Source organism: Oncorhynchus nerka, linkage group LG26 (genome assembly GCF_034236695.1).
Source record: "Oncorhynchus nerka isolate Pitt River linkage group LG26, Oner_Uvic_2.0, whole genome shotgun sequence".
In the NCBI taxonomy this organism is placed as follows: domain Eukaryota; kingdom Metazoa; phylum Chordata; class Actinopteri; order Salmoniformes; family Salmonidae; genus Oncorhynchus; species Oncorhynchus nerka.
In genome coordinates, this window is record NC_088421.1 from 33,701,612 (window position 1) to 33,825,104 (window position 123,493).

General features: G+C 44.7%; 4 protein-coding genes across 8 annotated transcripts; 2 read left to right on the forward strand and 2 right to left on the reverse strand.

Annotated features, from left to right (window-relative positions):
• Positions 1-4,101: 4,101 nt before the first annotated feature.
• On the reverse strand, positions 4,102-36,879 carry srebf1 (sterol regulatory element binding transcription factor 1). Its single transcript, XM_065010468.1, is given in 22 exon segments — positions 4,102-6,389; positions 6,581-6,692; positions 6,820-7,002; positions 7,639-7,804; positions 7,964-8,096; positions 11,591-11,700; positions 14,428-14,536; positions 14,863-15,031; positions 15,195-15,361; positions 18,382-18,640; positions 23,065-23,249; positions 23,461-23,677; positions 26,960-27,120; positions 27,598-27,712; positions 28,469-28,687; positions 30,454-30,597; positions 30,868-31,028; positions 32,394-32,489; positions 32,492-32,530; positions 32,533-32,576; positions 32,578-32,974; positions 36,539-36,879. Coding segments are annotated over 22 exon segments (3,510 nt in total). The 5' UTR covers positions 36,642-36,879; the 3' UTR covers positions 4,102-6,168.
• A 5,580-nt stretch (positions 36,880-42,459) lies between these two features.
• On the reverse strand, positions 42,460-85,896 carry LOC115114995 (TOM1-like protein 2). 5 transcript variants are annotated; one of them, XM_065010471.1, is made up of 16 exons: positions 85,798-85,896; positions 73,426-73,510; positions 67,608-67,686; positions 66,505-66,654; positions 65,926-66,060; positions 64,275-64,460; positions 63,777-63,893; positions 57,143-57,276; positions 56,785-56,827; positions 54,217-54,424; positions 53,080-53,197; positions 52,630-52,708; positions 51,451-51,522; positions 46,900-46,959; positions 45,933-45,975; positions 42,460-45,437 (listed from the first exon to the last, which is right to left on the reverse strand). In XM_065010471.1, the coding sequence occupies exons 2-16, from the start codon at positions 73,461-73,463 to the stop codon at positions 45,268-45,270; spliced, it is 1,632 nt and encodes a 543-aa protein (XP_064866543.1). In that variant the 5' UTR covers positions 73,464-73,510; positions 85,798-85,896; the 3' UTR covers positions 42,460-45,267. The 5 variants fall into 5 exon arrangements, with proteins under 5 accessions (XP_064866543.1, XP_064866542.1, XP_064866541.1 ...); XM_065010470.1 differs by lacking the exon at positions 85,798-85,896 and adding an exon at positions 85,036-85,141 and having other exon boundaries at positions 42,460-45,413; XM_065010469.1 differs by lacking the exon at positions 85,798-85,896 and adding an exon at positions 85,036-85,141.
• Positions 85,897-85,911: 15 nt separating this feature from the next.
• drc3 (dynein regulatory complex subunit 3) lies at positions 85,912-101,607 on the forward strand. Its single transcript, XM_065010475.1, has 13 exons — positions 85,912-85,959; positions 86,451-86,656; positions 86,814-86,930; positions 87,133-87,299; positions 87,482-87,628; positions 88,248-88,367; positions 88,538-88,650; positions 88,887-89,061; positions 90,275-90,406; positions 97,978-98,048; positions 98,318-98,441; positions 100,988-101,119; positions 101,324-101,607. The coding sequence occupies exons 2-13, from the start codon at positions 86,497-86,499 to the stop codon at positions 101,429-101,431; spliced, it is 1,566 nt and encodes a 521-aa protein (XP_064866547.1). The 5' UTR covers positions 85,912-85,959; positions 86,451-86,496; the 3' UTR covers positions 101,432-101,607.
• A 444-nt stretch (positions 101,608-102,051) lies between these two features.
• On the forward strand, positions 102,052-107,788 carry gid4 (GID complex subunit 4 homolog). The gene is made up of 6 exons (XM_065010474.1): positions 102,052-102,428; positions 103,058-103,117; positions 105,679-105,786; positions 105,956-106,057; positions 106,197-106,327; positions 106,656-107,788. Exons 1-6 carry the CDS (start codon positions 102,246-102,248, stop codon positions 106,717-106,719), a joined length of 648 nt encoding a protein of 215 aa, XP_064866546.1. The 5' UTR covers positions 102,052-102,245; the 3' UTR covers positions 106,720-107,788.
• Positions 107,789-123,493: the final 15,705 nt, after the last annotated feature.

Sequence of the window (123,493 nt, forward strand, 5' to 3'; positions counted from 1 at the left end):
CACACACACAGTACACACACACACACACACACACACACACACACACACACACACACACACACACACACACACACACACACACACACACACACACACAGTACACACACCAAGGTTATCATAGTTTAGTTGTTTTATATTCCTGTGTATTTCTAGAATGTAGCTTTTTATTTTAAATTCAGTTTAGTTTCAGTTCATTTTCAGACCTGCTAGTTTTGATTTACTTTTAGTTGTATGGACATATTTCTATGCATTGTTATATTATTCCGTTTCAGTTTCAGTGTTATTAAGGACAGAAAGCATGCGTTGGAGCAGCAGCAATACATAAGGTCATGGGTCAGGTCATAAATTAGGTTCGGTTTCTAAAATAAAGTCAATCTCAATGTGACTTGGATTGAAAAAGAAAGAGCGCTGAGACTGGTGCAAAACGTATGTTGTAAACACTCTAAACCATGTTTACACCAATCCAATGCTTTTTAACTTTAGTAGCACATGTAAGAAGAATGCCTATGTTTCCCTGTTAGCTAGCTATGTTTCCCTGTTAGCTAGCTATGTTTCCCTGTCAGCTAGCTATGTTCCCATGTTAGCTAGCTATGTTTCCCTGTCAGCTAGCTATGTTTCCCTGTTAGGTAGCTATGTTTCCCTGTCAGCTAGCTATGTTTCCATGTTAGCTAGCTATGTTTCCCTGTCAGCTAGCTATGTTTCCCTGTTAGCTAGCTATGTTCACTGTTAGCTAGCTATGTTCACTGTTAGCTAGCTATGTTTCATATTGTAGTACACCTACTGTAATCAGTATAAACCTGTCAGCTAGCTATGTTTCATTAATAATTGACTGGATGAATGAATGAAGTTCCTGTCAGCTAGCTATGTTTCCCTGTTAGCTAGCTATGTTTCCCTGTTAGCTAGCTATGTTTCGTAATAATTGTAATTGTGAAAGATGCATTCACAAGACGAAAGTGGTCCCCGAATATTGCGTACTACCTCACATACAGTATGGGCAGATATGTGCACCACGTCATTGCTCTTTCTCTCTCCCTCTCGCTGTGCTGTGTGTGCGCATCTTGCTAGCTGTCACTCAAATGGCAAAGGGCTGAAGCTCATTGGCTAGGACCAGTGCTTGACATGGTCAGGAGTACCGGCATCTCAAATGTTCTACTTCTTGAATTCTTACACCTCTTATTAGCTCAACAGTATTGTGGAGCTCCTGCACCTCTTATTAGCTCAACAGTATTGTGGAGTTCCTGCACCTCTTATTAGCTCAACAGTATTGTGGAGCTCCTGCACCTCTTATTAGCTCAACAGTATTGTGGAGCTCCTGCACCTCTTATTAGCTCAACAGTATTGTGGAGTTCCTGCACCTCTTATTAGCTCAACAGTATTGTGGAGTTCCTGCACCTCTTATTAGCTCAACAGTATTGTGGAGCTCCTGCACCTCTTATTAGCTCAACAGTATTGTGGAGTTCCTGCACCTCTTATTAGCTCAACAGTATTGTGGAGTTCCTGCACCTCTTATTAGCTCAACAGTATTGTGGAGCTCCTGCACATAAATGTAAACAAAACCGGCACCAGAAATGAGTACTGACACCTATTTCAGTCCAAGTCAAGCACAGGCTATAACTGTAATTGCTAGGGGGCTGGCCCTCACGGGGGAAACATTTTGGGAAATGGTGGAGCACAGTTCTAGGAAAAACAGTTGCTTTCAAACTCGGGATTTGGTGGCTAATTGAGGTAAGACTAATTCTGCATGTATGAACTACACATTGACACATCCAGCCCAAAGCGGGAGATTTTAAAAATACTTAGTAATCGCCAAAGTTCAGGAGCATGTCTTTCCAAACTGACAGCCACTACAGGGCAAAACAGGTTCAAAAAAGACATGGGAAAATGCTCAAGCATTAAAGGTTTAAGACTTGCTGCCACTCTAATCTGTCCTCATCTTAAATTGATGGTGCATTACTATCACATACCAGTTAAATTGGTACAGCACTCTTAATATAGTCTCCTAAAATATGTTAATAAGACAGAAACAACAATACCACTCGTGGTCAAAATGTTTTCAACCCAACAAAAATGCAATATACAGCAATTACCCCCCCCACACACACACAAAATGTTCCCACAATGCACCATAATTGACAGCATGTTGCAGTAAAACTTTCACAGTAGTTTACTGATGATAATAGCCCAAATGACTGTATGAATGCTAGTTTTATGTTAGTGTGGTGCAGAGCCTGTGAGCAGGGTTGTGGGTGGAAATCCTGTTCATCGCTCTCTTATGGAGTGGTGCTTGTCCACAGCTCTGTGCTCCATGTCCTTTCCCACCCTCTGCTAAAAACTGCTCTGTGCCCCCGAGAGTGAAAAACACAGTGTAACGGCTGTTGGTGGAAGGTGAGGACCAAAGTGCAGCGTGGTACGTGTTCATCATTTATCAAATAGAACTGAACACTAAATACAAAAGAACAACCGAAACAGCTCCGTCAGGTGCAAAACACACTAAACAGAAAATAACTACCCACAACTCATAGTGGGAAAACAGGCTGCCTAAGTATGGTTCTCAATCAGAGACAACGATTGCCAGCTGCCTCTGATTGGGAACCATACCAGGCCAAACACATAGAAATACAAAACCTAGACTACAAAACATAGAATGCCCACCCCAACTCACACCCTGACCAAACTAAAATAGAGACATAAAAAAGGAACTAAGGTCAGGACGTGACAGTACCCCCCCCCCCCCCCCTAAGGTGCGGACTCCGGCCGCAAAACCGAAACCCATAGGGGAGGGTCTGGGGTGGCATCTGTCCGCGGTGGCGGCTCTGTCGCGGGACATGGACCCCACTCCACCTTAGTCTGGGCCCACTTCGGTGGCACCTTTGGATCGCCGACCCTCGCCGCCGACCCCGGACTGGGGACCCTTTCAGCGGGCCCCGAATAGACGGGAGACTCTGGCAGCGCCCGGAGTGAAGGGAGGCTCTGTAGCCCCAGCCTTTGGGAATCTCGAGCCACACTCCAGTCAAATTGGGCGAGCTCCGCTCCAGCTCCGGTCACGACCTGTATGTAGTGACAGCAATGCCCAACATCTCCATCTCCTGGATGAATTTACCCGCCAGATTCAGCAGCGTGACAAACAACAAAAGGCATGGATTTTTGCCCTAATTTGTTTTTTTTTCAATTTCATGATGGTTTTTATTTTATTTAGTTCGTTTTGGAGCCAAATATAGAACTATACTGATTTCAAACTGGTTTGTTAATTATTTTATTTCAGTTTACTAATTGTTTTTCATGATTAGTTTTCATTTTGACACTTTTACAACAATAACATTTATTTGGTGGGTGCTTATATTTGTCCTATTTCACACATATACACGTGTGTAATAATACACATGTGTAAATTAACCCACACATATACACGTGTAATAATACACATGTGTAAATTAACCCACACATATACACGTGTGTAATAATACCCGTGTAAATTAACCCACACATATACACGTGTGTAATAATACACATGTGTAAATTAACCCACACATATACACGTGTAATAATACACATGTGTAAATTAACCCACACATATACACGTGTGTAATAATACCCGTGTAAATTAACCCACACATATACACGTGTGTAATAATACCCGTGTAAATTAACCCACACATATACACGTGTAATAATACACATGTGTAAATTAACCCACACATATACACGTGTGTAATAATACGCATGTGTAAATGAACCCACACATATACACGTGTGTAATAATACCCGTGTAAATTAACCCAGGCAGTTAACCCACTGTTCCTAGGCCGTCATTGGAATTTGTTCTTAATTAACTGACTTGCCTAGTTAAATAAAGGTTAAATAAAATGTTTTTTTGCCTATCCCACTCTCCCTGAGACACCCTCTGAGAGTGGGGTCACAGCCAGGGTCAGCCATTATCAACAGTGACCCTGGAGCAATTAGGGTTAAGTGCCTTTCTCAAGGGAACATCAGATTTTCTTGTAGAATCAGGGATTAGGACTAGCAACAATTGGGTAGTTTCAGTTTCTCTCAAACCCCCGCCCCCACACCCCCCATCAATGCACCACAAGAGGCCCTGAGGCATTTCGTTACAAAATTGTATTTTTATTTACATATCCAGGAATAAACCAATGAGCAAAGAAGGAGAAAGACAGGAAAGGAAAGAATATGTTGACTAAGAAACTAAATAATAATAATACTACATGTTCAGATGTGGTTGTGATGATTTAACACAGTCACACCACAGACTGACCCAACACACTAGGAAGGAATCATCAGTCCAGTGTCCCTCAGTCAGTCATTTACAATGATACACTATTACAAACTAGCATGTCCTGGGATAAACACAACAAAAGCATGCTAAAGAACCAAATGGGGTTTTACAGTCTTCTGAAAACAAAAACTGGTTCTGGAACTGGGTTGTACACACACAACTCTGTCATTTTAACATATGGGTCCTGTTCAAAAGGAGCACACGTTTTAAAAACGTTTTTCAACGGAAAACAAAAATGAGTTTTTTATTGGACAAGAACAACCCATTTTCTTCTATTTGGGGCCTAGTGAACAGGACCCAGGGGCCTGACTACAGGAGGGTGTGGCAGCCTCCCTACAGGCCTTCTTTTGAAGAAGATGATAATAACAAGAGTCAATTAAATCATGAGATCTAGAAATACTAGATGAGACTCGGGCTCTTATGTAAGCTATTGGTCTTGAACGGAGTGACTTGGGGAGGGGGTCACCACCATAGAAATAGAATTACTAGAATGGACATTCCCATTAAAGTCAATGTTCTGTTATGGGTGGCCCAGCGGCTCAACCCTAGACTGGAGCCTATCGCTCGAGGACTCAACACCTCCAACTCTTTCTGATATCATCATAATGGCAGCACATACCTTGCGCAATAGTGCAAACGCTCACATGAGTCTGATGACAATATTGAATGGTCTTTGACGCTTCTTGGCCCCAAAAGCACATGGACACTGTCCCCTTTTTTGATACACTTACCAACTATGGCAACAAACATAGGTTAAGTAACACATACCAAATTGCACCCTATTCCCTTTTGGGGTGCACTACTTTTGACTAGGGTCTATAGGAAGTAGTGCACTATATAGAGAATAGGGTGCCATTTGGAACTCACTCATACTCCCCATTGGACCCCAAGCCTCTGCCTATGCTACATAATGAGGGTGGAAAGTAATAATGATCACCCGGCCAATGGAAAATACTGATCAGCAGAACAAATCTCAGACAGATTATAAATACATTGTAAAATATATACACAGCAACAACAATAAAGAAAATAATATGAAAAGGAAAAGCTACAATATTACACAACTCCTCAAATACAGCCCCTCTGGGCCAGTGCAGATTAAACAACATGACAGAGATGCAACATTTCAGACCATCGCAGATAGAAACACAATGTATAGAACTGTCATGGTCCTCTTTTCAACATGATAGAGAAACCCGTCTGCTCTATACGATATATTTCTATTTTTTTCTGAAATGTTGTGCTCCTCAAAAAGACCAGTCTGTCCCAACGCAGTTTGCTCCTCCCACCGCAGCCAATCAGACAGACAGCCACTCTCTAAACACACCAATCACAACAGAGTGCTTCGCTGTGTAAGGTGCATCGTCCAATCAAAACATGGGGCTAGTAGTGTACAACTGCAGGTAAAAACCTTTCCCCTTCTCTCTCACACACACACTCCCAGCCATCACACCTTCACAGTCCTGCAGAGGGCGCCAGAACCCCACCCAGTGGACACACTCCGCCACTACAGTGCATTTCACGCAGGGGAATAGAAAAGAACCAGAAACGTGAACCTATATATCCTGGTGGATGATGACTAGCTTACACGACAGATCATGTCAACAATGTCAACAGCAACACTTTACTGGGGTGAAGTCCTCCCCTGCTAAACTGTCACTCTGAGAGCTGTCTACTGACAGGTGATATGAAACTAATGGCAGGTAACTGTCAGGTATATTTATTCGTCTGTCTGTATGCCTGATATGATTCTCAATGTCTAGTTAGACTGTCTGTATGTCTGTTCGTCAGCTGCAGGCCAAATGCCAAAAACCTCCTTCATCCATTTTGTGTGTGTGTGTGTGTGGGGCTGGTCTCTCTGCCTCGCTCTGTATCGTCTAGGCAGAGGTGACAGTGGTGCCGCTGCCCAGCTTAATAATCATCTGCTGGCAGTCGTGGAGGGTGCGCTTGTCCCCCAGCTTCTCCAGTGTCCGGGCTGCGTCCGCCAGCATGCCCACCCGCTGGCCCGGTGCCGACAGGAAGGAGGGGGGCAGGTAGCGACACGCCAACATCACCGCCTCAGCCTGCTCCCTCTGGCCAGGACGCATCTCACACTCCTCTGTAGAATCACACACAACACACACAGGTGAGTTGTGGGGATACAGAGAGGGATACTACACAGATAACACTCATATCGCGCCGTGTCTCTTTCGACCTCATTATGAAAGGCTTAAAAAAGGAACACAAAACCCACAGAACTTCCAACCTTTCTCACACACGCAAACTACAAAAACCCCTCCCTGCAGTTACCCGTCTTGGCTCCGGGGGTGGCTCTGCGTCTGAGCGAGCGGTCCAGGAGCTGATGTGTTCGCGTGGGACTGGCCCCAGCCATCAGCCTGGCGGTTGCCTCATGAAGAAACAACTGAGAGGGAGAGAGAGAACAGTGTTTGATGAGTGAGAAGTCAGAAATCTACCTAGATCAACCTGTGTCCATATACATGCATGTGCCCGTGTCTACATGTGTATGTATGTCCTCCTCCACGTCCTACCCTGCGCATGGCGGGCCTGAAGCTCTGGGCCAGCTTCCTGAGGGAGGAGAGGTCCTGCTGGAAGCCGTGCAGCTCGGCCGGGGAGGCCTGCAAGGAGAGACCCCCGGGACTGGAGCTCTGCTGCAGACGCCACACGTTAGTCCGCATCACCAGCAGCAGGTCACACAGCAGCAACTGGACCACCTGGGGAAAGAGAGAGAGACAGAGAGATAGACAGGGAGAGAGACAGAAAGACAGAGAGAGATCAAGAGAGAGAGATCAAGACAGAAAGACAGAGAGAGACCGAGAGAGAGACCGAGAGAGAGACAGAGAGAGAGACAGAGAGAGAGACAGAGAGAGAGAGAGACAGAGAGAGACAGACAGAGAGAGACAGACAGAGACAGAGAGACAGACAGACAGAGACAGAGACAGAGAGACAGAGAGACAGAGAGATACAGAGACAGAGAGATACAGAGACAGAGAGAGAGAGAGATACAGAGACAGAGAGATACAGAGAGAGAGAGATACAGAGAGAGAGAGATACAGAGACAGAGAGAGAGAGAGAAGCAAACCTTATGGTGTGCGTATTGAAAATGACATTAGTTTGAAAGGCAGTAACAGTGTGTATTGATGTCTCCTGCCCATTGTGCTGTATGGGGCCCAGCTCTGTCTTGCACTGCAGGAACATTGCACCCAGCTGAGAGACACATGCAATGCAACTACAATGCACCACAGCTCTGGCCATAGCCGCTGTGTGTGTGTGTGTGTGTGTGTGTGTGTGTGTATATGTATATATATATATATGTGTGTATGTGTGGGTATATATACGTGTGTGTGTACCTTGTCTAGGCTGCTGCTGTGACAGTGTGGTCCCAGGTTGAGGCTGTCTCTCAGCAGGCCGCTGGCCCTCTCACTGTGGCTCAGACTCAGCTGACAGTTCTCTGGTTTGGTCAGCATGGCGCGCACCGCTCGGAACGTGTTCAAAGACGCCTTGGGCAACGGACTCCTGAGGACACATGAACAACTCTTTTCAGAAAGGTGGTGGAGAAGAACTGGGGTAATCTGTATGTCACTCCGGAATGTTCTACTACAGCTTGGTACAGTCCCTCGGCTGTGTGTGTGTGTGTGTGCGCGCGCTTGCGTGCGTGCGTGCGTGTACACTCACTCTGCAGTCTGTAGACTACGGGGCAGGTGCTCGGCGGCGGGGTACAGTCTCTCAGCCGCTGCGTCGTCTCCTTGAAGCCAGTTAATGATCACCACGGCAACCGACGACCACCATTTGGAATGAAGGTCACAGCCTGGAGGTCCCAGACAAGGTTTACACACAGTCAATAAAGAAAATACACACAGAGACAGGTTATTATTGGGATAGTTCCTGTAGCTGATCTAGAGATATCAACTGTAACTCTGTTGATACACAACAGCTTGCTGGGGTTAAGTTCAGGGTTATGTTTAGGGTTAAGTTTGGGGTTAGGTTTAGGATAAGGGCAAGGGTTATGTTTTGGGTGAGGCCTGGGGTTAAGTTTAGGGAAGAGTTTAGGTTTAGGGCTAGGTTTAAATGTATGTTGAAGGTTAGAGGATAGTTAGTTGACATGATGTTGACAGGTTTAGAACATCTATGTGGGACTATCCAGACATGCTGAAACACAGACACCATCCCTTCCTTTATCTCTCTCCCTTTCACACATGATCAAATCCAGCTGTTCTCTGGCATGTTCCCCCTCTGGCATGGTCACACCCTGCTAATACTGCAGCTATACTGATAGCCACATCTCTCCAAGGGAGAAGACCTCCTTTGCTTAACATTGGGCCAACACAGCTTTCATCAAATCAGATGGCTGATTCATCACAAAACCATTTGATGTTGACAATTATTTCAATGATTACTTCATTGGCAAAGTGGGCAAACTTAGGCAGGAAATGCCAACAACGAACAGTGAGCCATCGTACACATGCATAACAAAAACAATACTGAAAGAAAAGCATTGTAAGTTTGAATTTTGTAAAGTTAGTGTGGGAGAGGTGGAAAAATTATTGTCATCGATCAATAATGTCAAACCTCTTGGCATTGACAACTTAGATGGTAGGCTGTCATTGTAAATGAGAATTTGTTCTTAACTGACTTGCCTAGGGGTTAAGGGTTAAATAAAAAATACAAATGGAAAGCTACTGAGGATGGTAGCTGACTCTATAGCCACTCCTATCTGTCATATCTTTAATCTGAGCCCAGAGGAAAGTCTTTGTCCTCAGGCCTGTAGGGAAGACAAAGTCATTCTGCTACCCAAGAGTGGTAAAGCGGCCTTTAGCAAACTGTTGAAAAAAATAGTGTTTGACCAAATAAACAAATTAACAACAGACTTTCAGCATGCTTATAGAGAATGGCACTCAACATGTACTCCACTGGCACAAATGACTGGCACAAAATAAATATATAAGAAGAAGATTGTGGGAGCTTTACTGTTAGATTTCAGTGCAGCCTTTGATATTATTAACCATAACCTGTTGAGAAAATGTATGCATTATGGCTTTTCACCCTCTGCCATATCATGAATTCAAAGCTATATCTCTAATAGGTTTCTTTAATGGAAGCTTCTCTAATGTCAAACATGTAACATGTGGTGTACCGCAGGGCAGCTCTCTAGGCCCTCTACTCTTTTCTATTTTTCCAATGACCTGCCACTGGCATTAAACAAAGCATGTGTGTCCATGTATGCTGATGATTCAACCATATAGGCATCAGCAACCACAGCTAATGAAGTCACTGAAACCCTTAACAGAGTAGCAGTACATTTTGGAATGGGTTGCCAATAATAAAGTGGTTTCTTAAACTAAGAGCATTGTATTTGGTACAAATCATTACCGAAGTTCTAGACCTCAGCTGAATCTGGTAATGAACGTTGTGGCTGTTGAACAAGTTGAGGAGACTAAATTACTTGGTGTTACCTTAGATTGTAAACTATCAGGTTCAAAACATATAGATTCAATGGTTGTAAAGCTGGGGAGAGGTCTGTCTGTAATAAAGAGATGCTCTGCTTTTTTGACACCACACTCCACAAAGCAAGTCTTTCAGGCTCTAGTTAGATCTTATCTTGATTATTGTCCAGTCATATGGTCAAGTGCTGCAAAGAAGGACCTAGTTAAGCTGCAGCTGGACCAGAACAGCACGGCACGTCTGGCTCTTCCTTGTAATCAGAGGGCTGATATAAATACTATGCATGCAAGTGTCTCTTGGCTAAGAGTTGTTATAATAAATATTAATGTGTTGGAAATTCCAAATCGTTTGCATAGTCAACTTAGACACAGCACTGACAGACACACACACTTACCCCACCAGACATGACACCAGGGGTATTTTAACAGTCCCCAGGTCCAGAACAAATTCTAGGAAACGTACAGTATTATACAGAGCCATGAGTGCATGGAACTCCCTTCCATCTCATATAGCACAACAGCAAACCTCGTTTCAAAAAACAAATAAAGCAACACCTCACGGCACAACAAATAGCTTACAATACTCTACTCAGCAAACTGGATGCAGTCTATTATAATCCCCTTATACCACCCACCACTGCGACCTGTATGCTCTAGTCGGCTGGCCCTCGCTACATATTCATCGCCAGACCTACTGGCTCCAGGTCATCTATAAAAGCCTATGCTAGGTAAAGCTCCGCCTTATCTCAGCTCACTGGTCACGATAACAGCACCCACCCGTAGCACGCGCTCCAGCAGGTACCTCTCACTGGTCACGATAACAACACCCACCCGTAGCACGCGCTCCAGCAGGTATATCTCACTGGTCACGATAACAACACCCACCCGTAGCACGCGCTCCAGCAGGTATATCTCACTGGTCATCCCCAAAGCCAACATCTCCTACCTCCCCACGCCATTTGCACACACTGTATATAGACTCTTTTTTCCCCTTTTTTTTCTTCTACTGTATTATTGACTGTATGCTTGTTTATTCCATGTGTAACTCTGTGTTGTCGTTTGTGTCGCACTGCTTTGCTTTATCTTGGCCAGGTCACAGTTGTAAATGAGAACTTGTTCACAACTGGCCTACCTGGTTAAATAAAGGTGAAATACATTTTTACAAATAATAATAAAAAACGCCTCTCCCCCATGTGACCTACTTGTTGTGTGTATGTACTGACGTATGTGTAACTGATAGATGTAAAGTATTTTGTCTGTAATGTATTTTTGGTTGTGTCGTACCCCAGTAAGAATAGCTCCCATTGGCGTCGGCTAATGGAGATCCTAATAAATCACATCCAATCAAACGCACTCACACACAAAGAGACAGCTATGCTGACTGGGCAATCTAACACCATGCCAAGAAAAGTCTCCTTTCAAACGCTCTTCCTTCTCTAGCTACTTCTTCAAGATGATTAGATGCTTGACAGGACTGGTAGATGGAGCGATGCAGAGGACCATGCCTTTTAACCTCCCATCTCCTCTCAGAGAAAATGAGAGAGAGAGAGAGAGAGAGGTGCTGAAAGGAGCGAGGCTATCTGAGGGGGCATCTCAACAGTCTAGAGTGGCTTCCTCTCCTTGTCTTTGATTGCACTGATCTGACAACACAGGGATCAGTGGAAGCAATGTCAGAAGATAGAGACATGTTACTGAAGATCAGTGTGACTGAAGGAAAGGAGATAAGAGGAAGCCACTTTAGACTACAGATACACTGTCAAATACACCCTAAATGAGAGACACCCAGTATTGTGCCTGAACTGCAGAGGTGAAACTCAGACCACAGCATATAGACACACAAATATAAGGCCAGGAGTCATACCAGTGACGGTGGCCATGTTGGATCCGATGGCGAAGGACTGGGTGTTGGCTCCGGCGGCGTCTGATGCACTAGTCAACAGCTGAAGGTACTCCAGAGCATCCGCATACTCCCTGGGGAATACACACACAGCTTAGTTAGTTAAAAGACTATTAGTTCTCCCTGGGGAACACACACACACAGCTTAGTTAGTTAAAAGACTATTAGTTCTCCCTGGGGAACACACACACAGCTTAGTTAGTTAAAAGACTATTAGTTCTCCCTGGGGAACACACACACACAGCTTAGTTAGTTAAAAGACTATTAGTTCTCCCTGGGGAACACACACACAGCTTAGTTAGTTAAAAGACTATTAGTTCTCCCTGGGGAACACACACACAGCTTAGTTAGTTAAAAGACTATTAGTTCTCCCTGGGGAACACACACACAGCTTAGTTAGTTAAAAGACTATTAGTTCTCCCTGGGGAATACACACACAGCTTAGTTAGTTAAACGACTATTAGTTCTCCCTGGGGAACACACACACAGCTTAGTTAGTTAAAAGACTATTAGTTCTCCCTGGGGAACACACACACAGCTTAGTTAGTTAAAAGTATTTAAAATACTATTAGTTCTCCCTGAGGAATGCACACACAGCTGAGTTACAAGTATTTAAAATACTATTAGTTGTCCTTGAGAGAACACACACAGCTTACAGTTGAAGTCGGAAGTTTACATACACTTAGATTGGAGTCATTAAAACTTGTTTTTCAACCACTCCACAAATTTCTTGTTAACAAACTATAGTTTTGGCAAGTCGGTTAGGACATCTACTTTATGCATGACACAAGTAAGTTTTCCAACAATTGTTTACAGACAGATTATTTCACTTAAAATTCACTGTATCACAATTCCAGTGGGTCAGAAGTTTACATACACTAAGTTCACCGTGCCTTTAAACAGCTTGGAAAATTGTCATGGCTTTAGAAGCTTCGGATAGGCTAATTGACATCATTTGAGTCAATTGGAGGTGTACCTGTGGATGTATTTCAAGGCCTACCTTCAAACTCAGTGCCACTGCTTGATATCATGGGAAAATCAAAAGAAATCAGCCTCAGAAAAGAATTGTAGACCTCCACAAGTCTGGTTCATCCTTGGGAGCAATTTCCAAACACCTGAAGGTACCACGTTCATCTGTACAAACAATAGTATGCAAGTATAAACACCATGGGACCACGCAGCCGTCATACCACTCAGGAAGGAGACGCGTTCTGTCTCCTAGAGATGGATGTACTTTGGTGTGAAAAGTGCAAATCAATCCCAGAACAACAGCAAAGGACCTTGTGAAGATGCTGGAGGAAACCGGTACAAAAGTATCTATATCCACAGAAAAACGAGTCCTATATCGACATAACCTGAAAGGCCACTCAGCAAGGAAGAAGCCACTGCTCTAAAACCGCCATAAAAAAATCCAGACTATGGTTTGCAAATGAGCATGGGAACAAAGATGGTACTTTTTGGAGAAATGTCCTCTGGTCTGATGAAACAAAAATAGAACTGTTTGGCCATAATGACCATCGTTATGCTTGGAGGAAAAAGGGGGAGGCTTGCAAGCCGAAGAACGCCATCCCAACCGTGAAGCACGGGGGTGGCAGCATCATGTTGTGGGGGTGCTTTGCTGCAGGAGGGACTGGTGTACTTCATAAAATAGATGGCATCATGAGGAGGACAATTATGTTGATATATTGAAGCAACAACTCAAGACATCAGTCAGGAAGTTAAAGCGTGATTGCAAATGGGTCTTCCAAATGGACAATGACCCCAAGCATACTTCCAAAGTTGTGGCAAAATGGCCTTAGGACAACAAAGTCAAGGTATTGGAGTGGCCATCACAAAGCCCTGACCCCATCCTATAGAAAATTTGAGGACAGAACTGAAAAAGCGTGTGCGAGCAAGGAGGCCTACAAACCGCGGCAGGTAGGCTAGTGGTTAGAGCGTTCGTCTATTAACCGAAAGGTTGCACTATTGAATCCCTGAGCTGACAAGGTCAAAAAATCTGTCTTTCTGCCCCTGAACAAGGCAGTTTACCCACTGTTCCTAGGCAGAATTTGTTCTTAACTGACTTGCCTAATTAAATAAAGGTAAAAAATAAATAAATACATAAATAAATGACTCAGTTACACCAGCTCTGTCAGGAGGAATGGGCCAAAATTCACCCAAGTTATTGTGGGAAGTTTGTGAAAGGCTACCCGAAACGTTTGACCCAAGTTAAACCATTTAAATGCAATTCTACCAAATACTATTTGAGTGTATGTGAACTTCTGACCCACTGGGAATGTGATGAAAGAAATAAAAGCTGAAATAAATCACTCTCTCTACTATTATTCTGACATTTCACATTCTTAAAATAAAGTGGTGATACTAACTGACCTAAGGCAGGGAATTTTTACTAGGATTAAATGTCAGGAATTGTGAAAAACTGAGTTTAAATGTATTTGGCTAAGGTGAATGTAAACTTGACTTCAACTGTAGTTAGTTAAAAGTATTTAAAATACTTAGTTCTCCTTGAGAACACACACGTAAAAGGCTTGTTCAAAAAGGGATTGTAGACAATTTAAGACAAAATAAGGCCTAAAATATTAATAAGTCAACATTCTGTATTTTACAACTCAATGTTAGATGGTTCTCCACGCCCTGAAAGTAGACTATGGACATTTTTTAAATGTTTTTTTTTTACAGCCACTAGAAACATCAGCTAACTTTAGCCACCACTGGCTAAAATTCTGTGGGATTGATAAAGGCAACTTTTAAGACTTCTGCACATAACCTGAGAACACTATTTGGCTGTGTGTTGCACCTACCCCTCTCCATCACTGGGGGTCTTCTCCCCCCGGGGCTGGGCCACACAGTATAGAGCCTTCTCCAAAAGGTGTTCCCTAAAGGCCTGGGTCACCTGGGCCAGAGGGTCCACTACGGAGACAGAGAGAGAGAGAATAATTAGGGTTAGCATAGTCATGGCAACCGATTTACACAATGAAAACTGGTTGCCCATATTGCTTTCATCATAACCAGTTTCCATGACAGGTGTTTCCTTTCATAAAGACACAAGCTGTCCACCTGTAGAGCCTCTCAACGCTCATTCTTCTGAGGGGCTCTTGTCAATAGTTGTACACTATATACCAGGGAATAAGGTGCTATTGGTCACATACACGTGCTTAGCAGATGTTGTTGCGGGTGTAGTGAAATGCTTGTGCTTCTAGTTCCGACAGTGCAGCAGGTGTGTCTACAGTACTGACCTGTGTTCCCTGCCTGGCTGTAGATGCTATCTTTGGGGGTGCTGCGGACGGCCCAGTCCCCGTCCACAAAGAAGCGGTGGCCCAGAGGGTGACAGAGCCACTGCATGGCCGGGGGGACACTGCCACTGGAGGAGAGACACGCCTGGCGGGCACTGCTCAGGAACACACGCTGGGGATGGAGAGAGACATGGAGATACAGGAGTGAGTAACGAGGTAGAGACACAGAGACAGACACACACGATACACTGAGCAACAAACCACACATTATAGCCAACGCCTCCCCCTCTCTCACAAACACCCACACCTCTTGGTAACCTAACTCTGTTACTCACGGAGGAGAAGTGAAGGAGTCTGGGTAGGCTGGCTTTGACTCGTAGGGCTGCAGAGACGTAGATCTCTCCTAGCGTGGCCACGGGGAGACAGGAGCCTGAACACTCGGCCAGGTTTACAGCACTCAGAGCCATGTGAACCGCAGACAGGTGGCTACCGCCCAGCTTACCTGCACACACACCCGTTGATTATAGACAGCTTGGCTGAACAAACACAGAAAACACACAGGATGAAAACACGCATCCATTCCTCTCAGGTCTACATAAAGTGTGTAGGAGTAGGGAGCTAGTGGATAACTCTGTATTGGACAGTAGTACTGCAGAGGAGAGAATGTACCTACTGTGTGATCTTGGGGAAATCTGAATCCATTTAGTGTTTGTTTTATTTCCCACTGATTGAGGATCTGAGACACGTTGGTGACAACCCTGAGGTATTCTGGTTACGGGACGAGCAGGGACACGTTGGTGACAACCCTGAGGTATTCAGGGGCGGCAGGGTAGCCTAGTGGTTAGAGCGTTGGACTAGTAACCGGAAGGTTGCAAGTTCAAACCCCTGAGCTGACAAGGTACAAATCTGTCGTTCTGCCCCTGAACAGGCAGTTAACCCACTGTTCCTAGGCCGTCATTGAAAATAAGAATTTGTTCTTAACTGACTTGCCTGGTTAAACGAGCATGAACATGTTGGTGACAACCCTGAGTTATTCTGGTTACGGGACGAGCAGAGACACGTCGGTGATAACGGGACGAGCAGGGACACGTCGGTGACAACGGGACGAGCAGGGACACGTCGGTGACAACTGGACGAGCAGGGACACGTCGGTGACAACCCTGAGGTATTCTGGTTACGGGACGAGCAGGGACACGTCGGTGACAACGGGACGAGCAGGGACACGTCGGTGACAACGGGACGAGCAGGGACACGTCGGTGACAACGGGACGAGCAGGGACACGTCGGTGACAACGGGACGAGCAGGGACACGTCGGTGATAACGGGACGAGCAGGGACACGTCGGTGACAACGGGACGAGCAGGGACACGTCGGTGACAACGGGACGAGCAGGGACACGTCGGTGACAACGGGACGAGCGGAGGCTTGTTTGAGATTGCTCAGTTTGTTCATAATGCCTGGAGGAGAAGGAGAAATGTATTGTTGGTGTAGTGCTGCTAGATGGTAGCCGGTTGTGTAGTGCTGCTAGATGGTAGCCGGTTGTGTAGTGCTGCTAGATGGTAGCCGGTTGTGTAGTGCTGCTAGATGGTAGCCGGTTGTGTAGTGCTGCTAGATGGTAGCCGGTTGTGTAGGGCGGCTAGATGCTAGCCGGTTGTGTAGCGCTGCTAGATGCTAGCCGGTTGTGTAGGGCGGCTAGATGGTAGCCGGTTGTGTAGTGCTGCTAGATGCTAGCCGGTTGTGTAGGGTGGCTAAATGGTAGCCGGTTGTGTAATGCTGCTAGATGGTAGCCGGTTGTGTAATGCTGCTAGATGGTAGCCGGTTGTGTGGCGCTGCTAGATGCTAGCCGGTTGTGTGGCGCTGCTAGATGCTAGCCGGTTGTGTGGCGCTGCTAGATGCTAGCCGGTTGTGTGGCGCTGCTAGATGGTAGCCGGTTGTGTGGCGCTGCTAGATGGTAGCCGGTTGTGTAACGCTGCTAGATGGTAGCCGGTTGTGTAGCGCGGCTAGATGGTAGCCGGTTGTGTAGGGCGGCTAGATGGCGGCTAGATGGCTAGCCGGTTTAGATGTAGCCGGTTGTGTAGGGCGGCTAGATGGTAGCCGGTTGTGTAGGATGCTGCGGCTAGATGCTAGCCGGTTGTGCTAGATGGTAGCCGGTTGTGTAGTGCTGCTAGATGCTAGCCGGTTGTGTAGGGTGGCTAGATGGTAGCCGGTTGTGTAATGCTGCTAGATGGTAGCCGGTTGTGTAATGCTGCTAGATGGTAGCCGGTTGTGTAGGGCTGCTAGATGCTAGATGGTAGCTAGATGGTTGTGTAGATGCTAGGTTGTGCTAGATGGTAGCCGGTTGTGTAGATGGTAGCCGGTTGTGCGCTGCTAGATGGTAGCCGGTTAGCCGGTGTGTAGGGCGGCTAGATGGTAGCCGGTTGTGTTGTGTAGGATGCTAGATGGTTAGCCGGTTGTGTTGTGTAGGGCGGCTAGATGGTAGCCGGTTGTGTAGCTAGATGGTAGCGGCTAGATGGTAGCCGGTTAGTAGGGCGGCTAGATGGTAGCCGGTTGTGTAGGGCGGCTAGATGCTAGATGGTAGCCGGTAGATGTAGCCGGGCGGCTAGATGGTAGCCGGTTTGTGGCGGCTAGATGGTAGCCGGTTGTGTAGCGCGGCTAGATGGTAGCCGGTTGTGTAGGGCGGCTAGATGGTAGCCGGTTGTGTAGGGCGGCTAGATGCTAGCCGGTTGTGTAGGGCGGCTAGATGGTAGCCGGTTGTGTAGGGCGGCTAGATGGTAGCCGGTTGTAGGGCGGCTAGATGGTAGCGGTTGTGGGGTAGATGGTAGCCGGTTGTGTAGGGCTAGATGGTAGCCTAGATGGTGCTAGATGGTAGCCGTAGTAGGGCGGCTAGATGGTAGCCGGTTGTGTAGGGCGGCTAGATGCTAGCCGGTTGTGTAGGGCGGCTAGATGGTAGCCGGTTGTGTAGGGCGGCTAGATGGTAGCCGGTTGTGTAGGGCGGCTAGATGGTAGCCGGTTGTGTAGGGCGGCTAGATGGTAGCCGGTTGTGTAGGGCGGCTAGATGGTAGCCGGTTGTGTAGGGCGGCTAGATGGTAGCTAGATGGTAGCCGGTTGTGTAGGGGATTGTGTAGGGCGGCTAGATGGTAGCCGGTTGTGTAGGGCGGCTAGATGGTAGCCGGTTGTGTAGGGCGGCTAGATGGTAGCCGGTTGTGTAGGGCGGCTAGATGGTAGCCGGTTGTGTAGCGCGGCTAGATGGTAGCCGGTTGTGTAGCGCGGCTAGATGGTAGCCGGTTGTGTAGCGCGGCTAGATGGTAGCTGTACCGGCAATGATCACTGTATGCATATAATTTGTCAAATGTTATTTTGTTCTGTAGTGTCTTGTAAGCCCATGTGGGCTGGGTACCGGTAGGTGTATGACACTTAAATCATATCAATCAACTAGCTGGTAACATTGACAAGGTAGACAAGGTTAGCCTTACCCTTAGCATTTGAGCCACAGGTCAAGTCCCGTTTCCAATTTCCACCTACCGGTCATGTGCAGCTGGTGCAGGCGGTGGTAGACCAGGGCAGCGTCGCGGCTGCTCATGCGAGCATCCTCCCGGAGCCCCCTGGCGCGGAGCCCCCCAGCCCTGGCAGCCAACCAGCGACCCACCCCTAGTCGCTGGAGGCAGAGGCGGAGCAGGGCCCACAGGGCGGCACAGGCCAGGTCCAACTGAGAGGTGGGTAAGGGGCGACCCAGGGCCTTGAGGCAGGTCCATAGGTTCTGACTGGCCTGGGCAAAGTCTCCCTATTGGGGAGGGAGAGAGGTGGGTAAGTATGGATGGTGGGGGGGGGGTGTTTGTTGACCTCATGAGCTTCCGACTGTTCACCCATACAATTCTTAATTCATTCACGGTTTATAGAAATATGTCCATCCAATAGAAAATTCTGTCAGAAAAACAATAGTTCCAACCCCATGCCTCTACCATATATGGTTCAAAGGTTACTCTGAGAATTTAGCATGTTTAGAGTGAATGGAATGTCATCACAGGCATAATCAAAAAGTGGTCACTGCTCAATAGAACTCTGTGGCACTGCTCTGCGGCAGGGCGGAGCTAACTTCGGATGTCAACTGACAACAGCGTTTTCTAAATGAAATCCACTGAAGACAAAACTAAAAAAAATGGGGCCTAAATATACATTTATTTACAAAGCTAAAAGACTGAATTTCAATATCCACCCTCCACGAAGACAATCTGTTCCTGTTTTCATTGTGCATTTCTGAGTCTTCTCCCTTTAAATCGTCATGGAAACAGCCCCTCTCAATGTAGATTGATCACAGTTATAGGCAATGAAAGACAAGGATCTGCAGGTGAAAATGACAAAGGTATCCAATTGACTTTTGAGTGGTCCAACCAGTTGAAACACCTCCAAATGATTCCACCTCACAACACCAAATTTGAAAGAGATACAACCTACCGCAGTGTAGTCTAAATGCTCACAGCAAATGAACGTTACATTTGACAACCGTGTAAAGTACAAGTTTATTAAGGTTATAATATTGTAGAGAACAATCTAATGATTCATTCTGTGTAATTTAGAATGACATAGGGCAAAGAAAACTGTTTTGACATTCATTTTATAGCAACCTCTTGGATTGTCCCGTTTCTATCTACATTATAGAGTGGTTCTTCCTAAAAGTTGCGTTGCACTGCAGCACAGCTTGCGGGCTGCCGCAGAATTCTATGGCACGCTATTTAAGTGTCAGCCATTGTTGCCATTAATGCTAGTTACTGCTAGTTTGACCACCAGAGGGAATCTTTGAGAAGCATTTGACTGTTTTTAATATTGGCTGTACTACCGAATTTAAAACCGTTTTGTAAGAACATAGTACACGGGGATTGAATAAGAAATTTAGCTTAATTAATTTGATTAATATTATGGTGTGTCTATTCCAAGAAAAATGAAAGCCTCTGCGTTTCCATTAGGAAAATATGGCACTGTACAACGTGACCGGTCGGGAGTAGGCTACTAAGTGACTGCGAGTGAAGAGCAAAGTAATCCGAACATTTCCACACCCTAATTGCAGGCTAACCAATACCCAAATAGATTCAGTGAAAATGAAAATCTCATTGATTTATCAAGTCTAGTCCCCATGCTTGTCTTAGAGGAGTGCAAAACGGTGCTGAAAAACCTCATAACAATTGGATGACTTTGGGTGTTCCAGTAAGCAACAATTTGTTGCCTTCATTAGCCTACTTTATTCCAATATTTCTGTCATTCAGTGATATTTATTCACATAGTAATTAGTTATGGAACCATCCAGATGAGGTTAGAAAACAACGCAGCCTGTTGTCCTGCTGATAGCCCATCTGGGGTGGACGACTTAAAAGAACTCCAGCACAGAGAAGAGAAAGGAGTCTTGAATAATTAAACATGTGGGTAAAATACTGTTTGACTTGGGGATCATGGTCACGGACAGTGGTATTTGCCGGTGTTATGCCGAACACGAAAGCCCAGGAAAATGAACAGGTACAGTAGGCTACAATACTGTAAATAGGCCTAATAATGCTCAAAATAATGCCTAAATAAATGGACTGTTGGTCTTTACTGTACGCTGCACATTTTGACATTGTATTCCATTTCCAGGGAGATTCAAGCCATCGACTCACTGATGGTTGAAGAATGTGCTGGCATCATGGCACAACATCAACATCGCTCTAATCACAGTCAGAAGACAGTTGAAGGACTGGAGTGAACTTACGGAAAGGCTCTGTAAGACACTATCTAATGATTATTTATTTTATTTTATTTTTTCTTCCTCAGAACATTAACCATCTCTTGTTTTGACCCAATGATTCGTCTGACAAACAAAGAACTTTGCGTGCTGCAGGCCAGGCATGGATCAAAGCTGGCGAGACATTCAATGACATCAAGAGATATGTTGGACCCTATGTCAGAGAGGTGTTTTTGGGACCACATCATGTCTATTGTCCTGCTAATAGCCCTTGTGAAAAACAAGTGTTGGAAAACATGTTATCTACTATCTAAGGGGATTTTATAGAACTATAATGCAGGGTTAATATTAACAATAATAATCGTTGGATAACAGATGGGCTCTCGGGACTCATTAAAAGGCGGCTTCCTTAGGTTTCAGGCCTTCAGTAGGTTATGGAAACATTGTTTTCAAGTCCTCTGGTGGTTACAGTCCTAACCCTGGAACGTGTGGCACCATTGAAAGAAGCTGGTTTGATGAAAACTGTCAATTTCGTCTGTTCTCTTTGGTCACAATGTCATAGTTTTTTTATGAACACAGTTACCATTAAAAAAACAATATGTTGATCTCTTCCCAACTATTTTACAATCTATATGGCAGAGCTGGCATTTTGTTGGTCCTTAAATGAAACCGGTATATATTTTTATTTATCACAATTTTCTTTTACCAATTTTGGTCTTTAAATTGTGACTAGGGGGCAGTATTTTCATTTTTGGAAAAATAATGTTCCCGTAGTAAACAGGATATTTTATCAGGACAAGATGCTAGAATATGCATATAATTGACAGCATAGGATAGAAAACACTCTAAAGTTTCCAAAACTGTAAAAATATTGTCTGTGAGTATAACAGAACTGATATTGCAGGCGAAAGCCAGAGAAAAATCCAAACAGGAAGGGACTCTTATTTAGAAGGCTCTGCGTTCCTATTCCTATTGAGCAGTGAATGGGCTATAAACCAGATTACTTTTTCTATGGCTTCCCTAATGTGTCTAGTGTCACAATACATAGTTTCAGGCTTTTATTTTGAAAAATGAGCCTGAACGTCAACATTGCGTCAGTGGTCAGCTGAAGTCTCTCAGAGTGTTTGGTGCGTAAAGGACAAATGCGGCCATTGTTTCTCTCTCTCCTACTAAGAAGCCACCAGTCCCAGTTGATATATTATCGAATAGATATTTGAAAAACACCTTTAGGATTGATTATAAACAACGTTTGCCATGTTTCTGTCGATATTATGGAGCTAATTTGGAATATTTTTTGCCGTTTTCCTGACTGCAATTTCCGGGCGATTTCTCAGCCAAACGTGAAGAAAAAAACGGAGCTATTTCGCCTACAAAAATAATATAAAGTATAAAAAATATTTAAAAAATATATAATATAAAGAACATTGGCTATCTAACTGGGAGTCTCGTGAGTGAAAACATCCGAAGCTCATCAAAGGTAAACGATTTAATTTGATTGCTTTTCTGATTTCCGTGACCAAGTTACCTGCTGCTAGCTGGACAAAATGCTATGCTATCGATAAACTTACACAAATGCTTGTCTTGCTTTGGCTGTAAAGCATATTTTGAAAATCTGAGATGACAGGGTGATTAACAAAGGGCTAACCTGTGTCTCAATATATTTCATTTGTGATTTTCATGAATAGGAATATTTTCTAGGAATATTGATGTCCGTTGCGTTATGCTAATTAGTGTCAGATGATGACAACGGTCCCGTTCACGGGATGGGGTGTCACTAGAGGTTAATGCAGGGCCGACAGACAAGTTCCTTACTTTTCCCCACTTCCACTTGATAAAGGTTCCAATTAATAACGTTTTTTTTATTTTATATTAGAATATTTGAGTTTAACCACAATATGATATTTTAGAGATGATTTTGTTTTCAAATAATTGAAAGTGAGAGATTATAATCTGAATAAAGGGGAAAAGGCCATTCTTGAACACGGGGTGAGACATTCTTAATAATTTGTAAATAAAGCCAGTTTTGATATTTAGAATGATTTATTTCTGTTATTAGAGTGAGAGAAACCAAAAGCCCAGCGTGCCTATTTTTGTGAAAATCGTCAGTCCACATGTCAAGTGTAATTCCCTCATTTACCCAAGTTCTCACTTAACTCCAGGCACACAGCCACAGTTTGTTGTTGTTGCCTGATGCAGGACTCTAGTGCCAGAGGAGACTCTCAGACTGAAAACACTTCCATTCATTTAAGAAAAGACCATTTGTGCCACAGTTTAGACTATCGATAGATCAGCGTTCTAACTCCGCCTTGTGATAGTGTGGCGCAATGACAGAATGCCACCATCTAGCACTAATGGTCGCAGCATAAGCTTGTAACTTTTAAAGGAAGAACCACTGTACAGCAGTGAGTGAACACCATACACCCTATTCCCTACATAGTGCACTATATAGGGAATAGGATGCCATTTTGACGAAATCCCATTCTCCATATTCTCACCCGTGCCAGGTCGAGGTCTGCCTGCTTGCGGTGCCTCCAGAACAGCACGGAGGATCCAGAGTGGGGCCTGGTGACTGGCTCTCCATAGACCAACACTCGGACCAGAACCCCAGCCACCAGCACACCATTCAGCAGCCACACCAACAGAGTGGGTAGCACCCAGTCCATCCAGCCCCACGAGTCAGCTAGGAGGAGAACACAGAGAGAGGATGACTTTTGGAGACACCCATACAGAATGACTTTTGGAGATACAACAACACATAACGAGTTTGAGACGCGCACGCAAACACACACAGACAAAGAAGAGATGGACTTACAAGAAAATACTCATGGGAGTATTAGATGAACTCACTAGGAGTAAGATACACACCTCCGCCACCCTCCCTCCCTCCATACCTGCGTTGTCTAGGCCCAGCATGATCCTGCCTGTCCCAGGATGCACTGCTTGGTTGTTAGCGGTGGTGCTGGAGCCCATCCCTCCACACAGCATGGCAGCCAGGGGATTGAGGGAGAGGAAGAGGAAGGTGAATGTGCACAGCGCCATGCGGGAGCGGTCCAGCATGCCAGCACTGCCCGGAGTGGACGAGGACGTGTCCATCAGATTGACCGCCGGCTGGACGGGAGAGGACAGAACACAAGGAGTCAGGGTTAGAAATAGAACTAAAGCAAGAGGCAGAGATGGAACTGGAACTAGAATTGTAATCAGGGAGTTAGAACTAAGAACTATAACTTAATATCATAAGTTTACCTTACATGATAATTGGAGACACCAATGGTTAGCCATTGAACAAAACAACGGTTTAGCTTCTCTGTTTAAGTTTGTCTCCAGCCTTGTTGCTACAGGATGTATGTTGCTAGAGAATTTCCTTTCATAGCGTTCTATTCTAGGTAACTATAGCTGAGAAGTCCAACATCTTTTAAGCACCTTTCTAAAAGTCACGAGAAGCATTAGTTATGGGTTGGGTTGCAATGGGTCTGAAACTTTCCGGGAAATTTCCGGAAATTTTCCATGGGAAGTTAAGCCCTGGAATTTAGGGAATTTTGCTTAAATTCATCAAAAATGTTATCTTATAACAGTGAACCTTTTTGTGGTACAGACAAGGCAATTCTAGGTCTGTGGCATATTTTGGTTAAACTATCCCCAATTCAATGGAATTCCAACCCTCTGCATGGACAGTGCATTCATCCATCACATGTGCAGTGCACTCTTCCATCAGATGTACAGCTAATTCTCAAGATCTTGCACACTAATGAGATGCTATTGAGCCCACACTAATACACTGTCTGAGCCAAGGACTACATGCTTTCTGGTAAGTTTTGATTACAATACTGGGTGGGGTGAATATATTTTATATGACAAACATGATTAAATTTTAACTTGTAAATAGTAGCCTACAGCAAAGTGTGTTTAAATCATTTATAACTTGTTAACAATTTATGCTAGTTAGTTTCTGCTACCATGTTGGTTTTAATTGCTTGAGCATGCTAACTGAGGAGTGTTAATTCACCTGTTTCCATACATATTTCATTTTAAAACATTTATCTTACAAAGGAGTTGTATAATCTAACTGCTTAACCATTGATCTTTAAATGGAATTGTATTTTTTCTCATCTTTACAGGAAAATGCCACGGGCACTATCTGATGTGTGGAGACATTTCCCTGCAGCTAATGTAGAAGGAAAAGCTGTGTACATTTGCAAATACTGTGTCAAATCATACATGCAGAATGCAACAACGATGCAGAATCATCTGGCCAAGTGCATAAAGTTCCCTCAGCGCTCACAACAAGCAACCTCTGACAAAAGTCCCTCTACTTCTATTCGAGGTGAAAATGATGAATCAGACATCTTATCAATAGCAATAGCTCATGGTCCTCCTGGAATCAGAAGTTTTTTTAACTCAATGGAGGAACATAGTCAAAGAAATGCTGATGAATGTCTTGCTCGAGCTGTGTATGCAACTGGTTCACATATGATGCTCACAGGCAATGTGTATTGGAAGAGATTTCGCCCAGTATACACCCCATCCAACCAGACATGCTTTAACTACTCATTTGCTGGATGCAGAGTTCACCAGAGTTCAAGTGAAGGTCAAGCAAATCATAGAGAAAGCAGACTGTATTGCAATCAACTCTGATGGGTTGTCAAATGTTCGTGGGCAAGGAATAATTAACTACATCATCTCCACCCCTCAACCAGTATTCTACAAGAGCACAGACACACCGGTCTCTTCATTGCAGATAAACTGAAGACAGTCAATGACCTTGGACCACAGAAGGTATTTGTACTGGTAACAGACAATGCTGCGAACATGAAGGTTGCTTGGTCTAAAGTGGAGGAGTCCTACCCTCACATCACACCCATTGGCTGTGCTGCTCATGCATTGAATCTGCTCCTCAAGGACATCATGGAACTGAAAACAATGGATACACTCTACAAGAGAGCCAAGGAAATGATTAGGTATGTGAAGGGTCATCAAGTTATAGCAGCAATCTACCTCACCAAGCAAAGTGAGAAGAATAAGAGCACCACATTGAAGCTGCCCAGCAACACCTGTTGGGATGGTGTTGCCATCATGTTTGACAGTGTCCTGGAGGGGAAGGAGTCTCTCCAAGAAACAGTCTGCCGATACGGACAGCCCCATCATCCTCCTGGATGATGTATTTTGGGAGAGTGGTAAGCAGCCTGAAACCTATAGCAGTAGCCATTGCACTGATTGAGGGAGACAATGCCATCCTGTTTGATGTTCAGACTCGCAGATGCAGATGTAAGAGAAGAAATCCATACTGGCCTGCCCACTTCACTGTTGCTCCAAGCAGAGGAAACTGCAGTTTTGAAATACATAAAAAAACATTAAGACTTCTTCCTGAAGCCCATACACGCTGCAGTGTACATGTTGGACCCCAAGTATGCTGGCAAGAGCATCCTGTCTGGGGCAGAGATCAACAAGGCCCATGGTGTCATCACTACCGTGTCTCGCCACCTTGGCCTGGATGTGGGCAAGGTTCTTGGCAGTCTGTCGAAGTACACTTCCAAGCAAGGGCTTTGGGATGGAGATGCAATATGGCAGTCGTACCAACATATCTCATCAGCCACCTGGTGGAAGGGACTTTGTGGATCTGAGGTTGTTTCTCCTGTTGCCTCCATCATCCTCCAAATCATACCAACATCAGCCGCATCAGAGCGCAACTGTTCCTTGTTTGGGAACACACAAACCAAAGCCCGCAACAGGCTGACCAACACAAGGGTTGAACATTTGGTGGCCATCCAGGCAAATTTGAGGCTTTTTGAGTCTGACAACGAGCCATCCTCAACAAGGTTAGAAAGTGATAGTGAAGATGAGGCCTCAGAGTCTGATGTTCAAGAGGTGGACATTGAGGAGGTCCAGGGAGAAGACATGAAAGCTTGAGAGGAAGACAACCAAGGCTTAAGTTTCTAGACTGATCTAGACTCATTTTACAGATGTATGTTGAAAACATTTTTGGGAGATGCCATGGATCATTGGGAATCATTCAATATTCCCTTTTTGTTGTTCAGTGAAATCATCCCATGTGAAGAGTCAACTAATTTAATTAAAGTTAAATTAGTAACTAAATCGTTTTTTTTTCTCTTGGAAGGATTTAATCATTTGCAATTGTGTCTACTTATGATAAAGGTAAAAGGTTTCTGTTTCTGTCTCCATATGATATGGTAAATATATCCAATGCAAAAAACATCTACATTTAAATGGTATTAATATTCATTCCCATATATTCCCGTTAACTCCCACGGAAAGTTCCCACCTCTGAATATTCCCCAAAAAGTTCAACCCTAGTTACGGGTAACATCCAGTATCCTGACTGGCTCCACTCAATGCTTTTCAGTGAGGTTTCACGTCTCAGGTTGTGAAACCCACCTTGCTGTCCTCCCCCATGGGGCTGTCGGGTTCTGAGTCGCTGCCACAGTGGGAGTAGGAGGTGGGAGAGCCCACGTCGGATGGGGGCGGGGTGGGTAGCTCGCTCTTTACGTCCGTCTGTGGGCCATCCAACTCCATGGCAACCAGGTCCTTCAGAGACTCTGGAGAGGAGGGAGAGAGAGGAAGGAGGAGAGAGGAGGAGAAAAGAGAGGAGGGAGGTAGAGAAAGAAAGGATCAACCTCACAATAGTTCAGGCCAACGTCATCACTGTTATGACAACTATATCTGTATCCATAAAGTGTCTCAGAGTGCTGATCTAGAATCAGTTTAGCCTTTAATTCATAATGAATACAATTATATGGACAGGGGGAACCTGTTCCTAGATCAGCCATCCTACTCTGAGAAGCTTTATGAATACGGGCCCAGCTCTTGATCCGAGCACATCCAGCACTAGCTATCAGACAATGACTGCATTTCACAAAGCACTTCTTTAAGCAATTAAAAGCTTTAGCCATGAAGAATCCTTCTTCTTCATAAAGAATAACAATAGGATCATGATAAAGGGAGGATGGAAGAGAGGAAAGGGCAGGCATAGAAGGAGAAGAAGAGCCAGGGCAGGGAGGAGAAGAACCACTCACTGTTCTTCTGGGCAGACATCTTCAGGGCCATGTTCTCTTTTTTCAGTTTCTGGTTGGACTGCTGCAGGTAGCGGATGTAGTCTATTGCCTTCTTCAGAATTGCCGACTTGTTGAGCTGCTTAGCAGATGAAAAAGGTAAATACAACAACTTGTTGAGATGCTTAGCAGATGAAAAAGGTAAATACAACAACTTGTTGAGATGCTTAGCAGATGAAAAAGGTAAATACAACAACTTGAGCTGCTTAGCAGAAGAAAAAGGTGAATAAATCTTGTTGAGCAGCTTAGCAGATGGAAAAAGGTGAATACAAATTGAATGCAAGATTTTAAGAGCCTCTGATAAACAGTATGCATTTGAATGCAACCAATGAGCTTTTCTTCGATATAATACGAACACAGCATTAACGTCTTGACATTGGTATCCACAAACAAAACAGTGGCCGTGTCCCAATACCCATACTAGCGTACTAAACAGTATGCAAAAAAATATATAATGTATAGTATTTTGAAAGAAATGTAATAGTACTCTAAATGAGTCATCTAATATGCGATTGCGTTGACTCCTGCTATTCGTTCGTTTTGGTACAGCGTGTCAATTTATCTAATTATCAGCTGTTGTCAAACACTCGAGTCGGAAAAGACGAGTGACTTAAACTAGATCAGTCTAAATGAGTATGCAGAATGTAGTACGCTAGTATGGGTATTTGGACACAGCCAGTTACTTTTCTCTGTCAGATGATTCAGTTTTTGAAAGCTCTACTGTATCTCAATGGGAATCTCCTTCTTAAAATGTATGTTGCAAATAATATTTTGCAAAATATATATATATATATTTTTTTTTTTAAATATACGTATATATTTCCAATATTAATACCTTGGCCTCAGTCCCGGCCACCAGGTCTTTAAGCTCAAGGATCTTGTCGTTGATGGATGAGCGGTAGCGCTTCTCGATGGCGTTGTGGGCGGTGCGCTTCTCGCCCTTGGGGGGCAGGCCCATAGGTTTACTGCTGATTGTGATACGGTTGATGGGCAGCTTGTCAGAGTCCATCATCACTGGCACTGTGGTCAGGAAGGTGCCACCACTCATCAGAGCCTAGAGGGAGAGAGAGATCGAGGGAGAGAGGGATTGAGAAAGAAAGAGGAGGGAGAGAGGGATTGAGAAAGAAAGAGGAGGGAGAGAAAGAGAGGGAGGGAGGGATTGAGAAAGAAAGAGGAGGGAGAGAAAGAGAGGGAGGGAGGGATTGAGAAAGAAAGAGGGAGAGAAAGAGAGGGAGGGAGGGATTGAGAAAGAAAGAGGGAGAGAAAGAGAGGGAGGGAGGGATTGAGAAAGAAAGAGGAGGGAGAGAAAGAGAGGGAGGGAGGGATTGAGAAAGAAAGAGGAGGGAGGGAGAAAGAGGAGGGAGAAAGAAAAGAGGGAGGGAGAAAGAGGGGAGGGAGAGAAAGAGAGGGAGGGAGAAAGAAAGAGGAGGGAGAGAAAGAGAGGGAGGGAGAAAGAAAGAGGAGGGAGAGAAAGAGAGGGAGGGAGAAAGAAAGAGGAGGGAGAGAAAGAGAGGGAGGGAGAAAGAAAAGAGGGAGGGAGAAAGAAAGAGAGGGAGGGAGAAAGAAAAGGAGAGGAGAGAGAAAGAGAGGGAGGGAGAAAGAAAGGAGGGAGAGAAAGAGAGGGAGGGAGAAAGGAGGGAGAGAAAGAGAGGGAGAGAAAGAGAGGGAGGGAGAAAGAAAGGGAGAAAGAAAGAGGAGGGAGAGAAAGAGAGGGAGGGAGAAAGAAAGAGGGAGGAGAGACATTGTTTCTAAGAAGACAATCACTAAAGTAGCATCTAGATCAGGGGTGTCAAACTCATTCAGGCTTCAACGACGTCCAGAGGGCCGCAATGAAAATGTGGTAGATACCGTCATTGCCGTCACAATTTGCAAGAAATTGTTCTCTATCCATCGTTTTTGGAATTTTGCATTAGTGAGCTGGACAGAGGAAACTGTATGAATGTAGGTCCAAGACCATTTCTACACAGTTTCCATTCAGTTTTAGTCATCATCAAGTATATTAAGTTTGTTTCCCCCTCAAACAGGCAGTATGTTTGACACGATGTCCTATACACCACAATACTTTCTATTCTTCCACTACCATAAAAATACTTTTAGACTATTTTTCTTCAGGAAAATGACCATTTCTAAATGCTGTTAATACTTTATGACATTACTATTCCTACCATCTCGTTCCTACCTGGAGTGAGTGGGTGGTCTGGGCTGTGGTGGTGGTTCCTACCTGGAGTGAGTGGGTGGTCTGGGCTGTGGTGGTGGTTCCTACCTGGAGTGAGTGGGTGGTCTGGGCTGTGGTGGTGGTTCCAACCTGGAGTGAGTGGGTGGTCTGGGTTGTGGTGGTGGTTCCTACCTGGAGTGAGTGGGTGGTCTGGGCTGTGGTGGTGGTTCCTACCTACAGTGAGTGGGTGCTCTGAGCTGTGGTTCCTACCTGCAGTGAGTAGTGCTCTGGGCTGTGGTTCCTACCTGCAGTGAGTGGGTGCTCTAGGATGTGGTTCCTACCTGCAGTGAGTGGGTGCTCTATGATGTGGTTCCTACCTGCAGTGAGTGGGTGCTCTATGATGTGGTTCCTACCTGCAGTGAGTGGGTCCTCTGGGCTGTGGTTCCTACCTGCAGTGAGTGGGTGCTCTAGGATGTGGTTCCTACCTGCAGTGAGTGGGTGCTCTGGGATGTGGTTCCTACCTGCAGTGAGTGGGTGCTCTAGGATGTGGTTCCTACCTGCAGTGAGTGGGTGCTCTAGGATGTGGTTCCTACCTGCAGTGAGTGGGTTCTCTAGGATGTGGTTCCTACCTGCAGTGAGTGGGTTCTCTAGGATGTGGTTCCTACCTGCAGTGAGTGGGTGCTCTGGGATGTGGTGGTGGCCAGGGAGGTGATGCATGGAGAGGCCACAGTAGTGACCATACAGGGGTCACGGTTCAGGGTGGTCAGCAGCAGAGACTCAGCCTTGATAAACTGGGGCTGGAGCAATACCTGAGAGGAGGAGGAGCGAGAGAGAGCAAGGGAGAGGTAGAGAGAGCGAGCGAGGGAGAGGGAGAGAGAGAGATGGAGGGTTAGACTATAAGCCTGAGGGAGCAGTTCTGTTCCATTGAAATAACTTAGAAATGAAACAAATACTAGGACAATAATAGGTTTGAATGCAAAGAAAAACTTTTTTTTTTCTGGTGTGTTGATATTCTTAGGGTTAATGAGTCTCATCAAACATAACACACACGCGCACTCACTCCAGGTGAACAAACTAACTTGTTGAATGTGATGTGATGCGATGGTCTGAGCTGGGGGGCTTGCTGAGGTGGTCAGGAGGGGGGCCGTGGTGGTCAGAGCCTGGATGGTCATTGGAACACCGGAAGGGGACGACGACAGGCTGACCATGGGCTGGACGGGGCCTCCTTGATGATTGACAGCTAGAAAAATAATCAGGGTCATGTTCATTAGGCACCAAACGGAAGAAAACTGCCTGAAACAAGGAGGGAGTACTTAAATATTTGTTTCTGGGTTCAAAACGTCCTGCTAGTATGGACTCAATTGTGTTTGAAATAGTTCAAGCTGTAAAACCAGCTGTAAAACTAAAACACCATATAAACTGTCGTCACCATAAGTCTTTGGCGAGGCCAAAGTTCACATACATTTTTTGCGTGGCTTAGTAGTGTATGACCTTTCCCCCTGGTGAGCGATATCATTATGGGATACTGGCTGAAGCGGGGAATGTACACTACGGTACGTTTGGTAGCTATAAAGACACTTGAGTCACTGACCGATAACAGTATGGATTATCATTGTAGGAATGACCTTTGACCTCTAGAAAACATACGATATGATGACTGTAGCAGGCAGTGTGTAACATAACAGTGCAGGTGGCTGTAAAGACATTGGTCTACACAGAGTCAGTAGGTTTGTAATGCTGGGGCATGGCTGCATGGGGCAGATATCTTACTGTAGTTTCAAATCTCATTTTATTTGTCACATACACATGGTTAGCAGATGTTAATGCGAGTGTAGCGAGACACTTAAAGGGACAGTGTTGCACAGGTATGCAAGGTGTGTATATCTGAATATGGCTCATAGAGAGTGTAGACAAAAAACCCTCTCTCAGCCTCAGGGACGATCCTTCACTCTGACCAACGGGTATTAGATTGGGATTTTGACTGACAGTCAGCGGAGGTTGTTGAGTAACCCACTGACTCTCCTTTGGAAACATGCTGAACTACTACTGTTACTGCACCATAGAACACCACTCTACCTCCTCATAACATAACACCAAGTGGGCTTTCTTCAGGGAGTGAGTGTTTGTGCTTTGTATACCAGTTTCCATTGCCAGTCCCTACCTTTCGCCTTGAGAGAGAGACAGAGAGAGAGTGTGTGTGTGTGAGAGTGGGTGAGACAGTAGGAGTGCGAGCATGTGTAAACTGTTCCTCCAGTCATGCTCTGCTCTCATCCAGACACAACAGCATGGCCCTGCTCTGCATCATAAATAAGACGTCTTAACGACCATGTGGCTCTACTACTAGCAACACATGGTGGGGTCCCTCCTTCCCTCCCATTACCTGGCAGGACGGGGCTGAGCAGGGAGGGCCATGGGGAAACCCCTACAACCATTAAAATAGCTATGTTTCATCTCCACGTGGAAGGGGTTAGGATTAGGGGGAGTGACTCAGTTTTACGTTTCCTTGCATTCGTTTGCTCCCTTGGCCTTATTTTCTGACTCTCATCCATCTACTACCAGCATTTCAACTATTAATACAGAGGAATGGAGATAATCTGTTCCTCACCTTTGTAGCCATTTTGGGTGCTGTAGTTAATCCGTATCTGCTGGGTGTGGGCCTGAGACTGCTGGGGGGCAGGAGAGGTGAACAGGGCTTGGGGGCGGCGCTGAACACGGGGCTCTGGCCGGGTACAGTATGGGGGAGGAGGCTGGGGGAGGAAGCTGGACTGGAACAGGGGCTGGGGGAGAGGACCGGCAGGGGCAGGTCCACCTTGGGCTGCCTGAGACCCTGAGCAGCCTGGGCTGATGGAGAGCCCTGCTGGGGAGCTGGCTGCGGCCTAGGTAGTGGTACAGGGGTGGAGGTGGTGACTTGGGCCAGGGGTGACTGCTGGAAGGTGGGGGGGTGGAAGGCCTTGTCTGGGGGGGAGGAACTGCGGATGATGGGGGGCCCCAGGAGAGCATCAAGGTGGGGGCTGCTGCTCAGGATTGAGGAGGTGGTGGATGGAGGGGAGGTGGTGGAGTGGGGCAGGCTGAGGGCAGGGAGGTCCTGGGTAGGGGTGACCCCTGTGAACTGAGGGGGGTCAAAGAGACCCGCCATGTCCTGGTTGAACTCCACCATGTCCTGGTTGTTGATGAGCTGCAGCATGTCTGAGGAGAGATGGGGATATAGTCAGAGTACTCCATAGATTGAGAGAAGCAGAGACAGAGAGAGACAGGGGATGCCTTGTTAACCATGACATTGCCACAGAAATCAGGAGAAGAGGGTCAAATAAGGCAAAACTAAAACAAAGTAATCTAAGTTGAAGACTGTGATTAGTTGAATCATGTGTTAAAGCTAGACTGGAACAAACAGCTGTACACACACACACACCAGAGCCTTTTGTTCACTCCATACTGCACTCATTTTGAACATCTTAAAAACCTCTTGAGTGTAGGGGGCAGTATTTTGATTTTGGATGAAAAACATACCCAAATTTAACTGCCTATTTCTCAGGCCCAGATTCTAGAATATGCATATAATTGTAAGATTAAGATAGAAAACACTCTAAAAAGTTTCCAAAAGTGTCAAAATATTGTCTGTGAGTATAACAGAACTGATATAACAGGCGAAAACCTGGGGAAAATCAAACCAGGAAGTGGCTTCTATTATGAAAGCTCCATGTTCCATAGCCTGCCTTCGCTCCATTTAAAGGGATATCAAGCTGATTCCTTTTCCTACGGCTTCCCCATGGTGTGAACAGTCTTTAGACATAGTTTCAGGCTTTTATTTTGAAAAATGAGCGAGAAAGATCACATCGCATCAGCTGGGTGTCCCCAGAATTTTGCTTGCGCAAAAGTTTGGAGCAGCCATTGTGTCTCTCTCTCCTATTGATGAAGCTAAAGTACCGGTTGATATATTATTGATTATATATTGAAAAAACAACCTGAGGATTGATTATAAAAAATACGTTTGACGTGTTTCTGTGGACATTACAGATACTATTTGGAATTTGTCTGCGATGTCGTGACCGCTCGCGCCTGTGGATTTCTGAACATAACACGCCAAACAAATGGAGGTATTTTGAATATAAAAATAATCTTTATGGAAGAAAAGGTACATTTATTGTGTAACTGCGAGTCTTGTGAGTGCAAACATCCGAAGATCAAAGGTAAGCGATTTAATTTATTGCTTTTCTGACTTTCGTGACCAATCTACTTGGCGGCTAGCTGTTTGTAACATTTTGCCGACTGAGAGAGATGTTCTTACATAAACGCTTGGATAGCTTTCGCCGAAAAGCTTTATTGAAATCTGACACGCCAGGTGGATTAACAACAAGCTACGCTGTGTTTTGCTATATTGCACTTATGATTTCATGAAAATGTAATATTTTTAGTAATTTAATTTGAATTTGGCGCACTGCAATCCAGCTGATGTTGGCGTAAATGATCTCGCTAACGGGATGGGTGCATCAGCGTGCCTCCCAATGACCAAACCACGTTTCTGAGCCTCTGAATGGAGCAGAAATAAAACCCTGTAACCCAATCGGAGCGTTTCATGATTGTCAACTAAAGGCTTAAATTAAGACTTGAACCACTGGGTGACTGACTGACAGAGCATTTCTCCCATCTCTCTCGCCACACCACATGGTAATGTGTCACTTAATCTCTGCCCTAACTCCACTAGAAAAACCAAGAACTGGGCTCAAAGTGTCCCAGAGTAGGTGCTGATCTAAGATCAGTTTTGATCATAATGAATCAGATTATCATGAACACAAAAGATCTGATCCTAGAACAGCACTCATACTCAGATACTTTGTGGATATGGGCCCTGATCTGAGAAGTAGAGCAGGACAGTAAATGGGGCCAGCTCAGTTTAGTCCTGGTCAGTAATGCAGTTATTATGGGGCCACTGCAGCAGAGCAGACTGGCTCTATGCCACTCTAATGGGCTCCAAAAGGGCCACAGCGAGACGGGCAACACAATAGACACTATGATCACAGTCACACCATCCCAGACCTGCAGCTACTTCACTACTATTCACAGCATTATGATGCACACGGTCTGTCAAAAGGACAACAACCCTGAGTAGGTGAGGATGGGGACGCAAGAAGAATTGAGTGTTGATGAAAAGGGTGATGTTTACTATGCTATGATGCACCCTCCAGGTAAACATGGCATGGTAGCACTTTACATTAGAACATGGAACTGAGTAATAGTAGCAAGTTAATTACTCAAACTGAAAACGTTATTCTCTAATAATACAACAGGCCTTGTTTTAGGGTAATACACTGTATAGCATACTTGTTTTATCAGCTAGAGATGCTCACAAATATTGTCTATAGCTTCTGGATTTCCAACAGAAATAGGCTGTAGGTTAGGCTATCCCAAATGAGTTTCAGGCAGCACAGTGAGGAGGCTGTTCCCTGGCAAGGAGAAATACCATTTTGTTTAATCTTAGACCAAATCATCAAGCTAATAGTCATATGTTATAAGGACTAGGTCCAGTAATAACGGAACACACTTCATGCTTCTGCCTTTGCTCTCTGTCTGCACTGGCACACCAGTCTGACTAGCCTGGATTTGTAAACCAATGTTTTGTATGAGGTGATCGCTGCCGACCAATCAGAAAGTGCCTCAGACACTTGCAATGCAGACCAGCCCCCAAGATAGAAAGAGAGGAAGCACTTGTGGTTTCAATGAGAAGGGGTTACTATGGGACAATTTAGTGCTGGGTTACTCTCGGTCAATTTTTAGGGTAGTGCGTGGAATCAATGAAGGGTGAGATGCTGCAGCAGAGCAGTTGTTGGCAAACAACCAACCATTGATTATACTGACAAATAACATTAGTTAATATCACCAACGAATCGAATAGCCACCATTCAATTGAATGCACTGATGCATTAACCTAACTAGGTTCGATATAACTTAACTAATTTAAATATAAACGATTAACATTTTATTAATAAGACTGCAACATATGATTCATTCATACATAAATATGAATTATATATGGATGGGGAAAAAAAGCAACCATCAGATCATGATTCATGTTATAGACTTATTTCACGCCTCTTGAAATGAACCCGACTGGGAACGCTCGACATTAACCTCGTCGTGATGTCAGTAGGACAAGTTGGAGGGGGCGGGGCACATTAACTAGCGTCTGTTCCGTTCATCACACACAAGCTAACAGTGAACTATCAGCTCGTGTAGTATGCACATTGTTTTAACTTATCAATAACATGCAAAATAGCAGATAGAAATGTGTCTAGAGTTAGATCAGAACCAAAACGCAAAAACGAGAGCAGCAACAACAGAAAAACAAGCACCGAACTCAGACAGTAGCTAGCTAGCTAGTTCCATAAGGTTAGCTAGGATTCTCCTCGAACCCTGAGAGAATGAAGCCTTCTCCTACTACCACATAACGTTACTGTTTGAGTCTATTATAAAGCTCGTTAATTTGATTTAAGGTCATAACTAATGTAAGTTAGCAAACTTGCTAACTAAGCTGTACATCATTCTAAATTACTCACTGGGTGCCTATACGTAGTTAATGATACCTCACTCAGTAACGCTATGTGTACAAGCTGTTTCATGTATGTGTTGCTGCTATTGCTGTCACTTGTTTGGCTAGCTAACATTCGCAACAACAATAGCTAACTAGCTAACGCGTTACCAAGTTCAAGTTGTCCATTTTGCTAGCTAGTTTACTAGTAATCTTAACGTTCTTACCATCAATGTCATTGAGCAGAGCCGTGTCAATATCGCTGGGGTCATTTAGGGATATGGTTGGATCCAGATTATCCAGTGACTGATCGTCAAAAGACAAGTTCATTTTTGCTGTCTCGTTATGGTTAGCTAACTCACTGTGGCTAAAAACTTACGATTTCCACTTAAATCGATGTTTGTGTATCTAGCTACATTTGCAATTATTCCAGTGAGATAAACTCTGTTATTGATCTGTCAAATAGTGCCTTCTTCTGTCTTCATATTGAGGCACACTTCTCACGCTAAACAGTGCTCATTGAGGATCCACATGCTTAGCCAGCTAGTTACAGAGCGCTTAATGAGTGACACTTGTTCTAGCCAACCCCCGACCACTTGTGAATTCTGACTCCCCCTTCATGGTCTCGTACCTTTTTTTTGACTGGCAACTCCAGGACGATATACAGTGTCCATGGTATTTACATTTGTGCATGGCTATTGCAAAGAATACAAAGCAGTGTTTCTTGAAAACTACTATAATGTAGGATGAACATTGTGGGGAAATACATATCCAAAGTTAATAAGCTTCTTCAAGTGCCAAATACATCAATTGAACGTGGAATTGTCATGTTTTTAATATTTGTTTTGTTTTGTGGTCTGTACTTATATAATGCATTAATGACGTTTTATAATCGAGAAAACGGCATTGTCCTCTGGAAAACAACAGCATGGGTGTTTATTATGGGCTTGTCCTTAACAGCCAAGCAGGGGTGGGCTAACAACTGTTCAAGCTTGTGTGGCCCGTAGTGATGACTCTGTCTGTAGAACCAGAGAATTCGACCAATGGGGAACTCGGAAACCGAGTGGGGTGATCTGACATCACGACTTTGGCTCCTGTGGTTACATCATGTATTTCTCCTGGAGTCGTGGAGGGGAAGGGGGAGCAGGCTAAATATATGGAGGGACATAGTACAGTGCCCAGTGCGGCTTCAAAACTTTTAGGGGAAGACGAGATTAACAGGGTTGATTTAACAAAACTCATGGAAGTCCCCTTTGGTTGGACAATGACATGTAGCATAAAGTCAACGCAACTATTTTCTTCAAAGAATAAATAACAAAAACACATTATTCAAACCATGGTAATTAAGCAATTAACACAAAGTAATGGCTCTCTAAAAATACCATTCAATAATCAACAATAATAACCTTGATCAAATTATCCGATATGTGGATTGTAGTAGGACATGTGAGCCCGTGTGTGAGCTCACCAAAACACAGGCACACACAAAGGGGGCACAACAAAGGTGTGGTGCTGGAAAGAAATGGGTCAACGACCGACAGTAGCACAGCTGCAAACTAGTTGTTGAATAGCAAGCAGTGGAGCAGGAGAGATATAGTATATAGGGGCCCGGCCTGCTGTCAGCAGGACTGTCTTTGTTGCCTGGGGCGATTGTTGTCCTGACTGACCTGATGCTCTTTTGAATCTGGTAACACCAGGAGATCAGTGTGCTGCTCAACAGTCAGCCAAAGGAGCAGTCAGTTATCAGCATAGATCCAAGAGAGGTCTATGGGTGTGCACTGTATTCAGTCAGGGAGATCCAGGCAGATCTAAACTGAACAAAAATCTAAAATGTTGGTCCCATGTTTCATGAGCTGAAAAAAAAAAAAAATGTACATACACACAAAAAGCTTATTTCTCTCAAATTGTGCACACATTTGTTTACGTCCCTGTTAGTGAGCATTTCTCATTTGCCAAGATAATCCATCTACCTGACAGGTGTGGCATATCAAGATTAAACAGCATGATCATTACACAGGTGCAATTTATGCTGGGGACAATAAATGGCCAGTCTAAAATGTGCAGTTTTATCACACAACACAATGCCACAGATATCTCAAGTTTTGAGGGAGCGTGCAATTGGCATGCTGACTGCAGGAATGTCCACCAGAACTGTTGCCAGAGAATTTAATGTTAATTTCTCTACCATAAACCACCTTAATGTCGTTTTAGAGAATTTGGCAATATGTCCAACCGGCCTCACAACCGCAGGTCACATGTAACCATGCCAGCCCAGGACCTCCACATCCGGCTTCTTCTCCTGCGGGATGGTCTGAGACTAACCACCCGGACAGCTGCTGGAACTGGGTTTGCACAGCTGAAGAAGTTCTGCACAAACTGTCAGAAATTGTCTCAGGGAAGATCATCTGTGTGCTCGTCATTCTCACCAGGGTCTTGACCTGACTGTAGCTCTGCATCGTAACTGACTTCAGTGGGCAAACGCTCACCCCCGATGGACCCCGGCCCGCTGGAGAAGTGCACTCTTCACAGATGAATCCCGGTTGCAACTTTACCGGGCAGATGGCAGACAGAGGGTATGGCGTCATGTGGGCGAGGGGTTTGCTGATGTCAATGTTGTGAACAGAGTGCCCCATGGTGGCAGTGGGGTTATGGTATGGGCAGGCATAAGGTAGACAACAAACACAATTGCATTTTAATCAATGGCAATTTGAATGCACAGAGATACCGTGATGAGATCCTGAGGCCATTTATCCGCCTCCATCACGTCATGTTTCAGCATGATAATGCACAGCCCCATGTTGCAAGGTTCTGTACACAATTCCTGGAAGCTGAACATGTCCCAGTTCTTCCATGGCCTGCATACTCACCAGACATGTCACCCATTGAGCACGTTTGGGATGCTCTGGATAGACGTGTACAACAGCGTGTTCCAGTTCCCACCAATATCCAGCAACTTCGCATAGCCATTAAAGAGTGGGACAACATTCCACAGGCCAAAATCAACAGCCTGATCAACTCTATGCGAAGGAGATGCGTCTTGGTGCATGAGGCAAATGATGGTCACACCAGATACTGACTGGTTTTCTGATCCACGCCCCTACTTTAAGGTATCTCTATTCCCAGTCATGTGAAATCCATCGATTAGGCCTAATTTATTTACTTTGTGAACTGTAACTCAGTAAAATCTTTGAAATTGTTGCATGTTGCGTGAATACATCTGGAGTGTCTGCATGGACATCAACAGGAAACGATTACCTTGGCATGGGAGGGGAGGTATACAGTGGGGGAAAAAAGTATTTAGTCAGCCACCAATTGTACAAGTTCTTCCACTTGAGGGAAGGGAGGCCTGTAATTTTTATCATAGGTACACTTCAACTATGAAAGACAAAATAAGAAAAAAAATCCAGAAAATCACATTGTAGGATTTTTAATTAATTTATTTGCAAATTATGGTGGAAAATAAGTATTTGGTCACCTACAAACAAGCAAGATTTCTGTCTCTCACAGACCTGTAACTTCTTCTTTAAGAGGCTCCTCTGTCCTCCACTCATTACATGTATTAATGGCACCTGTTTGAACTTGTTATCAGTATAAAAGACACCTGTCCACAACCTGAAACAGTCACACTCCAAACTCCACTATGGCCAAGACAAAAGAGCTGTCAAAGGACACCAGAAACAAAATTGTAGCCCTCACCAGGCTGGGAAGACTGAATCTGCAATAGGTAAGCAGCTTGGTTTGAAGAAATCAACTGTGGGAGCAATTATTAGGAAATGGAAGACATACAAGACCACTGATAATCTCCCTTGATCTGGGGCTCCACACAAGATCTCACCCCGTGGGGTCAAAATGATCACAAGAACGGTGAGCAAAAATCCCAGAACCACACGGGGGGACCTAGTGAATGACCTGCAAAGAGCTGGGACCAATGTAACAAAACCTACCATCAGTAACACACTACGCCGCCAGGGACTCAAATCCTGCAGTGCCAGACGTGTCCCCCTGCTTAAGCCAGTACATGTCCAGGCCCGTCTGAAGTTCGCTAGAAAGCATTTGGATGATCCAGAAGAAGATTGGGAGAATGTCATATGGTCAGATGAAACCAAAATATAACTTTTTGGTAAAAATTCAACTCGTCATGTTTGGAGGACAAAGAATGCTGAGTTGCTAAAGAACACCATACCTAATGTGAAGCATGGGGATGGAAACATCATGCTTTGGGGCTGTTTTTCTGCAAAGGGACCAGGACGACTGATTCGTGTAAAGGAAAGAATGAATGGGGCCATTTATCGTGAGATTTTGAGTGAAAAACCTACTTCCATCAGCAAGGGCATTGAAGATGAAACGTGGCTGGGTCTTTCAGCATGACAATGATCCCAAACACACCGCCCGGGCAACGAAGGAGTGGCTTCGTAAGAAGCATTTCAAGGTCCTGGAGTGGCCTAGCCAGTCTCCAGATCTCAACCCCATAGAAAATCTTTGGAGGGAGTTGAAAGTCCGTGTTGTCCAGCAACAGCCCCAAAACATCACTGCTCTAGAGGAGATCTGCATGGAGGAATGGGCCAAAATACCAGCAACAGTGTGTGAAAACCTTGTGAAGTCTTACAGAAAACGTTTGACCTCTTGTCATTGCCAACAAAGGGTATATAACAAAGTATTGAGATAAACTTTTTGTTATTGACCAAATACTTATTTTCCACCATAATTTGCAAATAAATTCATAAAAAATCCTACAATGTGATTTTCTGGATTTTTTTCTTCTCATTTTGTCGTCATAGTTGAAATGTACCTATAATGAAAATTACAGGCCTCTCATCTTTTTAAGTTGGAGAACTTGCACAGTTGGTGGCTGACTAAATACTTTTTTGCACCACTGTATAAGGGGAAAGATTCAGGGCAGGGGAAACATGCAGTGCTATGAATAACATGGTGCAAGAAGTGAGTCTGTTGCATCACTCAGTGGGCCACTACGCCAGGTTGAACTATGAGCTTGTCTTTGCCTGAATTTACCATGTGTGTTCACTATCATATTTCATATACCAATGCCATCGCAAGGGCAAATGTAATACACACAAGAAAATAACCATAAACAAAGTGTTGGTAGAGGTCACACGTTGCTAGTGTTTTATTGGTTAATACGTGCATAATCAGGTCACACAATAGAAAGCTGAAACCAAAGTAATGAATTGCAGAACAGCACAGCCATAGAACACCCACATCATCATACAGGAGGGACAAGAGTTCTCCTGACCATTTAGTCTAGACCGGAACATTTCCTACTCAGGAAAAACAGCTGTTCCTCAACAGAACACAGGAGGACACCATTTCCAGCTCCCCCATGTCCATACTCAGTGAGCAAAACTGGTTGAAAAAACAAACAACCAACAGGTTCACATGATCCATAGCAACCCAACAGGTCGACATGTTCCATAGCAACCCAACAGGTCCACATGTTCCATCGCAACCCAACAGGTCCACATGATCCGTAGCAACCAAACAGGTCCACATGTTCCATAGCAACCCAACAGGTTCACATGTTCCATAGCAACCCAACAGGTTCACATGATCCATAGCAACCCAACAGGTCGACATGTTCCATAGCAACCCAACAGGTCGACATGTTCCATAGCAACCCAACAGGTTCACATGATCCATACCAACCCAACAGGTTCACATGTTCCATAGCAACCCAACAGGTTCACATGATCCATAGCATACCAACAGGTCCACATGATCCATAGCAAACCAACAGGTCCACATGATCCATAGCAAACCAACAGGTCCACATGATCCATAGCAAACCAACAGGTCCACATGATCCATAGCAAACCAACAGGTTCACATGATCCATAGCAAACCAACAGGTTCACACAACCATCTGATCGGAGGACAGCGTAAAATAGTAAGCATATACATAACGCTTTCTGGTTATAAAAAATTAAAAGTGACACACATAGAAATCAACTGTTTAAAGTGACATGTTATTTTTGTTCAGTAACAAAGAATCTTAGTTCAAACATCTCTATGCTTTGTCCAGCCGTAAGACATAAGAGGAACAGCAACTGTTGATTGTAAAATGTATGCTACTATTTCATAAGAGGTGGAATTAAAGCAACAGAAGACCAACTAGGACAAGAATGAAACAGAGTTAAAGCGCATTAATAACAGTTTATTCTGTTACAGTATTCTAAAACACATTCAAACATTAATGCCCAAGACAAATCATACAAATAATATACTTGTTTGTAATATCACCCTTTAACATTTATAAATGATTGTTACAAATAATGTTTGATCTGGAAGCAGATGTTTTTAAATAAAATACAGTAAGGTCTTTTTTACTTATTTGAGTATCTCATTTACAGTATAATACACATAACTTTGATAAGTATATAAGGATACTTGTAAGTAAACACATAGTTCCTATTGAAGTGAAACGTCATGGCGTTTTGTAGTTATTCATTTGGTGTTAATTGTAGAAGCTTTATAAGCATTAACTTTGAAAAGTACTGGCAAAAGAGTTGAAATGAAGAACGATACTCTTTTACCTCAAAGGTCTGTAGCCCATGTTTTCCTGACAACAGGAAGAGAATGTTAATGCCCTCATCTAACTCCATTACCTACTGTAGGTAAGCAAAGTAAAATAGAATGTTAACAGGTTAAAAGAGGCAGTCCCACTAGCAGAGTCACAGCCCACAGCTACCACCCACTGTAATCCTCAAAAATAAAAGACAGGAAGCTTTACCAGACAATTTAGACCACAGTAAAAACACATAAAACACAGTAAAAATAACGTTTTTGGTCATCCTCCCGAAGCACATCCGAACCTATTTCTGTTCCACACATGTATGTGTAAAGAGAGGAGAGCAGGGGAGCTTCCCCAAAGTAGAAAGGATCTGGGAGGAATTCATTTTCCTGCATGACATTACTGTATACAACCAGGAGACCAAACAATACATTCATGAGTTAGCCTTTCAACTTAGCGACCTACACAAAAGCTAATAATTCAGTTGGACTTTTAAACATGTACTGCAGGTAATACGCACATATTTCTGATGTATATACACATATTTATGAAAACATACGTACATGCATGTTTGCAATAACTATTTTCTGTGAAGTATGCTACCAATACGCCATCATAAATTTACAATTTGATTTGATTTTCAGTGCCATATTTCACCTGCACTATTCCTTTCATTTCCATATCAGGAAAAAGTGTCCGTTTTTCTATTTACGACTGTCTGTAAAGTGTGCTTTGTAGAGCAGAAAAGGGCTGAAATTTCATAAAGATATAAAATCATATGCAATTAGTCTAAGAAAATGTCTTGTGTCCTATAAAAACAGTTCCCATCTTATTAACACAAGGATAAACATACCGAAACGGTCAAGGGTCCAAAAGTGCATAAAGTTCATGAAATTGGTCTCATGGTAGAAGGGGAAGGAAAACATTAAAGAATAGCCCAATATCAGAAGACACCAGTGGAGGCTGCTGAGGGGCTGGAAAGGGGCTGGAAAGAAGTGAATGGAATGGCATTAAACACATGGAAACCATGTGTTTGATGTTGTTGATACCTTTCCACTTATTCCGCTCCAGCCAGTACCACGTTCCCGCCCTTCCCAATTAAGGTGCCACCAACCTCCTCTGATAAACAATTACTAAATGAGTTTGTCATTAAAAAGTCTTTGGAAGAACTCAAAATCGCTACACTTAGATAGTGTACAGGTAGTACCAGAGAGGAACGTCACTGCTGCAACTCATACGGCTGTTGTCGTGGTAGTATTAATCACATTCCATTTGTCACATGCGCAGAATACAACAGGTGTAGACCTTACTGTGAAACGCTTATTTACAAGCCCTTAACCAACAATGCAGTTTTATGAAAAATAAGAGAGTTAAGAAAAATATTTACTAAATGAACCAAAGTAAAAAATAAAAGAGCAACAATAAAGGAACAATAACGAGGCTATATACAGGGGGTAACGGTAACGAGTCAATGTATGGTACCGGTACCCCCTGTATAATATAGATCAGAAATATTTGGTGGGTGTTACTTAGGTTCTGATTGAAAAGACTATTTTGGACCCTTTCCTTCCCTACAGTATGTACACACCACACAGATAACATGGAGGGAAGTTGACAACAGCTTTTCAAAGAGGAAAGCAAATATAAAAGCTGTGTGACAGATATTTGCTGTGGTGCCATAGGGCTTGAACCTTGACATGGCTGCTTGCAGCTGTATATATTTTTTCCTTCTCCCTTATGAAATGTGGAGACCGACAGATACGGGTAAGTAATGTTTGCTATTTGGCCCTGCAGAACTATTGTGCCATAATTGAGTAACACTAGCATGGAGTCTGTCAAACAGTAGTCTTTCCTCATGCATTGCCTTTCCCTGTACCAACATTTCCCAACTGTAGAATGGGTAATGAAAGGGTTAAGGAAACCTAAAAAGGAACATGAGTAAATAATCAAAAAGAGACAACTACAGAGTGCAGCGCTAGTACATAGTACAGTACAAACCGTGAAAAGAATAAATTATTCATAAGCTACATTTATTAAAATAACACAGTCCTCCTCTGTTTCTATAGACTATATGCCTCGGTCTGCTTTTTCAGAAGGATTTTTTCTGTTAACCTTCACACCTTCAGAGGAACATAAAGACGGGGTTTTGTCATGTTATTCTCATCCTCACAATGTTAGGTTACATCCTCCTTAAGGTAGCTAGCTGCAGATGAGATACAAGACGACAGACACATCCCACACTGACAGACGGATCAAAACCTCAATAGTAATACATGATGCAACGCGGCTGGGCAGGCAGACAGCAAGCATGGTCCTCTGCAGGAGGAGGATTGGTGTTCAGTAGCTACACTGCTGCTTGGCAGGAGTGGCGGATAGGGGATACCTAGGTACTGCAGATGCCTCAGAGAGAGAGGTTTCCTGGGGGAGAGTCTACAAGGCAAAGAGGGCATCCTCCGTCCGTTCAGCCTTCTTGCGGGTGCCGCTGGGGGCGCTGAGAGGGGGACCAGGCTCATCACCAGGGAGCGATGGTAAGGAATCGACCACCTTCGCTCGATCCTCCAGAAACTTATCAAACTCTAGAGGAAGAGGAGAGACAACCCCTGTTAACAGCAGGACATATAAAAATGGTTAGTCAGTTGTTGACTTTTTGCGTAGTGATCCTCATTGCTGCACCTTCTGGAGAGGCACAGTACTGCATGTTTTTGCCCCACATCAGCAGTGAAACACCTGATTCAGCCAATCAATGTGTTGAAGATCAGTAGATTGGTTGAATCAGGTGTGATGGTACTAAGCTGAGACAAAAGCCTGCAGTACTGCGGCTCTCCAGGAGCAGGATTGAGAATAAAAGCACAAAGGCTGCGTTTAAACAGACAGCCCAATTCTGATCTGATTGGATTGGTCAAAAGACCAATTAAGTGGCAAAAGATCAGAATTAGGCTGCCTGTGTAAACGCAGCCTAATATATCAAGTACTAAAGAGCTGATCAGAGAATTTTGACACACAAATTAGGAAACTGAATCTATGCCACATTTAATGAGAGCTTCTACATGAGACATGCACAGTATCAAGTGTTAGTGCCCTGAATCCATCCATACCTTCACTCGTCACCCCTTCCTCACCATCTAAACCATCGCCTTTCTATTCAGAGGAGAAGAAATGGAAATCAGTGAATCCATAACATTTGTGGGCAAGTCTGCCAGGAGGAGCACACAACCATTGACTCACCAAGATGCCTTACAGTAAATGGACATTGTTAGGCGTCAAAGTCGAAACATTAGTCTTCCCTTCGGTATTGAATAAGTATGGGTTGCAAAATTCTTTCCCAAAATCCCCTTGTTCTCCTTAAATCTCGGAGTAGAATTCACAGATTTCCTGCTTATTCCCTCTTGATTCCAGGAATTTTCCAACAAGGATTTCTTGAAAACCAGGGGATTTTGGGAAAGTTACAGACATGTTACAACCCTACGTACAAGTTGACTAAGCTACTTACCTTCCTGACCTCTACAGGACACCATTCACAACTCAGGGAGGTCACTCTCACACAGTGCTTTTGTACTGACATTTAGGTACTTCAAGAACATGTACTTTCCACCACTGTGACGGACCCATGCTTCCACCATACTTCAATAGACCCATCCACTCGTCCATCCAACTTTTCAGAACCTGTTTACTCTGCTATATCCCTTTAAGAACCTGTGAGGACCTTTCACTTTCATCAGGGACAACCACTGTAGCACCACCTGGTGTGATATGATACAATACCAATGTCATCTTTAGACAGGCAGGTTTTATTCTTCACTCCAATAGATTCTCTAGATTAGCATTATGGTAGCATGTGAGAGATACATCTCATAGGTCACAGTTATATCACTCTCATCATTGGTGGAAAACCATTAGTCAGATAATGAATGGATGGAAGATGGTCAACTAAAGTTTAGAACACTACATGTGATCTACCTGGTTACGTGAGATGGATAGAAATGTGACTAAGGAAAAAGAAACGAGAGAGAAAAGAGAGGAGAGAGAGAAGAGAGCGAGAGAAATCAAGGTAAAGAAGCTCACCACATCAGCACAGAGCCACTCCTCTATGTCATCCATGACAGAGGACTGCGATACGGGGATCTATGGAGCAAAGCCATGGACAAACCCAGCGGACGGCACAAAGCCACACAATAATAAACCCACCGCCACACCCACCCGACAACACAACAGAACAAAGAAATGACAAAAACAAAAGAAAAACAACAAGAAAAGATTCACCGGAGGCTCTGAGAGGAAAATGACAAATAACAAAAACAAAGCCATCAAACCAAAACCAAGATCAGAGGAAGAGAACACCAGACACATGGCAGTAGTCCTCAGACAGTCTCTGTGTGTGCAGGTTCCTCTTTCATGTTCAACTCATTGATTTATTATGCATAGGGACAGGATTTCTAGCTGACTACATGACCTGACCAGGAAAAATTAAATAAGAAGAATTGGGTCCCTGGGCATAGGCTATTACCAGTTCATAGGCTATTACCAGTTCATAGGCACTAACCAGTTCATAGGCTATTACCCGTTCATAGGCTATTACCAGTTCATAGGCTATTACCAGTTCATAGGCTATTACCAGTTCATAGGCTATTACCAGTTCATAGGCTATTACCAGTTCATAGGCTATTACCAGTTCATAAGCAGTAACCAGTTCATAGGCTATTACCAGTTCATAGGCTATTACCAGTTCATAGGCAATAACCAGGGCCCAGAGATTTACCTGGGTCAAATCACATGGTCAGGATTCTGGGAAAACTCTTTGTCCCAGACCACTTCCAAGGTATTTATTTTGTCCTCGTTAGTTCTAATGAGTAGGCATGAAACTACCAGCTGATTTGATAGCTACAGTTATGTAACACTGTTAATTAGTCCAGGTCATTAGTCAATTAGCAGATCAGGAAATTCACATGAGTCAATCATTTATTGGAAGGACAACCAGCAAATCACAGGGACCACCGAAGACTGGGAATGAGGACTAATGTCATAATGACACAAGCACACACAGAGCATGTGCAAAACGCTGGCTGCATGACATCATGCAGTGATAGTGAGAATGGAAAGGAGAAGGTGAGAGGGTGGATGCCATGGTTTGTGTGTCATGTGGAGGTCGGAGTGACTCAGGGTACAGTACCAGCAATCGGGACTGATAGGAGAGGGGTCAATGGTCATGAAGGCTGCCCTAACATTTGCATATATGCACAGGTCTAGGATCAGCTTACACTCCTGGTTTAATGGTTCTGGGTGAAAGTATACCCATATGCACAGATCTAGGATCAGTTTACCTTCCCCAGATCCTAACCTGAACCATTCAATAAAACATCCATATCACGATGTAACTGAATCCTAGCCGATCTCTTTCAATCTCCTTTTAGTTGCCGATCACAAAGATCCAAGAGAAGGAGATACTGAGAAGTTCCACAGAAGTACACAAACTAGTGGTGTTGAGAGCAGAACACTATGATGGAGAAGAGATCATGTTCAAGCTACCAGGCATCTGAATTCACTGATGTCATGTCGACAATCTAGTCTTTAGAATCTAGATTATCGAACAGATCAAATTCCACTGTTGTGTACCGATATAAGAAGGACATAAACGTATCGTGCTCTTAAAGATTCTATTAGCTCTTTTGGGACTTTGACGAGAGATGTTGAAACAAAGAATCAAGGAAACCATCAACAGGTACTATTGTGTAGGATGCTCCATACACTAGGTCACTAGCGGTAGATAGAAAACTCACTCAAAGGTAAAACAGAGGGTGAGTTACTGTAAGGGATATCCCACAGTCACGTGATCTGCATAATGATATGAAAGTCAGATCATATGGATTTGGCTGTCTAGCTAGCTAAACTCCTTTCCAGCAACTTCACAATGTATTGTTTTTAAGCCTTATTCACAGATTCCGGTTGTTGAACATTACGCAAAGTCAACTTTGCAAAGCCAACAGGGTTGACATAGCATGGTCAACAAAGTTGACATACTTTTGTATGTGTACATCCCTTCAAATTAGTGGGATTCTGCTATTTCAGCCATACCCATTGCTGACAGGTGTATAAAATCAAGCTCACAGCCACGCAATCTCCAGACAAACATTGTCAGTAGAATGGACTTACTGAAGAGCTCAGTGACTTTCAACGTGGCACCGTCTTAGGATGCCACCTTTCCAACAAGTCAGTGTGTCAAATTTCTGCCTTTCTAGAGCTACGCCAATGCAAAACATCGGCTGGAGTGGTGTAAAGTTCGCCTCATTGGACTCTGGAAATGCGTTCTCTGGAGTGGTGAATCACGCTTCACCATCTGGGTTTGGTGGATGCCAGGAGAACGCTACCTGCCTGAAAGCATAGTGCCAACTGTAAAGTTTGGTGGAGGATGAATAATGTTCTGGGGCTGCTTTTCATGGTTCGGGCTAGGCCCCTTAGTTCCAGTAAAGGGACATCTTAACACTACAGCATACAATGACATTCTAGATGATACTGTGCTTCCAACTTTATGGCAACAGTTTTGGGAAGGCCCTTCACTGTTTTTGAATGAAAATGCCCCCGTGCACAAAGCAAGGTCCATACAGAAATGGTTTGTCGAGATCGGTGTAGAAGAACTTGACTGGCCTGCACAGAGCCTTGACCTAAACCCCATTGAACACATTTGGGATGAATTGAAATGCCGACAGAGCCAGGCCTAATCGCATGACATCAGTGCCTGATCTCACTAATGCTTGTGGCTGAATGGAAACAAATCCCTGCAGCAATATTCCAACATCTAGTGGAAAGCCTTCCCAGAAGAGTCTAGGCTGTTATAGCAGCAAAGGGGGGACCAAGTCCATAATAATGCCCATGATTTCAGAACGAGATGTTCGACGAGCAGCTGTCGACACACCATGGTCAACAGGGTTGACATAGAAGGACCATAATTAAAATAAATAAAGTATGGTAGAATATTGAACAGTTTTATACCAATCACAACAGCAACCAATGCGTCAGATCATCAACAGTATTGTAGCTAATGGGTTTAATATGTTAAATGGGTTAATGCACTAGTGTTCCAGTGTTAAAACAGGACTTCTATGCTAGTTGTCTTTAAATATGTATAGTATATTATCTCCACTGAACAAAAATATAAACACAACATGTCAATTGTTTGTCCCATATGTTGGTCCCAAGCTGATTACACGGCATGATCATTACACAGGTGCGCCTTGTGCTGGGAACAATAAAAGGCCACTCTAAAATGTGCAGTTTTGTCATACAACACAATGCCACAGAAGTCTCAAGTTGAGGGATCGTGCAAGTGGCATGCTTGACTGCAGGAATGTCCAACAGAACTTTTGCCAGAGAATTGTATGTTAATTTCTTTACCATAAGCCACCTTAATGTCTTACTAGAGAATTTGGCAGTACGTCCAACCGGCCTCACAATTGCAGACCACGTGTATGGCGTTGTGTGGACGAGTGGTTTGCTGATGTCAACGTTGTGAACAGAGTGCCCCATGGTGGCGGTGGGGTTATTGTACGGGCAGGCATAAGCTACAGACAACGAACACAATTGCATTTTATCGATGGTAATTTGAATACACAGAAATACTGTGAAGAGATCCTGAGGCCCATTTTTTAAAAAGGTAGCTGTGACCAACAGATGCATATCTGTATTCCCAGTCATGTGAAATCCATGGATTAGGGCCTAATTTATTTATTTAAGTGGACTAATTTCCTCATATGAACTGTAACTCAGTAACATCTTTGCAATTGTTGCATGTTGCATTTATATTTTTGTTCAGTGTAGTTCAATAAAAATGTATCTATAGACCGTTAGCTTGACAGAGATGATGATACTTATCGCTACACAGACGTTTGAACCAGGTCGAATCAGCAATAATGATACTGTTGACAACAAATCTGATGTCAACCATAGAAATAGAATCCCTTTTAAAATGGCCGCCGGTCTATCCATTCTAGACCCGACTGACTTGAATGGGGATTCCCGTTCCAGTGATTATATTTCTATAATGTCAACAGCCATGGCAACATAACACCTGTTGTGCAGCAGTAAAGTATCTGTACCTCTCCTGGGTTTAGTGTGTGACTGTTAGACATTAACGGTTTGTGACTGATGAAAACCCCACACCTGGCCCTGGGGACCAAGCAGAACTTTCACGTCATCCATGAAGGGAGGATGAGAGGACCAGGACCAACAGTAGGAGGGACAGAGTGAAGGGAGTCCACATTTGTAACAGTAGGTAGGTGTGTGTTTTGTATTCAGAATATGCATAACTCAGATTCACCAGCTCAGAGGTCCTAGGAGTTTAGATTCCTTTCAGAGCACACAAGGACAAATTAAGATTCTAACAGCTTATTTATTCATCATTGTGTGGGTATTGTACAATTGGAGGAGTCGTCTGGCTTTTTCTAACGTGTCTCCATTCTACTGTTGGCGCTAGCTGGTTTAGCAGGGCTGGGATATGGATTGTCAGGGGGATGGATGGATGGATGGATGGGGAGGTGGTGATGAGGGTGCCAGCGGTGTAGGGGGATATGGATGATGGGGTGATTGGACATAGGGGGAGGACACTGAGGATGGAGTCCTCACCATTCCTTGGGTAATAAGCCAGCTGTCTATGGGCAGCTCCAACTCTGGGTTATCATCCCCTATGACCCTCAGCTGAATCAACAACAGAACAACACCTTACACAAGATAGAGGAAGCCCCAGACCAGAGCAACAGAGCACAGAGAGGAAACAGAGAAATCAAATGCAATGCAACACCCTAGACTGAAGAAGATATAGGGAGAAGAAAGGATGGGGGGAACAAACGAGAGGAAAATACCAGAATCATTCCAATTAAAAGGTGAACGCATGGGGAAAGGGGGAAGAAAATAAGGATAGTTTGAACCCTCAGCTGATCACTAAGCCCCAGACTGGCAGATACATTCCATCTGAGGCAATCTCAACTGGCACTGGAGGGTGAAGGGTGTGTGTAATCGCTTTGTGTAATCGGTGTGTGTGTGAGAGAGAGAGAGTTTAGATTTCATAATACTTTATGTCTGGCCTTACAGGTGTAGAACCTGATTACAAAGTAACTTGTTAGTACTGACTGACTGTGGTACAAGAAGTGGAATGAAAAAAATAAATACAAGAGTTTTGACAATTTGAAGGAGAAAAGGTGACATGCAAAAAGTGGAATTCAATAGCATGGTTTCCTATGACCTTTGACACCCATAACGTGACAAAATACTGTCTTACAGAGAGCAATGACCAAGACAAGAGGAAAAAACAACACCAAACACTACTGAGGAATGACAGAATGACCAAGTAATGAGAGTTTATAGTTTAAAATGTCTAGAGAGAGTATTACATGTAGCTCTTTAGAATACCTAGTTATACTAGACTACAAGCCATGCGGTAGTATGTGCTTGTTACTCCAACAGTGTAGTTCACCATACAGAGCTGGCTAGCCATGGTCTACTACTGTATTCATCTGGTATTACTCCTGGAAAGTCAGAGGCCTGTGTCCCAAATGGCAACCTATTCCCTATATAATTCACTACCTTTTGACCAGGGCACTATATAGGGAATAGGGTGCCATTAGTGGTACAGAGAGCAGAGGTCAACTAACATCACACTACAGGCCATCACATGCAGAGAGGAGACCATGAGCTGAGAGATTAACCTTATCAGCCATTTTAACAGCACGTCAACCACACTCTACACTTCATTGTGGTGGGATGTGAATCTAAACTACATCCTCCAGCATGCTTTGGTGCACTCACCCCTCCAGTGGCGTTCTGTTGTCTGACGTCCAGCGCTGAGGCAAGCCCACCCAGGGCTCGAGGGTCCTCGTACTTCACACTGACAACACACACACACAGACAGAGAGAACACGTTAGAGGCCGTCCCACTATGTGGCATGGAGATGGTTCTGGAAGGATGAGAGTGGCTCTAGAACAGGAATGGACAACACCACATTCACAACTCTGGTCCTGGGGGACAGCATATTGCAGGCTTTTGTTCCAGCCCAGTTCTAACACACCAGATTACATTGATGTTAGTCTAACTAGAAGACTATGATAAATAGATTTTATTCATCAGGTGTGCCATTGCGGGACTGTGACCAAAAGCCTGCACACACAGCAGTCCGAGTCCGACAGGATCAAAGCTGCAAATCCATAGTAACAGGGTTCTAGAAGCCAAGGGGAGAGCTAAGTTTGAGGAAGCCATACTTTTTGCGTTGATCTGCCAGAGAGCTGGTCCTGGTCTGAGCAAACATGTCAAAGTCGTCTCCAGGGTTGTGGCCCGACAGAGAGGACAGGGTACCACTGACACTAACCCCACCCACATCTGAGAGAGAGAGAGAGAGAGAGGGAGAAGGGGAGGAGGGAGGGCAAAGAGAGAGGCAGGGACGCACAGAGAGAGAGAGGGGCAGAGGAGAGAAAAGAAAGAAAGAGTTGAGAGAGGGTGTAAAGGGGGGGGTGGGGAAGAGAGAAAAATAAATAGATGAGATCTAAATGACACAATGACAGTCAATGACAGTCATCATCCCGCACCAGTCCTCTAGAATCAATGACAGTCATCATCCTGCACCAGTCCTCTAGAATCAATGACAGTCATCATCATCCTGCACCAGTCCTCTAGAATCAATGACAGTCATCATCCCGGCCATTCCTCTAGAATCAATGACAGTCATCATCCCGCGCCAGTCCTCTAGAATCAATGACAGTCATCATCCTGGCCCAGTCCTCTAGAATCAATGACAGTCATCATCCCGCCCCAGTCCTCTAGAATCAATGACAGTCATCATCCTGGCCCAGTCCTCTAGAATCAATGACAGTCATCATCCTGGCCCAGTCCTCTAGAATCAATGACAGTCATCATCCTGGCCCAGTCCTCTAGAATCAATGACAGTCATCATCATCCTGCACCTGTCATCATCCTGGGTTCTGGTCAAAAGTAGTGCACTATATAGGGTGCCATTTGAGACGCAACCGCTCTTGCGCAAAGGAGCATATTCTCACATATTCTCCCCCTTTCTCTGTCTCAGGCCTCAGCCAGAGCATAGTGCCACGGAGTGCAGCAACATCATTTAGGCTAACAGGCAAGTCATTTACAGAGACTTATAGAGCAGGGCTTATTTCCCATTAGAGCTCTGATTAGAAACCTTCTTACACTCCACTGCCCTTGTGTGTGTGTGTGTGTGTGTGTGTGTGTGTGTGTGTGTGTGTGTGTGTGTGTGCATGGGCAGTGTGTTGCTTGCTATGGGCTATGCATCATTACAGTATAGTGTACCTAGCATCTGGTGCATTTGTATATAGTACACAAAGTATCATTTGCGTTCCTATTGAACCATTGCCCATCCTTACCCAGGCCGGCGAGCTGAGTGGACAGAGTTGAGGGACCAGAGGTAGGGTCTTGGATCAGGGTCCGGGCAGGGGAGGCTGTAGCCCCAGCCCTAGGGGCGGTCACAGGGGGGATGCTGGACGGGGGTGTGGAGGTGGCTCGGAGGCTGACCACAGCGGGCGAGCCTGGCGTTAGGTCTATCAGGTTGTCCTCTGTGGCTTCACTCAGCATCTGGAGGGAAACAACAGAACACAGTCAACACACACAGCGGTGGCTCCTGTAGAGAAAATTAACAGAGGTAGGAGGATGGAGGTAATGGAGATGTCTACTAGTCCAACACATCACTGTCCTCTACGTTAGACTACGGACATCAGAGGGCTTTACGAGAGAGAGGGAGAGAATATTCTAGTTCTCTGGAACACCACCACTATATGAACATGGTCCAATAAGGAGGTCCATACATTACAGTAGTAAGACATGTTTCAACATTCTCCTCATTGACTCTATTCATCTCAAGACTGAGCTGGGATAGAATGGAGTGCTGTCATGTTTCAACATTCTCCTCATTGACTCTATTCATCTCAAGACTGAGCTGGGATAGAATGGAGTGCTGTCATGTTTCAACATTCTCCTCATTGACTCTATTCATCTCAAGACTGAGCTGGGATAGAATGGAGTGCGGTCATACTTGCCTCCATTAGCTGACCACGACACAGAGAAACAGAGAAACACACAGAGACATAAACTGCTATACACATGCAGCAAATTAGCCACAAACATTGACAAATCTAAATCATATCGCATTTCAGAAAATATATTGAGAATGGACTGAAACAAATAACACAATCAAATCAAATGTAATTTGTCACATGCTTCGTAAATAACAGTTGGAGAATAACAGTGAAATGCTTACTTACCTTCCAAACAACACAGAATACAATAACAAATTCTTAGTATAATATAACAAAACAAATATTAATATACCAAAACTGTAGCACGAGGAATAAATACACAATGAGTAACGGTAGCTTGGCTACATACATGGGCTACCAGTACCAATCTGATGGGCAAGGGTACGAGGTAATTGAGATAGATATGTATATATCGGTAGGTGTAAAGTGACTAGACTACAGGATAATAAACAGTAGCAGCAGTGTATGTGATGAGTGTGGAAATGTGGAATTGTGTGTGTGTCAACAGTGTGCCTGTGTGTGTGTGTGTGTGTGTGTGTCAACAGTGTGCCTGTGTGTGATGTCTGTGAGTGTCAACAGTGTGCCTGTGTGTGATGTCTGTAAGTGTCAACAGTGTGCCTGTGTGTGATGTCTGTGAGTGTCAACAGTGTGCCTGTGTGTGATGTCTGTGAGTGTCAACAGTGTGCCTGTGTGTACGTGTGATGTCTGTGAGTGAGTGAGTGAGTGAGTGAGTGAGTGAGTGAGTGAGTGAGTGAGTGAGTGAGTGAGTGAGTGAGTGAGTGAGTGAGTGAGTGAGATGTCTGTGAGTGAGTGAGTGTGATGTCTGTGAGTGAGTGAGTGTGATGTCTGTGAGTGAGTGAGTGAGATGTCTGTGAGTGAGTGAGTGTGATGTCTGTGAGTGAGTGAGTGTGATGTCTGTGAGTGAGTGAGTGTGATGTCTGTGTGAGTGAGTGTGATGTCTGTGTGAGTGAGTGAGTGTGATGTCTGTGTGAGTGAGAGAGTGTGATGTCTGTGTGAGTGAGAGAGTGTGATGTCTGTGTGAGTGAGAGAGTGTGATGTCTGTGTGAGTGAGTGTGATGTGAGTGAGTGAGTGAGTGAGTGAGTGAGTGAGTGAGTGAGTGAGTGTGATGTCTGTGAGTGAGTGAGTGTGATGTCTGTGAGTGAGAGAGTGTGATGTCTGTGTGAGTGAGTGTGATGTCTGTGTGAGTGAGTGAGTGTGATGTCTGTGTGAGTGAGTGAGTGTGATGTCTGTGTGAGTGAGTGAGTGTGATGTCTGTGTGAGTGAGTGAGTGTGATGTCTGTGTGAGTGAGAGAGTGTGATGTCTGTGTGAGTGAGAGAGTGTGATGTCTGTGTGAGTGAGAGAGTGTGATGTCTGTGTGAGTGAGTGAGTGTGATGTCTGTGAGTGAGAGAGTGTGATGTCTGTGTGAGTGAGTGTGATGTCTGTGTGAGTGAGTGAGTGTGATGTCTGTGTGAGTGAGTGAGTGTGATGTCTGTGTGAGTGAGAGAGTGTGATGTCTGTGTGAGTGAGAGAGTGTGATGTCTGTGTGAGTGAGAGAGTGTGATGTCTGTGTGAGTGAGAGAGTGTGATGTCTGTGTGAGTGAGAGAGTGTGATGTCTGTGTGAGTGAGAGAGTGTGATGTCTGTGAGTGAGAGTGTGATGTCTGTGAGTGAGTGTGTGATGTCTGTGAGTGAGTGAGTGAGTGAGTGAGTGAGTGAGTGAGTGAGTGAGTGAGTGAGTGAGTGAGTGAGTGAGTGAGTGAGTGAGTGAGTGTGTGTGTGTGTTGGGAGTGTCAGCGTAAAGAGTGCTGTGGTGATCACAACAAACTGATAGATAGTAACATTAATATCCACTCCTGTAGAGTTGTTCATAGATGTATAGATCAGTGAGATAACTCACCCCGTTATTCTGAGCCGCTCTACCCGACCGGTACCTCTCATACCTGCAACACACCACAAGTCCTCAGAGTTCCATGTAAAGAACACGTGGGCATTGGCATCAATCATACATTTACATTTCTGTCATCTATAAAACAACATGAAAGAAAACGCTTTGACTTTTTGAGACCATGGAATCTTCTATAGAAGTGTATGCTTCAGACAGGTCCCCCGGGGCCCAAGATGATTAACTGTGTTCTTGTAGGGCCTGCTGAAAAAATGTGCTCCACATGCAACATCATGTCACAGCAGATATCCTTGTTCACCAGTGGACTTTGTGTAGCTGTAAGCCTATGAAGTCAAGTGTGTGTGTGTGTTACCTCTCGTATCGTAGGAAGATGTTGTTGAGGTCGTCGTTGACGTGCAGCAGCTCCTCTGTCACCTCCTCGTTGGAGACCCGGGAGATCAGCTCCACCACGCGCTGCTGCATGGCCCTGCACGTCCTGTTCAGCTCCTACACACACACACACACACACACACACACACACACACACACACACACACACACACAGGGTGAGGAGACAGACAGCATGGCCCTGCACGTCCTGTTCAGCTCCTACACACACACACACACACACACAGGGTGAGGAGACAGACAGCATGGCCCTGCACGTCCTGTTCAGCTCCTACACACACACACACACACAGGGTGAGGAGACAGACAGCATGGCCCTGCACGTCCTGTTCAGCTCCTACACACACACACACACACACACACAGGGTGAGGAGACAGACAGCATGGCCCTGCACGTCCTGTTCAGCTCCTACACACACACACACAGGGTGAGGAGACAGACAGCATGGCCCTGCACGTCCTGTTCAGCTCCTACACACACACACACACACACACACACACACACACACAGGGTGAGGAGACAGACAGCATGGCCCTGCACGTCCTGTTCAGCTCCTACACACACACACACACACACACACACACACACACAGGGTGAGGAGACAGACAGCATGGCCCTGCACGTCCTGTTCAGCTCCTACACACACACACACACACACACACACACAGGGTGAGGAGACAGACAGCATGGCCCTGCACGTCCTGTTCAGCTCCTACACACACACACACACACACAGGGTGAGGAGACAGACAGCATGGCCCTGCACGTCCTGTTCAGCTCCTACACACACACACACACACACACACACACACACACACACACACACACACACACACACACACACACACACACAGGGTGAGGAGACAGACAGCATGGCCCTGCACGTCCTGTTCAGCTCCTACACACACACACACAGGGTGAGGAGACAGACAGCATGGCCCTGCACGTCCTGTTCAGCTCCTACACACACACACACACACAGGGTGAGGAGACAGACAGCATGGCCCTGCACGTCCTGTTCAGCTCCTACACACACACACACACACACAGGGTGAGGAGACAGACAGCATGGCCCTGCACGTCCTGTTCAGCTCACACACACACACACACACACAGGGTGAGGAGACAGACAGCATGGCCCTGCACGTCCTGTTCAGCTCCTACACACACACACACACACACACAGGGTGAGGAGACAGACAGCATGGCCCTGCACGTCCTGTTCAGCTCCTACACACACACACACACACACACACACACACACAGGGTGAGGAGACAGACAGCATGGCCCTGCACGTCCTGTTCAGCTCCTACACACACACACACACACACACAGGGTGAGGAGACAGACAGCATGGCCCTGCACGTCCTGTTCAGCTCCTACACACACACAGGGTGAGGAGACAGACAGCATGGCCCTGCACGTCCTGTTCAGCTCCTACACACACACAAACACACACAGGGCGAGGAGACAGACAGCATGGCCCTGCACGTCCTGTTCAGCTCCTACACACACACACAGGGTGAGGAGACAGACAGCATGGCCCTGCACGTCCTGTTCAGCTCCTACACACACACACACAGGGTGAGGAGACAGACAGCATGGCCCTGCACGTCCTGTTCAGCTCCTACACACACACACACACACACACACACAGGGTGAGGAGACAGACAGCATGGCCCTGCACGTCCTGTTCAGCTCCTACACAGCTCCACACACACACACACACACACACACACACACACACACAGGGTGAGGAGACAGACAGCATGGCCCTGCACGTCCTGTTCAGCTCCACACACACACACACACACACAGGGTGAGGAGACAGACAGCATGGCCCTGCACGTCCTGTTCAGCTCCCACACACACACACACACACACACACACACAGGGTGAGGAGACAGACAGCATGGCCCTGCACGTCCTGTTCAGCTCCTACACACACACACACACACACACAGGGTGAGGAGACAGACAGCATGGCCCTGCACGTCCTGTTCAGCTCCTACACACACACAGGGTGAGGAGACAGACAGCATGGCCCTGCACGTCCTGTTCAGCTCCTACACACACACAAACACACACAGGGTGAGGAGACAGACAGCATGGCCCTGCACGTCCTGTTCAGCTCCTACACACACACACACACACACAGGGTGAGGAGACAGACAGCATGGCCCTGCACGTCCTGTTCAGCTCCTACACACACACACACACACACAGGGTGAGGAGACAGACAGCATGGCCCTGCACGTCCTGTTCAGCTCCTACACACACACACACACACACACACACACACACACACACACAGGGTGAGGAGACAGACAGCATGGCCCTGCACGTCCTGTTCAGCTCCTACACACACACACACACACACACACACAGGGTGAGGAGACAGACAGCATGGCCCTGCACGTCCTGTTCAGCTCCACACACACACACACACACACACACAGGGTGAGGAGACAGACAGCATGGCCCTGCACGTCCTGTTCAGCTCCTACACACACACACACACACACACAGGGTGAGGAGACAGACAGCATGGCCCTGCACGTCCTGTTCAGCTCCTACACACACACACACACACACAGGGTGAGGAGACAGACAGCATGGCCCTGCACGTCCTGTTCAGCTCCTACACACACACACACACACACAGGGTGAGGAGACAGACAGCATGGCCCTGCACGTCCTGTTCAGCTCCTACACACACACACACACACAGGGTGAGGAGACAGACAGCATGGCCCTGCACGTCCTGTTCAGCTCCTACACACACACACACACACACACACAGGGTGAGGAGACAGACAGCATGGCCCTGCACGTCCTGTTCAGCTCCTACACACACAAACACACACAGGGTGAGGAGACAGACAGCATGGCCCTGCACGTCCTGTTCAGCTCCTACACACACACACACACACAGGGTGAGGAGACAGACAGCATGGCCCTGCACGTCCTGTTCAGCTCCTACACACACACACACACACAGGGTGAGGAGACAGACAGCATGGCCCTGCACGTCCTGTTCAGCTCCTACACACACACACACACACACACAGGGTGAGGAGACAGACAGCATGGCCCTGCACGTCCTGTTCAGCTCCTACACACACACATGGTGAGGAGACAGACAGCATGGCCCTGCACGTCCTGTTCAGCTCCTACACACACACACACACACACACACACACACACACACACACACACACACACACACACACACACAGGGTGAGGAGACAGACAGCATGGCCCTGCACGTCCTGTTCAGCTCCTACACACACACACACACACACACACACACAGGGTGAGGAGACAGACAGCATGGCCCTGCACGTCCTGTTCAGCTCCTACACACACACACACACAGGGTGAGGAGACAGACAGCATGGCCCTGCACGTCCTGTTCAGCTCCTACACACACAAACAGGGTGAGGAGACAGACACAAGGTGAGGATAGGGCATCACTGATGGAAAGGTGAGTCTGTCTCTCAGTAGGTGGATGACTAGAATTCTCTAAAATGGGTCTCTAGCCAGCAGGTAGCCATACATGTCCATCATTAGACTCAGTTGTGTTACTTAGTAAGAGAAATCACATCACCTACATTTCATTTATTGAATCACAGTTTAACTGTATTACCTAAAGTCACCTCATAAAACAGTGGAAAGGTCACCTGATTCAACTACCTATCTATCACACCCTCAGTCACTGCCTGGTATGGCAACTGCTCAGCCTCCGATCGCAAAGCACTACAGAGGGTAGTGCGAACGGCCCAGAGCATCACTGGGACCAAGCTCCCTGCCATCCAGGACCTCAAAATCAGGAGGTGTCAGAGGAAGGCCCTAAAAATGGTCAAAGACTCCAGCCACGCTAGTCATAGACTATTCTCTCTGCTACCGCAAGGCAAGTGGTATCGGAGGACCAAGTCTAGGTCCAAGAGGCTTCTAAACAGCTTCTATCCCCCCCAAGCCATAAGACTCCTGAACAGCAAATCAAATGGCTTCACAGACTATTTGCGTTGCCCCTCCCCCTCTTTTACACCGCTGCTACTCTTTAGTTATCATCTATGCAAAGTCACTGTAATAACTCTACCTACATGTACACAGTACCTCAACTAACCGGTGTTCCCGCACATGGACTCTGTACCGGTACCCCCCTGTATATAGTCTCGCTATTGTTATTTTGCTGCTGCTCTTTAAAAATGTGTTACTTTTAATTACTTGTTACTTTTAACAAAATCAGCATCTAGGGACAACTTCACCCTACACCAACTGTCACTTAAGCAAGTACAGGAATATTTGTTGTTCCCCTCTCCTCACCCCTAGAGTGGTGGAACTACTCCCCCTAGAGCGGTGGTACTATGGTGGTACTACTCACCCTAGAGTGGTGGTACTATGGTGGTACTACTCCCCTAGAGTGAGGGAACTACTCCCCCTAGAGCGGTGGTACTATTGTGGTACTACTCCCCCTAGAGCGGTGGTACTATGGTGGTACTACTCCCCCTAGAGTGGTGGTACTACTCCCCCTAGAGTGAGGGAACTAATCCCCCTAGAGCGGTGGTACTATTGTGGTACTACTCTCCCCCTAGAGTGGTGGTACTATGGTGGTACTACTCCCCCTAGAGTGGTGGTACTACTCCCTGTAGAGTGGTGGAACTACTCCCCCTAGAGCGGTGGTACTATGGTGGTACTACTCCCCCTAGAGTGGTGGTACTACTCCCCCTAGAGTGGTGGTACTACTCCCCCTAGAGTGGTGGTACTACTCCCCATAAAGCGGTGGCACTACTCCCCATAAAGCGGTGGTACGACTCCCCATAGAGCGGTGGTACGACTCCCCCTAGAGTGGTGGTACTATGGTGGTACTACTCCCCCTAGAGTGGTGGTACTATGGCGGTACTGCTCCCCCTAGAGTGGTGGTACTATGGTACTGCTCCCCCTAGAGTGGTGGTACTATGGTGGTACTACTCCCCCTAGAGTGGTGGTACTATGGTGGTACTGCTCCCCCTAGAGCGGTGGTACTATGGTGGTACTACTCCCCCTAGAGCGGTGGTACTATGGTGGTACTACTCCCCCTAGAGTGGTGGTACTATGGTGGTACTACTCCCCCTAGAGTGGTGGTACTACTCCCTGTAGAGTGGTGGAACTACTCCCCCTAGAGCGGTGGTACTATGGTGGTACTACTCCCCCTAGAGTGGTGGTACTACTCCCCCTAGAGTGGTGGTACTACTCCCCCTAGAGTGGTGGTACTACTCCCCCTAGAGTGGTGGTACTACTCCCCATAAAGCGGTGGCACTACTCCCCATAAAGCTGTGGCACTACTCCCCATAGAGCGGTGGTACGACTCCCCCTAGAGTGGTGGTACTATGGTGGTACTACTCCCCCTAGAGCGGTGGTACTATGGTGGTACTACTCCCCCTAGAGCGGTGGTACTATGGTGGTACTACTCCCCCTAGAGCGGTGGTACTACTCCTCCTAGAGCGGTGGTACTATGGTGGTACTACTCCTCCTAGAGCGGTGGTACTATGGTGGTACTACTCCCCCTAGAGCGGTGGTACTACTCCTCCTAGAGCGGTGGTACTACTCCTCCTAGAGCGGTGGTACTATGGTGGTACTACTCCCCCTAGAGTGGTGGTACTACTCCCCCTAGAGTGGTGGTACTACTCCCCCTAGAGTGGTGGTACTACTCCCCCTAGAGTGGTGGTACTACTCCCCCTAGAGTGGTGGTACTACTCTCCCTAGAGTGGTGGTACTACTCCCCCTAGAGTGGTGGTACTACTCCCCCTAGAGTGGTAGTACTACTCCCCCTAGAGTGGTAGTACTACTCCCCCTAGAGTGGTAGTACTACTCCCCCTAGAGTGGTAGTACTACTCCCCCTAGAGTGGTAGTACTACTCCCCCTAGAGTGGTAGTACTACTCCCCCTAGAGTGGTAGTACTACTCCCCCTAGAGTGGTGGTACTACTCCCCCTAGAGTGGTGGTACTACTCCCCCTAGAGTGGTAGTACTACTCCCCCTAGAGTGGTGGTACTACTCCCCCTAGTGGGCTAAATGAGTTCCAACACATTTCAGTTGAGCAGCAGGGTCACTACCGCAGGGAAGGTTTAAATTTGTATTTTTAAAAACTAAACAGATGGAGCGCTGTGTGTGAAATCCTTTTTTATGTTGCGTGCAATACACAGCTGTCTCAAATTCTCAATGATGAAAAGGTTCCACAGTTAGGACCAGTGACATATTTTTAGTAGGATGAGGCTGAGGGGGTGTCAGAGAAATAGAATTACTAGACTGAACGCCCCCATTCAAGTCAATGTTGTGGAATTCTGAGGGCCTCCCAAGTGGCGCAGTGGTCTAAGGCCACGAGAGATTCTGGGTTCGAGTCCAGACGACTCTGTCGCAGCCGACCGGGAGACCCATGGGGCGGTGCACAATTGGCCCAGCGTCGTCCAGGATTTTTCAAAAAAGTTTTAAAATTGTGTGAAATTATATTTCTATGAGGATGTAGTATCTGACCCGGAGTTATAGAAATATAATTACTAGACCAAGTCAATGTTCTATAATTGTATTTCTATGCTGGATGTAGTCCATTTTCTGACCTGAAGGAGTTCCAGGTCCGAGGAGTCCTCCTGTCCAGGCACCATCTCAGTCAGCATCTCTGACATCACTTTGGTGTTTCCCCTCACTATGTCCAGTTCACTGCGCAGCCGGGCGATCTGAGGAGGACACACAGGGGTCAAGGGTCAGAGAGAGAAAGTATTCCCTGATCTGATCAAAGCTAAGTGGAGGCAGCTACGGTAGTTGTTGTGAAATTGTTAGATTACTTGTTAGATATTACTGCACGGTCTGAACTAGGAGCACAAGCATTTCGCTACACTCGCATTAACATCTGCTAACCATGAAAATCTTGGGCCCTGTTTGAAAACTGTCAACATACATCCTTCCTTCCTCCCCTTCTTTGACGCAACCCTGAGGACAGGAGAAACTTGTTTTTTTTATTGGGCAACGTCCAGTCAGTTCTTTTCCGTTTTTGGCCAAATTAACATGACTCTGGCAGTAGTTTAACATTAGCCGTCAGAGGCCATCTTTATCCTCACCTGTTCAGGGTTGGCGGTGATGGGGCCCTGTACGTTGGGGATGTGTGGTATCTGTAGGATGGGGGTGAGGGGGGCGGGGGCCGGGGCCGGAGCCGGGGCGGCTGCAGGCTTGGGGAGGGTGGCTGTAGCGTGGGGCTGGATGGGGGCTTTGTACTTTAGTACAGCTGGGTCCACCTCTGGTAGACCCTGTAGAGAGAACACAACATGTAGTTAGTTAGTAGAGCTCTGTAGAGAACACAACATGTAGTTAGCAGAGCTCTGTAGAGAACACAACATGTAGTTAGTAGAGCTCTGTAGAGAGAACACAACATGTAGTTAGTTAGTAGAGCTCTGTTGAGAACACTTCATGTAGTTAGTAGAGCTCTGTGGAGAGAACACAACATGTAGTTAGTTAGTAGAGCTCTGTAGAGAACACAACATGTAGTTAGTAGAGCTCTGTAGAGAAAACAACATGTAGTTAGTTAGTAGAGCTCTGTGGAGAGAACACAACATGTAGTTAGTTAGTAGAGCTCTGTAGAGAACACAACATGTAGTTAGTTAGTAGAGCTCTGTAGAGAGAACACAACATGTAGTTAGTTAGTAGAGCTCTGTAGAGAACACAACATGTAGTTAGTTAGTAGAGCTCTGTAGAGAGAACACAACATGTAGTTAGTTAGTAGAGCTCTGTAGAGAACACAACATGTAGTTAGTAGAGCTCTGTAGAGAACACAACATGTAGTTAGTTAGTAGAGCTCTGTAGAGAGAACACAACATGTAGGTAGTTAGTAGAGCTCTGTAGAGAACACAACATGTAGTTAGTAGAGCTCTGTAGAGAACACAACATGTAGTTAGTTAGTAGAGCTCTGTAGAGAGAACACAACATGTAGTTAGTTAGTAGAGCTCTGTAGAGAACACAACATGTAGATAGTACAGCTCTGCTACTACAGCAGTATAGTCACTGCTTCAGATGATTCTACCTCATTAGCATGGGTTCATGTACGCCTGTGTGTACGTGTTGGGTCTCGCCCCCTGTGGTGTGTGGATGCGTGTTGGGTCTCGCCCCCTGTGGTGTGTGGTTGCGTGTTGGGTCTCACCCTCTGTGGTGTGTGGATGCGTGTTGGGTCTCACCCCCTGTGGTGTGTGGATGCGTGTTGGGTCTCGCCCCCTGTGGTGTGTGGATGGGTGTTGGGTCTCGCCCCCTGTGGTGTGTGGATGCGTGTTGGGTCTCGCCCCCTGTGGTGTGTGGATGGGTGTTGGGTCTCACCCTCTGTGGTGTGTGGATGCGTGTTGGGTCTCACCCCCTGTGGTGTGTGGATGCGTGTTGGGTCTCGCCCCCTGTGGTGTGTGGATGGGTGTTGGGTCTCACCCTCTGTGGTGTGTGGATGCGTGTTGGGTCTCACCCCCTGTGGTGTGTGGATGCGTGTTGGGTCTCACCCCCTGTGGTGTGTGGATGGGTGTTGGGTCTCACCCCCTGTGGTGTGTGGATGGGTGTTGGGTCTCACCCCCTGTGGTGTGTGGATGCGTGTTGGGTCTCACCCTCTGTGGTGTGTGGATGCGTGTTGGGTCTCACCCCCTGTGGTGTGTGGATGCGTGTTGGGTCTCACCCCCTGTGGTGTGTGGATGCGTGTTGGGTCTCGCCCCCTGTGGTGTGTGGATGCGTGTTGGGTCTCACCCTCTGTGGTGTGTGGATGGGTGACAGAGTGTCCAGGTCAGCCATGGGGAACTCGATGCCTTTCCTCTTCAGCTCCTCATAAATATGGACCACCCCCGTCAGGTCAGGACTACTCCTGAAGGCATCCGCCCAGGCCTGGCAACACACAGACAAACACAGAATAAGGGCTGGAAACAACCCCGTTACATCCTGGTGGACATCTGAGAGGAGTGGATAGATGAAGGCCAAACAGTGAGGGCCCAGGTGTTGTGTTGCTGACTTCAGTCCTGTGTGTGTGTGTGTGTGTGTGTGTGTATTCAGTCTCTGGTTACCTGCCTGGAGCTGCTCAGGTACAAGGTGTCCGCTCTCCTCCTCTCACTGTATTTAGAGAGGTTTGTTGGAGGTGTCTGGACTCATTTTGGATGTAGAATTTTCCTAACTGCAGGGTTCTCCTAACTGCTGCAGCCTGGCCTCTTACAGCTCTCTGACTGGCTTGGTGAAATGTTCACCATGTTGCTTATACCTATCCACGTATCTCAGATGTAAAAGTACCTAGGGATTTCTTTTCATGTGCCATGTGATTATTATCATGTGCTGTACCTGGATCAGAGCCAGGACTTTGTCCTGTACGATGGTGGGGGGGTTGGTTTTGGGGGAGATGATTTTGACGAGGACACCATCAATGAAGTCCCGGTTAGCCACGAGGACATGAAACCGGTGGCCGCAGTTCTTTACACACGTCTCCAGCACCTAGAAATGGAAAGATAGAGGTAAAACATCAGAAAGAATGTTTACATGTATCCTGTTTCCCATGCCAATAAAGCCCCTTAACTTGAAAGAGGAGAGAAAACATCAGGAAGTAAGAATGTTTACATATATCCTGTTTCCCATGCCAATAAAGCCCCTTAACTTGAAAGAGGAGAGGAGAGAAAACATCAGGAAGTAAGAAAGTATGATAGAGAGCGAGAAACTCCCTGGAAGAAGAGAAGTGTGCTCAGATATTGATAAAGAGCTGATTTCTGTCATCTGACATGGAATAAAGGAGCTTTGATGCAGCTAAAAAAAAAATCAAGATCCACATAAACAAAATAAAATATGAAGACAGAAAAAACATAACAGTTGAGAAATCGCCTGAGGGAGAAGTCACAGTGAGACACAGCAGACAGATAATTCATGAACGTGTGTTGGTGGCTTTTTGAAGCTCAGGCGTGAAGAACAAGTGTAACGGATAATAGCACTGTCCTAGTTAAAGCATGCAGGCGTGTTTGCAAGTGTGGTAAGTGTGCTCTAAATGTGAAAGGTCTATTTGTCTGTTTCTCTTCCCAGAGACTGGTTGTTGTTGAGGGTGAGTTCAGACAATAAGCATCACTTAGATCCAGGCCTAGCTCTGGAAAGATTCGCTCCGTCCCTGCTGGTGTGCGCATCCAGTGTTTTCCAAATGTGGGTCTTCAGCGCTTTGTGACAACTGCCGACGTATAATGGGCTTTAGAAAATACATCCGATTGATTTGATTGGTCACGTTCTACCGCTGGGTAGCAGATTGTGGGCTCAAGACATTCCAAAACCTCTCCAGATGCCCTTGGACACATGATCAGTGATGTGACCTGTATGTTCCAGGCTTTTCAACACCACACACCCTCTATTGTTAATCTGAAAAGATTTAGGTGGGTCAACATTGGGAACCCAAGTAGAGCCCGTCTCACCGTCAATCCTAGCATCACCTCCCGGTAGTTCCTGTTCCCACTCAGTCTCTTCTTCAGCGCCCGGATGGCATCTTTAGGCCTGCAGGAACACAACACATAGAAACTTAGCTAAGCACACAAATATCCTGTTAGCGTTCTGTAAGTCATTCTATGAAGCTAATCTTAAAATGTAAAGTCAAAGTATGCCTGGCATTATGGATTAACATAGGGCTTGGGTCATGCTATCAACTCAACCCGTTGTTTTTATTGACCTGAACCATCTTAGCCGTGGCATTATGGATTAACATAGGGCTTGGGTCATGCTATCAACTCAACCCGTTGTTTTTATTGACCTGAACCATCTTAGCCGTGGCATTATGGATTAACATAGGGCTTGGGTCATGCTATCAACTCAACCCGTTGTTTTTATTGACCTGAACCATCTTAGCCGTGGCATTATGGATTAACATAGGGCTTGGGTCATGCTATCAACTCAACCCGTTGTTTTTATTGACCTGAACCATCTTAGCCGTGGCATTATGGATTAACATAGGGCTTGGGTCATGCTATCAACTCAACCCGTTGTTTTTATTGACCTGAACCATCTTAGCCGTGGCATTATGGATTAACATAGGGCTTGGGTCATGCTATCAACTCAACCAGTTGTTTTTATTGACCTGAACCATCTTAGCCGTGGCATTATGGATTAACATAGGGCTTGGGTCATGCTATCAACTCAACCCGTTGTTTTTATTGACCTGAACCATCTTAGCCGTGGCATTATGGATTAACATAGGGCTTGGGTCATGCTATCAACTCAACCCGTTGTTTTTATTGACCTGAACCATTTTAGCCGTGGCATTATGGATTAACATAGGGCTTGGGTCATGCTATCAACTCAACCCGTTGTTTTTATTGACCTGAACCATCTTAGCCGTGGCATTATGGATTAACATAGGGCTTGGGTCATGCTATCAACTCAACCCGTTGTTTTTATTGACCTAAACCATCTTAGCCGTGGCATTATGGATTAACATAGGGCTTGGGTCATGCTATCAACTCAACCCGTTGTTTTTATTGACCTGAACCATTTTAGCCATGGCATTATGGATTAACATAGGGCTTGGGTCATGCTATCAACTCAACCCGTTGTTTTTATTGACCTAAACCATCTTAGCCGTGGCATTATGGATTAACATAGGGCTTGGGTCATGCTATCAACTCAACCCGTTGTTTTTATTGACCTGAACCATTTTAGCCGTGGCATTATGGATTAACATAGGGCTTGGGTCATGCTATCAACCCCACTCTTCCACCAAGGCACATGCAAGTTCCCAGACATTTCTGGGGGAGAATGGCCCTAGCCCTTATCCTCCAATCCAACAGGTCCCAGACGTGCTCAATGGGATTGAGATCGGGGCTCTTCGCTGGCCATGGCAGAACACTAACATTCCTGTCTAGCAGGAAATCAGCCATACTGCTTGTTCTGTGCGTGGTGGCATTGTCATGCTGGAGGGTCATGTCAGGATGAGCCTGCAGGAAGGGTACCACATGAAGGAGGAGGATGTCTTCCCTGTAATGCACAGCGTTGAGATTGCCTGCAATGACAACAGGCGCAGTCCAATGATGCTGTGACTCACAGCCCCAGACCATGACGGACCCTCCACCTCGATCCTGCTCCAGAGTACAGGCCTCAGTGTAACGCTCATTCCTTCGACGATAAACACGAATCCGACCATCACCCCTGGTGAGACAAAACCGCGACTCGTCAGTGAAGAGCACTTTTTACCAGTCCTGTCTGGTCCAGCGATGGTGGGTTTGTGCTCATAGGCGACATTGTTGACAATGATGATGTCTGGTGAGGACCTGCCTTACAACAGGCCTACAAGCCCTCAGTCCAGCCTCTCTCAGCCTATTGCGGACAGTCTGAGCACTGATGGAGGGATTGTGCGTTCCTGGTGTAACTCGGGCAGTTGTTGTTGCCATCCTGTACCTGTCCGCAGGTGTGATGTTCGGATGTATCAATCCTGTGCAGGTGTTGTTACACGTGGTCTGCCACTGTGAGGACGATCAGCTGTCCGTCCTGTCTCCCTGTAGCGCTGTCACAGTACGGACATTGCAATTTATTGCCCTGGCCACATCTGCAATCCTCAAGCCTCCTTGCAGCATGCCTAAGGCACGTTCACGCAAATGAGCAGGGATCCTGGGCATCTTTCTTTTGGTGTTTTTCAGAGTCAGTAGAAAGGCCTCTTTAGTGTCCTAAGTTTTCATAACTGTGACCTTAATTGCCTACCGTCTGTAAGATGTTAGTGTCTTAACGACCGTTCCACAGGTGAGTGTTCATTAATTGTTTATGGTTCATTGAACAAGCGTGTTTAAACCCTTTACAAAGAAGATCTGTGAAGTTATTTGGATTTTTACAAATTATCTTTGAAAGACAGACTCCTGAAAAAGGGACATTTCTTTTTTTGCTGAGTTTATATCTGTCTTTCTGCCTGCCTGTCTGTTTGCCCTATAGAAAGATCAAAGAGCTCTCTGTTACAGATGAGGTAATGAGCTTCCATGAACCTCTCTCTGAACTCTGGAGCTCTGTGAAGTTTCAGAGGAGAGATGAGAGTGTGTATATCACTGTCTGACAGCCACGGCTGAGTGTATGCAGTGTATAAAACATTAACGGAGTAGTGCTCAGGCAGTAGTCTCACTGACACTAGTGGATCCTATGGGAGGGAGTTGAGGCCTTCAGACACAAACAGACTATAGAGAGAGAGGAGCTCAGGGAATACTGGTGTGCATGGGTGTTACATCATCTCAAAAGTTCCACTTCCAGAAGTTTCAGGTAGGCAGTCTATGTTTATAGTCTGATAAGTGGCATTAGTGCAGCTAGCTGGCATTTCTTCCACATCTATGTCCTTGTCTGAACCTAAAGAGGTTTGCCTGCATGCCATTCAGTTGTCGCCATGTCTGACTTCCTACACTAATACAATACACAAAGCCAATAGTCATTTGCTACTTGGTGGCCTTCACACTCAAATTACACAACGCTTCAAGTACGTGCTCTCACCACTGGTGTCCCCCAGGGCTCTGTTCTAGGCCCTCTCCTATTCTCGCTATACACCAAGTCACTTGGCTCTGTCATAACCTCACATGGTCTCTCCTATCATTGCTATGCAGACGACACACAATTAATCTTCTCCTTTCCCCCTTCTGATGACCAGGTGGCGAATCGCATCTCTGCATGTCTGGCAGACATATCAGTGTGGATGACGGATCACCACCTCAAGCTGAACCTCGGCAAGACGGAGCTGCTCTTCCTCCCGGGGAAGGACTGCCCGTTCCATGATCTCGCCATCACGGTTGACAACTCCACTGTGTCCTCCTCCCAGAGCGCTAAGAACCTTGGCGTGATCCTGGACAACACCCTGTCGTTCTCAACTAACATCAAGGCGGTGGCCCGCTCCTGTAGGTTCATGCTCTACAACATCCGCAGAGTACGACCCTGCCTCACACAGGAAGCGGCGCAGGTCCTAATCCAGGCACTTGTCATCTCCCGTCTGGATTACTGCAACTCGCTGTTGGCTGGGCTCCCTGCCTGTGCCATTAAACCCCTACAACTCATCCAGAACGCCGCAGCCCGTCTGGTGTTCAACCTTCCCAAGTTCTCTCACGTCACCCCGCTCCTCCGCTCTCTCCACTGGCTTCCAGTTGAAGCTCGCATCCGCTACAAGACCATGGTGCTTGCCTACGGAGCTGTGAGGGGAACGGCACCTCAGTACCTCCAGGCTCTGATCAGGCCCTACACCCAAACAAGGGCACTGCGTTCATCCACCTCTGGCCTGCTCGCCTCCCTACCACTGAGGAAGTACAGTTCCCGCTCAGCCCAGTCAAAACTGTTCGCTGCTCTGGCCCCCAATGGTGGAACAAACTCCCTCACGACGCCAGGACAGCGGAGTCAATCACCACCTTCCGGAGACACCTGAAACCCCACCTCTTTAAGGAATACCTAGGATAGGATAAAGTAATCCCTCTCACCCCCCCCCCTTAAAAGATTTAGATGCACTACTGTTCCACTGGATGTCATAAGGTGAATGCACCAATTTGTAAGTCGCTCTGGATAAGAGCGTCTGCTAAATGACTTAAATGTTAATGTTAAATGAGGTGGAAGTTGTAATGGAGGCAAGGGACTGATATATCTCAAAAGACATGGGTCATTTTTTTTCCTGAATTGTACTGAAATAGTGTTCTCCCAGGACTTCAGACAGCTAGCCAGTAGGCAGTCATACCTGTTAACCACAAGACACTCCAGTGTTCAGTCAAGCAGAATAGAGTGACTGGGGCTGCGAGTGAGAGTCTCAGTATGTGTGCCAAAGCCTGAGGAGTGTGAGTGACTGAGTGAGTGAGTGAGTGTGAAAAGATAGATAAAGGGGAAGCAGAAGAATGATTCAGGGAAGAGGAAAGAATTGTGTTTGAATCCCTCCAGCACTCAATCAATATCAGGAGTCAACAACTTATCTCATTAAACTCAAAGAAAAGTTAACACTAATTAGTAAAAAAGGATATTCTCATTCCATTATATCTGCACTGCAGCTTGACCCTGTGCTTGTCTCAACTGCATGTGTGATGTGTGCCATGTAGAGAGTTTGAGAGCAGAGCAGAAGACAAATGTCTGTTGTTCACTATAACTAATGGACAATAAAGTTGTATTGTATTTGTGCACATCATTTGTATGTTATTTTTGAGTGTGATAAGAGGTTTTTGTTTGTGCGATTGACTTGTTCAGTCAATCAGTAAGGCAGCCAGTCAGCCAGTCAATCTCAGCCAGCCAGCCAGTCAGTCAGTCCATCTTTCAGTCAGTCAGTCAGTCCGTCTATTAGCCAGTCAGTCAATCAGTCAGTCCGTCTTTCAGCCAGCCAGTCAATCAGTCAGTCTTTCTGCCAGCCAGTAAGTCCATCTTTCAGCCAGCCAGTCAATCAGTCAGTCTTTCTGCCAGCCAGTAAGTCCATCTTTCAGTCAGTCCATCTTTCAGTCAGTCAATCAGTCAGTCAGCCAGCCAGTCTTTCAGTCAGTCCGTCTTTCAGTCAGTCCGTCTTTCAGTCAGTCCGTCTTTCAGTCAGTCCGTCTTTCAGTCAGTCCGTCTTTCAGTCAGTCCGTCAGTCAGTCAGTCCGTCCGTCAGTCAGTCCGTCCGTCTTTCAGTCAGTCAGTCAGTCAGTCCGTCTTTCAGTCCGTCTTTCAGTCCGTCCGTCTTTCAGTCCGTCTTTCAGTCCGTCCGTCTTTCAGTCAGTCCGTCCGTCTTTCAGTCAGTCCGTCTTTCAGTCAGTCCGTCAGTCCGTCTTTCAGTCAGTCCGTCAGTCAGTCCGTCTTTCAGTCAGTCCGTCAGTCAGTCCGTCGTCCGTTTCAGTCAGTCAGTCAGTCCGTCCGTCTTTCAGTCAGTCAGTCGTCCGTCTTTCAGTCAGTCAGTCCGTCAGTCTTTCAGTCAGTCAGTCCGTCCGTCTTTCAGTCAGTCAGTCCGTCCGTCTTTCAGTCAGTCAGTCCGTCCGTCTTTCAGTCAGTCAGTCCGTCTTTCAGTCAGTCAGTCAGTCAGTCCGTCTTTCAGTCAGTCAGTCAGTCCGTCTTTCAGTCAGTCAGTCAGTCCGTCTTTCAGTCAGTCAGTCAGTCCGTCTTTCAGTCAGTCAGTCAGTCCGTCTTTCAGTCAGTCAGTCAGTCCGTCTTTCAGTCAGTCAGTCAGTCCGTCTTTCAGTCAGTCAGTCAGTCCGTCTTTCAGTCAGTCAGTCAGTCCGTCTTTCAGTCAGTCAGTCAGTCAGTCAGTCAGGTGAAAGTGTACTGATGTAGTCTGTCGCTCACCCTTCCTCCGTCTCATTGATGATGTCACAGATCTCCATGTTGAGGGTCCAGTCCTCAGCCTGCAGGCCGCCATCTGTGGCCTTCTCTAGAAAAGACAACAGGAAGTAAACAAACCTGCTCATTGGACAAAGGAGGACACTAAGTAGTAGGAAGTTTCCCCTAGACGAGCGTGAGCAACACCTAACCCCATAGGAATAATCGGTACAGCCCAAAAAGGATGAACCACCCCTTGGGCCTGGTTCCTACCTAGGTTTCTTCCTTCTAGGGAGTTTTTGGTGCTTTCACTTCTGCTTTTCTTGCTCTGTGGGGTCTAGGCTGTGTGGGGTCTAGGCTGGGCAGCTTGTGACAACTGCTGATGTCAAATAAATTAAATAAATGAGGCCTAATTGATTGATTGACAAGATGGGAGATGTAAAACAGGTTTTATAACAGACCTAGAGTCAGTACTCTGCCAACCCACTGTCCACTAAGCCTTGGGCTATATTTCAGTCTGACTGCGCTGTGACCTGTCCCCTTACCTCAGCAAGCCGCACTAGTTAGCCTAAACTCCATGGCTTATGTAACATTACTGTGGGCATGAGAAAAGGTTGTGTAACCAAGCATGTAAAAAGAGATAACAGTAACAGGTTTTGTATAGTAAACCAATATGTGTGATGCATTTTAACCTATTCAAACAGGATCATGGGTGTTCTCTGCATTGTCTTAGAGAGGAACGTAATGGAGGGAAACGTGACAGGATTTGGGCTATTGGCTTTTCAACACAGTAACATTGAAGTTGTATAATGACATAATTGAGCTGACGTCTGGAAATCCACTACCACTGGTGTCGACCAATTACCGGGCTGAATTCATCCCTCCATGAAACAGGATTAAAGAACTGTGCGTGTCCCACATGGAACCCAATTCCCTTTGAGCCCTGGTCAAAAGTAGTGCACTACATAGGGAACGGGGTGTAATTTGGGAAGCACACCTAGTCTCACTCCTGTTCTTGGCTGGGAGAAAATAAGGAAACTGAGCCAGCAAGAGAGAGAGGTATTTAGAGTCAAAATACAGAGCTAAGAGTTCAAATGTTTAAAAGTTAGTCATGATGACTAGACTAGCTCTAGGTTAGCTCAGTCACTCAGAACATTTCTACCTCCAGCCCAGGGGCTCAGAGAAGTGTGGCATGCCCAGGCCAGGGACCTCTCTCTGGGGCTATGTGTCCTGTTCTGGCCTTTACCTCCCCTCTCCTTCCAACCCGTCAGATCACACAGTCTACCACGGAGGCCACCTTGTGTGAAGGACTAATGCTTTTGGTGTCTGTTTCTCTCCTTTCACACTGCCTCTAATCTAAATATTACTCAAATAATGTATTTCCTGTGTACACAAAGACAGTATTCTGCTAACAACATGTCAGAACATGAGAAGCCAAGGTAAACAGCATGACACGGTGTTTAGCTGCCCAGGCTCAGTGTGTGAACAGCAGAGCATTAAGTGTTAAGTCTTAACCACTGCTATCTCCACTGGCACGCCCCACGTAATCTCCTCAAGTGGATTGGAAAGCGGACAGGCAGGGAGAGCGAGGAAAAGAGGGAGGGAGAAAGACGAAAATGAAAGGGAGAAGGAAAGGATCAGACCTAGTTAGGGCTGTTGTGGTCATGAGATTTTGTCCAAAGTTGATTGGGAAGCAAATAATTGCCGGTCTCCCGGTAATTGACCGTTAATTAACAAACACATTTAGCATCTCCTGGCTTCCTCACACAGCCTACAACTTGAAGGTCACGCTGCGTATGTCTGCCAGTTAGGCTTTACACCCGTTGTAAAGCGGATGAATGTGCTTCATTTTAAGGCGTTATTTGGCCACTTTAGCTGTGATACAAACCTTAACAAAACATATAGGCCTATGGGCTAGGCTTCATGAGGTGTGCGACTATGATTTGAAAAAGTTGCACAAAAAAAGGCATGTGCTGTTTCTTGCCTTCCTGCACACTTACTGCATCTTTTACAAGTGATTTCACTACACCCGCAATAACATCTGCTAAATATGTGTTTGTAAAATTTGATTTGAGAAGTGATAATAGATCATTCACAAGCGGTAGGCTAATATTGTCAATAGAAAAGTTTGTGGTCATATGCACAACCTTAAAAACATAGGTGCTGGGCTAATAAAGGATTCTAGTATAGAACAAGAAGGCCTGCACACCTTTAAAGCTCCCGATTCACCGCTTTAATCTGAAACGAATCTCCAGCAGGTCAGACACACAGTGTTCACATCCCAAAATATACACATTTCACCTCACATGACCAGTGGACATGACGCATGGTGGATGCAAAACACACGTGTATCTCTAATAATTAAATGAGTACATGTAATGGTTCCACTAAATAATAGACATTTAAAAAATGACCAAGTGAGTAACCTGGAAGGCAAGACAAATCAAAGTAAAGGAACATATTCAGGTAAGAAATGGTCTGATACCAAACTCTTGGTTCAGACCTCTAGGAGACATGGTGCACACAAGGTGAAGCCAATACAATCCTCTTCTCAGTCATAGATTATCAGTATCTCCACCCCTCCTAGGAGTCTTAACATGTTCCATACCAATGTGACTCAAAGAGCTGATGTTGTGACGAGCCTCCATGAAATGAGCAGCCACAGAGTTTCTCTGGTCAAGGGCCCTGATATTACTCCTGTGTTCTGCTATCTTCGTTTTCAGAGCTCGTTGCGTTTTTTCCTACATAGACCACAAATACATTTGATCAGGTATATCACATGTTTTGTGGAACATGTAATGATGCCCTAATGTCCTTTCACATAATAGGGTGACTGAACATTGTGCATTTCTTCGTGAAGTTACATTTGGTGCATCCGCCACGTCTATAGTTACTGTCCTGACACTGTCTAGAAAGGTACTGCGTGGCACTGGTGGAAGATCAGACCTCACCACCATTTGACTGATGTTGGGGGCGTGTCTGAAGACCTACCCGCGGGGGTTCTTTAAACGTCTTTTCCAGTTGTGGATCAGTGCTCAAGATGTGCCAATGCTTTTTATAATGTGGTTGAACTGTTTACCAAGTGGGGAGTACTGAAGGAAGCATTAAATGCGTTGGTCAGGAGAGCGGGGAGGTTTGGACGTGAGGCTGTCATCCTGGGTCATGTTTTTATAATGTGGTTGAACTGTTTACCAAGTGGGGAGTACTGAAGGAAGCATTAAATGCGTTGGTCAGGAGAGCGGGGAGGTTTGGACGTGAGGCTGTCATCCTGGGTCATGTTTTTATAATGTGGTTGAACTGTTTACCAAGTGGGGAGTACTGAAGGAAGCATTAAATGCGTTGGTCAGGAGAGCGGGGAGGTTTGGACGTGAAGCTGTCATCCTGGGTCATGTTTTTATAACGTTCCCTTGCGTCCTGCAGCCATTCCTCTGAGTAACCCCGCTGTCTGAAATGCTCATCCAGATGGGCGGTTTGTTTGACATAGTCACTCCGTGTACTACAAATGGGGAGGTTATTTTTTAGGTGTGTAGGGTGGAAGCTGTCTCCGCGTAATAGGGAATTTCTGTCAATGGGCTTCCTGTATAGATCCGTACTAACCACCACCTCCCCATCCCTCTAACTTAAAATGTCAAGAAGACGTATTTCACAAGCAGTGAATTTCAAATGTTCACTGTTGTATTGATGGAGGAGTGGAATCGATTAAGTTCCTCCGCTGTGCCCTGGAATAGAACAAATATGTGATCAATTAAGAGTTTCCAGAGTCTAATATGGTGCAATAATGGATTATTAGGGCTAAAAATCACCTTCTTCTAAAAAATAAAAACACATACAGATTGTGAGTAAAACATTTAAAAGTGTTAACCCTCACAAGGCTCCAGGCCCAGACGGCATCCCCAGCCGCGCCCTCAGAGCATGCGCAGACCAGCTGGCTGGTGTGTTTACGGACATATTCAATCAATCCTTACCCCAGTCTGCTGTTCCCACATGCTTCAAGAGGGCCACCATTGTTCCTGTTCCCAAGAAAGCTAAGGTAACTGAGCTAAACGACTACCGCCCCGTACCACTCACTTCCGTCATCATGAAGTGCTTTGAGAGACTAGTCAAGGACCATATCACCTCCACCCTACCTGACACCCTAGACCCACTCCAATTTGCTTACCACCCAAACAGTTCCACAGACGATGCAATCTCAACCACACTGCACACTGCCCTAACCCATCTGGACAAGAGGAATGTGAAAATGCTGTACCTATGTGAGAATGCTGTTCATTGACTACAGCTCAGCATTTAACACCATAGTACCCTCCAAACTCGTCATCAAGCTCGAGACCCTGGGTTTCGACCCCGCCCTGTGAAACTGGGTACTGGACTTCCTGACGGGCCGCCCCCAGGTGGTGAGGGTAGGTAATATCTCCACCCCGCTGATCCTCAACACTGGGGCCCCACAAGTGTGCGTTCTGAGCCCTCTCCTGTACTCCCTGTTCACCCACGACTGGCCATGCACGCCTCCAACTCAATCATCAAGTTTAGGGACGACACTACAGTGGTAGGCTTGATTACCAACAACGACGAGACGGCCTACAGGGAGGGGTGAGGGCCCTCGGAGTGTGGTGTCAGGAAAATAACCTCACACTAAATGTCAACAAAACAAAGGAGATGATTGTGGACTTCAGGAAACAGCAGAGGGAGCACCCCCCTATCAACATGGATGGGACAGTAGTGGAGAGGGTAGTAAGTTAAGTTCCTCGGCGTACACATCACAGACAAACTGAATTGGTCCACCCACACAGACAGCGTTGTGAAGAAGGCGCAGCAGCGCCTCTTCAACCTCAGGAGGCTGAAGAAATACGGTTTGTCACCAAAAGCATCCAAACTTCTACAGATGCACAATCGAGAGCATCCTGCCGGGCTGTATCACCGCCGGGTACGGCAACTGCTCCGCCAGCAACCGTAAGGCTCTCCAGAGGGTAGCGAGGTCTGCACAACGCATCACCGGGGGCAAACTACCTGCCCTCCAGGACACCTACACCACCCAGGAAGGCCATAAAGATCATCAAGGACAACAACCACCCGAGACACTGCCTGTTCACCCCGCTATCATCCAGAAGGCGAGGTCAGTACAGGTGCATCAAAGCAGGGACCGAGACTGAAAAACAGCTTCTATCTATTTCAAGGCCATCAGACTGTTAAACAGCCACCACTAACATTGAGTGGCTGCTGCCAACACACTGACTCAACTCTAGCCACTTTAATAATGGGAATTGATGGAACTTGACGTAAAATATATCGCTAGCCACTTTAAACAATGCTACTTAATATAATGTTTACATACACTACATTACTCATCTCATATGTACAGTGGGGCAAAAAAGTATTTAGTCAGCCACCAATTGTGCAAGTTCTCCCACTTAAAAAGATGAGAGAGGCCTGTAATTTTCATCATAGGTACACTTCAACTATGACAGACAAAATTATAATTTTTTTTTAGAAAATCACATTGTTGGATTTTTTATGAATTTATTTGCAAATTATGGTGGAAAATGGGATGGGATCCTCCTCTTTTTAATAGAGGCCATCAAATCTCTTTTCTCACACAATCGCATAGCCTACAGAAATGTTGAGCAACATGAGCTCACATTAAATGTTTGATTAGATTTTCGATACAATTTGCATTGATGTCAGAGTGATTAGAGGGACAATAGAGTGCTGAGTACCAGGCAGTTAGCAAGTTTGGTAGGCTACTAATGACAATCAGCAGCATCAGCTCTTGGAGTAGGCTAATTACCATGACTAAACGGTCATGTGGAATTTGACTGCCCTCATGACAACCGGTGTGGCGGTAATATGGTCACCCTAACAGCCCTATACAGAATCATCCTTTTTGAGGCCTCTATTCATGGAACAAGACAGCCATTACAGCCAGAGCTTTGAAAATAGAAGAGAGACTGATTGGGTGCAAGTTCAACCCAGGCTCCACCCCCACTCCCAGTGCCATGGAGTGAAACCAGTACAACCAGTCACGTGGCCACACAGGCGGAAGGCTGTGCCATCCACTGCCAACTCCACAAATCTCCATTTCAGATCCCTCTTCGCTCCCCGTCTGTTCTCTCGCTCTATACCCTCTTCCTCAATCCCACTATCTCCCCCCCCCCCCCTTGTCTGTCTTCCTCCCTCTCCCTCAATCCACTAATGCATAGCTCTGAGATAGACATTTGAAATTGGCTCATTATATGACCCAAACATGTATCCATGGTTACCCAACTATTCCTCTGTCTTATAGTCTTCTTTTCAACATCTCGTCATAGAGGGCTTATTACCAGAGAGTGCTCCAACCCATTAGGGACAAATACATGGGCCTGCTAGCTACACTAACCCTTCCACTAATGGAAATGGCAGGCAGATTGTTCTGTTTCCTCCAGGATGTGTAGCTGCTTTCCCTCTATGATGGTCTCTGTAGCAGCTAAAAGGAAAGAGATGGAGTCAGCATCTAGGCCAACTGTACTCTGAGACAGAGTAGTTTCACTAGTATCAAACCTCAAGCCACACACAATCCACCCACCGCAAACAAACACACCATCCACACAAATATGCACACACACACTGCAAACATCAACACACACTTGCTAACACACACACAACATCCACCAAGCCTCTCTCTCTCTCTCTCATCCTGTCCACCCCCTGCCTGTCAGGCCACTTAAGGTAATGAGATAGGACAATTAAGATTCACAATGCAAACCTCATCAGTAGGGTTGCTGCCTGTTCTGTTGCCCTGTCTCTGAGTGCTCTTCCATTTCCTCTGTGGGAAGTGAACCTGATCCCTTTCCCCTGTCTTGCTGCTGCTGTACTGTGGTGTTGGGTACCACTCTCACCACCAGCACTGTATCCACACGGACAGACAGAATGCCTTTATGGACAGCACAGTACAGTGAGCACTCAACCAGAGAGATTGGGGCAGATGATTTAAAGCTAGTAGCTCATAAAGAAATTAAAGATCCACTCTGCTGCTCGCTGGGCACAGTGTGCAGTGACCTGAGCAGACCGCTCTCGGAGCTGACAATGATGATGATGGTAGTAGGGACTTAGCCTAGCTGGTGTGGTGGTGTTCAGCGGTGGCCATCTAGGATGACTTGGCACCAAGCTGGCCGGGGAAGCAGGGCAGTGGGCAGGGGGACACACCCTGGCCTGTAGGCTACACTCACAGCAATGAAAGACCCTTCTTCTGCACCTCCTCAGACCAACTTCCTTCTAGCCTGGTCCCAGATTGTGACCATGATGACCAATGGAGTTGATAAGGCAGCACAAATATATCTGGAACCAGGCTAACTTCCTTCCTCCAGAGTATACCCATGATATGTTCCCATTATGATTTCACACAGATGCATGACTAGGGGCTAATAAACTGTGGCCATTATCAGCTTCAGACATCAATATATCATCTTCGGAAAAAGGCCTAACCATGAGAAACTACTCTGAATGCATGGAAAACAGTTTGTGCAATCTGCCTGGGTGACATCCTAGGAGATTCTCTCAGAGACAATGCAGAGAGGACAGCTTACCCCCCACCTTGTCTTCTGTCTAGTTTGTTAGGCTATACATGATCTCAACTGAGCAGTAAGGATACAGTACTGAAGACCTTTATAACATAGGATAGTTATGGTTGTAGCTAAGGCCTTGAGCAGTAAGGATACAGTACCAGGGCCTAAAATTAACACCTGCGGGTAGATTTTGTCATTGGTGGGTAAAATGTCTATTTCACCAGCCACGTTGGCGGGTTGTCAGGGCTCCACAGTGCAAGCATTTCACTCGCATTTGTGGATAAAAAGTCAAGTTCGATCATATTTATAGTCAAATAAATGCTCCAGTAGCTTTTTTCAAAGTATTTTTGCCGTTTTGTTTCAATGCTGGTAAATTAAGTCTATGAACTAGGAATCCTATACAGCCTATTCCATCTTACGCTGGAGCCCTGGGTGCATGCGAAGAGTTGAGCGAAAGGTGCATTTTTAGAAGTTAATTTTTATGAGCGCTGCGCACAGGCATAAAAATTGGTCTAATTTACTTGACCCGAAAGTCTCTGCAGTGAGACTGGTCCTTGTCCATTTACATTGTGTTGTTCACCGGCTAGGTTGTTTTTCTATGTTTGAGTTTCAATTGCAAGGGAAGAGAAAACAACGCCTCTACTAAGTCAGACTCAATCACAGGCTCAAACATGACTGGAGTCGCGCTACCACGGTAACCTCCCACCCTTAAATGGGCAGGTGAAAATGTTTGTCTCATCTGTGATAGTTTGGTTTAATGACGCAGGTCACAAAAAAATGAAATTAAACAATTTAACACATTATTTCTTACTAATAATACATGTATTGTTTCAGAAACATTACAAAGCATGCTCATCTGTTTTTTTGTGTTTTGTTGGTATAATTTTAGCAGGGGAAAAAATCTGAGTGGCTGGTAGAAACTGGGTGGTTCGAGCACTGAATGCCGATTGACTGAAAGCCGTGATTGGCTGAAAGCCTTTGGATATCAGACCATATACCACGGGTATGCCAAAACATGTATTTTTACTGCTCTAATTACATTGGTAACCAGTTTATAATAGCAATAAGGTACCTCGGGTATATTGCCAATAAGGGCAAGGGCTGTATCCAGGCACTCCACGTTGCGTCATGCTTAAGAACATTCCTTATCCGTGGTATATTGGCCATATACCACACCCCCTTGGGCCTTATTGTTTAAATCTACCTGCCACAGTGGCTAGTGGACCAAAAAGTGAATTGTATGCCCTGTTCAGTACTAAGATCTTCATAACATAGAATAATTATGGTTGTAGCAATGGCCTTGAGCTGTAAGAATACTGCACAAAGACCTTTAGAACATAGGATATTGATATAGTTGTAGCTAATGTCTTTATAAAACATGTATAGCCTAACTATTCTATCCATTGAGCCCTGGTTAGTATTCTGCCATGTTCCATTGTTCGTGCAATCCAATAGTTTTTCTGTGGATGTAGACGTGCTGTTAGATAATCAGTGACTCTATCAATGAAGGACACAGTCCCTGCCTGAGGGTACATAGGCCCAGTAGAGTCCTACCTAGCCTCAGCCCAGTCCCATCCAATCATCACAACCACATCTTATCTCAGCCCAGCCACACTCACCTTCTGGCCAGACTACACTTTATCACAGAGTCTACACCACCTGGAGTTGGCAACAGTCCATTGTATTACATTATATTTTATATTATTAACCTTTATTTAATCTGGGCAACCCATTGAGACCAGGGTCTCATTTCCAATGGTGCCCTGAGAACAACAGTTGAAGCAATGTGAGAAACCATTCATCCAAATTACAGTTACAACATTTCAAATGAATTACAATACACTAAAAAGGGCAGTAGTAACAAATATATACAATCGATAAAAACAAGAGCCCAAAATTCACAATTTGGGACCAAATAATCAAGTTTTAGAGTGACCTGTAGGTCATTCCAGGACAGAGGGCCATAGTAACTGAAAGCAGTCTTCCCTAACTCAGAGGGGACCCGCGGAACCTCTAGTACCAACCAGTCTAGAGACTGAGTCTTCTAGTTACTATATTTCCAATTTAGAAGTGAGGTAGTATGGGACTTTCTGGAGAAGTGCTTTATATATGAGTAATAGCCAATGTTGGGCCCTTCTGGTCATCAGAAACTCCCAAGCAACTATATAAGAGACAATGATGCTTATGGAAATTATCACCAGTGATAAAACGCACGGCTGAGTATATAGTCACAGAACTTAGAAGTCCACACTTGTTAAACAGCCCTCAAAAGCAGCAAGCCAATAACACTATTTAAAAAGAAAATTTAACTTATAATATGGAGGTGCTATAAAAGTTGTCAAATAGCCTAGACCCCCCACACCTAGAAGTGAAAATTATTCCTGCTTTACCACATCTAGACCAATCCCAACCACAGGGATCACTCCGTTATTATCCTTCTGTTATCTCCCAAATCACAGGCCGGGAGCAGGGCCTGGAGAAATGTCCACAGACTGAGCCAGTTACACCTGTTGCAGGGGTAAACAAACTAGGCTAACTGAGCTTTAGGATATTATGACTGTGATTATAAAAGAGTTACAGCTGTTCGTAAAGCTAACTGTCATGGTTATTAGTACAGTAGATAGAAGATCTATGCACACTACACAGTGGACCAAGCCTATCAAATCAGGCATCCCCTATCCATATAATTTTGCGTGCCCTACTGTACAAGGCCTCAGTATGAACCTAGCTCTGGTCCAGGGCATTATGTGTGGCTTACTGAGCTACAATAAACCATACAGACAGGGTGGAAAATAAAAGCCTGAAGGTAGTAACAGGTTAGGCTACACAAAATGCAATTTCCATTAGGTATTGGGCTAATCAGGAACACAGAAGAGCTTCTAACATGTTTATTTTCTTATGCCTTTAATGCCCATAAACACTTGTCAATATTTCAGTCAAAATAAACACTGTTGAAGCTGCTCGTCCCAATGACAGTGCAGGAAACTGCGTGGAAAAAGCTATGTCTTTAGGAACTGCAGGAGGGAGGGCACTGATGGGAAGGAGAAACTTTGAGGGAAGCTACAGGGGGATGTCGACTAGCTTCCTCGTCACCATTCATTACAATCCCAACTGACCGAACTACCACCCTAACAACGGAGCCCATGGAAAAAAAAACTGGCAGGTAGCCTAGTGGTTAGAACGTTGGGCCAGTAACCGAAAGGTTGCTGGATCGAATCCCGAGCTGACAAGGTAAAAATCTGTTGTTCTGCCCCTGAACAAGGCAGTTAACCCACTGTTCCCCGGGTAGGCCATCATTGTAAATAAGAATTTGTTCTTAACTGACTTGTCCTCCTAGTTGAATAAAAGTTAAATAAAAATCTAGGTCAGCTGTGTTTGTGTAGTCACTGAAAAGCTGGCAACATAGCTGCCTGTGGTTGACAATGCAAGTCTATCTTCTCGTAATAGAAGTGAAGCTGCAATGAATCATCTTTGAAGGGTGTTTTGCTAACGTGTCATCAGTATTTGTGAGAAAGCTCATTGTGATTTGTCTGCATTTTTCAGCATAGTCAAAGGTCAAATGACGTATCTTCTCGTTTATCCCCTTCCATTATCAATGTCATGCCTGTACCACTGAGTGTGTGTGTACGGACTTAAAGAATACAGACCAACTGTTCGAATGTGAATTCATGAATTACTTTAAAAGCACTAGTCAGTGTCATAAAAACACTATTTGGCAAATGAGACGGCACATCGTCATTGATAAACAATTTCAATTGAAAAACTGTTCCCCAGCTGTTGTATCATTGCATTTCAAAACAAAGGTGAATCCAGTAGAAAACTCCCTCGTGAAATCATTTCGCTTCATTTGGAGCAAATGTGTACTTTCCAGCAAATGTGCCACCCTGATTCCAATTAGCTTAGCTAACGTTTGCATGGGCTAGCCGCGAACCGATATTTATAAGGTTACTGTAGCTGGTCGATGATGCTACAGCTAGCTAGCTTAGCTCGCTACTGGTGCTTCTGAATGCCGTACAATAACACATGTAAGTCACCATTCAACCCTTACAGTATGGCTTTATAAGACCTGATTACACAGTATCTATAGCTGGTAACTTACCTAAGCACTGGCCCACGGGAGTGCTGTACGGATTGCCCAGTAAGAACTCCATCTTTATGACAAACAATACCCACAGAATGACAGAAGCTGGAAGAGAGGCGCATTATCTGCAAGTCCCTCCCACTGAGCAACCACATTGGAAGATAAAACTGAGATATCAATCTGTATGGCTGAATTTATTGTCGATCAAAATGAGCAGCTATCCAGGGTATGTTCACCACCAACACTAAAGATAGCTATCTATGCACAAGAGCCAAGCCTTTGCTGGATGTGATCGATGTTAATGTTACTGTTCATGTTATGTATCACCACCTGCAGAGATTGGGAGTCCCATAGGGCAGCGCACAATTGGCCCAGCGTCGTCCGGGTTTGGCCGGTGTAGGCCGTCATAGTACATAATAATGTGTTCTTAACTTACTTTCCAAGTTAAATAAAGGTTACATTTAAAATATATATATATTAATAATAACAATAAAGTATTGTTGTTTGGGGAAATTACTTTAAACCTTTCCCTACAATCTGTACTATCAAACTATTGTTGTTGTTTGAGTGAATTGATTCTGAATATCCTGATCATTTCTAACATACTGCACTCGATGGGATAAAGTAGCTAGATAAACTGTGGGTTACATGGCATATTTCAGGAAATCCTGACCAATACAGCGCTGACCCTGGCTAGAAGAGATAAACATTTATGATTCCCTTGATTCTAATAATTGTAATTTAAGTACATAATATTCACAAAGAAATAGTAATGCTTACATTGGTTCGCAGAGTGCATATCGCATATAGCAACTGTATCCTCTGTGAAACTGTTTAAAACTGTTTAGCTATAAACGTTTCCGTGTTCCATGTAGCCCAGTCCTGCTGCCTGGTTGCTAGGCAACATGATACATCTTTGCGCAGCAGACGTGGGTTTGAAAGGTATGAGGCTGATAACATACATTTATTTTCAAATTACTTTGTTGTTTGGTTTTCTTGTGGTCTCTCAAAACAGCAGCTTGTGAGAGAGAGAGAGCAATCTGATACCTTTTTAATTTAGCAGAAATTAGGTTACTCAGCTCTGGCTTGTTGTTTTGTGTTACTGCTGAAAAAGCACTAGCTACTATTAGCTAGCTAACGTTAAGTTACTGTATTATAGCTATCTATATAAACGTTTGTTTACAATATTTATAGCTAGCCACCGTAGCTAACGTTAGCCAGTTAACCTAGCATAAATACATTATACACAGTTTGTGTTTATTTGTTATTGCAAAACAGCCACTCAACTCTACAAAGCTACGTACCTGGCAGGATTGTGATGACACTGAGACTCACTGTTTATCAATCAGAAAAACATTTGTCAAACCTACAACCACCGCCAGACAGTGGCATTGAATACAGCATTTGATATTGCGCTGCCCTTCTCTCCACAGTAACAGTACAGGGTAGAGAGTCAGGGGATCCAGAGACATTAGCAGGATGAGCAGGCTATATGATACCGCAGAGCCCAGTTTGGTGGACGAGGAGCTACTGCAGAAGGCAGTGGAGGAGCAAGGCCCTCAAGACCAGGCTGGGCAGATTGCCAAGGAGGAGGGCATGCAGTATGACGAAGTCTGCCAATTGCGCCTGGACTACAAGAGTAAGACATTTGACAGATGTTGATGTTCTTCATTCATTTGCATACTTTTTGGTACAGGCATGTCATGTCCATTGTCCACAGAGAGAAGGGCAATAGTTGCAGTGGAAATAGTTTTTATTCCATACTTTGTCCGTATTTTTTACATTTTTGTCCATAGACATCCTGAAGATTGATCACCTGTGGCAGTTCACGTCTCTGACCAAGCTACAACTGGACAATAACATCATTGAGAAGATTGAAGGACTGGGGCGCCTCACTAATCTGAAATGGCTGGGTAAGAAAGCCGTCTCTCACAGACCCTGAATATGTTCCACATACAGTAAATGTTAGACAGATAATGTATGTGTTAAACTGTATATAGCTAGATCAAGATGACTATATTGTTTGTCACTAAAAGACAAGCCCTTCACTGTTACAAGGCTATTATGGCCTAGCTATCAATATTATCTTTCTCTCTATCTTCTCTTCTCCTCTAGATCTGTCCTTCAATAACATTGAGGGGATCGAGGGGTTGGATTCTCTGGTGAAGCTGGAAGACTTGAGTCTCTACAACAACAGAATCTCTGTCATTGAGAACATGGACACACTTCTAAACCTACACGTTCTCTCTATTGGGAACAACTTCCTGGCTCAGTTAGAAAATGTGAGTAACTTTCATACACTACATACATGTATTGTTTATGTTTCAAATTATGAATGTAAACTCTCAAATTGTATACTGTAGAATATTTGTGACAAAATATGTTATTTTCATTGCATGGGCTGGTATTGCATGTTTGCTGGACACTGTAGGAATTGCAATCAACCATATCCTCTGATTCCCAGGTAATCTACCTCAGAAAGTTCAAGAACCTGCGCACTCTCAACCTAGCTGGAAACCCCATCTGCAAAGAGGACCGCTACAAGATCTTTGTTGCTGCCTACCTTCCAGAGTTGGTTTACTTGGACTTCAGGCTATTGGATGAACAAACAGTGAGTGACGGAATAGGGTGAAATTGCCCCTTGACACTTATATTGGGTCAGTCTTGTAATCCCCCCACTAATGGTTAAGGTTAGGATCGGGGAGGGGAAGCTGATCCTAGATCTGTACCTATTAGAAACACATCCCTGGCATTAGAGCGACAGGCACAGGAGAACCAATGGGCTGACAAGGTTGTACAGTATATATATGTGCTTGTATCCACACCAACATACCATAAGTCTTACAAAACACAAGTCTTACAAAATAAGAGATTTATGCCTAGGCTCAGGGACATTCCTGTCCTGATGAATTAAAGCATTGATGTAAACGAGAGCATTACAAAATGGTTAGTCATGGATTACAAACATTTCCCCTGGGAATCAGACAGCTGAATAAGCACCATACAAAAAGCAGAATCACAAAACTGCTGAATTGACAAACCTTTACACATCCCATCCATATTGTAACCACAGATTTAAAGAACAGTTCCAAAGGTCTAGTTTATACATTTTTCTTCAAGCACTGCACTGGATATACCATTAGTTTGTATTAATACATGAATACCTTGCTTTTTGTTTACTCTACCAACCATTCGGGCAGGCATTGAACATTAAGTATTTCCTTATGTAGCGAGAGCAGGCGTTTGGAAAATACCAGTATGCCATTGAGGAGATGCGCCACAATGAGGCCCAGGAGAGAAGGGCGATGGATGCTAGGCAAGAGCAAGAGGACGAGCTGCAGTTGCACAGGGTAACCTAAGAAAAACCTACATTCAGAGCAAAGCATACATTCTATATCCATGTGTGAGCTTGAAATCATTGGGTAACTCTGCCATCTACTGTTGTGTGTGTGTGTGTGTGTGTGTGTGTGTGTGTGTGTGTGTGTGTGTGTGTGTGTGTGTGTGTCTTCCCTACTTACAGGATGCCTTTGTGGAACTCTTGAATGGCCCATATCTGTTTGACAGCATGTACGCAGATGATGCAGAGGCAGCCAAGCTGGCCTACCTCCCCGGAGTGTCTGTACTACTAGAGACATATCCTTCTCCATACTCTGTTCTCTCAGTGTCAGTCTATTTGGAGCATGCCTTCTCCCTTCGACAACTGGCCCTTGATTTGATGGATGGCTAAAAGCAAAGGCAGGTGAAATAATAGTAGAATGATATATCTTGTTGTAAGATAGGGATTTCAAGGAGAGAAAAAAACTGGAAAATAACACAAGTCGATTATTCTACTGTTGCATCGAAGGCTCCTTCCTTGACTCTGTTCCTACATACAAGAGCCACCTGGTGGCGCTGTGTGTGCATGTGTTTGAGATTGGCTTGGCACAGCGCGGCCGGAGGGAAGACGAGGTCAAGTCCTTCTTTGACTGTTCCAGAGAAGCCGTGGACGACAACCAGCAGAGAGCAGCACAGATCGCTGCAGACTTTGAGAAAGCCAGGAGACAGGTGCGTCATGGGACTGTAGCTTTTAAGGTCATGTCAAGAAGGGATGCCGCTAATGTCAAAGTGATGTCAAAACCTGCATATCCGAGTAGCGTCGGGGAGAATTTTAGCATTTTTGCTAACACTAATGCTTTTCCTAACCTTAACCTAATTCTCCTAACCTGCTACATTGATTCTCCTAACCTGCTGCGTGGGTTCTCCTAACATGCTACGAAGAGTAACTTCTGATATTAGCAGCATTCCATCTAGTCAAAACCGGCTTTCACTTGCACTGACAGTGAAATGGTCCCGTTTGAGAGCATCAGTTCAGCGCAGACTGGCAGATTACAAATCTTTAATTAGTAGAACAATTGGCAAGTCTAATTGGAAAATGTTTTAATTACAGTTCTTCCCTGCCCATGCAACCTTTATCAATATGTAAAAGTTTTTAAAAATCCCAAATTAGCACTCCTACTCTGAGATGCTTTATAATAATAATAATAATAGATGTAATTTATTTTGCGCTTTTCATTATACAGATAATCTCAAAGATACTAAAAAACAATACAAAAGTACATGTAGTTCTTGGGCTGGACAATGGTCTTCAACAGAGGCTAAATATGAATATGGCCCATAGAATTCAACTGACTCCTATCGGCCCCATCTCTATGGAGGGATATAAGTGTCAAAATACATTTCATTTGAATTATTTTGGAACAAATATTACGTATTTAATGTATTTACATGCACTGAATATCTTCTTGGCCACACAGATAATGTAAGAGCCATGTTCTTTAGAGAGTTTGGCAATTGAGTTGTTCTGCATGATGTGCATTTGCATGACACTACAACATTCTATGGCAGCCATGGTAGTGCTGCATTAAAATATAATGTGGAATACAATGTCTAGAAGGAGCATTGTGATGTATTTACATGAAACTTTCAAATTCTATGGCAGCTATGTTAGCGCCCCATTAATATTACATGGGGAATATTTAAATAATGCTCTGTAACTGAATGTCTAGAATAAGAACAATATTCAAAAATATTACTGAAATATATGGCTCTGGATAATGGTTTAACAAACTGCTGAAAATAAACCTGATAGCAACAGTTGAACAAAAACGGTGCTATTTTTATCGTTTCAAATCCACTGTACATGAATCTTACAAATCACAAAAAAAATCATGCAAATCACACATAAATGTTGTGTATTTCCACGTGGCCACACACCCAGGTGATGTCTGAGATACAGCAGGCCACAGACGCACGTCTCCTGGAGGCCCAGCTGAACCACTGCAGCGAGGAGATCAACCAGCTCTGTGACAGCCTCATGACCCAGGAGCTGCAGCTCGTCGACCAGCTGGAGGTGTGTGTGTGTGTGTCTGTCTGTGTGTTGTTAAAACTTCTTGGTGACAGGGGGGCAGTATTGAGTAGATTGAATGAATAAGGTGCCCAGAGTAAACTGCATGCTACTCTGTCCCAGATGCTAATAAATGCATAGTATTAGTAGTATTGGATAGAAAACATTCTGAAGTTTCTTAAACTGTTTGAATGATGTCTGTGAGTATAACAGAACTCATATGGCAGGCGAAAACCTGAGAAAAATCCAACCAGGAAGTGGGAAATCTGAGGTTTGTAGTTTTTCAACTCTTTGCCATTCCAATATACAGTGTAAATGGGCCTAAGGCTTCCACTAGATGTCAACAGTCTTTAAAACTTTGTTTGAGGCTTCTACCATGAAGGGGGAGAGAATGAGAGGGGATTGAGCCAGGTGTCTGGCTGAGTGGTACAGGCTCGTGACGTGAGGTCACGAGAGAGTTAGCTCTCGTTCCATTGCTTTTCTACAGACATAGGAATTCTCCGGTTGGAACATTATTGAAGATTTATAATAAAAACATCCTAAAGATTGATTCTATACTTAGTTTGACATGTTTCTACGACCTGTAATATAACTTTTTGAACTTTTCGTCCAACGTTCGGCTGGACCTGGATTTGTTTACCAAACGCCCTAACAAGAGAAGCTATTTGGACATAAATTATGAACTTTATCGAACAAATCAAACATTTATTGTGGAACTGGGAGTGCATTCTGATGAAGATCATCAAAGCTAAGTGAATATTTATAATGCTATTTCTGACTAATGTTGACTACACAATATGGCGGATATCTTTTTGGCTGCTTTGTTGTTTGAACGCTGTACTCAGATTATTGCATGGTTTGCTTTTTCTATAATTGTTTTGTTGAAATCTGACACAGCGGTTGCATTAAGGAGAAGTATATCTCTAATTCCATGTATAACACTTGTATTTTCATCAACATTTATGATGAGTATTTCTGTAAATTGATGTGGCTCTGCAAAATCACCGCATGTTTTAGAACTACTGAACGTAACGCGCCAATGTAAAATTACATTTTTTGATATAAATATGCACTTTAGCGAACAAAACATACATGTATTACATGTGTAACATGAAGTCCTATGAGTGTCATCTGATGAAGATCATCAAAGGTTAGTGATTCATTTTATCTCTATCTGTGCTTTTTGTGACTCCTCTTTGGCTGGAAAAATGGCTGTTTTTCTGTGACTTGGTGGTGACCTAACATAATCGTTTGTGGTGCTTTCGCTGTAAAGCCTTATTGAAATCAGACACTGTGGCTGGATTAACGAGAATGTTATCTTTAAAATGGTGTAAAATACTTGTATGCTTGAGGAATTTTAATTATGAGATTTTTGTTGTTTTGAATTTGGCGCACTGCACTTTCACTGGCTGTTGGCGAGGTGGGACGCTACCGTCCAACATATCCCAGAGTTAAGATCTACATTATTGTCCGCCCTTAAATCTGAACTGAATAACTTCTAAGAGGTTAGGAGTAGAGGTTTTTACGGATCCACCTTTACCAATCCAAGATACCCGATCTGGGACCCGATTAGGGGCGGATCCAGAATTCTAAATAATGTCATGGGTCTGGGTCGGATCTCATATGATTGTCTCGGGTCTCTGGTATGTGTCCATTTTTAAATTACATTTTTTACTTTGACCCCTTTTACTACCCAATTTCGTGATATCCAATTGGTGTTTACAGTCTTGTCCCATCGCTGCAACTCCCCTACAGACTCGGGAGAGACAAAGGTCGAGAGCTAGGCCGGCCAAACCTCCCCTAACTCAGACCAAACCCAGATCAAACCCGGGTCTGTAATGAAGCCTCAAGCACTGCGAAGCAGTTCCTTAGAGAGCTGTGCCACTCGGGAGGCCTTGGGTCTGTGTCATTTTAACTGACTTGTCTGGAAGGACCCGTACAGAGCCGAACGTGACTGCTGCAGTAGTTGTTGTTGACCAATCATTAGTCATCAAAGCGTCAATAGGCTACAGTCATATAGGCTCTGTGTGTGGCAAAAGTTAGGAGATATGTAATCATTGGACGATGGACCTTAGAGTGAAATGCTTACTTACAGGCTCTAACCAACAATGCAATTTAAAAATAAAATACATTTAAAAAAGGATGAGAAAGCGCATGCACTGCATCCTCAATTACCCTAGCTAGCTAATGTTAGCTAACTTAACTAGCTAGCTTCTCAAGGTTTGATGCAGTCAAAACAGGTACTGTGTAATCATATTGGATGATAAATAATCTAGCTATGGCAGCTATTTGTTTACTATAGTGCATTTTGGCTTGTTGGTTGGTTGCTGTCTGTTGTCTCTCCCTCCCAGCTCCCTGTGTCACTCCCTCTCAGCGGCACCTTCCTCTTCCTCCTCTCGCGCTTTATCAGCTCCGGTTAATAAAGATGCTTAAAAAATGGGTCTCCATATTTTTTAAAAATTAATTAATTTTTTTAAAGTATGCATATTGGGTACAGGTGAGAAAGCCCAAGGTCCATATCAGAACAGGTCCAACTTCTTTTGGCCCGTGAAGACCTGTAGTTAGGAGGCCCCATAATGCAGAAACTGTTATCCTAGGTGACCTCTGGGTGATCTCCGTAGGGCCAAGTGCCAATGGCTATAAATTCAGCCATCGGGAGTTTCAAATGATGGAGATGTCTAATATGTGACTCACTCTGACCCAAGTGGTCTCGACAGCCTTGATTTATGTTGTGACCAGGGGCCCGGAAAACTTGGAGAACCAACAGATAAGCAAGAGTATTTATGCGTTACTGCCCTTGAGGTTGGCAGATTGCTACAAAGCTCTCAGAGGAACATGTCTGTCTCCCCATATGCATACCGTAATTTCCGGACTATAAGCCGCTACTTTATTCCCACACTTTGAACCTCACTGTTATGCAGGTGAGTGAGGACCCAAAAGCGGTTTAACAAAAACAGAGTCCTTTAATGTCAAAACACAGGGAAGACATAGATCCTCTTCAGATGTATTGAATAGCAAAATAGACAACCCGCAGAGAGGGCGACAAATAAATCATAAAGTCCTTCTGATATTACAGAAAAGTCCCCTTCTTAGCAGCAGAGGAGAATAGCAGGGTTAGCGGCGACAGACTGCTGGTCTCTCTGGGTAGGCGCGGGTTGTAGATGACAGAGGTACCTGATTGCACGTAGCATCAGATGAACAGGCAGATTCCGACAGGACGAGACAAGGGTGAAGCAAACGTGACGATAGTTTGGTTCTGGCATGAGAAACTCAAAACGAGAATCTGACAGACAGAAGCAGGAACAGAGAGAGAAATAGAGAACTAATCAGAGGGAAAAAGGGAACAGGTGGGAAAAGGGTGAACGAGGTAGTTAGAGAAGATCAGGAACAGCTGGGGGAAGGAAAGGAAGAGAAGGTAACCTAATACGACCAGCAGGGGGAAACGAAGTGAAGAGAAAGAACAGGAACAAGACATAACATGACAATACATGACACTCACGGTTTATACAATGACGCGGCTAATTTATGGATTTTTCCCGCTTTCGCACTGATTCATGCCGCCGCCAAAAAACTGAGCACCGTCACATAATGTGACGTAAATCGAGCGCGCTCAAACTTCCCATCATTCTGATTACGGTAGTAATTTTGTCACCCTCATCATGGCAAAGACACTGAGAAATGCATATGATGCAGCTTTCAAGTTGAAGGCGATCGATCTGGCTGTTGGAAAAGGAAATAGAGCTGCTGCATGGGAGCTTGGCCTTAATGAGTCGATTATAAGACATTGTAAACAGCAGTGTGAGGAACTGACTCAGTGCAAAAAGACAACAAACCTTTCAGAGGGAAGAAAAGCAGATGGCCCAAAGTATTTGCAGCCACTCGACATCAGTGTAAATCGTGCATTTAAGGTGGCGCTCCGTGTTCAGTGGGAGGCTTGGATGACAAGTGGGGAGAAATCCTTCACTAAAACGAGCCGCATGCGAAGAGCAACTTATGGTCAAGTCTGCCAGTGGGTCCTGACAGCGTGGAGCATTGCCAAAAAATCCACTATCATCAACGGGTTTCGAAAGGCTGGACTGCTGCGTGTTGAAGGGGCAGCATGAGCTCAGCGGGGTATTTGCCTCCGGATGAAAGTGACGAGAGCGACAATGAAAACGATCCAACATCGGATGAAGTCATTCTGAGGCTATTCAACTCCCACACCGAAGGAGATGACTTCAGTGGTTTCAGTGCACAGGAGGAGGCTTGGTAGGCTACTGTTTTAATTTTTGTTACAAGCCGTGTTTCTTTTAAAGCCTATTTATTTTTGTTACAAGCCGTGTTTCGTTTAAAGGCTGTGTAAAGTTCAATTGTTTGTATGTACCGGTAGGCACCTGCGGCTTATAGACATGTGCGGCTTATTTATGTACAAAATACATATTTTTTAATAATTCAGTGGGTGCGGTTTATATTCAGGTGCGCTTAATAGTCCAGCAATTACGGTCTGTCTGTCTGTCTGTCTGTCTATTAAACATTTAAATATAGAAGTCATTCGCCTTATCTTTGGGTACAGCATTTTCCACACCTTGAGAAAATCAATTAGTGTGTGTGTGTGTGTGTGTGTGTGCGCGCACACGGTTGATGTATCAAATCAAATCAAATTTTATTTGTCACATACACATGTTTAGCAGATGTTAATGCGAGTGTAGCGAAATGCTTGTGCTTCTAGTTCCGACAATGCAGTAATAACCAACAAGTAACTAACAATTCCAAAACTACTGTCTTATACACACAAGTGTAGGGGGATAAAGAATATGTACATAAAGATATATGAATGAGTGATGGTACAGAGTGGCATAGGCAAGATACAGTAGATGGTATCGAGTGCAGTATATACATATGAGATGAGTGGCATAGTTAAAGTGGCTAGTGATACATGTATTACATAAAGATGCAGTAGATGATATAGAGTACCGGTACAGTGTATACGTATACATATGAGATGAATAATGTAGGTTATGTAAACATTATATTAGGTAGCATTGTTTAAAGTGGCTAGTGATATATTTTACATCATTTCCCATCAATTCCCATTATTAAAGTGGCTGGAGTTGAGTCAGTGTGTTGGCAGCAGCCACTCAATGTTAGTGGTGGCTGTTTAACAGTCTGATGGCCTTGAGATAGAAGCTGTTTTTCAGTCTCTCGGTCCCAGCTTTGATGCACCTGTACTGACCTCGCCTTCTGGATGATAGCGGGGTGAACAGGCAGTGGCTCGGGTGGTTGTTGTCCTTGATGATCTTTATGGCCTTCCTGTAACATCGGGTGGTGTTGGTGTCCTGGAGGGCAGGTAGTTTGCCCCCGGTGATGCGTTGTGCAGACCTCACTACCCTCTGGAGAGCCTTGCGGTTGTGGGCGGAGCAGTTGCCGTACCAGGCGGTGATACAGCCCGCCAGGATGCTCTCGATTGTGCATCTGTAGAAGTTTGTGAGTGCTTTTGGTGACAAGCCGAATTTCTTCAGCCTCCTGAGGTTGAAGAGGCGCTGCTGCGCCTTCTTCACGATGCTGTCTGTGTGGGTGGACCAATTCAGTTTGTCTGTGATGTGTATGCCGAGGAACTTAAAACTTACTACCCTCTCCACTGCTGTTCCATCGATGTGGATAGGGGGTGTTCCCTCTGCTGTTTCCTGAAGTCCACAATCATCTCCTTAGTTTTGTTGACGTTGAGTGTGAGGTTATTTTCCTGACACCACACTCCGAGGGCCCTCACCTCCTCCCTGTAGGCCGTCTCGTCGTTGTTGGTAATCAAGCCTACCACTGTAGTGTCGTCCCTAAACTTGAAGATTGAGTTGGAGGCGTGCGTGGCCACGCAGTCGTGGGTGAACAGGGAGTACAGGAGAGGGCTCAGAACGCACCCTTGTGGGGCCCCAGTGTTGAGGATCAGCGGGGTGGAGATGTTGTTGCCTACCCTCACCACCTGGGGGCGACCCGTCAGGAAATCCAGTACCCAGTTGCACAGGGCAGGGTCGAAACCCAGGGTCTCGAGCTTGATGACGAGTTTGGAGGGTACTATGGTGTTAAATGCCGAGCTGTAGTCGATGAACAGCATTCTCACATAGGTATTCCTCTTGTCCAGATGGGTTAGGGCAGTGTGCAGTGTGGTTGAGATTGCATCGTCTGTGGACCTATTTGGGCGGTAAGCAAATTGGAGTGGGTCTAGGGTGTCAGGTAGGGTGGAGGTGATATGGTCCTTGACTGGTCTCTCAAAGCACTCCATGATGACGGAAGTGAGTGGTACGGGCGGTAGTCGTTTAGCTCAGTTACCTTAGCTTTCTTGGGAACAGGAACAATGGTGGCCCTCTTGAAGCATGTGGGAACAGCAGACTGGGATAGGGATTGATTGAATATGTCCGTAAACACACCAGCCAGCTGGTCTGCGCATGCTCTGAGGGCGCGGCTGGGGATGCCGTCTGGACCTGCAGCCTTGCGAGGGTTAACACGTTTAAATGTTTTACTCACCTCGGCTGCAGTGAAGGAGAGGCCGCATGTTTTGGTTGCGGGCCGTGTCAGTGGCACTGTATTGTCCTCAAAGCGGGCAAAAAAGTTATTTAGTCTGCCTGGGAGCAAGACATCCTGGTCTGTGACGGGGCTGGTTTTCTTTTTGTAATCCGTGATTGACTGTAGACCCTGCCACATACCTCTTGTGTCTGAGCCGTTGAATTGAGATTCTACTTTGTCTCTATACTGACGCTTAGCTTGTTTGATTGCCTTGCGGAGGGAATAGCTACACTGTTTGTATTCGGTCATGTTTCCGGTCACCTTGCCCTGATTAAAGGCAGTGGTTCCCGCTTTCAGTTTCACGCGAATGCTGCCATCAATCCACGGTTTCTGGTTTGGGAATGTTTTAATCGTTGCTATGGGAACGACATCTTCAATGCACGTTCTAATGAACTCGCACACCGAATCAGTGTATTCGTCAATGTTGTTGTCTGACACAATAGGAAACATATCCCAGTCCACGTGATGGAAGCAGTCTTGGAGTGTGGAATCAGATTGGTCGGACCAGCGTTGGACAGACCTCAGCGTGGGAGCTTCTTGTTTTAGTTTCTGTCTGTAGGCAGGGATCAACCAAATGGAGTCGTGGTCAGCTTTTCCGAAAGGAGGGCGGGGCAGGGCCTTATATGCGTCGTGGAAGTTAGAATAGCAATGATCCAAGGTTTTGCCAGCCCTGGTTGCGCAATCGATATGCTGATACAATTTAGGGAGTCTTGTTTTCAGATTAGCCTTGTTAAAATCCCCAGCTACAATGAATGCAGCCTCAGGATGTATGGATTCCAGTTTGCAAAGAGTCAAATAAAGTTTGTTCAGAGCCATCGATGTGTCTGCTTGGGGGGGGGGGGGTATATACGGCTGTGATTATAATTATAGTCTATTATAGTACACGTGCAAGAGTTCATATGGAAACTCTCATTTATAGAAGAATGTTAATTAATACATGGTTAATTAATACATTTTTATTTTCCATTTGATATCAAAACACACATTTCAATTTGAGATACGTTATTCATATGTCAATAACTATTCTCCTTTTTTTTCTATAGGACATAATCAAAGATTTTGAGAGGAACATTTCAGACATGGTTGCCGGATTCATTGAAGTTGTTCAAGGAATATATCCTTTTCTACCTTAGGTATTTATTTCAATATAACTAATATAACTAAACGTTGCATGTGTATTATAATGGTGTTGCAGTGCACTGATGCAGTTCAGGGTCTGTATGTACCAAGCGTCTCAGAGTTAAAGTGCTGATTTAGGATCAGTTTTCCAATTAATAAGATGACATGGACAGGGAGGACCTGATCCTAGATCAGCACTCCTCCTCTGACACGCTTGATATACAGTGTACAGTGTCAGACAAAGTCTCCTTGACACAGACCCACTTTCGCCCAGTGCCGAGACTTAGAGAACCACCATCACGAGAAGCTACTGGAAATCGCTGTGGCAACCCTGGAGCGAGTGGCCAAGAATGAGCTGGAGGAGGATATGCCAGATGATGTCCGAATGGTCAGTGTCAGAAAGTCCCTGTGTCTACAGCAAATCCTACAGGCCATGGTCAAAAGTAGTGTACTATATGTGAAATAGGTGGCTATTTGAGACGCAGTCTAAATAGTGTTTCCCTACCCCTCTCTCAACCCTGTCTCTTATCTCCACAAACATTTTCAAATATTGTCAAAGACTCCAGCAACTCAAGTCATAGACTGTTCTCTCTGCTACCGCACGGCAAACTGTACCAGAGTGCCAAGTCTGGGATCAAAGGGCTCCTACCCCCAAGCCATTAGACTGCTAAATAGTTAACTAAATAGCTACTTGGACTATCTGCATTGACCCTTTTTGCACTAACTCTTTTTGACTCTATGCACACACACTGGACTCTACCCACACACTCACACATACTTACACTGATACTCCAACACAGACAGCGCTTTCAGACCGTATTCAGAAGTATTCAGACCGTTTGACTCTTTCCACATTTTGTTATGTTACAGCCTTATTCTAAAATTGATTAAATAATTTTTTCCCCTCATCAATCTACACACAATATTCCATAATGACAAAGCAAAAACAGGTTTTTAGACAGATCCTCTCAAGCTCTGTCAGGTTGGATGGGGAGCGTCGCTGCACAGCTATTTTCAGGTCTTTCAAGAGATGTTTGATCGGGTTCAAGTCCGGGCTCTGGCTGGGCCACTCAAGGACATTCAGAGACTTGTCCCGAAGCCACTCCTGCGTTGTCTTGGCTGTGTACTTAGGGTCGTTGTCCTGTTGGAAGGTGAGCCTTCTCCCCAGTCTGAGGTCCTTAGCGCACTGGAGCAGGTTTTCATCAAGGATCTCTCTATACTTTGCTCCGTTCATCTTTTCCTCGATCCTGACTAGTCTACCAGTCCCTGCCTCTGAAAAACATCCCCACAGCATGATGCTGCCACCATCATGTTTCACTGTAGGGATGGTGCCAGGTTTCCTCCAGACGTGACGCTTGGCTTTCAGGTCAAAGAGTTCTTGTTTCTCATGGTCTGAGAGTCCTTTAGGTGCCTTTTGGCAAACTCCAAGTGGGCTGTCATGTGCCTTTTACTGAGGAGTGGCTTCCGTTTGGCCTCTTTACCATAAAGGCCTGATTGATGGAGTGCTGCAGAGATGGTTGTCCTTCTGGAAGCTTCTCCCATCTCCACAGAGGAACTCTGGAGCTCTGCCAGAGTGACCATCGGGTTCTTGGTCACCTCCCTGACCAAGGCCCTTCTCCCCTGATTGCTCAGTTTGTCCAGGCGGCCAGCTCTAGGAAGAGTCTTGGTGGTTCCAAATTTCTTCAATTTAAAAATGATGGAGGCCGCTCTGTTCTTGGGGACCTTCAATGCTGCCAACATTTTTTGGTACGCACCCCAGATCTGTGCCTCGACAAAATCCTGTCTCTGAGCTCTACGGACAAGTCCTTCGACCTCATGGCTTGGTTTTTGCTGTGACATGCACTGTCAACTGTGGGACCTTATATAGACAGGTATGTGCCTTTCCAAATCAAGTCCAATCAATTGAATTTACCACAGGTGGACTCCAATCAAGTTGAAGAAACATCTCAAGGATGATCAGTGAAAACAGGATGTACCTGAGGTCAATTTCGAGTCTCATATTAAAGGGTTTGAATACTTACGTAAATCTGTATTTCGGTGTTTTATTTTTTATACATTTGCTAAATGTTTGCTTTGTCATTATGGGGTATTGTGTGTAGATTGATGAGGATTTTTTATTTACTTAATCCATTTCAGAATAAGGCTGTAACATAACAAAATATGGATAAAGTCAAGGGGTCTGAATACTTTCCGAATGCACTGAACACACTCACTTGCACATAACACTTCCACACACGCGCACATTTGCCACACACACACTTCCACACTCATCATATTGTATTCTGCATTGTTGGGAAGCATTTCACTGTCATTTACGAAGCATGTGACAATTCAAATTTGATTTAATATTGTATGTGTACATGCTCATCCATATTGCACTCAAACACACTGCACACAGTCCAACTGTATTCTGTTCTTACTGCTTTTCCACCCTCACTTCTCTGACAACATTTCCACTGTCACTGCTATTGAAACTACAGATCTGCTATCTTAATTTAATCCGTCTGTTGTCACAGACAATATACCGGCGCAGCAGAAAATGCATATTGTAGTGTATTCAAGGTTTAAAAATTCTTCTAAAGTTTGTAATTGCCCTAACAAAAAAAAAGTCAACCAAAACAAAAAATTTATATTCATTATAACCCACATAATTAATATTTCCTGTTTTCTTGTTGTGAGAAGCAGGGTCAAATTAAGATCTGTAGCACCTCAGCAGCACTTTCCCCAGTGGCACTCAGCAGTATTTTGATCCCACTGGTGCCATGGTGAAGTTTCCCCTAGGTACAGATTTTGGATCAGCTTTCCCTCCCTCAATCCTAACCTTGCCCATTATGTTGAGAATGAAACACTGACTCAAGATCAGTATCTTGGGGTAATTTCAGCCTGCATCATTCATCTGTGTTACACCGTGTCTGTCTGTCCCCCCCCATGCAGCTGTTTGTAGACAAGGACACAGTGATCAATGCAGTCAGCGCCTCCCACGACACCCACCTGCTGAAGATCGACAACCGTGAGGACGAGCTGATGACGCGCTGCAACAGCTGGATGAGTGCTCTGATGAAATCGGTAGGCAGGGGAATGCATGGAAATAGGATGACATAGATTGTATTTCTATGCGGAATGAGTTGAAATAGGATGACATACATTGTATTTCTATGGGGAAGGCAAGGCATTGCCACAAACAGTCAGTATGACAGTTTACAGTTTTCCACCATGAAGAATACCTTTTCATTTGTTGTTCTTTTGTCTCTTATTCGCCTGTCCATGCAGGTACAAGATGAAGAGGTGAAGCGGAATCGCAAGCGCATCTCAGAGATTCACAACTACATTGACTACGTTAGGGATCAGCTGGATGAGATGCAACATGAGCACCATTGATTAAGAAGAGAGGAAAGGAAATATAGCAGAAGAAACCATCCTAACACAGATTCAAGCCTCATAGACAAGCCTCAGGCATACAGCAAATGCCCTTATTTTCATACTTACTTATTTCCATGAACCTGGATTATAAGAACATTGAATTGTGTCAAAATGAAGTTAATTATTTTAATGAATCCTCAGTGTTATTTCCCTTGTGTTCATTTCCAGAAACAGGCAGAAATGTTTGTCTATTCCTAACTGGTTCATATTTCAACTCTCTAGGACAACTCTGCCATCTACTGTGTGTGTTTTCTGTGCGCGTGCGTGCGAGATACACTAACCATGCATAACCATCAACACCCAACCAAAACCATTCAACTAAACATGTTGTTATGTTTAGATTATAATCGTTGTATTCTATAATACATTTCAGAACGAATAGAAAGTAGGGTCCAAATATATACGTTTTCAACCTTAGTGCAAAACTGTAAGAACGCTGATCATTCATATGGATATTTTTTAGTAGAAAGTAGCGTACAAATGTGCAACTACACATCCCAGAATGCATTTCCGAAGACTATCCAATTACGTTTCCGTTCAAATGAGGAGTGCACATGTCCAGCCAATCAAATAGGGTGATTCTGAGTTGTCTAAAGAAACGTTGACGTTCTCTTAAAGCCAGTACACGTCCAGAATGAGCTATCCTAAGGCCGGGGAGGAGTATAGTAAAGTGGCAGGCTTCTAGATACTGCTGGTCAGTAGCCCCTCTCCATATTAAGAGCTTCCTCAGTCTGTGGTTCATGACTGTTGCAGTCGGGCATTAGCGCTCATCATGCCTGTTCGAGCTGAGTGCTGCAGCAGTGCGGCCCGTACATCCTCGGCCTCTCTTATCCCTCCTCCGCCGATCAACACACACCAGCCCGGGGTAGCTACTTCGCTGCTGTACAGCGGTTCACAGTTTCGAGGACATCAGAAGAGCAAAGGAAACTCGTATGATGTTGAGGTCGTTTTGCAGGTAAATACTCTTGCTTTTAAGAAGCTTGGTATAATGGATGGCATGTTTACTAGCTGACCATGTAAGGTTGTCTTGTCACTGCTGCTAACGTTACTGACTGCCAACCACCACTGACAAGCAACCGATTTAGCAAACTAACCAGGTGAACTAGCTAGTTAGCAAACAAACTAGTTTAACAAGCTTGACAGCAAGCAATCTGTAGTTAGCAGCTAGATGGCCCATTCAAATCGACTGTAAATGTTAGTAAGCCCTCTTGGGCCCCCTAGGGTTGTCGAGAGAGAACAGCCAGCTAACTGGCAGTGAGATGAACATTTTGTTTATGCAAACATTTGGATAAATGAATACTGGCATTAAAACATGCATGATGTATGTTAACATATGGCCTAGTTGCTAAATGACATAGGTGGCTAGCATTCAGCATTTTCATTGGTGTTTGCCCAGATTCACAGACAGCTGACTATTGAATAGGCCTGCTCATTCATTTGACAAAACCGCTGAAAATATCTGAACTCGTTAATAGCCTGGTTGTCATTTGTGAAGGCACCTGATGGGTTCTTGTTGTACACACACTGACATTGTGACCACTGCACTTGAATACCACTCATTGTGCGATTGTTTGTCTCCTGCAGCATGTGACCATGGAGGACTCTTATCTGTGTGGTTACCTGAAGATCAAAGGCCTAACTGAGGTAAAGTGGAGCAGAACTGGGTCAGATACAGTGTACTTCTACCTTACCCCTCACATGCAATGAGTGATGATGTTGTCATGGGTCTTTAAGCCCCTTTTGGGAACTTATCATGGCAGGGGTCAGTGTAAGCCAAGTGCAATGCGACTTTCCAGCCCCAATTGAAATGTATACTGGTACAACCAACCAATGTGAAACTGGCATGCATTATGACAACATGCTAAAACAACAAGCCAGAGCCAGCTATTGACCAATTTGTAACACCAGTATGAAGGCCTATCTGTTACGTTGCAAAGGTGTCTTGTCTGAGCACTGTATACTGTATTTGGATGTTTAATCTTACATGGATGTATTGACTGACTGCCTGACTGACTGCCTCTAAAATGGTGCAGACAGTCAAAGAACAGGCCTGTGTGCTGCAGCTCTCTGCCTGCATTGTCTGTTTACAGCAATGTCTACAATTCAGAGGGTGTGTGGTACAAAATGTGATTGCTGTGCACTTTCTCTCACTAGCAACACTAAATATCAGGGCTCTTCCCACTCTCTCCTTGTAAATTACACAGATCCCTACTCTGGCCCCGTTCACCTCCTTTTCCTAGAGAATTAGTTGTGAGTGACTCAAAGGGAATGCTCAGGGAAATGGTGCACCTTGTTTACTTAACAAGGTGCTACCTACCACTGATCTGGCACCTTGGCATAGTGTTACAGTGAGTTGGGTCGTATTCAATCGGACACAACGGAAAAAAATAACACGTTGAGGTTGTCCCTCCCAGTTTGAGTTTTTCTGTTCTTCTGTTTGTTGCCTAATGAATATGACCCTGCATTAAAAAGGCATTGCTGTTTGTTATTGATGGCATTCCTGTGTGTGACACTTAATTTGTCACTGCACCAGCATGTGTTCCAGCCAGAAACCCTTCCTAAAGGAACCTTGGTAACCATGACTGTAGAGTCAGATTATGGTAAGTGGGAGCACAGCTAGATCCATGTATTCAGGTCTATACCCAGAACATAATTGGTCATATTTACCTACTTTGTTGGACAACTGTTGTGTGTGACTGTAAGAACGGCTGTTTCACAACCGGCTGTGATTGGGAGTCCCATAGTGCGGCACACAATTTCCCCAGCATCGTTAGGGTTTGGCCGGGATAGGCAGTCATTGTAAATAAGAATTTGTTCTTAACTGACTTGCCTAGTTAAATTTAAAACATAAAGTGAGTGCCGTGTATAACTAAAACACTCTTTTGTTAGTGAAAGTCCTTACGGAGAAGGAAACATGGTCGTAGTCTCTAATTCTCTAGGAACCAAAGCAAATGGCAAGGGACTTACCTGAACTTGTCCAATAAACAAAAAGATTAGCTACGGTGTTCACTAATGAACCCAGCTCTTAGTCTGTGTTTCTGATCCTCGCAGGAGTATCCCACTCTCACCACGTTCTGTTTCTGATCCTTGCAGGAGTATCCCACTCTCACCACGTTCTGTTTCTGATCCTTGCAGGAGTATCCCACTCTCACCACGTTCTGTTTCTGATCCTTGCAGGAGTATCCCACTCTCACCACGTTCTGTTTCTGATCCTTGCAGGAGTATCCCACTCTCACCACGTTCTGTTTCTGATCCTTGCAGGAGTATCCCACTCTCACCACGTTCTGTTTCTGATCCTCGCAGGAGTATCCCACTCTCACCACGTTCTGTTTCTGATCCTCGCAGGAGTATCCCACTCTCACCACGTTCTGTTTCTGATCCTTGCAGGAGTATCCCACTCTCACCACGTTCTGTTTCTGATCCTTGCAGGAGTATCCCACTCTCACCACGTTCTGTTTCTGATCAAATTTATTTATATAGCCCTTCGTACATCAGCTGATATCTCAAAGTGCTGTACAGAAACCCAGCCTAAAACTCCAAACAACAAGCAATGCAGGTGTAGAAGCACGGTGGCTAGGAAAAACTCCCTAGAAAGGCCAAAACCTAGGAAGAAACCTAGAGAGGAACCAGGCTATGTGGGGTGGCCAGTCCTCTTCTGGCTGTGCCGGGTGGAGATTATAACAGAACATGGCCAAGATGTTCAAATGTTCATAAATGGCCAGCATGGTCGAATAATAATAAGGCAGAACAGTTGAAACTGGAGCAGCAGCACGGTCAGGTGGACTGGGGACAGCAAGGAGTCATCATGTCAGGTAGTCCTGGGGCATGGTCCTAGGGCTCAGGTCCTCCGAGAGAGAGAGAAGGAGAGAATTGGAGAACGCACACTTAGATTCACACAGGACACCGAATAGGACAGGAGAAGTACTCCAGATATAACAAACTGACCCAGCCCCCCGACATATAAACTACTGCAGCATAAATACTGGAGGCTGAGACAGGAGGGGTCAGGAGACACTGTGGCCCCATCCGAGGACACCCCCGGACAGGGCCAAACAGGAAGGATATAACCCCACCCACTTTGCCAAAGCACAGCCCCCACACCACTAGAGGGATATCTTCAACCACCAACTTACCATCCTGAGACAAGGCTGACAAGGCTTATGGAGTATCCCACTCTCACCACGTTCTGTTTCTGATCCTCGCAGGAGTATCCCACTCTTACAACGTTCTTCGCGGGAGAGATCATCAGTAGAAAGAGGCCCTTTTTAACCAGGAAGTGGGACGCTGACGAAGATGTGGACCGCAAGCACTGGGTATTTATTTGAAGCTCTCGATGTCATTCAGTTCATATTCCCATTAAAGCGTAGTCATTTGGTGTTTTCTTCTTTTTAACAAACACTTATTGGATGCAGCATAGTATTTCAGTTTTTAATTGTCTTTGAGAAAAAGTACAACTAAAACATTTGTTTTGTTTCTTTCCAGGGTAAGTTTCAGGCTTTTTATCAGTATGCAAAGAGCTTCAACTTGGACGACTTCGATTACGAAGAGCTGAAGAACAGTGACTTTGTCTTTATGAGGTGGAAGGTGAGTCCATTATCACCTGACGTTCCATTGATCTCTCTTTCTCTCTCCCTGTATGTACTTGAATCCTTCCTCTGTCTCTTTTGTCCTTTCTAACATGGCCATCTAGTGACTGTTTTGTTTCTTGTTCTCTCCCTTACAGGAGCAGTTCCTGGTCCCGGACCACACCATTAAAGACATCAGTGGGGCGTCCTTCGCTGGTTTCTACTATATCTGCTTCCAGAAGTCCACAGCCACCATTGAAGGCTACTACTACCACAGAAGCTCTGAATGGTACATAGTTTGGGTCCCAAATGGTCAAAGTAGTGCACTATATAGAGAATAGGATGCTATTTGGGATGCAAACACACTATGGAGTGTCAATATTTTAGATTACTTGTTCAAATCTGATAGATGCACTGTACAGTTTGGCTCTTTGGGATATTCAGATTGAGTACATATTTTGATAGTTGCTAGTACTAAGCATACTAGGTCATGTTAATACATATTTAGTAGATAGTTAGGTTCTGTACCAGTTGTTTTGTGTGCTGATCTGATGTGAACATACAGGAATGTGGCTACTGGCTAGCTGCTCATTCTTGGTCCCCTTGTTCTCTTTCAGGTACCAGTCGTTAAACCTCACCCATGTCCAGGAACACAGTATGCCCATCTACGAGTTCCGGTGATACCCGCCCGCTGGCAGAGGGGACTTTGATTGGCACTGCCCTAGAGACTTGCTTATGGAGGGGGAGATGAACTGACCAATCATGCCAAGGATGTACCTATCAGTATTCCCTGGTGAAAGGGAGAGAACAATGGAAGGAGGGAGGGATAGACAAAGAACAAGGCCACCGACCGACAGTTTTGTTTCCCAGCCTGCCTTTCTCGACTTTGCATCAGCTGGGATCAACAGCACTTTTTCTTTGGTTGTTTTCTCTTCCCCACTTTCTCCATTCAGCTTCCTGTTTTTGAAGCTACTTTTCCTCTTTCCACCATGTTGAAAACGCTTTCCACTTTTCAGTTGGGAATCCCCCCCATCTCCTCTGAAAATGGGTCCCCCAGCAGTCTAAGATTTAAGTACAAAGTTTGATATTGCATTTTAATTTGTCTCAATGAATTGAGGCCTGATTGAGATTGACCGAGCTACAGAGTGGGCAAGCAATCCTGAAAAGATGGATCTCCATAAGGTCTTGAGGTGTGACATCATCAAGGATGTGCTCAACAGAAGATTGATGGTCAATGATCTGCCATGATGCAAGATCTGACGGCTTAGGCGGATGACGTCTTGGTGAAGGTTGATATTTGAAGGCAGGGCATAATCAGATGTGTGTTGTGGGCTATTGAAACACATAATACCACACCGATGGCTACTTTAAATCTCAACATCATCTGACCTATAGAGGGAGTCCCCATGCCCTAGTTCATATTGGCAGACATATTTCCAGGCTGCTGTTACTGCTGCTTTTTGAAAAGCCTCTCCTACCGTTCCCTGCCTCAACCAAGTGAACTGATAAAGTGATTTACGCTTCACTCATTTTTCTATGCAATTTACAAAAAAATGTCTTATCCGGCGCTTACCTACATTTTTTTACATTTTACCTACTTTCCATTTTATTTTCAGAAAGGACTTTTAAAAAGTATTATGATGATGTACGTGAGTGATCACACGGCCACCAGAGTATTTATTGAAAATGAATATTGTTGTTAATTTACATGTGTATAGATATATATATAATAAAGAGTTGTTTTTATTCACCAGGCTTTTAAACTGCTTTGACACAGCTATTTGAGGGTAATGCTCTGGTGTCTTGTTATGTGTGGTGGCTCTGAAGTACTGGTGGAAGAGTGTGTCGTGCAGATTGAGCTTGGGCTGCATTTAGACAGATCAGAATTGGCCTGCCTGTCTTTCACTAATTGCTATTTGGACCAATCAGCTCTTTTTCAGAGCTGATCTGGTCAAAAGACAAATTTAGTGAAAAATATCAGAATTTGGCTGCCTGTCTAAACGCAGCCAATGAGTTGTCTGTGTGGTAATGCTAGAGCACTACAAATCAAAGTGTGTGCAGTGGACTAAATGCCATGGGACAGATGAGAGAGTGAGCTACTATAGAGTTTTGGCTGGATGAAAAGATGAGGTATAGAAATACAATGATTAGAATGGGCACATGTAAGTATTTCGTAAGACGTTGACCAAACAAGATATGGATTTTGTGTTGGTACTGTGCAGTATGCTGCGTTTGGACCTGACTCAACACATGTACAGTATTGCTGACAGTCAATGATTTTTAACGAGGTCGACCCATTCTGTTCATTTTATTTCTACGTTTCTGATGTATTGAATGTGGCAGGCAGCTAACTGAGCTGTCTCCTCTGCGTTCTTCACTTTGCCCCTAATTATACCAACGCACAACCGGTGTGTCTCTCTCCTGTATCATTCTGACGTCTTTTCCATTCACTGAATGAGAAATAGTGGCGTTGTTACAAAACCTTGATGACATGTGAAGAGATGTGTTTTCTTGGAGAGTATAAAATAAACTGACAAACATCTCTAGTCAAAAGCTTTTGAAAAACCTTATGCCTTAACTGTAATAAGTTTGTACAGAGCCCTGTTTTATAACAACGTTGGAGTTGAGTCATGACTGAATTGTTAAAGCATGTTTGTGCGTTTTCAGTTGGAGAGAAATGCCACATCAGCCCTCAAAAGACCTTTGAACGCCAGTGAGTGTCCTGGGTCATGTTGGGGCGGCAGGGTAGCCTAGTGGTTAGAGCGTTTGATTAGTAACCGGAAGGTTGCAAGTTCAAACCTCCGAGCTGACAAGGTACAAATCTGTCATTCTGCCCCTGAACAGGCAGTTAACCCACTGTTCCTAGGCCGTCATTGAAAATAAGAATTTGTTCTTAACTGACTTGCCTAGTTAAATAAACGTTTAAAAAATAAAAATGTTCATTAGACACCAAATGGGAGAAAAGACAAACGTGAAGGGACTACCTGGACTTGTTTTCAATTTCTGTTAATGTTTTATAACGTTTCACTATGGTGTGCCCTAATGAACATGACCCTGAATTAGATGACATCACATGACCGGTGTCAACCAGGAAGTGAAACTACTTAGCCTACCTCATTGGTCAGTTTAATGTTCCTCGAGCCAGCATAAATAACATTACTACACTAAAAAGCAGGTTTGGACATAAAGAATGGCAAATTAATAAGATTTTATAGAAATATGCTATTTAAGGATGTCCTCCAAAGACATTTGATAATAAGTATCCTTTCAAGACATTGCTCTGCGGAAGTTTATTTTCACAAATTACATCTGATTTTAAAATGTGTTAGGAGTTGCTGTCTGGACTGCACTATGAACTGACTTGGTTTGCTGTCTGGACTGCACTATGATCTGACTTGGTTTGCTGTCTGGACTGCACTATGAACTGACTTGGTTTGCTGTCTGGACTGCAATATGAACTGACTCTGTTTGCTGTCTGGACTGCACTATGAACTGACTTGGTTTGCTGTCTGGACTGCACTATGAACTGACTTGGTTTGCTGTCTGGACTGCACTATGAACTGACTTGGTTTGCTGTCTGGACTGCACTATGAACTGACTTGGTTTGCTGTCTGGACTACACTATGATCTGACTTGGTTTGCTGTCTGGACTGCACTATGAACTGACTTGGTTTGCTGTCTAGACTGCACTATGAACTGACTTGGTTTGCTGTCTGGACTGCACTATGACCTGACTTGGTTTGCTGTCTGGACTGCACTATGAACTGACTTGGTTTGCTGTCTGGACTACACTATGATCTGACTTGGTTTGCTGTCTGGACTGCACTATGAACTCACTTGGTTTGCTGTCTGGACTGCACTATGAACTGACTTGGTTTGCTGTCTGGACTACACTATGACCTGACTTGGTTTGCTGTCTGGACTGCACTATGAACTGACTTGGTTTGCTGTCTGGACTGCACTATGAACTGACTTGGTTTGCTGTCTGGACTGCAATATGAACTGACTCTGTTTGCTGTCTGGACTGCACTATGAACTGACTTGGTTTGCTGTCTGGACTGCACTATGAACTGACTTGGTTTGCTGTCTGGACTACACTATGAACTGACTTGGTTTGCTGTCTGGACTGCACTATGAACTGACTTGGTTTGCTGTCTGGACTACACTATGAACTGACTTGGTTTGCTGTCTGGACTGCACTATGATCTGACTTGGTTTGCTGTCTGGACTGCACTATGATCTGACTTGGTTTGCTGTCTGGACTACACTATGATCTGACTTGGTTTGCTGTCTGGACTACACTATGATCTGACTTGGTTTGCTGTCTGGACTACACTATGATCTGACTTGGTTTGCTGTCTGGACTACACTATGATCTGACTTGGTTTGCTGTCTGGACTACACTATGATCTGACTTGGTTTGCTGTCTGGACTACACTATGATCTGACTTGGTTTGCTGTCTGGACTACACTATGATCTGACTTGGTTTGCTGTCTGGACTGCACTATGATCTGACTTGGTTTGCTGTCTGGACTACACTATGATCTGACTTGGTTTGCTGTCTGGACTACACTATGATCTGACTTGGTTTGCTGTCTGGACTGCACTATGAACTGACTTGGTTTGCTGTCTGGACTGCACTATGAACTGACTTGGTTTTGCTGTCTGGACTGTCACTATGATCTGACTTGGTTTGCTGTCTGGACTGCACTATGAACTGACTTGGTTTGCTGTCTGGACTGCACTATGAATCTGACTTGGTTTGCTGTCTGGACTACACTATGATCTGACTTGGTTTGCTGTCTGGACTTATGATCTGACTTGGTTTGCTGTCTGGACTGCACTATGAACTGACTTGGTTTGCTGTCTGGACTGCACTATGATCTGACTTGGTTTGCTGTCTGGACTACACTATGATCTGACTTGGTTTGCTGTCTGGACTGCACTATGAACTGACTTGGTTTGCTGTCTGGACTGCACTATGAACTGACTTGGTTTGCTGTCTGGACTACACTATGAACTGACTTGGTTTGCTGTCTGGACTACACTATGATCTGACTTGGTTTGCTGTCTGGACTGCACTATGAACTGACTGGTGTTGCCGTGTCCATGCGCCAGCTCCATTCTCCAGGTAACAAAGAGTGTGACACATTATTTCCTTTGTTATTGATCAAGCTACAAGAATGGACAAAAAAGTTAGTTGAAATTGCAAATTAAGCTTTGATTTATAAGTTGTGTCAGTTGAGTTCAATTAAGTCAATTGGATTGTATGATACAGGAGGAAGAGTTGGTGTGTTGTTCACTATGGTGGCTGTTTTTACAGGTGACTGACTATCTGAAATCATGGCACTTTAACAGAGAGATTTTATGAGAGTTTATGGATGGAGGAAATTGAAAGAATGAGGTTCCATCAACATTGCAATAAAACTATTCCTAAGAAACTGTCTTTCTTTTCTTCTGTGGGTGTTTCTGTCATTATGTTTATATTATAGTTATCCATTACTTAGTGATGAATTGGGTGTTTCTGTCATTATGTTTATATTATAGTTATCCATTACTTAGTGATGAATTGGGTGTTTCTGTCATTATGTTTATATTATAGTTATCCATTATTTTGTGATGAATTGGGTGTTTGTTTCTAATACTTCTGAGTGATAGTTGAGGACTATAGTCTTAAGTAACTGTCCAGTGTTTCCAGATTCCTATGAAATATGACATAATTGCTTACAATAGCTAGGTTTCCATCCAATTGGGGACAGATTTTCATGTTAATATTCTAAAATATACATAAAACAATGAAGTGCTTGTGCCTGATGAGGTAGTGCACATAAAAATAACTTGCGGTTACATTCCCAAGTACCGAATAAAGAATACAATTTTTTATCCTTGAGTCTATGTAACAGTTTTAAAAAACGATTGAAATGTAAACCTACTGCATCTGCCTATGTCAAACTAATATGAGACTCACATGAACCCAATGGTGTTCTCCGTTTTGCTCTACAACCCCCACAAGTGTCACAGTCTGAAGGTGACCCATTCAAAGAAATGGAAGTAAAAAGGTTGTTTTGTGCCAACAAATATAAGGGGTTAAAAAAAGACAGGTTAAATGATTTTCCATCGCATTTTCAATTCTGCTGATGTTTTTTTTCACAAAAACTGTTATATAGCAAATGTGCCCACTCCGGTTTTGACACATGCGCTCTAGCCAATGGCTCGCAGATAGATTGTGGGTATAGCCATGAGTTTATTATGGATAGACGCAAGATTATTTGTATTTATCAAACGGCAGCCAAGCATCGATCATCATGTCTCCAGTATAAGACCATCGATTTATTAGAAAGGAGCATCAAACTCATCACCGTGCACTTTCACCACCCTGTGAAGCTCATCATAACTTATTTCATCTGTAGTCTAATAAACTGTATGCTTTCCCGAGTCCTAGTGGGAGGACCACACAATATCATCAAGTGACTCCAGGTTTACTTCGATGTGATGGTTATTATATCAATATTTGCGCATAAAAAACATTCCCACCACCATTTCTCACATCATTCATTTTACAAACACAAAAAGATCCCACCTCGTCTACCATATTTTGTTTTGTTGACATTTGGAAAGTTACCTGAAAAAGGTGCTCTTTCCATCAGGCCTGTCGTGACATGTTCTATGTACTTTACTCGCATAAAAAGGTTGGATGGAAACCTATTTTATGATTGAAATAGTTTTCTGTCCAAAGAAGAGTAATTAAGTATGTCAAAAACTACGTCAAACAGCATTGTGTGGTCGTACTCGTACCCCAACAACAGAATTGTGTGCGCATATACCAGTCATTCAAAATATTCATACGAGTAGATTGGCCAGCTCATCCTCCTCTAGACCACTGATTGGCCAGTTCATCCTCCTCAAGAGTATGATGTCATACTCTGAAGAACTAACAAGCATTTTTTAAATGGTCTGTTTGAGGTACAAATTTGAGGTGGGGTTTATGAAGAAAATAATTGCAGTCCTATATCAGATGATTCATGAGCATTAGATATGTACCTGGTCATTTTGTACTGAAAAGCCCACTCATTATCACCACCACACTCAGTAGGTATATGAAAAGAACCCTAGAAAACATCTTAACCACAGAAGTGTCCAGCACAAGTGTTTTATTTAAAATCAATCCCCATAGCCGCTATTCCCCAGAGGAGTCGAACTCATTTTGCCCTGGTCTTAAACGAGGTCTGTAGGGTCGCACTGAAAATTGGTTATATTTCCTTTCCGTCAAAATGTGATACTAGCAAGAGCATTGATACTAGCAAGGGTAGTGTGCAGGTTTCCTCTTTTTTCTCAATTGTATATAACTGCCTTTAATTTGCTGGACTCCAGGAAGAGTGCATCCATAAATACGAATACAAATGTACATCTTTTTTTTTTTTTTTTCCATGCAAAGGGTGGCTACTTTGAAGAATCACAAATGTAACATATTTTGATTTGTTTAACACTTTTTTGGGTTACTACATGATTCCATATGTGTTTTTTCATAGTTTTGATGTCTCACTATTACTGTAATTACATGTCATTTTGCAGATGCTTTTATCCAAAGCAACTTGCAGTCATGCGTGCATTCATTTTGCATACGGGTGGCCCGGGAATCAAACCCATATCCCTGGCATTGCATGCCTTTACGAACTGAGTCATACAGGTCTACTATAATGATGCAATGTTGCACTTGGTTTGTGCTTGGTTCCTGAAACTGTTGTTGCTTATGTTCACTGTTACAGATGTGAATCTATTAAGTATGATTGCAAGCTCTTAATGCTTCATAAATGTAGGTTAAAAAAGAACGTCTTAATTGAAAATCAGGTAATATAAACAATCTAGCCTACTATTTCCTTCAGCATATCAAAAGAGCTTTGCTTTCTACTGTCACATAATGATTTAAACTATTGTTGTGGATCAAATACATCCACTTCTAATCTAATAACTGTCCATATGAATATATATTTAAATTAACATTGACAGAGTATAACATCTATAAATATAAATGTTCATATATCAAATCTACACTGACAAAGTAGAAAATACGAAACAATACCCATTTCTCCCCATATACTGGACATGAAATGTTTCTTCTTGACCAATACAAACAAGCATGATAACATATATAAAGTGCTTCCTGTGAAGTCCACCCTGAAAAAGTTATTTCCAGCTCTTATGAATGCCCAATAGGGATCCAGATCAGGGTACCAAATTATATGTGAAAATACCCTAAATGGCTCCCTATTGGGCATATTCATGTGTCTCATTGGTAGATTCTATGGGACAGAGGCAAAGTGTGTCAACTACAGAAAATGCAGGGTAGATGGGCTCAGTGAAAGTGGTGTAAAATGTCTGCAGGAGAGTCACCATGTCAGAGGTGACACTATACAGAGTCAGAGTGCCAGCAGGCCAGTCCAAATACACTCCCACCCGGTTAGAATCTGTGGGAGGGGCACAAACTGGAGTCCTTTCTCTATTATGTCTTGCTGAGAAACCTCCATCATCTGTGCAGTAACAACTCCATGACATTTCATTCCAGCCTAACCAACTTTTGTGCCCGTCCTCCATCTTGGGTATCCCTCTATACGTTGCTGCAATCTTAGTCTTTTTACTACCAAATTCAAGTTCCCAGTAACAGCGATCAGAAAGACTCTCTCTACACAGCAACATTTGCCAGGCTGAATCTGTCAGGGTGATCGGCGTATCGCTGCACCTCCCTTGTTTTTGCAACGTTTCTTCTATCTTCACTTATTCGCAGCATTTTGTTTGCTGTGTTTGAATCTAGTGTAAGCTGGCATGCATCTGTAAATGAAAGAGGGGTTAGGAAGGACTGGAGTTTCAATCAGTTTACAGATTCGGAGGCAGAGAAAGTTTGCTGGCTGGTAGAGCCTTGATTCACAGATTTAAAACCACCACAGATAAAACAATACAAATATAGCTGTTGGAGGAAATTATGGTTGAAATGAATAATTATGTATACATTCCAATCAGAACTGACTAGTCCAAATGCTGTAATGTACTGTACATATGAATTTTCTCTCTTGCTCCCTTTCCCAATTGTATATAATGTAGTCAGGAGTTTAGTAACAATGAAGGTCTGTTCCTTCGTTCATTCATTTGGACAATCTCCAGGTGGCAGGAACGGGCTATCTCCAGACTGTCTAGAATGCTGATTTATACTGACTGACCTTGACTTCAGGCATGGAGCGAAAAGCTCGAGAAACTATAGGGCCTCTAAGAGATAGAACGCTTAGAAAACGCTGACGTCATTTTCAGTTTATAACCTGTGGAAATATGTGTATGTGGTAGTACTCTCTTGAATTAAACGCTGTTACCTGGCTTTTAAGACTGGTCTCGATCTACTTCATGCATAATTAATGAACTTACAAATCATTAATGAATTAGAATGAGTGCGAATTTGGTTTTGGCTACAAAACATACAGGAATTTAGAAATTCCACTAACAATAGCTTACATTTCAAGAGCCTCCATTTTTCCCTGCTTGATCCAAGACGGTCAATACTGAAAGTTGAAAACCAGAACTATGAGCATATATTTTACATGCAGTTTATCTGGCAAATGTGTGGCTAACATTGGTATTACTGCAATTTCGGGGCCAGAGCAGTTTTATTGAAACAATTTACTTAATCACATTTTGAAATGTGTTTAGAATGCAACAGTCAAACAACTGAATTATGATCACTGCTCTATATACAGTGCCTTGCGAAAGTATTCGGCCCCCTTGAACTTTGCGACCTTTTGCCACATTTCAGGCTTCAAACATAAAGATATAAAACTGTATTTTTTTGTGAAGAATCAACAACAAGTGGGACACAATCATGAAGTGGAACGACATTTATTGGATATTTCAAACTTTTTTAACAGTTCAAAAACTGAAAAATTGGGCGTGCAAAATTATTCAGCCCCTTTACTTTCAGTGCAGCAAACTGCTTGCTGTTGGACTGCTTAAACTGTTGCTTAAACATCCAGATCCTACGCTGCCCTTCATGGTGGAGGTGGACGCTTCAGAAGTAGGTGTTGGGGCTGTCCTGTCCCAACGTCAAGGTAATCCACCGAAATTGTATCCGTTTGCATATTACTCAAAAAAGCTGTCTTCTGCAGAGAGGAACTATAATGTTGCCGATCGGGAGCTGGCATTAGAGGAGTGGAGACACTGGCTGGAGGGCACCCAGGACCAATTTCTCATTCTCACCGACCATTGGAACCTGGAGTACATACAGACAGCGAGGTGACTTAACCCGCCCCTTTCTTCACCAGATTCGATTTCACGCTGACATATCGCCCAGGTTTTTTTTAAACATCAAAGCCGATGCCCTGTCCTGTCTCTATGATTCGGGAGAGGTTCCTGTTTTGAGTGCACCCATAATCTCGCCCCCTCGAGTCGTAGCCCCCGTGCTCTGGGACGTAGATGTGGACATTCGCCAGGCCCCGGAGAGGGAACTCGCACCTGCCACCTGTCCTCCTGAGTGCACCTACGTTCCCACGGGGATAAGGAATCGGCTATTGACCTGGGCGCACACAGCTGTTGTTGCTGGACATCCAAGTACCATTCAGTCCATCTCTGGAAAGTACTGGCGCAGGATATCACTCGTTATGTCAACTTCTGTTCCGTATATGTGCCCAATCCAAATCCCCCGAACACTCCAGCAGGGAAACTCCTTTCCCTTCCCATGTCTCAGTGTCCCTGGTCTCATCTGTCCATTGATTTTGTCACTGATCTCCCCTCTTCTGGTGGTTTTACAACCATGTTGGTCATAGTGGACAGATTCTCTAAATCATGCCATTTCATCCCTCTCTCTGGTCTCCATACCACTCTCCAGGTCACTGAAGCACTGTTCCAGCAGGTCTTCCAGCACTAGGACTTTGTGGAAGTTATCGTCTCCGATTGTTGCCTCCAATTCACATCACATGTATGGAAGGCTTTCATGGAGAAGCTGTGGGTCAGCCTCACTTCCGGCCTCAGTCTAACGGGAAGGTGGAGAGGATGAACCAGGAGCTGGGGAGTTTTCTGAGGAGCCACTGCCAGGACCGGCAGGGGGAGTGGGCCCGATTCCTTCCTTGGGCTGAATACGCCCAGAATTAATTGCGACACTCCTCCACCAGGCTGACTCACTTCCAGTGTGTTCTGGGTTATCAGCCAGCCCTGGCTCCATGGACTCTTGAGCCAGATCGAAGCTCTTGCGGTGGAAGAGTGGTTTATCTGCGCAGAAGAGGTATGGAACGATGCCCACGTGAGACTCCAGCGCGCTATCTGCCATCAGAAAGAGCAGACGGATCGCTACCGCAGTGAGGCTCCCTTATTCCATCCTGGTGATCACGTCTGGCTCTCCACCAGGAACCTCCCGCTCGCCTGGGGCTGTTCGAGGTCCTCCGGCGGGTCAACGAGGTAATTTACAGATTACAACTCCCCCTAACTACAGAACCTCACCATCTTTTCACATTTCCCTCCTCAGGCCGGTGGTTCCCGGTCCCCTGGCTGATGCCATCCCCCACAACACCCCTCCGCCTCCCTTGTACATCGAGGGGAGCCCCGCTTATGCCGTCAGATTACTCATGGACTCCCGACGCCGTGGGGGTCGGCTCCAGTATCAAGTGGACTGGGGAGTACGATCCAGAGGAGTGGTGTTGGGTTCCAGTGGATGACATTCTAGATCCCAACATCATCCAGGATTTCCATCTTTGTCTTCTGAACTGGCCCACTCCTTGCTCTCACGACAGTCCTCCTGGCCAGTATCGTCATGCGGCTGGAGCCGTGCATCGGGGGTCTACTAACCACCTGTCCTGGCAACCCATCTTTACGCACACCTGGCAACCATCAGTACACACACCTGCGTCTTGTCAGTCACACCTGGACTTGATTACTCCCTTGATTACCTACCCTTTAAATAGCACTCTTTTGTTATCATTCACCATGTACTATTGCTTATGTTTCTATGTCAGACACTTCTCTTGAATCATTATTATTAAACTCACTAACTGCACCTGCTTCCTGATGTCACTTATTTGTGCTCAACATGTTTAGTGATTACTACAATATTATTTTTGCGCAAACTGTATATTCCCTAAATATGAATGCAGATGATGCATAATGCAGCTCAGTGCCTCTAGTTTACTGTGTGGATCCTCCAGTACAGCAGATAGCTGCTCTACCCCTGATTCCTCTGTATAGTTGAAGCTCAGATCCAGGTCTTTAAAGGTGTGTTGAGTTTGAACTCAAAGCCATGGCTAGAGAAACACAGCCCTCGTCTGTAATTCCACAGTGAGAGAGAGTGAGAGCCTGCAGAAAAATGGAGGGAGGATGAAGGTTGGAGGGAGGTTGAGGGCCAGACATTTTCACTGAAGAGCAAAAACAAGCAACCTTTTTTATTTCACATGCTAAAGCACCTTTCACAATCGCTTACTAATTTGGCCCTGAACCTTGGCAAAAATGTCAATGCAAAATAGTGAATATGTGTAGCAGTGGGGATTAGTGAAACCTCGGCCTGCAATCTCACCACTTGCACTGCCGAAATGGGCCTTTCCCATTAGACACACCATGTCATTTCATCATGGAAATTTGAGTAATATTTGGTAGGGACGTTAATCAATGACATGTCAACCTTTATTCACCCAATCAAAAAGTCAGCCAAAAGTTGAATTTCCAATGTGTTATCACTATGCTTTCAAACATCTAAAAGCACAAGCAAATTCCAATGGAAAAACAATGTCTCATTTTTGGTTTAGTTGTCACTCAAATATCTATCACTGCGTTTTCAACCATTTAAAAGCACAGAAAAGTTCAAATGGGAATACAATGCCAGGTATTTTGTTAATTTACACAACAGATCACTGTGCTTCATCTGATAGCAGAACAACCCTGCCCTGTGCAACTGGGTCCTGGACTTTGACGGGCTGCCCCCAGATGGTGAAGATAGGAAACAACATCTCCACTTCGCTGACCCTCAACACTGGGGCCCAAAAGGATGTGTGCTCAGCCGTCTCCTGTACTCCCTGTTCACCCACAACTGCGTGGCCATGCACACCTCCAACTCAATCATCAAAGTCTGCAGACAGCACACCAATAGTGGGCTTGATCACCAACAACAACGAGACAGCCTACAGGGAGGAGGTGAGGGCACTCAGAGTGTGGTGTCAGGAAAACAACCTCTCACTCAACATCTACAAAACAAAGGAGATGATCATGGCCTTCGGGAAACAGCAGAGGGAGCACTCCCCTATCCACATCGAAGGGACAGCAGTAGAGAAGGTGGAATGTTTTAAGTTCCTGGGTGTACACATCACAGACAAACTGAAATGGTCTACCCACACAGTGTGGTGAAGAAGGCGCAGCAGCGCCTCTTCAACCTCAGGAGGCTGAAGAAATTTGGCTTGTCACCCAAAACCCTGACAAACACACAATCGAGAGCATCCTGTCGGGCTGTATCACAGCCTGGTATAGCAACTGCACCGCCCTCAACCGCAAGGCTCTCCAGATGGTGGTGAGGTCTGCACAACGCATCACCGGGGACAAACTACCTGCCCTCCAGGACACCTACACCACCCGATGTTACAGGAAGGCCATAAAGACCATCAAGGACAACAACCACCTGAGCCACTGCCTGTTCAAACGCTATCATCCAGAATGCGAGGTCAGTTCAAGTGCATCAAAGCTGGGACCGAGAGACTGAAAAACAGCTTCTATCTCAAGGCCTTCAGACTGTTAAACAGCCATCACTAACATTGAGTGGCTTCTGCCAACATACTGACTCAAATCTCTAGCCACTTTAATAATTAAAAATTGGATGTAATAAATGTATCAGTAGTCACTTTAAACAATGCCACTTCATATGTTTACAAACCCTACATTACTCATCTCATATGTATATACTGTACTCTATACCATTTTCTGCATCTTGCCTATGCCGCACGGCCATCGCACATCCATATGTTTATATGTACATATTCTTATTCATTCCTTTACACTTTTGTGTATAAGGTGTTAGTGTAATTTAATTATGCCAATGTGCTTTCATCAATTGAAAACCCTTAATCTATTTTATGAGAATTTCTAAGTTTCTTGTTTGCATAAAATAGACGCAGACCAGTCTTTCAATAATAGGTAACAGAAGTAAGTTCATTCTAACTTACTAACACGCTCCCAGGTAACTTTTGACCCCTCAACATTATCGATCACCACTGAGCTGACAGTTTTAATTAACAGAAAGCCTAGGAATGCACTCACTGCCTTATCTAAAAACCCCAGAGCTAAGTTTATGTAGGTTCAACGTTAGGTTAACCACCTTATTTGTTTACACAGTCCCCAACCCATTCATTTCTTCCTAGTTGGAATGGTGTTCATTAACTTTAATTACTCCTTGTCCGTGTCACACAATCCCTTCTTATGAACTCATATTGTTAATCAGATATAATAAAACAGAGTATAAGTTTTACTTAGTTACAGTTCCATTTAAAATGATTTGTTCAGTCATTTAATCATAATTTTCCCAACAAAGGTAGTTGTTGTGAAATTGTTAGATTACTTGTTAGATATTACTGCATGGTCGGAACTAGAAGCACAAGCATTTCACTACACTCGCATTAACATCTGCTAACCATGTGTATGTGACCAATAAAATGTGATAAGTGTCTGCTAGAAAAAAAGTGCAATTAAACTTCAATCTCCTTTTCATCTCATTTAACGACCGGTTTAACTCAACAAAGGGCACATCTCAATAGGTGGTTCAGGTACAGTAAGTCACAAGTGGGGGGGACTTTCCTCTTTTGTTCTCTATGATTCCTCTATTGTTCCTCAAGCAAGGGGGAGGCCGATGAAATCACGACTTCCCAACAAACCAACTGCTTGAGTGCTGTCCTACTTGAAGTTTGCAGATGTGTCTATAAAACACTATTTTGCTTAAAAAAAAAAAATTGTTAACCTTTAGCGTGTGTACATTATTGTATTTATACTTAGGGTATCGCTTTTCAACAGGAAAAGTTCCAAAATCACTGGAGGACAAACTGGAGGAAAAATCAAGCCCAAAAAGCAACTTTATTACCTGACAGAATTGTTTACTTGAGGCCATACAATGTGACTGACTGAGGCACTTGAAATTCCATGACATCAAAAATATTCTAGGTTAATGTTTTGAAAAAAAATTGAGCTGTCCTAACAGCCTGATCTCACCTCAGAATATGCCTATTGTACTGGACATACTGCATTATACAAGAAATACACACCTTTCCTCTCTGGTCATCATGGAATTCCATTTTGTCATCATAAAATAAAAAATAAAACAATACCTCTGACTGCTCTACCAGAAAACTTAGTCACACATTGTGGATGTGAGGTTGTTGTGACCTTAGAACCAGAGCCAAAAGAAGAGATGTCTTCCTCGTTGGTCAGGATGATAAAAAGACTATCACAAAGAAGGAAGGATGGGATGACTGCATGACTCCAACACCATAATACATTTGCAGATGACAACAGTGGTAGGCCTGATCACCAACAACAACGATACAGCCTATAGGGAGAAGGTCAGAGACCTGGCCGTGTAGTTCCAGGACAACAACCTCTCCCTCAACGTGATCAAGACGAAGGAGATTATTGTGGACTACTGGAAAAAGAGGACTGAGCATTCTCATCGACGGGGCTGCAGTGGAGCAGGTTGAGAGCTTCAAGTTCCTTGGTGTCCACATCACCAACAAACTAACATGGTCCAAGTACACCAAGACAGTCATGACAAAACCTATTCTCCCTCAGGAGACTAAAAAGATTTGGCATGGGTCCTCAGATCCGCAAAAGGTTCTACAGCTGCACCATCGAGAGCAACCTGACTGGTTGCATCACTGCCTGATATGGCAACTCCTCGGCCTCCGACCGCAATGCACTACAGATGGTGGTGCAAACGGCCCAGTACATCACTGGGGCCACACTTCCTGCCATCCAGGACCTCTATACCAGGCGGTGTCAGAGGAAGGCCATGAAAATTGTCAAAGACTCCAGCCACCCTAGTCATAGACTGTTCTCTACCACACGGCAAGCTGTATCGGAGCGCCAAGTCTAGGTCCAAGAGGCTTCTAAACAGCTTCTACCCCCAAGCCATAAGACTCCTGAACACTAGTCATCACCCCCCCTCCACACCACTGCCACTCTCTGTTGTCATCTATGCATAGTCACTTTAATTAACTCTACCTGCATGCACATACTACCTCAACTAACCGGTGCCCCCGCACATTGACTCTGTACCGGCACCCCCCTGTATATATTGTTATTTTAATTTGAATTACTTGTTACTTTTATCTCTTATTCTGTATTTTTTTGAAACTGCACTGTCAGTTAGGGGCTTGTAAGTAAGCATTTTACTGTAAGGTCTACACATGTTGTATTCGGCGCATGTGACTAATAACATTTTATTTGATGGCATGGGGGAAGGAAGGGGGGGCGTGGAGGATGAATCACACTCCATGACTCAAATTATACAGTCTGAAAAAAAAAGGAATTTCCTGCTTCCTTGAATGCCTGCCAGATCTCTATGGGGAAGAATGCATGGGGTGTGGTGGAAGATGAATCATTCTCGTTACCTCGAACTGAATGGTCTGAAAATACGTTTCCAGTGTGAAGCTACTTCCCTGAACGCCTACCGTCCTCAAGAAATTGTTGAACTTTTCCTGTTGAAAAATGATATCCCAAGTATAAATACAGTAAATTATGGTTGACCAAAACAGTTTTTTAGACAACTGGAAACTTCAAGTGAGATGCATTCCAGGAGTTGGTCTGTTGGGAATCTGGATGTCATCGGCCTCCCCCTTGCTTGAGGAACAATAGAGAACAAAAGAGGAAAGGCCCACCCTCCGGCATTATGCAAAGAATGGTTACAATTACTATAAATATTAATCCACTATACACACAATGTTAAGCAGTGAACTTGAAAAAAATAAAGACGGGTTTCAATGTACACTGAAAAAAAATAAACGCAACAATTTCAACCAAAATAATATTGCCATATTGTTCAGTCTGCAGAAATGTCCTTCTTTCATGTTGTCACGTTCATTGTATGGAGGAGACCAAGGTGCAGCGTACATACTTCTTTTATTAAATCAAGAACACTGAACAAACTATCAAAACGAACCGTGACACTAATATGCGTAGTGCAGACAGACAACTAAACATAGACCAAGAACCCACAAAATACCCAATGAATATTGCTACCTAAATATGGTCCCCAATCAGAGACAACGATAAACAGCTGCCTCTGACTGCGAACCAATCTAGGCAACCATAGACATATAAACACCTAGACATACAAAAACCCCTAGACATACAAAAACCCCTAGACAAACAAAACCCTAGACAATACAAAAACTAAACAAACCACCCTCATCACAGCCTGACCTAACCAAAAAAATTAAGAAAACAAAGATAACTAAGGTC

Coding starts and splice junctions, on each gene's coding strand:
- LOC115114995 (XM_065010469.1), bottom strand. CDS start 85,087: ATGGAGTTCTTACTGGGCAATCCGTACAGCACTCCCGTGGGCCAGTGC. Junction 51,523..52,629: donor AACAGAACGCCACTGGAGGG/GTGAGTGCACCA, acceptor TTGTTGATTCAG/CTGAGGGTCATAGGGGATGA. Junction 45,976..46,899: donor AGTGGCTCTGTGCTGATGTG/GTGAGCTTCTTT, acceptor TCCTCTGAATAG/AAAGGCGATGGTTTAGATGG.
- drc3 (XM_065010475.1), top strand. CDS start 86,497: ATGAGCAGGCTATATGATACCGCAGAGCCCAGTTTGGTGGACGAGGAG. Junction 98,049..98,317: donor ATTGAAGTTGTTCAAGGAAT/ATATCCTTTTCT, acceptor ACACAGACCCAC/TTTCGCCCAGTGCCGAGACT. Junction 98,442..100,987: donor TGCCAGATGATGTCCGAATG/GTCAGTGTCAGA, acceptor CCCCCCATGCAG/CTGTTTGTAGACAAGGACAC.
- gid4 (XM_065010474.1), top strand. CDS start 102,246: ATGCCTGTTCGAGCTGAGTGCTGCAGCAGTGCGGCCCGTACATCCTCG. Junction 103,118..105,678: donor AGATCAAAGGCCTAACTGAG/GTAAAGTGGAGC, acceptor TGATCCTCGCAG/GAGTATCCCACTCTTACAAC. Junction 106,328..106,655: donor TACCACAGAAGCTCTGAATG/GTACATAGTTTG, acceptor GTTCTCTTTCAG/GTACCAGTCGTTAAACCTCA.